A 144,179-nucleotide genomic window follows, 5' to 3' on the forward strand; every position below is an offset into this window, starting at 1 on the left:
ATCCAATCAATGAAGGAAGTGTTGTTTTCTTGGTGTGCACTGATAATGAGATGATCTGGGTCTTTGTTCAGCAAGAGATGAAGAGAAAAGATATCTGAAAAGGAGAGGTCATAGCCAGCAGGACAGAATGAACTTGGAGTGGGGCCGGGAGTCGATGAAGCCTGGGGAAATCGATGGAGGACCAACGGAAGGGAAACCATGAGCTCCAACATGTGTACATTAGACTGTTACATTAAAATGGGCCCTCCTCTTTTTGATTTCTTTACTAACCCTTTAGTCAAATTAAAAATTATTAAAAGGTAAATTGTTTAATTGCATATGGTGTACTGTCTATTATTTTGTGGTATTGACTTGTAATGGGGGAAAAGATCATACAGCATCCACACAAGCAAGAGGTTTTGTATCTCAGATTTCACACATTTGGCGGGGCCAGAGACTGTCTTCCCTAGACTAATGCCACCGGCCAAACCTGAGCATTACAATTGTGGGGGTATCGTTCCAGGGTTGATTTTGTTGGATGCTGTGTGATTGCCCTGATCACTGAACCAGTGGGTTGTGTGTTTAAGCTTGTGCTCGTATGGATGCTGCTGGGGTTGAATGGTGGTGTGCATCCACGAGGTTACTGGTAACAATTGCATGTGTGTTGAGATGGGTAGATATTCATACTCTAGATGAATTGTTTATTTGACTTTTAAGTATTGTTAAAGCTGTAGGCAAAGTTACAATTGTGGGGCTGAGATTTGATAAAATGGCAGGCATAGACTTTGTTTTGGTTCAGACTAGCGGTGATGTAATGGCAGTGGAACTGTCTGGTATTATTGGGGCTCCAGGAGACGGGGGGGGGGCATGGATTGTCCATACTCTCTGGGTGGAGGAGAGTGTAGGGGAGTGGGCCAAATCACAAGTCGAGTCTCCCGTTGCTGGGGGTGGTGACTTCAAAGACAGGGTTCTCTTGTTTCTGCTTAGCGAGGGGAAGGAGTGGTCTGATTTGGAATGCGTATTGAGTCCTGTCCCCCAGTGAAGAGAGAATTCTGGGTTAGTATCCGCCTTTACCTGTCTGGCGAATAAATGGAAAAATGCCCAGGTTCAAAGTCCCAGCTATCATAGACTCCTCCTATTCTCAGGAATGAAGCCCACCCCTGAAGGGGAAGAGGAGTACGAGACTTGGGCAGAGCAGAACTCTCTGTTGTTAGATGAGTGACAGTGCTCTGATGATGTAAAACAACAGTGATTGATTGAAAATTTGAGTGGGCGGGCTGCTGACGTAGTGAGAGCCATAAAGACACAGAACCCCCTTGCCACTTCTGCAGCCTACATGCAAGCACTGGAGGAGGTGTTTGGTGCAACGGGAAGCCCAATACAGCTCATGATGGGGTTTCAGAACATGTGTCAAGAGAAGGGAGAGAAGCTTTCTGCCTACATCCTTCGGCTAGAGAGGCAGCTAAGTTGCTTGCGGTGCAGAGGAGTCATTCAGATGGCTGAGGTGGATCAGTTAAGGATGGACCAAATAGCAAAAGGTGCCCAGTCCCAGAACCTGAACACTTGCAGTCTCCGAATGTCTCGTAAGACACGCCCCCCCCCCCCCCCCCGTTTGTTGAGCTAATCAAAGAAGTACAAGAGGAGGAGAAGCGTTGGAATTGCAAGAGGCCTCTGTCAGTAGGGTACAGTCCTCTGTGGTGGTCCCCTGCGGTGAAGTGGCCGCAGATAGCATTCCCTGGGGACTGGTAGAGAAGATCGTGGCAGAGTTGAGGACTGAGATGTCCTGGTTGTTAACAGTGGGTGTGACCCGTCCCCCTTATGATGTAGCTGATAGGGAGGGGTATCCTGTAAGTGGATGGACTACATGGAGGGCTGCTAGCAGCCGGTGTCACACAAGAAAGGGAGCAGCTGCTATTGCCTGTTTTAACTGTGGTGAAGAAGGACACTTACAGCGGGAGTGTGAACGACGGGAAACCCCTCAGAGAGTGAGCCCCCCGGGTACCTAAGCAGACAATTTCGTTGGGAAAGCTTAAAAGAGGCCAAGGTGAGGGGATGGCCTGGCATATCAGGGGACACATTCTCAGCAATATATCAAGGAACACCCTATAGGAAAAAACTATATTCCTGAAGGCTTAGTGGGGCCAAGCTCCAGTGTGTTGCAACAGATAGAGGGTATTTACGCTAGAGCCGTACTTGATACAGGGTTGCAGGTCACTTTGCTGTACCATTCATTTTACAACCAATATTTGACGCCATTCAGTACACTAGAGATCTGGGGTTTTAATGTGGGTGATTAACTATATGATGGTTATTTGACAGTGAAGCTGGAGATTTTGGAGGCTGATGTGGGAGTGGCTGAGGCCCTTAATACTCTAGTAATACTTAAGGCTCTAGTTTTTCTGGGCCCCGTTGAGAAGGGCGGCATTTCAATTCTTGTGGTGGCCAACACTCCTACTGTGAGGGGACTCGTGGGAGCCTGCAAGGAGAAAGCTGGAGAGATCTTCCTGAGAACATTGTCCATTCACCCAGTGTTCCAAGCTGCTTTTGAGGAAGTGTGTGCCTGCATTGGGCCGGATAACAAGTTTAGAGTTAAACCAGTCCAAGGCAATCACGTTAAGGCCAGAGAGGTAGTGAGAATAATGGGGAAGCCCCAACTTTTCTGGAATGCCCAAGGGCAAGGACCTCTTGATGGATGCTCCAGAAGACCAGGAAGAGGAGTTGGGAGTGCCTGCTCAGGTACTGGTGAGGCTCAAACTGCAGAAGCCCTCAGTTGTACAACAAACAGGATGGCAATGATTGTCAGGAACACTATGAAGAGGGAGGTCACCTTCAAGCGGGGGATGCCCCCGATGCATCTTTTCCCGGTGATGGTAATGTCTAGTGTCCCTATGTGACAAGCCAGGGAGAAACTATCTGAAAAAGAGGGAAAGTTGACCACTGAGTAATTCAGTTTTGGGGAGTTCCCAGGTAGCTGCGGATTGGAAGAGGAGGTTGATAGATAAGATGTTGAAACTGGAAGGTGTCTTTTCCACTAATGAGTTTGATGTGGGTTGTTCCAACAGCACTTGTCACACTATCCGGGTGACCAGGGGCACCCCATTCCAAGAGAGGTTGTGGTGACTGGCCTCTGCAGAGGTAGAAGACCATTCGTCAGCATTTGTGTAAGTTGAAGGAAGCTGGGAAAATCACTGAGTCCAGAAACTCCTATGTGTCCCCAATAGTAGTGGTCAGGAAGAAGAATGGGAAGGTACGGATGTGTGTGGACTATAGGATTCTGAACAGGTGTACCATCCCTGACTAGTATACGGTCCCAAAGATCGAAGACGTGCTAGCCTGTCTGAGTGGTGCGAAGTGGTTCAGTGTGCTGAACTTGAGTGGATATTACTAGATCGCCATGAGTGAGGCTGACAAAGAGAAGACAGCATTTATATGTCCATTGGGATTCTCCCAGTTTGAAAGGATGCCCCAGAGCATATCGGAGCCCCTGCAGTCTTCCAGCATGTGATGGAGAAAACAGTGGGGGATATGAACTTGCTTGAGGTATTGGTATACCTTGATAACCTCATAGTGCTTTGGTCCACTCGGAGGAACATGAAGCGAGGCTATTGAAAGTGCTGGGCTGCCTGAAAGCTGAAGGTTAAAACTTTCCCTGGACAAGTGCCAGTTCTGCAAGGTGTCTGTCAGTTTTGTTGGGCACATAGTCCCAAGAGATGGAGTAGCCACGGATCTGTCTAAGATAGAGGCGGTGACCACATAGCCAAGTCCCCAGACTGTGAGTGCTTTGTGCTCGTTCCTTGGGTTCTGTGGTTACTATCAGAAGAGTGTGAAGCGCTATGTGAAAGTGAGTCACCCTTTAAATCAGCTTCTGTGTGATTACCCTCCCTTGGGGAGAAAGGGAGGAGGACAAAAGGAGAAGAGAGTAAAGAGTATCTTTGCCCTTCAGAGCCTTTTGGATTAAGGTGGGATGTGAAATGTGACGAGGCCTTTCAGTTGCTGAAGGATATGCTGACCCAGACGGCTGTTCTGGCTTTTGTAGACCCCCAATTGCTGTATGTACTATATATGGATGACAGCAGGGAGGGCTTAGAGGGTGTCCTGTATCAGGATCAGGGTACCGGGTTGAGATCTGTTGTGTTTATCAGTCAGAGTCTGTCGCCCTCTGAGCAAAACTATCCCACGCACAAGTTGGAGATCCTAGCATTGAAATGGGCTGTGGTAGATAAGCTGAGTGACTGCCTCTATGGCGCCAAGTTTGAGATGAGGACAGACAACAATCCCCTAACTTACATCCTGACCTCGGCAAAATTGGATGCCACAGGCCATCGGTGGTTGGCGGCGTTGATTCCAACCTGAAGAACTGGCCAGAAAGTGGGAACATTGATGCTGATGCTTTGTCCCGACGTGCGCATGGAGGGCTGGACAGGGACGGAGAGTGGGAGAACGTTCCTGCTCCAGGAGTGAAAGCCATGTGTCAGTTTGCCACCATGGTGAAGGCAGAGGGAAGGCAAGGGAAGGATCAAGCGGAAGATAAATTGGGAGCCTCTGATGATGATATTCCACAAGTTTACTGTAACCTGACTTCTCTGAAGTCAAACCACTTACCGGCATTGAGTCCCAGGGAAGTGACAGCTGCTTTGCGAGATGATCCAGGCATCAGTACTATTTGGTCAGCAGTCAAAAAGGGAAACATGGCCCAAGCAGAGAAGATGAAACATGCCGCGGTGCCTCCATTACTGAGGGAATGGCCCAGACTGCAGATGAGGAACCAGATCCTATACCGGGTCACGTCGCCTTCGGATCAACCTCGGTGTTCCCAACTGGTTCTGCCTGAGAAGTATCAGACGATTATGTTGAAGTCACTGCATGATGATTCTGGACATTTGGCGGTTGAAAAGACCTATGGATTGCTCAGAGATCGGTCTTACTGGCCCTGAATGAAGCCAGAAGTCGAAAAATACTGCAAGTTGTGCATTTGATACATATGGAGGAAGATCCTGCCTATGAGGGCCACTCTGTTGTCCGACTTGCAGAGTGCGAGGCCCGTTGACGTGGTGTATTTGGATTCCCTGTCAATAGAGCCAGATGCCAGCAACCTGGTGAATGTCATAGTTATCACGGATCACTACACCAGATATGTGCAAGCTTTCCCTACCAAGGATTATAGGGCGTCCATGGTGGCCTAAGTGTTATGGGAGAACTATTTAATTTATTATGGCCTTCCCAGGTGGATACAAGAAGTCGAGGACTATGCCTTATCATTCACAGGGTGATCCCCAGCCAGAGAGCTTTAATCGGACCTTGCTAGACATGCTCGGAACCTTGGAAATCAACAAGAAGAACAAGTGGAGTCAACATATAGGACATCTCGTCCACTGCTACAACTAATCACAAAATGAATCTACCAGGTACTCGCCATGTTATCTAATGTTTGGGCGTGAGGCGAGGTTGCCCATCGACCTTTCTTTTGGGACTGGTGAGGAAGACCTACCACCGAACATTTATCTGAAGTATCTGTCTGATATGAGAAAGGAACTGAAAGGGGCTAATGAATTTGCTGAGGTCACGGCTGCTAAGCAGAATCAAGGAAATAAGAGGAGGTATGATCAAAAGGTTAGGTTCTCCCAACTCATGCTAGGAGACCGAGTCCTCATAAGGAACTTGGGGCTACCTGGGAAGCATAAGTTGGCTGACACTGGGCAGCTGCACCCTACATAATGGAAAGTCAGATGCCAAATGGACCAGTTTTCCGTATGAAACCAGAGGATGGGAATGGGCCTGTCAAGATTCTCCATTGGAACCACCTTCTGCCTCTGGGATAAGAGGTGCTTTGCAGGAAGTGTTGGCAAATTATCTCAATGTCATGAGGATATGACCAAATTTGGTGGGGGGGGGGGGGTGGTGGAGAGTGTAACACCCTGGGAAAGGTTTCACTGCTAATGTAATGGTTTTTCTGTAGCAGCAGTGTTTGGGTTATGGCCAGAGATAATAGGGGCTTTGGAATATGTGCCACTCAATGAAGGGAGTGTTTTTTTACTTTTTGTGTGCCTGAGAACGAGGTGATCTGGGTCTTTTGATCGACGAGAGATGAAGAGAGAAGACACCTGAAAGGAGAGGTTGTAGCCAGCAGGATGGAGTAGACTTGGAGTGGGGCCGGGAGTCGACATAAGCTTCAACATGCGCACATTAGACTGTTTCATTCAAATGGTCTTTCTTTGTTTTCTTTACTAATCTTTTAGTCAAATCAAGAATTATAAAGCCTATGCATAAGGTGTACTGTCTGTTGTTTTGTGGTACTGATTTATAATGGCGGAATAGATCACAGAGCATCCACACAAACAAGAGGTTTTGCACCTCAGATTCCACATGTTTGGCGGGGCCAGAGACTGTCTAGGCTAATGCCGCCGGCCGAACCTGAGGGTTACACTAAGTTTAGTGAGTGTCTGCAGGTTCGCTGTGTTTCTGACTGTCAAATCCCCTTCTGGGTATTGTATTGAAACTCGTGGAGGAGCAGTGGAAAACCACACAGGAACTTCCCAATATCTGTGTTGATGCAGAAAGTTACAGTCCAATTTCCTCTGTAATTGTGGCAAGCATTCCATCCGCTATCAGATTTCTGAATAGGCTATGAACCCATGATCATTGCCTCACTTGTTGCTCTCTTTTGTACTACTGACAGAAAGTTCATTATATTTCTTATTGTAACTTATATGTATTGCACTGTTGCTGCTGTAAAACAATAAATTTCACAACATATTTCTATGATAATAAACCTGATTCTGATTCTTTTGACTGATACTTATGATTCAGAGTCAATTATACTATTTATTGCACTGTTATTCCATGCAAAATTGGGCCATTTTGTAAATTCTACCATTTCCTATTTAATTTTCTGAGGAAAATTGTACAAGACAGATGGTAAATACTGTATATACTACAGATAGTAAGTTCTAGAGTACTTACACAGCTGTACATTTTCACTGAGCCGGCTGGTGATGTCATGGCATTCGCACCGGACTTCGAGGCGAGTGGGTCTGGGTTTGAATCCAGCTGGCTCCTTGCATGCTTTCCATTTGTGCTGGGTTGAGTATAGAGCTAGCAACTTGCCCTCATAAAAAAAAAACAGACAAAAATGCTGAAGAAACTGGAAGGGTATCACCCAATGCACCACAAGGTGTGGACAGAACAACACATTTCCACTAGCGTGTTTAGTTGAGTCCCCTTCAATTTAACAAATGAAATTCTGTAATTCTGTCTACCCACCCACTCTTCTTTCAGGCTCACAATGTGTTAAAATGTACTGTGTGTTATATTTGCAATCTGAGGGTACGATAACATAATGGAATTACAGGTCAGCGGGACATCATTTGTGGTGAAGTTTCTGGAGGGAATTCTGAGGGACAGGATCTGCCAGCATTTGTATAGACTGAGCTGATCAGAAGTCAACATGGCTTTGTTCATGTGAAGTTCTGTGCAACAAATCTTTCAGAATACTTTGAATATCCAACCCGAAGTATAGATAGATGAGAGTAGGTCTGTTGGGGAACTGAGATTAGGGGTTGGGACATTATGTTGTTAGGAAGTTGTTAGGAAGGCTGCACTTGGAGTACTGTGTACAGACTTGGTCACCCTGTTATGGGAAAGACATGGTTAAACTGGAAAAAGAACAAAAATGTTTACAAGGATGTCGCCAGTACTTGAGGGCTTGATCTATAGACAGAGGAGCAACCTTACAGAAGTGTTTGAAATTATGAGGCATAGATAAGTTGCATGGAAATAATCTTTCCTCAGAATAGGGGAGGCCAAATTCAGGGGGCATGGGTTTAGGGTGAGAGGGGATAGATTTAAAAGGGACATGAGGTGTAACTTTTTTTCACAGAGGGCTGTGTGTGTATTGAATGAGCTGTCAGAGGAAGTGGTTGAGATAGGTACAATTGTATCATTTAAGAAGTACTTTGATAGGTACATGGAGGGATGGAACCTATAGAGATATGGAGACAATGTGGGAAATTGGGACTAGAGGACAATGTGGCCAGCATGCACGTTGTTCAAAGGGGGCATATCTGGTGTATTCCTCTATCGTTCTATTGCTACTTAATGAACTAGTATTCTAGAGACTTACATTAGGGATTCAGGGACAAGAATTTATTTCACTATGGATGAATTTATAATTCAGTTAAATCTGAATTAAAAAGAAATTCCAATATTAATATTGGTGACCTAAAACTATTAGATTGTTCCAAAAATTTTGATTTTTTTTTCAAATAAATAATGTTTGTCGCCTATCCCTGATGGTGTTCAGCCAATTGTTTTGCTGAGCCGTTTCAGAGAGTGGTAAGAGTCCAACACTAAGTCAAATGTGGGTGCCATCACTATATATGTTTTTACTGTTATGTTAAGCTCTTTAAACTGGTTCTTATAGGGAATATTGGAGTTATATGACTATAGCAGATATTAATTCAAACAAGAACCAGGCTTTAGTTCTTATTGTAAGCCAATGAGGTCGTGTTAATTGGCTTGCATTAATCCAGGCAACATGGGCTAGGTTATTTGCACCATTGTGACTTGAGTTCAAACTGACAGACCAGCCAAATGGTGTGACTTAACATATCAAACTTAGTCACCGGTGTAGGCAATCAATAGTTTTTGTGTACCTACAATACTTTTATACTCAGAGACAATCCTAACAGCATTAGTTTTGGGTTGAGATTATGCGGGCAATGGGCGAATCAGCCCTCTTGTGCTTTTTGATCTTGTCACTTGAGATTCAGTTTCACGCGACCCTGCCACTTTGTTCTGGCCCATGCCTTCATTAACCAGGTCCAGCACTTGCCTTTGTCGAATCTTGCCCCTCCTGACATAGGACATCGGGTTTGTGGGGGTTTAACAAGGGTTAATCAGGGTGTGCTTAGGGTTTGTGGGGCTGAAGCCAGGGTTAATCAGGAAGTGCCAAGGGTTTGTGGGGGTGTGTGCCCCTTTTGGATTTTAGAATTAGGTTTGAGTGTTGGGCTGGTGGATGTATATGTGTGGCTGGAAGAGGTAAGGCTGCAGTGTTTTGAGTAGTGATGTATAAGGTGCTGTGGCGGATAGGGTCATATGGTGAAGCCATGTAAATCTGGCATTAGTTTTGGGTGTCTGGCTCTCTGTCATCAGAAGCTTTAGAATATCCATGCTAATTATTTTTCTCCCAACAAAGGTGTTTGCAGGTGATCTCTATATCTAAAAAATAAATAAAGAATGTCTCTACAAATTGATAGTTTTCTAATAGGATCCTCATTCTTCACAATGTGCTCTAAAATATGCTGTGAAAGCTTGAAAGTACATACCACCAGGCTCAAGGACAGCTTTTGTCCCATTGTCATCAGACTCTTCAATTGACCTTTTGTATGATAAGCTTTTGCTTCTGGTGTGCTCGGACACTGCAGCCTCTTTGGGGTCAACCAAAGGTGTTATGCTTTTTTTGAACTTTTTTTTATGATTGCAAGTCCCTGCTGACATTAAGAACTTAAAGTACTGTATGTCTACCCCATCAGCGAGTTCTTTGTTGGCAGAGGAACTGAAGGAACTATAAATGGTGAAGACCCTGATGTTGCCTGCTACAGAGAGACATCAGAGTTCATGCGCAAAGGAGGTGTGCAGTCCGGCAGTGAGTGATCAGCTTAGTCACTTTCTCTGTGATTGCAGGACCCTGTTGGACATTGTTAATGTGAAATGCTGCAAGTCCAGTTCACTGGCTTATTGGTGAATAGTGGGAGCGGACAGCAGGGAGCTGCGTGGCCTCGGCTGCAGCGAGGATGAGGCCTCAAGGCACGGTGCCACCTGTTTGCAGCTACCTGGGGGAGGAGCGGAGTTGGATGCTCCACCAGAATGCCAGTAATGGTGTGGCGTGGCATCATTGGTGGAGTTGATGCTGCCCCCTTGTGTTTGCTCAGCAGAAGACAAGGTGTATTGTGTTTGACTGCAGATTGCTGCAACATTCATGGACTTGGGGACTTTGTATGACTATATTTAACTGCTATCTGATATGTACCTTGTGCTGTGCATGACTGTTGGTACTGTGTTTTGCACCTTGGCCCTGGAGTAACGGTGTTTCATTTGACTGTATTAATGGGATTTATGTATGACTGAATGACAATTAAACTTGAGCTCAAACTGGAACTTGCACTTTATTGTTACATGCAGAGCTCTTTCTCTGTAGCTCTTACACTTTCCTCTGCATTGTTGTTGTTCTAGCTTATTCTCCTGAGCACAGTGTAACAATTTGATCTGATGGAGTTCAAACCATATAATGTGAGGTGGTTCATTTTGGTAGGTCAAATATGATGGCAGAATATAATATTAATAGTAAGACTCTTGGCAATGTGGAAGATCAGAGGGATCTTGGGGTCCGAGTCCATAGGATACTCAAAGCTGCTGCGCAGGTTGACTCAGTGGTTAAGAAAGCATATGGTGCATTGGCCTTCATCAATCATGGGATTGAGTTTAGGAGTCCAGAGGTAATGTTGCAGCTATATAGGACCCTGGTCAGACCCCACTTGGAGTAATGTGCTTAGTTCTGGTCACATCACTACAGGAAGGATGTGGAAACCATAAAAAGGGTGCAGAGGAGATTTACAAGGATGTTGCCTGGATTGGGGGAAATTCCTTATGAAAATAGGTTGAGTGAACTCGGCCTTTTCTCCTTGGAGTGAAAGAGGATGAGAGGTGACCTGATAGAGCTGTGTAAGATGATGAGGGGCATTGATCATGTGGATAGTAAAAGGCTTTTTCCCAGGGCTAGCATGAGAGGACACTGTTTTAAGCTGCTTGGAAATAGGTACAGAGGAGATGCCATGGGTAACTTTTTCATGCAGAGAGTGGTGAGTGCGTGGACTGGGCTGCCAGCGGCGGTGGTGGATGCGGGTAGAATAGGGTCTTTTAAGAGACTCCTGGTACATGGTGCTTAGAAAAATAGAGGGCTATGGGTAACCCTAGGTAATTTCTAAGGTAAGGACTTGTTCAGCACAGCTTTGTGGGCTGAAGGCTTGTATTATGCTGTAGGTTTTCTATGTTTCTATGTTTTTATAAAAGAGGGTGGTGAATGAAATATTGCATTCAATACACCAACAGGGCACTATGAGTATCCAGTCATGCCCTTTGGTCTTGCTAATGGGCTGCCAGTTGTCCAGGCCTTCAAAAATGATGGCCCCAGGAAGCATTTGTCTATTTGCTTGACATCCTAATTTTCTTGAAGTTCATCAAGGAGCATGTCATTCACATCAGAAATACCCAAAAGAAGCTTCCAGATCATGGACTTTACGTCAAGCTTGAAAAATCCAAATTTCTTGTGACCACAGATTCATTTTTGGGTTTTATTATCTCTAACGGCAATCTCAGGATAGATACAGGCAGTCAGAGATTGGTCACAACCATCCAATATGAAACAAGTCCAGTAATTTCTGGCATTTGCCAACTTTTATAGAAAGTTCATTAGAAACTTCAGCCCAGTGGCAGCTCTGCTGACAGTACTAAGAGATCCTCGGGCCCTTTCGTTTGGACAACCATGGTGATTGTCGATTGCTGTTTGAAAGCCTGTAAATTCATATCATTGGACAAACTACTGTTGGCGGTGGACACAGCTGAGATCATTCTTCATCAGATCTTCAGGGTCCATAGCTTTCCGGTAGACATTGTGTCCCATCGTGGTCCATAGTTCACTTTGCATTTTTGGAAAGCATTCTGTATGCTGATTGGTGCTACTTTGAACCTTTCCTCTGGGTTTCACCCCCATTCCAATGGTTAGTTAGAGTGGGTGAACCAGGATATGTAAAGAACTCTGAGCTGCCTGGCCTCAGAAAGAACAGATGAGTGGTGCAATCATTTGATATGAGCAGAGGTCACTGACAACATATCATAGCATTCTGCGCATGGTATGTCCCCGTTTGAATGTCATTTTGGGATTTCTCCACTATTCTTAATTGAGCAGGGGGCTGAGGTAGGGGTTTCTGTTGTCAAAGATCTCGTTAGGTGCTGTAAAGAGAAATGGGATGGGACAAGAAAGATTTTATTGGCCTCCACCTTTAAGGCCAAACTGAAGGCCAACTGTAAGAGAAGACAGTGACCAGTTTTTCCCTTTTCAGGGTTCTTTTGAAGACCCTGATCTGGAGTAACATGCTGTCCATAATGTCTTGGACTCGTGGAATGGGCTGGCGGTCAGGAATAGTTTCCTGTGCTGAGCTTCAGATGGCAATGCATATGATACTCTTGTATACTGCTGAAATGGGGGATCATTTTGTTGTTGAGGGGCTGGGTATGATTGAGGCAGAGCCGATTCAATTAACTGTGTTTGCTTTTTCCTCCGCTACTTGGCCCTCTCTGGAGTTCAGGCCCTACAATGTTTTGTCCTATGGCCTATCAGGCCTCTTTGCATCCCATTCTGGTGGTTGCTGGTAACTCTGTGCTAGGTCCTGCAGCTGAGCAAGGGTTGCTCTCATCTCCTGTTTTTTTTAAAATTTGAAACTGTAAAGCATTGTTGATGCACAGGTATGGGCTGTTGAAGTTGCTTCTTGACCTGTGCAATGTCATCCAAATATTTCCAACTGTGACTCTAGATCCATATGAGTCCTTTCCATCTGACATTCATACTCAACAGGATGTTCCTTTAACTGTGCAGAGTTAACAGTGGCTGTGTGGGCTGACCCAGCTAGCTTCTGTTTATTCTTTTACCATGCTTCATTTGCACATGCAATGTTTATCTTTTCTAATAGTAGCTCATCTGAGGTTTTGGAATCTAAAATGATTGGCCAGAGGTCCTTTTGAATACAACCACTTTGTAAACTGGTGAGTACGGTACCTAACAGCATACGCTGCACCAAGGCTGGATCATATTTCAGACCAGGCAAACAGTACTTTCTGTTTCAGGTCAAGAACACATATTAAGGAATTTTGTTGCATCTTTGCACTGCATTGGGCTTCTGCTGTCAGCTGCTTATACAGTTCAGTTGTCCCTTTTTCCGATAATGTGAGTGAAGGATCTATTCAAGGGAAAGTAAGTTCAAGTCTGATTTACGATCAAGACACCTGCACAACTGGAGCCTAGACAAAATTGCTCTGGTCCCTGCATCAATCACCTCCTCCTCTGGACAGCCTCTATTTAGGGCGCGTTTTATCTGGTGAACTAGTCTAGAAAAAACAGCTCATCTTCTGACCGGGCTCACCATCCTGACCAGATAATTTAAAGTCTTTGTGCCATGTTAGTGGGACAATTTTGCCCTGAACTAACCACTGTAGATCGCTTGAGATTGCATTAGGAGCTGACCTTTGTATTAACATGCGGGTTACTGCAATTTTCTGTTTTTTCCTCCGTTTCATCAGCCACAGCAGTTGTAGCAACCACTGACTCATTTAACTTGTCTCTAATCTGCAGACGTTCAGATATGCCACTGTGCTCCTCTCTTCCCAGATGGTCATTTATTAGGGATACACGAGACAAACATGTTTTCTTAGCTACATTCCCTCCTGGGAAGGAAGCTTCTGAGTTCTATTGCCTTGTCTTTAAGTAATTCACCCATTCTCACTAATTTCTTTTTGGAGATTCCTAAGCACGTCCATTTTCTTTTCCCCTTGGCAGTGGTGCGAGTTATTGTGGTGACAGTAAGATTACTTGCTGCTGACTGGATTCTGCAGCCTCCACCATTCACTGTGCTTCAAGTGTGTGCACTGCTCCACCAGCTCTCAACCTCACCTACCTCAATCAACTGCCTCAGCCTCACTTCAATCAACTGCCTCATCTTCACCTCAATCAACTGCCTCATCTTCACCTCAATCAACTGTCTCACTCCGCTGCTGTTCTAGGCAATTAAGAAAAGGCTTGATGTGGCTTGGTTGAACTCAGTCTGGGAAGGAGATGGTCTACCTGCACACCCAAAATTTTGTAGTACCCCTAAAAAAGGGATATGGCAGATGAAATATATATGTTGTGCTGTTCATGCATCAGTAATTTTATGGTGAATGAGTACAATGTGCAGTTCCACATCCCCCTCCAAGAACCCCACCCCCCCACCCCTGGCATTCTGACAGGCACGAGCAATCAACTGAATGCTGAAGATTGAATGCAAGCCCTTACAAGTCAATGGCTGATTCAGTGCTCAATACTGTAAAATACCTTGCACACAGATTCTCAGAATTTTCGACTAAACACATTTGCAAATAATATCCCTTCTTTCTCAACGTGAAATGATATTCACATTAAATAAATTATTCTAACCCTTTTTAAAAATATTTGAACAATTATATATAACTGAATTGTACAGATTTCAGCCTTGCCACATGTGGTCCAACAAACGGAGCTATCTAAACAAACAGAGATGGATTTGCAGTAGCAAAAGAGAAGCCTAATATTAAAAACAAATTACAAATCAGAATGAAATTTTATTTCCTGAAAAACCAAGTCTTAAGTTTCAGGAAGTTCTTCTATCATGATTTTGATTGGAGATGGGGGTTTGATGGAGTAGCAGCGGAAGCAAGTAAGTGAGTAAGCGAGTATAATGGAGGAAGAAACAGACAATCTTAAATTAAAAATGTAAATAATGTATAATCAGGTGCTCTGGAGATGACTGATGTTTGAAAATGATATTTCATTATTAGCCGCCTATGTGGGAGGATTACAATTTAAAATTTGGTGCTACATACAAAGTCTTTTTGTAATGGTAATCTGTTTCAAGCATTTAGATTACAATGTTCTGTGTAATGATTTTGTAGCTATAGAGCCAGAGAAAAGTACAGCACAGAAACAGGCCTTTTGGCCCATTTAGTTGGCGCTGAACCATTTAAACTGCCTACTCCCATCAACTTGTACCAGGACCTTAGCCCTCCATGCCCCTACCATCCATGTTCCTATCTAACCTCTTAAAAATTGAAATTGAGCTTGCATGCATCACCTGTACTGGCAGCTCATTCCAGACTCTCACAACCCTCTGAGTGAAGAATTTTCCCTTCGTGTTCCCCTTTCAACTTTTCACCATTCACCCTTAACTCATGACCTCTGGTTGTAGTGTCTGAAAAGGCCCACACACATAGTTTAGGAACGAGTGCCTTTCACTTCAATAGATGGAAAATGATACCCATGGTATTGATATTCATTTCTAACAAGTTGAGATCTGCAGTGAAGCTGCTAAGTGAGTTTTTCTTTTTGTATTTGTAATGTTCTATGATGTGTGTTAGATTTTATCAGTAAAACTGTTGTGAAAGAAATTTGAGCATGACTTTCTCTAGTTCTGTAGGTTTTGAACCACAGATTGTTTCACAGATTCACAGGAGGTATAGATTAGATGGGTGGTTGAGTAATCTGTGAGGAGGTACACTTCTTCTGATGTTTACACAGGACTTCTGCATGCTTCCTTTACAGGATCTCATTACCAACACCATTCTGAATTCTCCTGTGAGAAGTCATGGCCAGAGGTTCCCAGCAGTCTCTTATTTTGTTTCGAGAATTTGAGCATATCCTTGAATCATCCCCTCAGTTTTACTGGTACATTATGTAGAAACGGGCTAATGTGAAAAGCTATAAAATACTAATAAATATTCCACAAAAATGTTTTTATTAATTCTTTATTCCTCCTGAAATATTCCAATAAGCAGCCAGCTGCTACATTAGAGGTGGCATAAAGTCAGGGTTGGGGCAGTATCCTTTATCACTTTGAAACGAAGCACTACTGTATTGAAGGCATAAAGGAAAGACTGACAAAAATATATTGTTAAAATAAAGAACAATATAAAGATTATTCCTGTAGAAAAACAAGTTATTGTTCAGAAGATTAAAAAAAATCCAATTCATCGTAACAATGCTCAAATGATAGAAAAATCCAATTCTTTGAGAAAATAAAATTCAGAATGAGTAATAAAGCTGATACTAGATTACACATTTTTTGTTCAAAAGATAGAGATTGTTAAAAATTGTTGCATAAAGCTGAAAGCTTTTGATTTAATTTACGCAAATACATGTCATATTAAATAAGAAGCAATTTTCAGGATCCTAATTTAACTATTATTATGACTTTTGGCTGAAGTATTCCCACACCAAATGTTATGTTCAAGATAACATAGAGGTAATATTTCTTTACACCAACCATATTCATGGCATGAAGAATATGCTCTTACGGATCAGCATTTGACTTAAAGCCATCCTGAAATTTCCAGAATTCAAGCTATTCTTCAAGGCCAACACCATGAAACTGTAGAAATCAGCTTTCAGTGAGATTCACTCACTTAGCTCTAGTGTCAGGTTAGAGCAATGTTCCAGAACCGAGAAAGATGATTGTCAAGTTCTACCAATTTGAATATATAATACTCAATACCTTGATGCTAGCAGAAGTTTCCCAACTTGAAATGCGAGTGTGAGCATAAAATCAGCTAACATAGCTTAGACTTATTTTATTTTCCACTCAGATATTTCAAGTGTCTCTATTTTTTCAAAAGTTGTTTTGATGATAATCAGCCTTACAAAGCTAACAGTTGTTTCTTTATAGTGTACATTCAACTATTATGCACTATTGCAAGACTCTTAGAAGACATAGAATAGTCCAGGTAAAGAATGTTATTCTTTTTGTTTGAGAAAAAGCATTTCTGAGTTGGTGATAACTCTTGATCAGATTGCCTTCATCGTCTTCTTGTTATGTCTTCTTCCATTCTTCTGAAACAGATGTCAGACATTATGTTTTATTATTCAGATAATAAAAAGCACTCTGAGTGACTTTTGGAATTTTCATGCTGGAAATTCCCTTTTTCTCCTATGTACACTCTTCTTAATACTTCGTTTCTCCCATTGGTATCTACTTTCATTAGTGCTCAGTTGATGTGTGAACATTAACAACAAATAGTAGGGGTTAATTGTGGAAGTGCTGCTAAGCTCACCCTCCTTTCCACCTGCTACATTCTTATAAGAGAAATCACTACAGAATTTATAGCAGTCTTGCCAGTTCTTTATTTGCCACATTGGCCAGATATTGAAAAAGAATGTTCCTGAGTACTCTGGTTCTGATTTTAACTCTTTCAAGACCATTTTCTAACTTTGTCATACCCGTAAGTAACTCATGTACCAAGAATGCAGTTTGAAAATTTGAATCTAAGCAGTGATAAGTTTCTAACATGCAATTTAAAAAACCAACAGGCAGAGATTCACATAAGGAATAAAGAAATTAAAATTTACTCCAGCAACTCAACTGGTAGAGTTTAAAGGTGGTAAACGTTCATTTGTGGAAGCTCATGACTATAAGAGTAATCTTAATTAAGTCTGACAGACACAGGGACATGTTGTTACAATAGCTAATTTTATTAACGCATTAAATGTAAAGAAAACAGATGCTGGAATCTGAAAAATAAACAAAGTGTTGGAAACATTGAGCAACTCAGGCAGCATCTGGAGAAAGAGAAGAAGAGTTATTGTTTAAGGTCAAAGACCTTTTATTAGCTAATTCTGTCAGTTCAGATGAGGACATTGGCCCATCAGTGACTGTTCTGGGATGATTAGTGTTTGTCAAGAATAGTACTTTTCCAGTCCTGATGAGTGGTCGGTTCAAAACTTTGTTTATTCTTTTCCATAGATGCTGCCTGGTCCGCTGAGTTTCTCCAGCATTCTGTGTGTGTTGCTGGGGATAAGTCAATTGCATATGTTGTCTATTGATTGGAAGTAGAAGTAGAAATCAGCCATGATCCCCAGTCTTGTTCTGTAACCAATAATTGAGCTTCCTGCTTTGTAGCTTTGTAGATTTGTGACACACCATGTTCCTCTTATTTTGAACCAACATGGGAGTGAATGACTAGTGCTCCAAGGATTACTTTGGTGGCCGTAGATCAGATGAACAGGCATATTATAATCCCCTTGTTGTGCAGCTTCAAAAGTAAAAATAGCATGAATGCCCACAGAAAGAGTCCTAATGTTAAAAACTTCCATAAAATGAATTCCTCACATACAGTAAACATTTGTGGGGATTTTGGGAGATAGGGTGCTGCAACTGAACTTGGACAAAGATACAAAACAAATGGGATAATTTTTGTCATTTCAGAAAATGCATTATAATTGGCTGTAATAAATAGCCAAGGCATGAAACGATGCTGGAGGACTGGATAGCAGATGCAAAGTCACCCATTTCATAGTTCTACCTAAACTCAATCTTACCTTATACGCTGACTGGGATTAATGATCATGGCTAGTCTCTTTAAGCAAATTGGAAGCTCGGTAATGGTGCTACTGACTGGATAATCATGTTTACGTGCAACAAAATGAATTCTTTTTCATTCAGTAAAGATTTCTGGCAGAAAATAAGTAAACATACCGTAGTTTAGGAATGTCGTGTATGTGAGACTCAGACATACATTAGTGCAATGAACATTTTTTTTTGGATTTATTGCTTCTATCTTCAGAGCAGACTTCTGTTTTAAAACAAAAAGTAGGAAAAATATTTACAAAAAACAGTTCAGAGTAAAAGTATCAAGTTTTTAATCAAATCTTGATTAACTGTTCACTAATGGCTAATTTAAGTCTAGCCTGCATCAATGTAATTTAGACCATCTCAGAGAAGGATTCTCCAAAGGGAGAGAACATTTAGCTCCAGGAGGCTGTTATACCATTCGTCGAGACCACATCTAAATTGTAACTCATTCCCTCTGGTTACTAAGAATCTAACTCAGATTCAAAATTAACAATTTGCCTAGTATTAACTGCTATTAATGAGAGTTCCAAATCTTTACTATGCTCTACATATAGAAATATCTCCCAATTTCACCCCAGGACCTAATGCTGGTAAAGTGAAAATAGTTTCCCTCCCTCCGTCCCAATCAGTTCCCATCATCCCCTGGACATTCTAAATTCCAGGCATACACCAATCCTTGTTACTGAAATCGCTCCTTGTAACTTAACTTTTATAAACCAAAAACTTCTCTGCTAATAACATACTGCTGTTGAAAAATGGTGCAGCATCTTCTGAATAAGGGTCATAGATCTGAAACATTTTGAACTCTCTTCCCAGATATCTCACCAAGAATTACTTCCAGCATGCATAGTTCTTGCATTACTTGCAATGTTCCCTCCCAAATTAAAGAATCCTTCTGAAGGTGTAGTGACTAAGTCTGGTCACAGTATTCCAGGCTGTGATTTAAATGAGGCTTCCTCCAAGGAAAGCGAATGAAAGACATTTTGAAAATTGGCATCCATTTTGGAACCTCAAATACACCCCAGTTGCAGTGATACAGAATTAAAAGCAATATTTTTAATTACTTCCCAACTTATGAAAGAAGTTGCTGGGGAAATCGATAGCATTATAGCTCAAAGTTCAGTGAAACAATTAAACTGCTGTAGTGCTAAAATGTTATATTTTAAAGTGCTAACATGCTTTCAGTTATTTATCACAAAAGCATTATAATGTTATTGAAAAATATATTAAATAATAGGTATCCAAACCCTAGAACCCTGCGTATAATGGAGTTTTCCCTTTATAAGAAAGTAAATTCACATAACAATGAATAAAAGTTTTTCAGATTCTTTTAGCCTGGATATACAACAGGATCAGAAGCAATACTAATTACTGTATGTCAACACTGGTCTGAAGAAAAGAACATCTGGATATTCTAAATAAATATCATTGATCTGATTCATTGATTCAGATATTTTCCCCAGGTGCTGCCTGCTCTGTTAATTTTTTTCATTAATTGCTTCTGTTCTGAATATGATCACTCATTTCATCAACAAATGATTTCTGATAATTCTGGATGTTAAGCAGTTTTATTTCAGTTTCAACCACTAAACTAGTATTTTCTGTTTTCTTTGCTCATTTGTGTTAATTATATATCAATTCAAAGCTTCTTTTCATCACCTTCTCTCAAAGCTCTAATATTTCTTTATTAAAAGAAGTCTGATACTTGAGATTAACAATTGGGCTCATCACAGTTGAGATTAACAACCGGGCTAATCACTGCATTGTTACCATGATTTGAATGCTTCCTTTGTGTTTGGTCTGATTTCCAAATCACAAAACTCAAGTTATTATCTGAAAGATGCCTTGGTTTCAGATAATCTCCCAATTACATACATTTAACTTTTTAAATGTAGTATAGGTTTAATTCATTTGAAAATGCAACATAGCCATTTATTCTCTCTTGGCAGTGCACTTAAACGTCAGATAGAAATGTTTGATCAAGTGAAGAAATATTACACAGCTCTTTTATTAATATTTCTTTGGATAAAATTAATATCATGGGCTTTAGAGCTTCTGCTATGAGTTATTGTATTGACTAGTGTTTGTCAAAAAGAAACAGACTGATTACTCCATTACCTTCTTTGGGATCTTGAATTACTTACCCTCTCCCTCTCCCCCCCCCCCCCCCCCCATTTTCTGTAAACTATCAATGAGTATACCTCAGAAATAACTAATAGGCTTTGTAAACTGAGAGTGTAATGTGTAAAATAAAATTTATCCCATTTTCTACACTTTCAAAGGTGGTTGCATAATCTAATTGAATACACATCTTTTTCTTTAAAACTCATCAACTGTTATTCCATCAATTGTATTCATCTGAATTTATTTCATCCTTTTGCTCCAAAATTGGGTAGAGTCTGACTCAGTGCTGTAATGGGAATGCTGATTGAGTGTATGTGTGTGTATTAATCCACAATACAATTAAGGAAGCATAGAACAAGATTTGATAGTACAAATGTCATAATCATTCAGCAATAACCAAGAAATCATGATGATGCAGTAAGACACTTCCTGAATAACAATTTAACATACACTTTGCTGTAGAACAGGGCATTGTTCAAATTGGGTAAATGACAAAGTTCTTTTGCTTTAAGTACAGTATTACACAAATTGACAAAGAGAATTATTTCAGTTGAAGCTCATTTATATCAGGTGTCTTACATTTTAAAGTCAAACATTTTCTGAGCTGATTCCCCGTGTGCTTTGGAGAAACTGAAAACAATTACCTTTGCTTTTATTACTTTTCCTGCCTTTTGATTTCCGACCAGGTAGTGTCAGGGAAGATCTGGGTGAAGTACTTCTTGTAGGTGACTCATCGTCAGAGTGACTATTTATTGGGCTAGGATATGTGGCATTTGTGTCAGGAATAGTTTGTTCTATTGTTTCTGATATTATTTCAGTGACCATGTTTGTCTTTGAGTCAGGCATATCACATCTAGAGTCAACTTTATTTTGGGAATTTATTTTGTTATCAACTTGAGGCAAATTCTCATTCGTGTTACTGCTATGAAAGAGCATTTCATTTTCTCTGCCCACAATGTCCACAGCGGCTACAGTATTAGGTTGTGTCAACTGTTCATGCTCATTTGCAATTAACATTTCTTTGCTAGATCTGGGGTTGTCTTGACAAACAATTACTTTATTTCCATCAGCTGGGCATGTGTCAAGATCCTCGTCATTCACTTTCTCATGTTCTGATTCAGTGTCAGGTGCATTTACTTCAGAGCTGGATGGGGAGCTTGCAGATGACTTGAGCACATCATTTATTGATGCTTTGTCTTCAGCAGGTGGTTGCTGGGTGACTAACTTCACCATCGAATTAGAACTTTCATCCATGATTGCTGATGTAGTTGTACATTGAGAAGCCCTTTTGTTTTCTTTGTCTTCTGTTGAAGTGTCATTTTGGTCTGTGTAACACACAAGTAAAAGACTGTACGTTCATGAAAGTGAAAACTTGCCCCATAATCAATACAGTTGGTTTAAATAATCAAATCTAAAAATATTTTCCTCCTATTTCACCCACTTAAAATAAAATCAATTACCACCATAATACATTCTAAGATATAGGAGCCATTTGGCCAATAATCCCCAATCACTTTCCTTCATGCCCTGACTTAACAAGAATCTCTTAGCCTCTGCCTTAAATATACCCAATGACTTGGCCTCCACAGCTACCTGTGGCAACAAATTCCACAGATTCACCACTCCTTGGCTAAAGAAATTCCTCTGCATCTCTGTTCTAAAAAGATGCTCCCTCTATTCTGAGGCTGTGCCCTCTGGTCTTATGTTCTCTTACCATAGAAAACATCCTCTCCACATCCACTCTACTGAGGCCTTTCAACATTTGATTGCTTTCAGTGAGGACACCCCTCATTCTTCTGAGTTCCAGTGAATACAGGCCCAGAGCCATCAAACACTCTTCGTATGACAAGCCTTTAAATTCTGAATCATTTTTGTGAATCTCCTTTGGACCCTCTCCAATGTCAGCACATCCTTTCTTTGATAAGGGGCCCAACTGTTTGCAATACTCCAAGTGAGGCCTCATCAGTGATCTATAAAGCCTCAACATTACATCCTTGCTTTCATATAATATACAGAAGAAGACTGGAGTTTCTCAGAAAGACAGTGCTTCAGAGGTTATGTATACAGGAAACATTTCAGAAAATTGACAATTTTTCTTTAATTAGGAAGGAAATCGTCATCATCTAAATGATAGAAGAAGGTTGCTGAAGATAAATTTTAACTGTTCAGATGTGCAAAATCAACCAGAGGGCACGGCTGACCTGTAGATGCAATGGTCCTACTTCAGTGCTGAGCTCTGGTATCTACTGTGCAGAGCGGGCTCCCTAAGACAGTATGCAGTTCCCACGGGCAACCCATTTTCCTCCCTCACCTGAAAGATGGCTGATGCAAATTACCACTCATAGGGCTGGATGAAAGGAGAATTTGGGGGGGGGGGGGGTAAAAGGCACATGAAAGGGAATAGGCTGCAGGAACCAAGTGAGAGAGTGATGATGATGAGAATGGATGGGGTGTCATCATTACTCCCAAATTCAGAAAATTGGTTGATTCCAGAAGTCCAAAGTGTTAGTATGAATTCTGAATGAAATTAAAGCTCCAACATTGAATCTTGTAAAATATCGCCAGCTACTTTTTCTTACTGCAAATACCCACCCACTCTCTGCTTTCGGCCATGAAGACAGTTAGCAGCTTATTTTATCTTCATTCCATAACCTCATTCATAGTGCAGAAAAGATTTACAAGCATGATGGAATTAATTGTTGGACAGATGAGTACTTTGTTCCTTGGATAACAGGAGACAGAGATGATCCTCCAGTGGGTATGAAGTCATGACGGAGTGAATGCACTTCATTTTTCCATGGGTTTTGGATTCAAGAACTAGAGGCCATGGGATTATACCGAGATGGAAAAGGTTCAATAGGAACTTGAAGGGCAGTTTTTGTTTTTACGTACAAGGGTATGTATGTGGAGTGCCTGAGGTGGTCACAATAAATAAATTGTAAAAGACAGTCGGACAGATAATGGTTGTGAAGGGTTTAGAGGGTTAAGGGCAAAATGCTAGCAAATATGACTAGCTTGGATAGGCATCTTTGTCAGCAGGGACTAATTAGTCCAAAGGACCCGTTTCACTCCTGTATGACTGTTAATTTATTAATGAGCGCCTTATTGAAGCCTTTTGAAAATCAAGATAGATTGTGTTACCAATATCTACCCTCCTATTTTCTTCAAAAATATCTAAGGTTTGTTAAGTTAATTATACATCATTATTCATCCCTTGCATAGCAGGGATTTCATTACGCCTGTGTTAATAATGATGAAATGTTTCCTTATATAGTTGCTGCTGTTTTGCTACTATCCTACTTTCTTTCCCAGCCCACTTGCCCACTTGTTGGTGCAAATGAATCAAAGATGAAAGTTCTCTGTGATATTTCAGCATCTTTCATACAAGCACCTATTTTTTAAAAATTTCTGTTCTCTACATTATAACACGTTAGGAGTCATTTCAACTACTTCTATGAGTCACATAGCCTTGCCATTTCTTATCCCTATCTTAACTCAATATACCTCTGATCATACAAGATCATTCCTTTCTACTAAAGTCATTATTTTAGACTCCATTTTTATGTCTGCCTATCCTTCCAAAAGATTAAGCACTCAGAATATCGGGATCCCAGCCTAGTCACCATCCAACAATGGCTCTGTGATTGCTAACACCTGTCTTTCTCACTCTGTGCTATCTATCGTATGACAAATGTTATGTGTATGCAGATAAAGAGCATTTAACTTGACCCTTTTACTATTTCCCTATAATTTTACCCCATTTGTATAGAATTGTGGTATTCAGAGATATTTATTATCTTCTTCTGAGCATCTACTCTTTATTGTTCAATTTTGGGGCATTCTGTTTCCATTAGCAAAAGAAAATCATAAACTAAAATATTAAGCAAAGAAAATATAACAAAACTAAATCTGCCAAAGTAACAAATGTCAATTCTGATATGAAACCTGTGGTTGAGTTGATTTTGCTCTGTTTTTCCACATCAAAATGGCAAAAAATATTTTGATATTTTCAGGATCAAAAAACAAATACATCAAATTGGCTGCAGATTTTAAATGACTGAAAAATTACTTAATTCAATCGCTATAAAACAAATATATCCAAGATTTAAAGGTAAGATTTTTAAAAAAGTGTCAGATCTGCAAATGTATCCAAGGCATATTTTCCACAAAGTCTGTTTATATTTTGCATACTGTATATGCACACATCCACCTATTGCAGTTAGCAATTTTAGAGCATATGTACTGTTGCATATTAACCAGTGTTGAACTAACTTCTAAAAAATCTTTTATGATGATGCATTCCTGTATGGTCTTCACCTATTGAAAGAATTGAAAATAGCAGTATAATACAATATGAATTAGATAACTGCTACCTAAATAAAAATATAAATCAGGCCACATAGAACTGGAATTCTGCTAATACAAGTTAAAGCAAGGAGGATTAGAGTTTGAAGCAATGCCCATGGAACCATTTATTCTTACCCAGCAGTATTTTCCTGCCACACGTTTCAATAGTAGAATGTTTCGGAGCAGACGATTTTTCACAATTGCTCCTAGCTGTCTTCTTCAGCTTAAAACCTTTTCTTATATCTGACAGAAGAGCATCTATAATGCATTCTTCCTCTTGCTTTATTGGTAACTTTTGAACTGAAAAACATGGAGTAGAGCTTGTGAGATTTAAAGAAGAACTAGGGCATAAACCATATCAAAATATTGAATTGAATTGAATTGAATTAACCTTATTTCTTACATTCCTCACATACATGAGTAAAAATCTTTACGTTACATCTCCTTCTAAATGTGCAATGTGCCATCATAGTAATTTATAATAATTAAAACAGGTAATGTAATATAGAGTACACTCGAATCAGCGTGAGTTCATCAGTCTGATGGCCTGGTGGAAGAAGTTGGCCTGGAGCCTGTTGGTCCAGGCTTTTATGCTGTAGTACCACTTCCTGGATGGTAGCAGTTGGAATAGATTATGGTTGGGATGGCTTGGGTCCCTGATGATCCTACGGGCCTTTTATTTTTAAACACCTGTCTTTGTAAATATCCTGAGTCATGGGAAGTTCACAACTACAGATGCACTGGGCTGTCCGCACCACTCTCTTCAGAGTTCTGTGATTAAGGGAAGTACAGTTCCCATACCAGGCAGTGATGCAGCCAGTCAGTATGCTCTCAATTGTGCCCCTGTAGAAAGTTCTTAGGATTTGGGGGCCCATACCAAACTTCCTCAGTCGTCTGAGGAGAAAGGCGCTGCTGTGCCTTTTTCACCACCCAGCTGGTGTCCACAGACCATACGAGGTCCTCTGTGATGTGGATGCTGAGGAACTTGAAACTGTTTACTCTCATAATACCAGATCTATTGCTGTCAATAGGGTTTAGCCTGTCTCCATTCCTCCTGTAGTCCACAACCAGCTCCTTTGTTTTTGTGACATTGAGGGAGAGGTTGTTTTCTTGACACCACTGTGTCAGAGAGATGACTTCTTCCCTGTAGGCCACCTTGTTATTGTTTGAGATACGGCCAATCAATGTAGTGTTGTTGGTAAATTTAATTAGTCTTAACTATACAGGGAGTAAAGGATGGGATTTTAATATAACATAGAAACAATGAAAGTCTGGCAAAACTTGATAAGGGGCAGAGATATTACAGCAAGGCTGCAAATGTATTAACCATTTAGCTACATTTTCATCCGGGTCATATATATCAAAGAACAGCAGAAGTCCCAGTCTAGATCCCTGCAGAACACCACTAAGCCCAGACATCTTGGTAGAATAAGTCCTTTAGACTACTACCCCATCTTCTATGGGCAAGCCAGTTTTGAATCCAAACAACCAATTCACCATGGATCCCATGCACCTTAATCTCCTGGATAAACACCCTTCTATGCCTCTTCACAATTTTAAAGATTTCTAAAAGACTGCTCATCATATTCCTGCATTCCAAGGAATAATGATCTAACCTGGCCGACCTCTCCCTATGACACAGCTCTTCTAGTCCTGGTAACATATTCATAAACCTTTTCTGTACTCTTTTCAGTTAATCTATGTCTTTCCTATAAAAGGGTAACCAAAACATACACAGTACTCCAAGTGATGCCTCAACAATACCTTGTACAACTGCAACATAGTGTCTCAACTCATTTACCCAGTGCCCTGACTACTGAAGGCTGGCATGCTAACAACTTGTTTCACTACCCTGTCTACCTGTAACATTGGTTTCAATGAACTGTGAATTTGTCCTCCTCAATCCTTCTGTTTGATTATCCTCCTTAGTACCATACCAGTCATAACCCATGCTGGTTTGACTTTCCAAAGTGCATCACCACACACCTTTCTTGAAATCCATTTGCCATTTCTCAGCTCATTTACCTAGGTAATCAAGATCCTCCTGTAATAATCTATGGTAATTTTCTTCACTATCAACACCTCCTTATTTCCATAAGACTATATAGTAAGACATAGGAGCAGAATTAGATCATTTGGCTCATTGAGTCTGCTCTACTATTCCATCATAGTTGATTTATTATCCTTCTTGACTCCTTTACCCTGCCTTCTCCCTATAACTTTGGAACTCTTACTAATCTAAAACTCATCAGGCTCTGCTTTAAATATACCCAATGACTTGGCCTCCATAGCTTTCTGTGGCAATGAATTCCACAGATTCAATAACCTCGGTTTAAAAAAAATTATTTCTCATTTCTGTTCTAAATGGACATTCCTCTATTTTGAGGCTATGCCCTCTGGTCTTAGACTCCCCCACTATAGCAAAAATCCTGAGTGTAAGCCCATATCCAATAAACGCCTCCCACACTTTAACCTTTTCATGATTCACAAGAATCATTCTTGTGAACCTCCTCTGGATCCTCTTCAATGTCAGCACATCCATTCTTAGATATGCCCACAATACTCCAAGTGTGGTCTGACCAATGCCTCAAAGTCTCAGCATTATATCCTTGCTTTTTATTCTAGTTCTCCTGAAATGAATGCTAACATTGCATTTGCCTTCCTCACCACAGACTCAGCTTGCAAGTTAATCGGTAGTGTATCCTGCATGAGGACTCCAAAATCCCTTTCCACTTCAGATTTTTTAAATTCAAATATTCATTTATTATAAAAGTATACAACTCTGAATTTATTTTTCTTTGTCAGATAGCAACAAAACCAAGTAAGAAAAGAGCAGCAGCATGATCATCAACCCCCAAATCACCCTCCATGCACAAAAAACATGAAACAAAAACTGAATAGGCACACTGACCCCCAAATCCTCCTCCCCCTCACACAAAAGAAAACAAGAAAGATCGGATGAAAAAACACAGAATATGAAAAACTTGATGATTTCCAAAAGCTCCAGCACATCCTCTTTCTTAATATCTACATGCTCAAGCTTTTCAGTCTGCTGCAAGTCATCACTACAATCACCAAGATCCTTTTCCATAGTGAATACTGAAGTATTCATTAAGTACCACTGCTATTTCCTCCGGTTCCATACACACTTTTCACTGTCACACTTGAGAGGTCCTATTCTTTCATATCTTGTCCTCTTGCTCTTCACATACTTGTAGAATGCCTTGGGGTTTTCCTTAATCCTGCTCGCCAAGGCCTTCTCATGGCCCTTTCTGGCTCTCCTAATTTCCTTCTTAAGCTCCTTCCTAGTAGCCTTATAATCTTCTAGATCTCTAACATTACCTAGCTCTCTGAACCTTTTGTAAGCTTTTCTTTTCTTCTTGACTAGATTTATTACAGCCGTTGTACACCACTGTTCGTGTATCCTACCATAACTTCCCTGTCTCATTGGAATGTACCTATACAGAACTCTACACAAATATCCCCTGAATATTTGCTACATTTCTTCCATACTTTTCCCTGAGAACATCTGTTTCCAATTTAAGCCTGCAATTTCTTGCCTGATAACCTCATAATCCCCCTTACTCCAATTAAACACTTTTCTAACTTGTCTGTTCCTATCTCTCTCCAACGCTATTATAAAGGAGATAGAATTATGATCACTATCTCCAAAATGCTCTCCCACTGAGAGATCTGACACCTGACCAGGTTCATTTCCCAATACCAAATCATGTACAGCCTCTCCTCTTGTAGGCTTATCTACATATTGTGTCAAGAAACCTTCCTGCACACACCCCATCTGAACCCCTTGCTCTAGGGAGATGCCAATCGATATTTGGGAAATTAAATCTCCCATCACGACAACTCTGTTATTATTACACCTTTCCAGGATCTTGACTGGAAGCCTGTTGATACCCAGCCTTTTTTGTATCTATTCTTACTTTCCTACACTATGTTCCATCTGCCACTTTGCCCAGTCTCCCAATCTTAGTCCTTTTGCTGACTTGCTGCTTGTTCCACACTACCTGTCCCTCCACCTATTTCTGTATTGTCAGCAAACTTGGCGTCAAAGCCAATTACATCATCCAAATCAATGACATACAACGTGAAAAGAAGTGTCTCCAACACTGAACACTGAGGCACACCTCTAGTCACTGGCAGCCAACCAGAAATAGCCCCCTTTATTCCCATTCATTGCCTCCTGCCAGTGAGTCAATCTTCTATACATGCAAGTTTCTTTTCTGTAATACCTCGGGCTCATATCTTATTAAGCAGCCTTATGCATGTCACCTTGTCAATGGTCCTCTGAAAATTCAAGTAAACAACATCCATTGACCATGCTTTGTCTATCCCATCTGTTATTTCCTCAGAGAATTCCAACAGATTCAATATATAACTCAATATATAAGTTTGCTGATGACACCACAATTGTAGGCCGTATCTTGGGTAATGATGAGTCGGGGTACAGAGAGGAAATTAAGAACCTGGTGGCATGGTGCGAAGACAATAACCTATCCCTCAACGTCAGTAAGACGAAGGAATTGGTTGTTGACTTCAGAAGGAGTAGCAGACCACACGACCCCGTCTACATCTGTGGTGCATAGGTGGAACAGGTCAAAAGCTTTAAGTTCCTTGGGGTGAATATCACAAATGACCTGACTTGGTCTAACCAAGCAGAGTCCACTGCCAAGAAGGCCCACCAGCGCCTTTACTTCCTGAGAAAGCTGAAGAAATTTGGCCTGTCCCCTAAAACGATCACTAATTTTTATAGATGCACCATAGAAAGCATTCTTCTAGGGTGCATCACAACCTGGTATGGAAGTTGTCCTGTCCAAGACCGGAAGAAGCTGCAGAAGATCGTGAACATAGCCCAGCACATCACACAAACAGATCTTCCATCCTTGGACTCACTTTACACCGCACGCTGTTGGAGCAGTGCTGCCAGGATAATCAAGGACACGACCCACCCAGCCAACACAACTTTTGTCCCTCTTCCCTCCGGGAGAAGGTTCAGGAGCTTGAAGATTCATACAGCCAGATTTGGGAACAGCTTCTTTCTACGAGTCTGTGGTGGCCAGTGCTATCATGTTTGCTGTTGTGTGCTGGGGCAGCAGGCTGAGGGTAGCAGACACCAACAGAATCAACAAACTCATTTGTAAGGCCAGTGATGTTGTGGGGGTGGAACTGGACTCTCTGACGGTGGTGTCTGAAAAGAGGATGCTGTCCAAGTTGCATGCAATCTTGGACAATGTCTCCCATCCACTCCATAATGTACTGGTTCGGCACAGGAGTACATTCAGCCAGAGACTCATTCCACTGAGATGTAACTCTGAGCATCACAGGAAGTCATTCCTACCTGTGGCCATCAAACTTTACAACTCCGCCCTCGGAGTGTCAGACACCCTGAGCCAATAGGCTGGTCCTGGACTAATTTCCACGGCATTATTTACTTTTTATTATTTAATTATTTATGGTTTTATATTGCTATATTTCTACACTATTCTTGGTTGGTGCAACTGTAACGAAATCCAGTTTCCCTCGGGATCAATAAAGTACGTCTGTCTGTCTGTCTGTCTGTTTCCAACTGTGATAAGACTGCTGAATGGACCCGGATCTGGGCCGTACCTTCCAAATATCTGGACTTGACTTGCACTACCTTACTTTCCCTTTTCTATTTTCTAATTATGATTTATAATTTAAATTTTTATTATGTTTACTTCAATTTGTACTCTAGGGAGCACGAAGCACAGAATCAAATATTGCTGTGATGATTGTACACTCTAGTATCAATATATCTGGTGACAATAAAGTAAAGATTTCCCCTGAAGAAAATCATGCATAGTTTGACCTACTTTATCATGTGCCTGAAATACCAGACTCCATCATCTTCCCAACCATTGAGGTCAATCTAACTTGCCTTTACTTTTCTTTCTTCTGCTTCCTTCCCTTCTCAAAGAGTGGAGTGATATTTGCAGTTTCCAGACCTCTGAAAACCATTCGGGAATCTAGTGAGTCTTGTAAGATAATTTTTAATGCTTCCACAATCTCTTCAGCTAACTCTGCCCTGGGGAGTAGTCTATTCGGTCCAAGTCACTTACCTGATGGCATGAATATCGATTATTTTTTGCTGGAAAAAAGATCCCACTCTAGCCCCTTAACTCTTCTCACCTGCCTATCACTCCCACTCCCCCAGGTCCTCTCCTCTTACCCTTTCTTCTATGTTCCACTCTCCTCTCCTATCAGTTTCCTTCCTCTCCAGCCCTTTACTTTCCCTACCCCTCTTCTCACTTTTTCATTCTATCATCTTCCTCTTCCTTTCCAGTACTGAAGGGTTTTGACCTGAAATGTCAACAGTTTATTGATTTTCTTAAATGCTGCCTGACCTGCTGGGTTCCTTCAGCGGTTTGTGTGTGTTGTGTTGGATTTCCAGCATCTGCAGAGTTTCTCATGTTTATGATCCACTGCCCTACCCTTAGCTATCCTTTTGTCTATCTCTTCAAAGAACTCTAAAAGATTCACCCAACATGATTTCCCATGCACAAAACAATACTGAATCCTAATCAGATTCTTTCCATCCAAATGCTGTTAGTTCTTGTGCCTCTGAATTCCCTGTAGTAACTACCACACTGTTTATGTCCAGCTGACCAGCCTGTAGTTCCCTGATTGTCTTTGCTACCCATCTTAAATGACAAACAAAATGACTGACTGGAGATTTATTGTCCTTAATGTGTAAATGTCTCTTCCCAATTTATATGCATTTTCTCCAAAGCATCTCTACTTGCTTCCCTCGTGACTGAGAAAATCATGGTTACTCAAGAAAACACTAAGGAGAAATATTCATTAAATATTCCACCCATCATCTGCGACTTGAGACTTAGGCAACCTTGCTGATCTCCAAGGGAACTTATTCTCTCCCTAGCCACCATAGCTAGTGAATGTCTTGGGACTTTCCTTAACCTTACATCCCAGATCCATCTCATACCCCCTCTTTGTTCTTCTGATTTACCTCTTAAGAATATTCTTGTTCTTCTTATAGTCACCAAACCTTCTTAACTCAGTGTATGCATTTTTCTTTTTCTTGACCAGTGCCTCAATATTCCTCATCAGCCAACTTTCCCTAAACTTCTTGGGCTTACCCTTCACCTTAACAGGAACGTAGTGTCACGATAAAATGTAATTTGAAGATACAATATATAGACTCTGACATTGAGAAATTCAGAAATATTTACTCAATTCATTACTTACCAACTTGTCCATTTTCTCCCTTTTGCCTTTTGGCTTCCTCTTCCTGAAGCTTTTGTTTCCTCTTCTCGGCTTTTGCAATCTGTTCTTTCCTGAGCTTATTTTCCTTTAATAATAGGAAAGAAGAATTATTTTCCAGTGGCCCAGTTTGCTGAAACAATCACCTGCAATTCAGGATGAGTGGATATTTTTAGGTGTGAGGCCTCTGCCTGTTGGCCAAACTACCTCTCTATGACATCTAGATAGCTCTGAGCAGGAGCATGCAGTGTACTCCGTTGTTCCATTAGAGGTGTCCTCCCCAACTTGGGAAACTCTTATCGGGCCAATTACCTTTCTGATCTCACTGACATTGTACAGATGGTGATGAGAAGGCATATAGGAGTGAGGCAGATTGGTTAGTTGAGTGGTGTCGCAACAACAACAACAACCTCACACTCAACATCAGCAAGACCAAGGAATTGATTACGGACTTCAATAAAAGGAATTTGGGAGAACTTGCTCCAGTCTTCATTGAGGGGTTAGCAATGGAAAGGGAGATCAGCTTTAAGTTCCAGGGTGTCAACATCTCAGGGGATTTGTCCTGGGCCCAACACACTGATGCAGTCACAAAAAAGGCACCCCAGTGGCTCTACTTTATTAGGAGTTTGAGGACCTTGGTATGTCATCAAACCGCTCAAGTTTCTTTAGATGTGTGGTGGAGAGCATTCTGATTAGTTCCATCATAGCTTGGTGTGGAGGCTCCAATGCTCAGGATTGCAAGAGGCTGCAGACTCAGCCAACTCCACTGTGAGCATCGAGTACACCTCCAAGAGGCGATGCCTCAGGAAGGCAGCATCCATCTTTAAGTACCCTCTCCACCCAGGGCATGACCTCTTCTTCATTTTACCAACCAGGAATCAGGAACAGAAGAGTGAAGATGCACACTCAGTGATAGAAAAACAAATTCTTGACCCCCCCTCCCCACCCCATCTCCATCAGATTTCCAAATGATCCACAAACGCTACCTCATTTGCCCTTTTTTGGACTACTTATTTTGTAATTTATGGTTATTTTATCTCTTTGTGCTACTGCTACTCCAAAGCAAGAGATTGTGCATCCTACCATTAAATGCTTTAATTAAAGCAATCTTGACCAAAGCAACGGTGAGCCCGGGGGGATTATATTTGCATCTAATTAAATATACTTTTGCATTCACTCAGATGCTATTGAATATATGTAAAGGTTTGTTTAATTACATGCAAAACTAATCTCAGAAAAGTGACCTTCAGACAATTAAGAGCCACATTGTTGCTCTTTTAATGCTCAGTATCTAATGAGTGACTGAATCATGCACTACAGGAAGCTACAAATTCCAGTCCCTGGTGGCAATTAGGCTGATGGATTTACTAACCATGAGTTTGGAAAGGGGGAAATTGAAAGCCAGCCAGCTTCCATTCTAGACTGAAATGCTAATATCTTTGCTGAAAACATGCTGACGAAGTTACAGCCTGGAACTTCCCCAAAAGAGTCTGCACTTCCAGAAACTTCCAATCAAGAGTTTGTGGAAATTAGGAACTTCAGATAGTGGCTTGCTGCTGTAACAGAAGCTAGTGCTGGAGTGCGAACATTTTGTCATGAGTAGATTGCCTGCAATTTCCGAGTTTTGCTTTTATTTACCTTAAATTTTAAAGTAGTTTTTGCAAGTTTGCGAGTGTTTCTGAACGTCCAAGACTATGTTGATTTGGTAGAAGCTGGCTTCCTTTTACCAATATTCTTTCTGATGGATTTGTTTGAAATAAGAGTGGGTTTTGTGGGCTTGCGAATCAGGATAGATCAAGCATAGTTAGTACGCACAGTGTAGTAGCATTCATTAATAATGGCCAATCCAAAGCACGTAGTAAACTATCACCCTGTTTTTATGATAGGCAACTATATTTGCATTTATTGCTTTCATATCCCATTGGGAACACATCATCATCAAACGGTCTTGACTTGTTTTCAAGTGATGATTTGAGACATTGAGAAATAACTTTAAGATATTTAAATAACTTTAAAAAGTACTTTAAAACCCTGTATGTGTTCAAAGTACAATAAAACACCTGGATTTTGCTAATAAGGTCAGGGATCCCATACAACCAATCCTATCAGCTTAGGAGGTTTCCCACTCTGTAAATTAATTTCCCTGGAGTTCTTATCCAACAAAATAAGTTCTAACTCATATTGCCTTTCATCTCTTGCCTGCAACTTTAGAATCGGAGTCCCATTGAATTATCAGCTTTATTTCTTTATTTTATTCTATTTAGAGATACAGTGTGGAATAGGCCATTCTGGCCCTTCCAGCTGCACCATCTAGCAACCTCAATTTAACCCTATCAGGGGACAATTTACAATGACCAATTAACCTACCCAGTTTCATAGTAGGTTTACTATTGTCATATAGTGAAAAATGTTGTTTGACACGCTTCCATACAGATCATTGGTACAAAGAAAAAAGCAACTTTGATATTACTTGAAAAACTGTAATGGAACCCTTCTTCAATATTGCTTTCATGTATTTTGCTCAAACATTAATCTTCCTTATCTTCCTATCTTTATTCTCAAAGGCACACAGCACTGGGAGAAATACAAGGACTTCTAACTTTCCCCTCCTAGCTCCTTAAAATATAAGCTAAGATCTCAGTAAGAGAGAAATGCAAGTTAGTTTTCAGCAGGAAAAAAAGGCAGACATTTTTCAAATATCATAAACAAGAAAGAGCATGCCATTTAACATTTTAAGAAATCAATATTGTTTGGAAGGGAGCCACATACCCAGAAGGAGTGTTCCTCAAGCTTGTGTTGAATATCTATTTCTCTGAATTCTGACACAGACCTGAAACATTGACCATTTTATTTCCACAGACACTGCTTGATCTGCTAAGTTTTTCCAGTATTTCCTATTTCTACTTCAAACTGTTTATCCTAGTGAAATGTTTTTGTCACTGTAAGGTAAGTAAATGAAGGCCCTTACTTTTAAAAAGAGAGTTGGGCAAAAAGGGGAAGAAGCTACAATACTTTACAGCCAATTACCTCATGGCCTTCCTGTAATGTCAAACTTCCTGGAGTCTTTAATCGAGGGTCACTGACTGAAGTCCCTCTGAATTTTTGTCAACGCATCCAGGTGAGCACATGGGGAGATAGTATACTCAACCACGGCTACTCTCCCTTCCACAATGCTTACAAAGCACTTTTCTGTTCACCATTTGGGAAGTCTGACCACTCCTCTGTCCTACTTCTGTCCAAATACAAAACCATCCGCTGTTGGTCCAACCAATCAGTCTCCATGGTACAGGACTGCTTTGATGCATCGATAGGAATGTCTTTCATGATGAGAATGTCTCCAAGCTGAGAGAAGTTGTGATGAGTTTCATCCGGAAGTGCATCAAGGACATTGTCTCACAAAAATTTGTCAGGGTCTATCCAAACCAGGAACCTTGGATCAACAGTTCTGTGTTCGAGACAGAGCTTTTTCCACTGGTAACCACCAGGAACCCAGGAAATGCAGCTACGATCTACGCAAAGTCATCAAGGCAGTGAAGTGACAACACAGGGACAAGATCCAGGCACAACTCTCCACCAATGACTGCATACCCATGACTGTGTTGCCACCCACAGCTCCAATCTGCTAATTAAATTTGCCGATGATACTACATTGATTCGCTTTACCTCAAATAATAACGAGGCAGCCTACAGAGAAGTCATCACCCGGACACAGTGGTTTAAGAAAACAATCTCTCCCTTAATGTTGCAAAAACAAAGGAGCTGGTTGTGGACTTCAGGAGGAACGGAGGCAGGCTCACTCCTATTGACATCAATGGATCTAGGGTTGAGAGGGTGAACTGCTTCAAGTTTCTCGGTATAGACATCACCAACGATCTCACTTGGTCTGTATATACCTGCTGTGTGGTGATAAAAGCACAACAGCACCTCTTTCACCTCAGATGGTTGAAGAAGTTCGGCATGAGTCCCCAAATCCTGAGGACATTCTACAGGGGCAGGATTGAGAGCATCCTGAATGGCTGCATCACTGCCTGGTAAGAGAACTGTACCTCCCTTAGTTGCAGGACTCTGTGGACAGCCCAGCACATCTGTGGATGTAAACTTCCCACTGTTCAGAACAGTTACAGTGAGAGATGCATAAAAAAGGCCCAAAGGATCATTGGAGACCAAAGTCACGCCAATCACAAACTGTTCTAACTGCTACCATCTGGAAAATGGTGCTGTAGCATAAAAGCCAGGACCACTAGGCTCCGGGACAGCTTCTTCCACCAGACTATGAGACTGATTAATTCACACTGACACAATTGTATCTCTAAGCTATATCGACTGTTCTGTTGTTTATCTTACTGTACATACTATTTATGACAAATTACTACAATTTGCACTTTCAGACAGAGGCATAACGTAAAGATTTTTACTCCTCATGTATGTGAAGAATGTAAGAAATAAAGTCAATTCAATTCTTTCCAGAGAATGCATGGGGTCACACCACGTCACCCAATACTGGCTCAAGCCAAGGGGCAGGTACTAATTGTATGAGACCTTCATCTCAAGACTGTTGTGTTCTGCTCTGGATTTGCAACCGACTCCACCAGCCGAGTGGGAGGCTAATATTTTGGCATCAGACTTCCAGCTCTTTCCCAAGCTACACATTGTAAGGCTGAACTCCTCAGCCGGCCTGTGATTTCCCATGCCATTTATGGCTAACAATCAGGACACTGCAGCCCAACAACTGCTCACAGGTCACATCTTTTAATGTTTCAGCACATTTGTGAGACAGTGTACTAGGGAAGTGCTGCAAAATATCCATTAAATAGTGCTTCAGGTTTTACCTATTGTAAGAATCACTCAGTATTCTGTATGACTATATTAGAGCTCATTGCAAGTCAGTTTATACAGCTTTAAATCGAGTGATATACAGAGATGTTACAGTTAGTTTGCAAAAATGAGATTCATTCAGTACGGTCATGAGTAATTACCTTCATTGCTTTCAGGAAATAATCTCTGAATGTTTTGATTGTTTTGAAAAGCTCTTCCAATGAAAATTTTCCAATGTCATCACAGAAGTACAGAGCCAGTTTCTTTCTCTCTGTCTCAATTTCTTCTAGAATTTGCTTCAGTTCAGTTGTTGCAGACAGACTTTCCTGAAGTAGTAAGTTATATATATATATTTGTAAAAATCAATTTTACAATAGGCTGTCAAATTACTTGGGGTTGATGTTTTACTTACTTGGATGGGTTTGTCAAACAGTGATTTTACATCATCAATGGACGATTTGAGAATGCCACCAGTTTTCTTGAGGCGTTCCAACAGATTGATTGTATCAGTTTGAAGTGATTCCACACTAATGCTGTCAGTAAATATTATAAAGATAGGGCAGGTCTTTAAGGATTAATCAAACATAGTAAGGTGGGGTTATACAAGGATGAGGAAGTGGGAAAGATGCAGAATGAATTTGTGGAGCTCATACCACAACAGCATAACAATCTTGACAGAACAATCTCAGCAACTGATTGAAAATAGATAATCATCTATTAATCTTATCATACCAGCAATATTGTTCCCTGAGAATAATTGAGATTCTATTCTTTGGAGAATATAAACTTTCGAATTCTATGTTCTTTTAATCAGCCAGAGCATCTTGGTATGCTTCCCTTCCATTATACGCTTGCTACAAGTATCAGTGGCTTTGAGATTTGTCTTTCTTACCCAGTCCCCAGATGCAGGAGTTACATAAGGAATGAATTGTTTTATTCCTTGAAAACTACATTCCAAAATATTTCTTTCCAAACTGTTGGAGAACCAATAGTGAGATGATATTTGAATAACATCAGGAATTTATTGTGTCTTGCTAGCCAGTACTGGGTACTCCTTTTCACTTTTTGTTCAGTAAAAATATAGTTCTCACTATTTGGCAGAAGATCAGCATTGTTACAAATAAACAGCTTTCAAATGCATTTCTTACCCTCCTGCTTGTGAAATACTTTCCAGGTCATCTGGAAGATTCAGAAGGTCTGGATGGAAATTTTCAGCTTCCTTTTCATTTAAAATTTAAAAAATGGTTAGATATTAAAAAAATCCAAATAACAACAAAATAAAATGCAACAACTGTAAGGCATCACCTCTATCATATGATGCAGCAATGTGATCCGGGATTGGTTGGCTTTTGTCTCAGTCAGTTTTAGTAGGGTATTTATTTTAAATCCCTTTGCATCTCCTGTGTGACTGCCCTGATGGAGTACAAGAAAGAGGAGATAGATTAACATTAATACAAATGAATATCAGATGCATTAACAATAAACACAGGTTACATTGTTCTTTTCCTAATATTGGACACAGTCTAGGACAAACCATGTTTCACAATCATAGACTTTGTTCTCATTAGTTTATTGAAAATATACTGTGTTGGAGGAGTAAAATTTGTGGCAATGCATCTCTGTAATGTACCATTTTCGACAATGGCCTGCTTCTAACTTCGGTAACAAGAGGCCAGCATGTTACATCATTCCACAGTGAAGCCTCTAAAATTTATGATTTGAACACATCATTAAATAGAGAAAACCAGTAGTTATAGGATGATTTCTGTCTCTCCACTGGTTGTGCTGCACCCAGTATTTTCAGGGAGAATCAATGATCATAAAATCAGCAAGGCATCAAGTCATAAAGCACAGAAATGGCCCTACAGTCCTCCATGTTCACGCCAACCTTTCAGCCCAACTACAGTATTTCCATTCATCCGTAATTTTTAGGCCTTGCCAATTTGACTGTCTAAATTTCTCTTAAATGTAGTAATTGCATCTGATTCCAGTACCTCCTCTGGTAGCATGTTCTAGATATCCACGTTAACACTGAGATCACCATAATATAGAAATAATGTCCAAATTCTTGGCCCGGAACATTGAGTGTTTATTGCCCTCCATTGACGCTGCCTGACTTGCAGAGTTCCTGTAATTTTGTATGTGTTACTGTAGAAATGATGAGGTAGAGACAGAAAGTGTGCAGAAGAAATTCACCAGAAAGTTGTCAAAATGGGGGGCTTTAGTTAGAGTGAGAGAGTAGAAAGGCTAAGATGTAAGAGATTGTGAAAACAATCAGTTTTATAAAATGGTGAAGGGCATATTAAAGGGGATCTGAGAGAAAAGATGTTCCACATGGAGTGTTGTTGGTATGTGGTACAAGCTGCCAGAGGTGGTGAAAGAGGTAGGTATAATTGCAGCAGTTAAGAAGCATTTGGACAGGTACAGTGATAGGAAAGGAAATGAGGAAAATGAGACTAGAGTAGGCAGGCATTACGATGGGCATGCACAAAAGGGCCCATTTTGGTGTGTAGGATTCTTTTATACTATGATGTTCTCTGTGTAAAAATAACTTATCCATAAGATCACCTCTAAAACTCCTTCCTCTTATCTTAAAACTATGCCCTCTTGTTTTTAATATCCCTTTCATGGGAAAATATTTTGACCATCTATTTTTTCAATGCCACATATTCATAAAGTCTTCTGTAAAGTCTCCCCTTTGCCTCCATGGTTCTGGGGAAAAAAAAACTAGTCCAGCTTATCTCCACATAACTAGTGTCCTCTAATCCAGGCAATATTGTGGTGAATCTTTTATTCACCCTTGCTAACTTAATCATATCCTTCCTATTGTATGACATCCTGACCTGTGTACAATACTCCTAGTGTGGCCTTACCAAAGTTTTGATAGGTTGCAGCATAAAGTATCATCTCTCTTATCCTATGCACCAAATTATGAAAAAAAGGTAGGAAATATGCCTTCTTCACCATCCTGTTCACCTGTGTGGCCTATTTCCGAAACCGTGGACTTGGATCTTTCCTGCTGTCTCTGTTCATTAATATTCCTTAGTGCCCTACCCATTTACTGTACATGTCCTACCAATATTTGGCTTTACAGATGCATCACCTCAGATTTGTTGGGATTAAATTTGATCTGTCAGTGCTCTGCACAACTTTTCAACTGATCTATGTCCTGTTATAGCCTTAGAGCAGGACATAGAGCAGTTGTGAACCTTCCTTGTTATTCACTATACCATCAACTTCTGTGTCATTCACGTAGTTATTAATCATACCTCCTACATCTGCACCCAAGCCATCAACAAACAGTAAAGATCTCAACATCAGTCCCTGTTGTACATCACTAATGTCAGACTTCCAATCAGAAAATCATCACTTCATGACTACGTTCTTCCTCGTATCATCAAGCTAAATTAAGATTCAATTAGTCAGCTTACCCTGGTTCCTATGTGCTTTAACTTTGCCAAATGGCTTATTAAAGTTCATATAGACAACATCTACCACTTTACAATCAATCTCCTTGTTCACCTCAAAAAACTCAATGAAATTAGTGAAACATGATATTCCAAAGTTATGATGACTATCCCTAAGCAATTGTTGTGTTTCCAAGGTAACGTACTTTTTGTTCCTTAGAACTTTCTCCAAGAATTTGCTGACCGCTGATGCAACGGCTTCTTTCCATTTAATCAATTCATACAGTTACATAGCATGAAAACAGGCCCTTTGGCCCCAACTCATTCATACCAACTAAAATGCTAATCCCACTTGACTGCATCAGGCCCATATCCTCTGTTATTTTTTCTATACATGTACCTGTTCAAATGTATTTTAAGATTTGTAAAAATACCAGCATCTACCTCTTCCTCTGGCAGTTCATCTACATACCCACTACCTTCTGTGAGAAAAATTTACCCCGCAGATCTTCTTTAAATTGAGCCTGACACCTATACCCTCAGAGAGAGAACACTGTTCTCCCACATCCCTTCCAGTGCTGGGAAGTCTGATGTTAGACCCCTCAGCTCTGGGCAAGGACTGTTACTATCTAACTTTTTTGTACTTGTAATCTTATAAACCTTAATAAATCTTCCTTCCACCTCCTTCACTCCGGTCTATCCAGTCTATTCAATAATTATCTGGATTATCTCTGCTGCCCTGACTAAATCAAAGAACAACTTCAGCTATCCTCCATTCTTCTGTTACCTTGACTATGACTACTAACAAAGCTGCGAAAATCTGTGTTAGGGTTTAGCAATCTCGTTTTATATCCCAAATCATTCTGGAATAGATTTCATCTGACCCTGGGGAATTATCAATCCTTATGAATTTTAGATATCAAAACCAGTATATTCTGTCGTTCATTGAATACATACATAGTTCAGAAAGTTTCCAACTTTAAGAATGAGTTCACAGAAGAGTGGCAGTCTCGTAGCAGAATGTAGATCTATATGAAAGCAGAAAACAGCGTCACGGACCTGAAACTTTTACTATTTCCTTCTCCAGAGATGCTGTCTGACCTGACAAGCATCCGCAGAATTTTCTGCTTGTAGAAGGTTATATGGAATTAAGTTCGTTATGTTAACCACACACACACACACCCACCCTCCCCACAACTTACACCAATTCTCATTCATAATTTAATTTTGAAACCCTCCCCATGTTTTCAAATCCTCCATGACTTCCCTGTTCCTTATTGCTGTCATCTCCTTCATTTCCAAGATCAGTAGTTCCTCCTTGTAAGGGTGCACATGCACATTCCTGAGTCCCATTCTGTTCAATAGTTAGTTGGTAGCTGTGCTTGGGCCTCGATCCCTAGGATTCCGCCCAAACCACCCCCAAATCTTTCTACCCCTCTCATTTCAGTTACAATTTAAAATCCAGGCCATACTTTATAAGTTTCCTCCACTAATACCTGCTTGTATTGCTCAATCTCTGCTTTTGTTTTACAATTGTTTTTACTGCTTTGCAACAGTTCAGTTATATGTTATTCATACACATATCTATTAACGTACAAAAGACACTCTTATCAATAGTATTTATATTTAACCATATAACCATATAACAATCACAGCACGGAAACAGGCCATCTTGGCCCTTCTAGTCTGTGCCGAACTCTTAATCTCACCTAGTCCCACCTACCTGCACTCAGCCCATAACCCTCCACTCCATTCCTGTCCATATACCTATTCAATTTTACCTTAAATGACACAACTGAACTGGCCTCTACTACTTCTACAGGAAGCTCATTCCACACAGCTATCACTCTCTGAGTAAAGAAATACCCCCTCGTGTTTCCCTTAAACTTCTGCCCCCTAACTCTCAAATCATGTCCTCTCGTTTGAATCTCCCCTACTCTCAATGGAAACAGCCTATTCACTTCAACTCTATCTATCCCTCTCAAAATTTTAAATACCTCGATCAAATCCCCCCTCAACCTTCTACGCTCCAATGAATAGAGACCTAACTTGTTCAACCTTTCTCTGTAACTTAAGTGCTGAAACCCAGGTAACATCCTAGTAAATCGTCTCTACACTCTTTCTAATTTATTGATATCTTTCCTATAATTCGGTGACCAGAACTGTACACAATATTCCAAATTTGGCCTTACCAATGCCTCGTACAATTTTAACATTACATCTCAACTTCTGTACTCAATGCTTTGATTTATAAAGGCCAATGTTCCAAAAGCCTTCTTCACCACCCTATCTACATGAGACTCCACCTTCAGGGAACTATGCATTGTTATTCCTAGATCTCTCTGTTCCTCTGCATTCCTCAATGCCCTACCATTTACCCTGTATGTTCTATTTGGATTATTCCTGCCAAAATGTAGAACCTCACACTTCTCAGCATTAAACTCCATCTGCCAACGTTCAGCCCATTCTTCTAACTGGCATAAATCTCCCTGCAAGCTTTGAAAACCCACCTCATTATCCACAACACCTCCTACTTTAGTATCATCGGCATACTTACTAATCCAATTTACCACCCCATCATCCAGATCATTTATGTATATTACAAACAACATTGGGCCCAAAACAGATCCCTGAGGCACCCCGCTAGTCACCGGCCTCCATCCTGATAAACAATTATCCACCACTACTCTCTGGCATCTCCCATCTCGCCACTGTTGAATCCATTCTATTACTCCAGCTCCAGCATTAATACCTAACGACTGAACCTTCTTAAACTAACCTTCCATGTGGAACTTTGTCAACGGCTTTGCTGAAGTCCATATAGACTACATCCACTGCCTTACCCTCGTCAACATTCCTCGTAACTTCTTCAAAAAATTCAATAAGGTTTGTCAAACATGACCTTCCACGCACAAATCCATGCTGGCTACTCCTAATCAGATCCTGTCTATCCAGATAATTATTAATACTATCTCTAAGAATACTTTCTATTAATTTACCCACCACTGATGTCAAACTGACAGGTCTATAATTGCTAGGCTTACTTCTAGAACCCTTTTTAAACAATGGAACCACATGAGCAATACGCCAATCCTCCGGCACAATCCCCGTTTCTAATGACATCTTAAAGATCTCTGTCAGAGCTCCTGCTATTTTTACACAAACTTCCCTCAAGGTCCTGGGGAATATCCTGTCAGGATCCGGAGATATATCCACTTTTAAATTTCTTAAAAGCGCCAATACTTCCACCTCTTTAATTGTCATAGGTTCCATAACTTCCTTACTTGTTTCCCACACCTTATACAATTCAATATCCTTCTCCTTAGTGAATACCGAAGAGAAGAAATCATTCAAAATCTCTCCCATCTCCCTTGGCTCCACACATAGCTGACCACTCTGATTCTCTAAGGGGCCAATTTTATCCCTCACTATCCTCTTGCTTTTAATATAACTGTAGAAACCTTTCGGATTTACTTTCACCTTATTTGCCAAACCAACCTCGTATCTTCTTTTAGCTCTTCTAATCTCTTTCTTAAGATTCCTTTTACATTCTTTATATTCCTCGAGCAATTCCTTTACTCCATGCTGCCTATATCTATTGTAGACATCCCTCTTTTTCCGAACCAAATTCCTAATATCCCTTGAAAACCATGGTGCTTTCAAACCTTTAACCTTTCCTTTCAACCTAACAGGAACATAAAGATTCTGTACCCTCATAATTTCACCCTTAAATGACCTCCATTTCTCTATTACATCCTTCCCATAAAACAACTTAACCCAATCCACTCTCTCTAAATCCCTTCGCATCTCCTCAAAGTTAGCCTTTCTCCAATCAAAAATCTCAACTCTAGGTCCTGTCCTGTCCTTCTCCATAATTATTATTTGCTTTTAAAAGTGAGCAGGCTAGTATTAAACCTTTATCATTACTTTTTTTTACTTTGAATTATCAATGTAAAAAGCAAATAAATGAAAATACTATTAGAATTAAATAAAAAGGAGCCAAGTCAGAAAGTTACATAGAAACAGACACTGAGTTGAGCAATATTTGAGACAGAGTACAGGATTTTATCTCAGCATTAAAGACTCATTTATGGATTTTTTACAAAGGAAGTATTGTGATATACATGTCAATTACTTGTCAGATTAAATTGCATCAAATCACATAAATGATGCCACTAGTTTCCCAATTTCTGACCAATCACAATGTTGCTCAACAGTCTGTGAGTTCTGCAGTTTTATTTTGTAGCCAGAGTTATTTTGTAACCATATTTACTGATGTAATCCAACTGATTTACCTTGACAAGCAGTTTTAATTAATTTTGCTTTTGGACGGAGCATTTCCAGGGAAGCAGCTGCCTCTTCGCACAGAAACATGCAATCAATCCTTAGCTGATAGCTGTGGTTAATCAAGGAACAAAAGAAGAGCACGGAGTGTTAATCTGGGTAGGAACAGTCAAAACTTTACATGTCTCAAAGAATTATGTAACCAGAAGTAATCTTCCCTTTTTGAAAGCTGCTAAAACAATGACTTAAACAAAAACAAAGAGATGAACTGGATAGTAAAACAGGTGTTACTAAATTAACATTTTCTTTGTTAGAATTTATTTTTTAATTTGAAAAATAACTGTTTGATAAGGAACCAAAAAGAAAAGCAAAACATGTTAAAAAAAACACCAGGAATGCCATTATTTCATATATTTGTGAATCATGGAAATATTACAAAAATTAATATAATTAGTGCCTATATGGAATATGAAATACAATATTTGAATTTTGCTCTATTTGCCTAATTCTTCAGGAGTTAAATGGATTGAACAAATATCAAAATTATTACAGAAAATTATATATAGAAACAATATTTTACTTTGGAGACCAAAATGCCATTAATCTCACTTCCAAAATACTTCTTTGTATCTTAAAGAAATAAAACAACACATATTCACTTTTGTCATTATATAACACATTTAATTTGCTATATGTTAGTGTTATATCTCCGATAACATAATATTTTTCTGTAGTAAATGGAAATGAAATTACATTAAATGATTTGGAATGCAGAATAAGTGTACACCTTAGATCCATACGGAATGTGGACATAATTCAGACGAAATAGTTAGCAATATAATTGTGCTACAACTTTACATGAAAGTTCCAGCTGATGTCTTGGTGGTATTGGGCTGCCTGACATTGGGGTTATCTTGTTGCGTTGCTTTTCCTTTGATATTGTTAGTATGTTACATATTTAGTGCAAGAGAAGTACAAGAAATATTTATAATAAATACATTTTCATAAAGTTTTTAATGATTAGGGTTCTGACAGTGCAACTTGGGAAATATTTTTTCCATTCATTATTTATTGCTCTTTCTATTCAGGTATAGTATTTCACTATAGATAACAAAAGTTAAAACCCTCAGTGTGAAAACTGGAACACAGTTGAGGTTTGAGTAAGGATTTATTGCAAGTCAAACAAAATCCAAATGTATTTCTTTTCCACATCTGGCGGTTTATATATGATAAGTTCTTTTCTGTACCTGCCCCTGTCCCTTTTTCTCTTTTTCTTGATAACTTCATGAATTCCTCTTCTTATACAGTTCTATTTACTGGCAAACTTTGTAGAGTTAAATCTTACATTCAGTAGGCCCTTTATTACGTACAGGTACACCTGCTCGTCAATATAAGTACATAATCAGCCAAACATGTGGCAGCAACTCAATGCATAAAAGAATGCAGACATGGTCATGTAGTTCACTTGTTATTCAGACTAAACATCAGAATGGGGAAGAAATATGATTTAAGAGACATTGGCTGTGAATGACTGTTGGTGCCAGACGCCGTGGTGGGAGTATCTCAGAAATTGCTGATCTCATGGGACTTTCACACACAATATTCTCCAGAGTTTATAGAGAATGGTGCGGAAAACAAACAAAAAGCGTAAAGTGAGTGGCAGATTTGTGGGCAAAACACCTTGTTAATGAGAGGGGCCAGCGGAAATGCCCTGAATGGTTCAAGCTGACAGGAAGGTGATAGTAGCTCAAATAATTACAACAGTGATGTGCAGAAGAGCATCTCTGAACACACAACACGTTGAACCTTGAAGTGAATGGACTACAGCAGCAGAAAATGACAAACATATATACAGTGGCCACTTTATTAGGTACATGAGGCTAAGAGGTCCCTTCAAATTAAATATTTTGCATGATTATGGAATACCAGTTTTTAATGATAATATTGAGTTGCAACATCATTTCTAGATAAGTATAGCTGGATAAGCAAGTAGCAAATTGATGTATTTGGAAAGAGATTCATAACAGAAGCATTAACTTGTGCACACAAGTGGCATCATGATACATACCAGGGAATATCAAGCAGCACAAGGTAGAAATGATCAGCACTTGCTAATTTCTCCTTCTGTCCTTTGTATGCCTTTATATTTTCTATCTGCACATGGAACAAGAGTTTGGTCAGATTAAAATGGACCTTCCAGAACATTAGAGCTGGCATTTACTGCTTTGTCAACTAACCTCATGATTCTCTGGGAGTAACTTCTGGAGTTGCTTCAAACACTCTACATCGAATTTTGATCGGTCTCCACTTCTGATCATGTTAGCCACTTCTTCATTAGAACTAAAACAATATTGCAATTGGAACTTGAGATTATATCAAAACTCCAAGTGTCAAACTTCTGGTAGGCATTTGTTATCACTAATGGACTGACTGTGCTGGTTTTGTCAATAGTTTTACAGGGAATCACTAGCATTCATCTGTCCTCTGGTAAATAAAACGTGGACACATGCAGACTTGTTCTACAAGGAGGTATGACAGCAGAGTTACATCGGTAAATCTAAAATGCATCTATGCTTTATCAGCAACTGATTGCAAAGGAAGAGGACAAGCCAGTTAAGAATGTAGTTTAATTACTTAATATTGGAAACATTGCCAGTGGAATTAACTGCATGTGAATAACAGTTGCATTTAATGATTAGATCAAAGATTAGCTTTACTTGTCACATGTACATCAAAAGATTGAAATATACAGTGAAAGGTGTTGTTTGTGTCAAATCAGTGAGAATTGTGCAAGGCAGTCCAAAATGTAACTTACCATTTGAATTGCTTTAAAAATATGTTCAAATTAAGGCTTTTCTTTGAGTCCAGAAATGTGATCTGTCAGAAATGAAAAGGTATAACTAGAGAGCTGTTCTTAAATCATTCTCCTGGTTCTTCCTTAATTCCCTCAACAAGTTTTATGGATTTATTTCACTTTCTTAAACTCACTTCTACTATTCTTGCTTTTTGATTTTCAGCATTTTACTTACCTCCGTTGGTTCCTTTTTTGACTCATTTTGCTGTTTCTTTTTTGATTCTGATATGGGAAAGCAGAAGAGTTTTTCAATACTGGCATAGTCTGGATCCAAAGATGATGCAGCTACTTGATGGATAAATGACCACAAAGAATTGCTCGCTGGGGGAAAAAAAAACAAACAGATTTCCAAAAGGAAGAAAGAAATAAAGATTTTCCTATACAAGTTGGGCCGAATCGAAAGACTGATAAAAAAAAAATTGCATGTTCTCTTAATGCACGTGTCTCTATTCTCTGCAAAATTCCTGGACTCAACAGCAAGACACTTTCATATTGATTACAAAACAAAACTATCTTGAAACTGCTGCCAAGTGAATGCAAGGATAACATGTCCATCACTGATACCAACTCACCAACACCAACTGCTGTCCTCCAATTGTAATCTCTACTCTTCGAGTTTTAGCTGCCTCACAGGTGTAACCTTTCTTAGACATGATGCATAGAGCAGATTCATCATCAGCAATCATCATGTACCGAGGGGATCTTTGCAAACTGGGGTTGATGCAGACTGAACTGATATAGAATTATGATCTATCAAATTATTTTAACACTTTCACTACAGTCTTGCATTTTTCTTAAACCTTTAACATTAGTCTGTTTCTTTTTAGAAAATCACAACTGAACTAATACACTTTCCCTTGCCATCTCTAGATCTTTGGCCAATTAGTGTCCTTGAGCACTCTGCTAATAGGAGCATCTCTTTCTGTTTATTTGCTTTAAATCTCTTACAGTTTTGGATACCATTAGATGTCTTTTCAACCTTCTCTGGTCCTAAGCAAACCATGGATTCTCCCATTTTTACTTTGTATTTGTAATCACTGGAAGAATTCCATCAAATCTTTCCTGAACTCTCTGAGGGACTTCTTATCCTTTCTAGATGAAAGTAATCAGAAAATGCTCCAGTTGAGTTCTGGGTTTTAAGAATGTAAGATCAACGTTGAAGGGAAAATCAACATTGAAGAGAGAATTTCTTTGACGCAGACACAGAATGGAAAATAGGACAGGCTATGGCCTGTTGAATACAATGTAAAGGACTTAGAACTGTGAAATTTTACATTGCCTTTCTGACCTAGTATATGGGGGAATTTTCCAGACAGTCAAGATTTGGTTTTATTCTGATTAATTCTCTAAACAAAATACTAGCGAGTGGCCATGTCCATAGTTCATTTACATTCAAAGATGAAACTGTGTAGGCACAAACCTAAACTCTAGAGAAACAAACTTCTAAGTTTGAGCATTAAGCCAGTTATAGTCTTGGTTAAGTTGGGGACTGGGTAGATAAGTGGCCAGAATATTACAAAATATTCTGCAAGAAACAGAACACCAATACATACATCTACACTGACTGGAACAACTGCAAACTAAATATATGATGGGAGGATAAGAGAACTCAAAGTGGGCTTTCACTGTATGATCATAAAGAGTCAAACCATGATAGATTAATGTAAAATGCTGCTGGATCTTGTAATGCAGAGGATCTGTGCTACTAATTAAAAATGAATACTAATCCCCAGTACTGAAACTGCAACCAAGAATACATATGAGCAACTTGTTATGGTCTTGAACCTTGTTGTCTCCATATACTGCACTTTCTCTTAGCTGTTGCACTTTATTCTGCTTTTTGATATTGTTTTACTTTATGCATCAGTGCACCATGTAATGAATGGGTCATTATGAACAGAATACAAGATAAGCTTTTCACTGTATCATGGTAATTCCATTTTCAACTTGCCCATCAGTACCACAGTTAGCTGAAACATGTAGATACTTTTCATTGCATTCCTGTCCATTGAACTTTAAATTTTACCAGAAGATATCTACCATCCTTCAAGACTGCATAACAAGTTATTTATAGAAAGCTTGTTCTCAGACTTACAGTACCTGTGGCCATTTTTGGGGAGATTTTTTGCCAGTTGAGCTTTTTCATCCGTAATGTGGGTCGCTGGAGAGGTGGACCACAAGAATACAGTTGAGTTGCTGATTGGGTGGCCACAACGGGTGCATCATTAAATGTGCCCGGTGGAGGTGGTGGGGGTGGAACACTGCCAGGGAGAGGAGGCGGAGGAGGAGGGGGTGGACCACCAGTGCCAGGGAGAGGAGGCGGAGGAGGAGGGGGTGGACAACCAGTGCCAGGGAGAGGAGGCGGAGGAGGAGGGGGTGGACCACCAGTGCCAGGGAGAGGAGGCGGAGGAGGAGGGGGTGGACCACCAGTGCCAGGGAGAGGAGGCGGAGGAGGAGGGGGTGGACCACCAGTGCCAGGGAGAGGAGGCGGAGGAGGAGGGGGTGGGCCACCAGTGCCAGGGAGAGGAGGCGGAGGAGGAGGGGGTGGGCCACCAGTGCCAGGGAGAGGAGGCGGAGAGCCAACAGCGCCCGGGAGAGGAGGGGCAGGGGGTATTCTGGCAGTGTGCAGATCACTGGTCGGAGATGTCATTGTGTCATCTGCCACAGCTGGCAGTGGAGGAGGTGACGATGGTGCAGAAAGCAGCATCTCGTCAGCTGATGGTGGCAATGATGAGCTAGACTTCTGCTTTACTTCTGCTGCTGAGGTAGGCAATGATGGTTCTGTTTGTATAGCTTTCTCAACAGCTTTTTTATTTGCCTTTTGTTTCACTGGCTGATCTTTTTTTAATTTCTTAGTCAATACAAGCCTTTCCATGACTAGGCCGATGTCTTCATCTTCATTTGCTGTGAGGAAAAGTATTTCATGAATCAATGTTTGCCTCAGAATTTTACCTACTTATAATTGCTTAAATAAATTATTTAATGATGGCTCAATAATTTGCTTTTCATTAAACAAAAGTATCTTTGCAGGCCTTCCCCCACCTCTTGCTTGCTGAAAGTACTGGCTTGTTTCCACTTACAGTGGCTGTCAGATCTCTGTGAGCACTGTATATGAAAGGACACAAACTCTGGAGCTACTCTCCAAACACGTGTTTGCCAATAGAAGACAGTGTGAACAATGGAACCAGAATACAGAAGAGTTCGAAGTCATAGATAGGCACAGCATTGAAACAGGCCCTTTGGCCCAAATCATCCATATCAACTCTTCTGGATAAGATCATTGTTCTGCTTCAATTCCTACTTCTTACATCGATCCATTAAATAAGTTGACCAAAAAGCAATGGTAAAAACCTTCCTGGTCTGAATGCACAAACCAGATACTACATTTACCCCTCCGTCATGAGCAGCAGTAAGTCAATTGACTCTTCAAGCCTGTTATACCTTTCAATAAGATCATGATTGACCCAACACCACAATCATACACTCTCCCCACATACCAATTAACCCCTCTTGTAGTTTAAATGTCTCTCAACCTGTCTTTATTACTTTGAAAGACACCAACTCTACAGCTATCTAGAGTCGAGAATTCCATGGATTCATGATTCTCTGAGAGAAGAAACTTCTCAGTATCTATATTAAATGGACAAACCCTTCTGAGGTTATTTCCCCTATGTGTTAATATTTCCACTAAGGGGAACATACAGAAAATCGTGTGCATTTCAAAATGATCACTTTTTTTTCCCTCAAACTCCAAGCAGTATGGATACAGATTGCTCAATAGTTCTTCAAATATCAACACAGTAATTCTTCCCTCCACTGTCTCCAATGTAAACTGTTTAAATATGAAAACCAAAATTATTTGGAGTACTCCAGATGCAATCTCACCATTGCTCTGTAAATTTTTTAAATCAAAATATCCCTATTTTTTATATTCCATGCTCCTTGAAATAAAAGCCATCAGCCTTTCCAAATACTTGCAGCAGCATGTTAACTTTTGGAATTTTGTGTACCATGACCCCAGATCACTTTGTACCTCAACGCATCCTTCTACTGGATTTAAATAAGAAGCTGATTTTTCTTTTTTTTCTCCTTCTCAAAGTGGATAATCTCACGTTTTCCTGCATTATATTTAATCTGTAAAATCCTTATGCTCTTACTTAAGCTATCTATACACAATTTGTTAACTCCCACCTATTTTTGTATCATTAGTAAAATTGGTTCTAGTTGGTCAGTTCTTTCATCAGATCATTAATACAGTTGAGGTGTCATCACTAAACCCTACAGTGTTCAGTAGTTACTAATCACACATTCTGAACATCTGTAAATGATCCATATATCATGATTGTTCAGTTTTCTGTTTAATGCCAATCTTATATCCATTGGGGTGGTGGGGTGGAGATCCTGCATGTTCCACTAAAGGTGTAAGATACCCTTTCCCTCTGCAAGCCTGCAGGTCACTCTTAGGCAAGGTGTAGCAGCTGCTTATCCCCCAATCTGGGTCACATGAAGCGATGGGAGCAAGTGGTGGGTGTTTGTAAGAGCAGCTGGTGCAGATCACAAACCCCATTTATGTGACAACTGATGCCAGGTAGACAATCCCTGAAGAATGTTGATAAAGGCTGTGGACACCTGTCTGGTAAAGGCAATGGCAAACCAGTTTTGTAGAAAAACTTGCCAAGGAAAATCATAGTCATCGATAAGACCATGATCACCCACGTCAAATGACACGGAACATAATGATGATATATGCATGCCATTATATTACCCACAACATGTACACTTGTGCAGTGATTTTCTTTGTGAGGTACAGTACTTTATCAAATGTCTTCTGAGCACTCAAATACACTACATCTGCTGGTTTCCATTTATCAACCAGTTTGCTCTAATATCAATAAACTCTATTAACTTCATTAAACAGTTTCCCTTTTCTGTTGACTCTGCTTGATTGTCTCATGATTTTCTAAACTTCCTGATATCAGCTTCATTTTAGACTCCAGTATTTTCACAATAACCCATGCTAGGCTAACTGATCCGGAATTTCCTGCTTCCTGTTTCCTTCGTTTCTTGAGCAGAGAATGAATCAGTCTGGGACTTAGGCACGTGCGGAAATTCCAGGCTTCTGGACCAACTCAGAAGATGAAATTCTCAACTTATATGCATATCACTTCACCATGGTGCCTAGACTTGGTAGATTCCTTTACATTATTCACTTCGCTGTGAATTCCCCAACTATCAAAGGTCATCATTGATACCAGTGTAGTTGCCATCCAGACACTCCAGTGAGTAGAGGGCTGGTGAGAGATGCCCCAGTGTCCAGTGCAGGTAAGAGAGGAGGAGGACCCAATTCTGGCTGCGGTGACCGGATCAGTATGATCCAACTTATTATGAAGTTAATAAGTTAACCATCCCCTCTATTGGCTCATCTCTTGGGATGGTCCTGATTGACCAGGTGCAGTTTCCCAATCCATACCTGCAGGGAGTTTTAGAATTAAAGGGGTGAGGCTCGTGGAATGGTGGGTGGGGAAAGATTGATAATGACCTGTGCCATCGCCGACAGCAGTTTCTGCATTAAGCTGGTCTTCAGTGTAAAACAGGGGTGGGGTGGAAAGAGGGCTTTAGCTGGCTATCAAAACTAATGACAGCACTTGTTTCTGATCTTCAGGAATAATCAAATAAACTTTAAATCTATTCAATCAATTACTAATTTAAGCATTAAAAATGAAACAAAAAGCTCATTCTGTTTTCACACTGGTTTCCAGGAGATCTCCACTGTCAGACAGTAGCTGACGTCTGTGAAGAACTAACACAATCGCAAGATTTCCACAGGAAATTGTTGGCAGTTTGAAGGAACTGCCCTTATTTCCTTGCCAAATTTGGAGAAGAGTGAATAACTGTAGCAATCAGCACAATAAGCAACAGTAACATTTAGTTCAGTTTTTACCTGCAGTTATTGAGCTGTACGGATAGTGGAGAATAATATGTTTCAATATAGTTAGGGGAAATAATTGCTTACTGTTATAGGCAATCAGGACGGCCCTGTTCACCAAAATTTCCAGGGCTTCCCAGATCAGAGGACTGCTGCTGTTGGATGGGTCCAACTGCAGAAGGCCTTGAAGAATTGACAGCAGTTGTGTAGAGGCTGGTGAGCTACTCACCTAGGGAGCAAGCAAAAAGGAAAACAAAAAGTCAGGTAACTCAAATCAAAGAAATTTAAATGCATAACCCCATCATTTCAACTCATTTGGCCTAGCAAACCTACCCTCTTCTCTGACCTTCACCCTCTTCTCTAATAAAGCTACTAATATTTCAAGATAATTTTCTCTCTTAAATGTCTTGAATAACTGGTCTTTTGTATGGCTGTGACAGAATGGCTTAGTCGAACTAGGGACATAGTGTGCTAGCTGGTAGCTTTGTTTTGATGTAGAGAGGAACACTGCCAATATTGGAACACCTGATTGGACAGCATCAGAAGTAACAGTAGGAAGGTCAGATATCTTCCAAAATCTACTGAACATGTTCAGCTAGCAGAAATATTTTCTCCAGTGTTTGGGCTGTGAAGTTGCTCAATCTATGATCTGCCTTGATGGTGACACTCTCAACAGCAAACTATTACTGGAACTGTCTTATCATCAGTGGCTGGCCTCTTAGGATGAATCTGAATGGATCTCAGGGCAGGAGGCTAAAACGTACCCATCAGTGAAGAACTTACTCCCACAGAATCTCCACATGCACAACACCCTACTTAGTGAAGAAAAATGTATAGGCAGGGCTCTAAATGCATGTTATAGAATGGTAACAGCAAGCAGTATTGGTCATCTTAAGGAAAGATGTTGTTGCCTGCACTGGTCTAGGGGCACCCTACAACAGAAGCCACCCATTCTGAACAATGTAATGGACCAAAGCCTGCACCAGAGGAAGAGCGACAAGGAGACGTAGAGCTTGAGGTCTGCTTGACAAAACCAGAAGAGCAGCGGAATCAACAAGGATGTAATAACTGAAGCCATGAAGATTGGGGTATATGTCTCCGTAACCATGATTAGAAACATTAATATCTGGCTAAAAGGAAAAAAGCATTTTAGTAAGGGATTCACGTAGGGGTTTTGGTTGTAAATCTGACCTTCCCTGCAACGATTTACTTCAGCTTTGCTTTAATGGCTTGCTAAACCATTTCTGTGTTTCCCTGATAGGATTAAACTGTCAATGGAAAAAGGCAGTTTAAATCGTTCAGCAGACTAGATGGGCCAAAGGGCCTGTTTCAGTGTTGTAATTTTCTATGACTCTATGATGAGTGGCATCTTTCTTGAAGAACTCGGACTTTAGCATTAAAGAACATTTTAAGCAAGGATTTCCTCCTGTAGATGTGCAGATCACCTTAACCTTAACCCATTGATTTCTGCACCTGAACCACTCTGAGGCCATTCAAACTGGATATTACATAATTTTGTCTAAGGTTCTATTGGCTATTGTACTAGACTGAACAATGTTTTAACTGATGAAAAGGTTGGTATAATCCAAGTTTCAAGCTTGTAACTTTAACTCTCATTGGAACCATTGAAGTAAATCACCATGATCGTCTCAACACAAAAATTATTCTGAATCTCCTTTGTTTAGAATGAAGGGTGACATTACTGAATCATACCAGGTCAATATCTTTAAATTGTTATTATACCTCAAGACAATTAAACAAACTAAAATCACTGAAAAACATGAATGCTATCAATCACAATGCAATGTAGAATATCAGACTCACTTGCCCTAATTGCCTTAAATTGAAATTGTAGTATTGAAACACTTCAAACTCTGCTATAGTATCCAAAGAAAACCATGCACTTACTTTGTTAAATAATGTTACAAAAACTTCTTGATGACTATTCATATCAATGCCATCGGAGATCTTCATTAACTCTTCATCGTCATCTGCTTTACCATCTTCAAAGGTTAAACATTGGACTAATAAATCTTCATCATCTTGATCCCTTAACGAATACATCATGATACAGTTTATATTTGTGCATTTCTCTTGAACAAAGTACCAGTTCAACTGAACCAGGGGGTGTCTTTATATGGCTTAAGCAGAGCACTTAAGTATGTGAGAGTTAAATACTTTCATATTTAGACTTATTAATTAAAGATTTAAAAAGTCAGAATATAAAACTTTCAATGAATTTGAGGAAAAACTTAGGAAACATTATGTTAAATATATCTAATCTGTGTGAATAATCCATACCTTAATGATGGCAGTATATCCAGCAGGTGGAGACCTTAAAAACAATAGTTTAATAACATCAGTTGGTATGCAGTAAATGGAATGGTACAGTTAATATAAGACTATTATTTAATCTAATGCTTTTGTGAAATAAATTTAAAAGTAACAGGAACAGTGGCCTCAAGGTAATTTTTACTTTAAACTATTAAAGCAGAAAGCTAGGACTTTGGATGCATCAAATATTCATTTTGTCCTGTTTTTTAGTTTTGAAATAAACATGGTTTCTTGGTGCACAAGCTATCTCCAACATAATGTGCATATATCAGACAAATCATTGTTGAAGTTTAGCAGGTAACAATTATTTGTACAAGTGTTTGTATTTTAAAACACTTAAAGTGGCATAGTTTCTCTGATGTAAATGCATTTGAGGCAGCCATAATGAAATGCACATTATATGGAATTTTGTTGATTCATCTTTCCCCTATCATAATGTTAAGGAATAGTTTTGATGTATATTTTACTGGTTTGAAATACAACATATTGAACTAACAATGAGCCACTTTAAGGAGAATGGCCAATAAAAGAGCATGAATCAGCATGGAATTGCTGAAGTTCTTAAGCAATTTGATCAGAATACTAATGAAAACTATGTGGGGCATAATTGTTTAATCCAAGACAGCTGCTTGACTTAAGTGACAACTACACAGAAAAAAGTATTGAGAACCCAATACACAAATACACATGAATATAGCAACGAGATTTATTTGTAAGTCCCATGCACTCAGAAGTTATATTCTTTGCCAAATATGTTATGTATAATCAGCGTTAGGTAGAACAATATTTTGAAAAGTTCAAAGGTTCATTTATTATCGAAGTATACAACTCTGAAATTCTTCTCCACATAGCCTCAAAACTAAGAAGGAAAAGAACAGCTTGGTCATCAACCCCCAAATCCCTCCTCCTCACACAAAAATGAACAAAATGGATATCTTACTGTCTTAGAAACATAAAAAAGTGATTGTGTTAAATCTAAGCAGAAGTTGATAGTGTTTGAAGTGTTTGCTTTTTAAGAGTTCATAGACACTGAGACAATTAAAAGTGACATTTGTAGGATTAATAACCTTTTCCAATAACCTGTTGACATCCTTCAGCAGCTACTGAACTACTTAATCAGGACACAGTTGTGGTGTGTGGAATTATTGAATGTCTATTAAAACAGAAGATGGAATCCTTTACAGTGACAGGTGTTTCTTAATATATTTCATCAAAGGTTTTCTAGCCAACGACTGGAAGTAGCTGTGCTTTGCTCTTTACTGAAGAGCACTAGTAGTCTTTATGTTTAAGGTAAATATTATGTATACATGTTATTGCACTGGCTGTCTAAAATTCGGTTAATCCCAAAGCAAAGAGTGGGCTGGATTGTCTGCAATTGAATTAAATAAGGAATATTTACCTATGAATTCATTCCGCAGTTGTGTACGAGGTATCAGTTCCTCACATCCTAAAATAATGGCATTGATGACACTCAGCAGTATTGTCATATATGGAACGTTATCGGTAGTCTGGAGTTCATTCATTATTACACTGAATCGATATTGCTGTCTTTTCACAGTCTAGCAAGAAAAAAAAGGAAAATCCATTAAGTTTATTGTTTGCTATTAATTCTTGGGAAACTATTAAAATAATATGTGATAAGTGGGAGCTATTTACCATTGCAAAGAGGGAGGGAAGGGAAGATGATTTTCAGTGATTTAATAGAAATGATGTCCTGAGTAGTGGGGATTGACCATGTGGTCTAAGTAAGCTCAATAGAGCATGAGGGAGGAAACTGCGGTCATGTCGTATTAATTTAGCCCGAGTTAATTAGGAACAGCTGTTCTGGAGCAAATGGAGGATATTTACAGACCAATTGTACAGGGTGCATTCTAATACTAAGGAAGCAGAAGTTTGGTAAGATATGGGGACTTGGATGTTAAGAGAGCTTGTGTAAGTTGTCAAGAAGAAAAATAATATGCATGCAAGTTTAGGAAGTAAAATCAAATGGAGCCCTTGAGTATTATAAAGAAACCAGACAATAACCACTGATAATCTGAGGATTAGGATTACAGGGAATAACTCAGCAGACAAACAAGCATTTCATCCCAAAGACGAAGTCTTCTATAGGAAGAATGACATAACTGTGGTTCACAAAGGAAAGTCAAAGACAGAATAAAATACAAAAAATAGCATATAAAATAGCAAAACCAGTAGGAAGCAAGAGGATTTGAGAAGCTTTAAAAAAAATAGAAGGCAGCTAAAAATGCAATAAAGGGAGAAAAGTTGAAATATGAAGGTAAACTAGCTAAGAGAGTTTGAGGAGATTTGGTGTGTCACCAAAGGCACTTACAAATTTCTACATAGAGTTTGTCCATAGAAGAGAGAGGATAGTGGTTGATGTAACTTACTTTGGCTGGAAGTCAGTAGCTACTAGTGTAGTGGAAGGATCTGTACTGGGATCTCTGCTGTTAGTGATACAGTATAACAATGATGTGGGTGAAAATGTAGATGGGTTAGTAAGTTTCAAGACAGTACAAAGATGGTGGTGTTGTGATAGTGTTGAAGATTGACAAAGTACCCAATGACGTATAGATCAATTGCTGATGTAGGCACAGAAATGACAGATAGAATTTAATTCTGCCCAATGTGAGGTGTTGCTCTTTGGGAGACCAAATATAAAGAGCTAGTACAGATTAATAGTAAGACCTTTAGCAGTGTTGGTGTATAGAGGTATTTGGAGGACCAAGCCCATAGTCCCCCTAAAGAGAATGCACTGGCTAATAGGACAATAAAGAAAGCATAGTTGAGAATTGAGTTCAAGAATCAGAAAGTTCCCGTTTTATAAAACTCTTTTTAGGCTACATCTGATGTGTTGCATTCATTTCTGGTTGCCCTTTTTATAGGAAAGATGCAGAATCTATAGAGAGGGTTCAGAAGATGCTGCTTAGATCAGAGAGTGTGTGCAAGGGGGATTACATGTGTGGTTTTCTCTGGTGAAAGCTGCGATGAGACCTGAGAGTCTATAAGATATGCGAGGCAGATAGGGAAGACAGTAGGTAAATTTTTCGCAGGGTCAAAATATCTAATATTACAGGGTATTTAAGGTAAGAGGGGGTAAATTCAAAGGAGCTATGCAGGACAAGATTTTTTGTGTTGGGTGCCTGGATTGTGTTGCCAGTAATGTGGGAAATAATGATGGAAGCATTCAAGAGGCTTTAAATTGACAGAGAATGGAAAGATATGGAGATTATGCATGCAGAAGAGGTTAGTGTTATTGGACATTTAATTACTAGTTTAATTAGTTTGACACAACATTGGAGACTGGATGGCCTGTTCTTGAGCTATGCTATTCTACGAAAGAAAGATGTGGATACAGGATTGAGCACTGGAAGGGAAGTTTGACTTGGGATAGTTGGAAGTGACAGAGATAGCTGAATTCCATGAAAGTTAAATGTAAAGAGGTCCTTGTGTTTGTTGTCAAAGTGTGAAAATGGTGAGAAAGAAACAATTGTTCTGGGGGTAAGAGCTTGTCTTTGTCCTCTGGGATGATCATGGAATGGAGAATGGTTTCACAGAAGGAACGTATACATTTGTGCTCTATATGGATCGACTGAAGGAGCAGTTATGCAAGAAGTAAATGGAAGAATGGATTTTAGACCAAGCAACAGAAATAGTAGAGCAAATGTAAAGCCAAAGCATAAACTGCTGGTGTCTTAAATTCCCTAACCTAAGTAATTGTGTCAGTTCTTTTCTTCTGTCACAGCTTTGGGAATAACTTGATCACATGAGATCACAAGGTCATGGTGATGACTGTGAATATAAAGGAGGGAAATGAATGATTTGAATGCACTGTTTATTGTGGGAATGAGGAAGATTACCAACTGGCTCTTTTGAGGTTACTGTAAAAGGACATAGTTTTTCAGTAAGCAATTTTTTTCTGAGTGGCAACTCTTGAGATATGAAACCTATCCAGGGAACTCTTGAGTACTGAGCACAGTATCTGGTAAAGACAAATTTACTTAGAAGAAACTCCTTTGAATTTAACAAATATGAATTCAGAACTTTCATTGAATAAAAAAACATTTCCAGGACTTGATGGACTAGGTTACGGGGGATCATGGAAAGGCTAGGTCTATATTTCATGGTATGTAGGTGATCTTACAGGTGTCTGAAAAATCCTGAGGGCTATAGACAGGGTGAATGCACTTCATCTTTTTCCCAGGGTTGGTTGACCAAGACTGGAAAGCACAAGGTTAAGCTCAGAGGGGAAAGATTGAACAAGAACTTGAGGGACACCAGTTTTATAAGCAGGGCTGATATCTATATGGAATGAGCTGCCAGAGGAAGTGTTTGAGGAAGGTACAGTAATTTTTCTTTTAAAGTCTGTTGGACAGCTACATGGATTGGAGATGTTTAGAAGCTTATGAGCCAAATGCTAGCAAATGGGACCAGCTTCGACGGGGCATCTTGCATGGATCAGTTGGGCTGAATGGCTTGTTTCCAGGCTATGACATTAAACATCTGTCCGTTTTGGGGAAAGTTGCTTTTCTAGTATTATTGTACTATTTCTAGTGTAATAGTGTATTGTGAATTTGAATTGTAAAATGCTCAAAATAGTAGATTAGACAGAAAGTATGAAACAAGAATCTAAGTTTGTTTGCTTGAAGGCCTTGCATCTGAACTAAAAAGTTAGAAATCAAACAAACTGCTGGCAAAGGGGAGAGATGGAGGTAAGGAAGGACTTTTCTGGTAGGTGGAAACCACCAGAGACTTAATGACCCATGTGGTGGGGTGCTGTCTAGGTGAGAGAGGTAAAGCTGTGTTCATTAGCTTGTCTCCTTGAAGAAATGTAAATAGGATTAGATGAGTTGAAGCAGAAGAGAGATTGCAGTCCGTAAGTTAATACTACAATAGTTTGCATAATCAATTATTTGAATTGGTAAAAATAGAATAATTGTACAGAAAAATGTTTCAGTTTTTTTAGAACATATTTATCAAAACAATTTAAGATTCTCTCTTCTATTTTACATTTCACACTATAAATATGCAACAATATTACACTATACAGTGTGAATGGATGCAGTTTATAAACGAAGGATTTAAATTGTGGAATTGAAACTTCCATTGAATGCACAGGAAGATATATTTAAAGAGGAAGAATTATAAAGGGAAGATACATCTGGTTTAACTTCATTGGATGTGTACTGTTCCTCTGTAACCACTTCGGATGCATAACTAAGCTACAAGTCTATGCTATGTTTGTAAGCTCATGAAAGAGTAACTTACTGTATGATAACCCGTGAGCTTATTGGAAAGAAGAATTAAGACAGTTTAGGCATGACAAATTATTTATTTGTCATAAATAATGCCTATAATTTAGGCATTACAATTATATAATAATAGTTAGTATCATTAGTATTATAAATAATATATATTATAATATATAGGCATAATATATAGGCATTATATTTACCCTATATAAATATTTATAGTATACCCTAAATTATACTATTTAGGGTATAATAGTTGAAGAAATCCAGTATATCTGTTAACTTCTGAGCCTTTGAATCTAATATTGGGATCATTACATATAACCTTTTGATGTTGTTAACTGCCAAACAATCTTGTTTAAAAATTGGCACCTTGCTTTTAGTTCATTAAAGTTACAGTACTCAATTGGTAGTCCCACTGAGCTTTTGTTCTGATATTAAAAGGACAAAATCTTCCAAAATTTTCCAACTTCTTTACTATATTCACTTTCTTAATGTTTGCCTTGCCCTTACTTGCTTTAACCAACTCATATCTGTACTTGTAGCCCTCTGTCACTAGTGACTAATCTCACTATTTTCATCAAACCTGGTGACAATGGTAAAGCTGCTGTGTTTTGGTGAACTGGACTTTACCTCACAGAATTTGAATGTCAAGATGCCTTCTCCTACTTCCCTCTGGAGTATGATCCCACCACTAAACATTAGGTCTTTGTCTCCCAGATAGTCACTGCACATTTATGTTCTTTTTAAAAAAAATTTTGAAAAAAGGGGGGGAAAAAAAAGAACCCCATCAACTACCAAAAAAACCCATTAGGAATCAACCCCCAGAAGCAATACGTTTAACCATCATCTAGATATATAGAAAAAAAGTCATCAACCACTAATGCACATTTAAAAAACAAAAGATAATAAAATTGGAAGGAAACCATATAGAATAATTCAAATTAAATGCTAATATTTGGCAAAAGAACCCCATCTTCTCTCAAAATCAATCAGAGGTTCAAAAGTTCTGCTTCTAATTTTTTCCAAGCTGAGACATAACATTACTTGAGAAAACCATTCAATTAATGTAGCGGAAGTGACATCTTTCCATTTTAATAAAATAGCCCTTCTTGCCAACAATGTAACAAATGCATTTACAAGTTGATCTGAAGATGAAATACCCTGAATATGATGTGTGACTATTCCAAATAGAACAGTTAGTCTATTAGGTTGTAAATTAATTTTCAAAGCTTTAGAGATTGTAGAAAATAAAGATTTCCAAAACATTTATGTTAATGTACCTGCTTCAATCACTCCCTCTGGCCCCTCAGTACATATACAGATCACCATCTGGATGGAAGACTCAAGCTCCTGTTATATCTTCCCTCTTACCTTTAGTTCTTGATTTGCCAACTCTAAGGAAAAAAATAGCTACCTATGCTCCCCCCATGATTTGTACAATTGAACACGATAACCCCTCATTCCCCTATGCTCCAATGAATAAAGTCATAGCCTGCTCAACCTTTCTCTCTAACTCAGTCCCTTAAGTCCTGGCAACATCCTCTGAAATCTTTTCTGTGCTCTTTCCCTCTTAAACCTGATAGTATGGCGACTAAAACTGAACACAATATTTCAAATGTCGTCTCACCAACATGTTTGTAATATTCTTGCCCCATTGGACTTGTTTCTTCCTATTTTACGTCTTTTTTTTTCTTCCTTTGCCATGTGACACTTCTATTGCCCTGAGCCAGATTCAGGATTTGCTGGTCCTAACAGATAATTTCTCATTATGGATGTCTAAACACACTGCACTACCTTTCCACTCTTGGATGATGACAGAGCTTTCACTTCAGTACACAGACACTTAATCAGTTCCTGCACTCATTCAGAATTCTCACTTTCTTTATTGCCTTCAAGGGCTTCATATGTCCCATGTCTGTCTTCTGCCTTCTCTTTCTTGACATGTCTATCTCTATTACCAAAAATGAGGTTAGTGATAAATTACTAATCCAGGCTCTTACTGTTAGCTTGATGACTCCTCCTCCATATTGCATCTTCTAAGGCCTCCACTCCATTTACCCAGATTCTGTAGCTCTGTTGCATTTGCGCTGATGATTATATGCATCACCTCTGAGATACCATCCTTTTTCCTTGGCAATGGCCTCTCCCCTCTCCCATAACTGACAGAACACTCTGCCATATTTCCTCTTTCTCATCCTGTGTCTGGAGTTTCCCATGCTCTCATTTTCCACCTTACCAATCTTCTTGCTCTATAAATTGTTCTCCATTATTTCCGGCACCTTCACCTGACATATCGTCCCTCCCCTCCTGTTTCAGCTTTCTGAATGCATCATGTCAATGTTGAAATCAAAATGCATATGTAGATCACCCTCTGTGTGTGTGGAGGTGGGGTGGGGTTTAAAATTGTCCATCAGGTTCCTATTAAATCTCCTCCTCCTTAACCTCTAGTTCTTAATTCCCTAACTCCAGGAAAAAGGCTGTTTGCATTGACTCTATCTAGCTCGTATTGTGTCAGAGCAGGCCAGTCTCAAATCAATAAGGTCTTTCCATCATTCTCTTTTGTTCAAGATTTTCAGTAGCTACTGTATTGTGTATCTCATAGACCCAGCACAGGTTGTTTTTGTTGCTCTCTGATGGTCACCATGTACCTCCCTCAAGTTACACACTTTTGGACAGGGCGGCTGTGAGTAACCAGATGTCACAGAAAGCAATCGTGTCACCAGAACAATCTGCTCTCCAGCCTCTCACAGAGAATCCCTTTGTCCCCTTCCTACTTAACTTAAAACTTTTTCCCTATTCTTCACTTTTCATTTGATTGAAAAGATGAAGATGATTGACCTATTTCTCACCACACAGATATGGCCTAATCTGCTAAACTTCAGTATTTTATGATTTAGTGGCAAAATCTTACACCCCTTGCACAAGTGAACAATGGAACCAGATGTATTGTATCTTTATCTGAGCAGTAATCTATGTATTTAACTGTGATTCTTTTTTCTCTCGGAGTCTTGTGGGTCTTAGTCCTAGGAATATAAAATGTTTTTTTTCGATCTTGTCAAAGGAAGTCCGGTGCTTCAGCAGGATTGTCATGTGAAAATGCAGTGATTGATAGCATGCACATTTCATCAAACAAGCAAATCTATTTTGAACAGTGGATTTACACTTGCCTTGTAGTTTTCCAATGCATCTAAAGCCAGGCTGTGGCCTTCTGGGGAGTAGATAGATAGTGCTGCTAACAGCTCGAAGACTTGTTTCTTTACTGTGATGTTAGCTGTATCCAAAGCTGCAAATCAACATTTTTAGGATTGTTATTTTAGATGAAAGCAAAATTTTACCTGAGACAGCAAAACCTTGTAGTTACAAATATGCTTGTTCTTGCTTTTTTTTTGCAACATCTTAAATACAAATCTCATACTAACCATTAAACTAAATTTGATCAGAATTGAATAGCCCAGACTTTGTGGTCTAATAACAACAAAACTGTCACCTTTTGCCATTGCTGCATCATAAAACAGACAGAAACCTCTAAGTCTTCACATGTATTAAACGCAGAAAAATTCAAGCATTGCTACTCACTGATAACCTCTCCATCACATGGTGAGCCAGTGAAGTCTTTTAGAGGGAAAGCAGAAAATATTGCTAATATTCTCATTATAAATACTCAGCCTTCTTGCTGAGTAGTGCTGATGTACTGATTTACTAATGTAACGATGTACTGATTAATAAGATGTACTGATTTTTTTCCACAAAGTATGAAGACTATTTATTTTGCTGAACAACCTCTCTGGCCCTGAAAAACAATTTTCTGTGCGGTGCTTCCTGTAAAATAACTGAATGAAACTGAATTTAAAATAAAAGCTATTTTAGCTTTTGTAAATTCATGCTGCAGGAGTTTCATAAAGTTGGTTTAAAAATCAGTCTTCATGAATGGCTCTGAGAATCCTTCAGAGTAGTTCTCACTCCGCTAGATGCCAGTTAGTTTAGATCCATCTGTAGCTAGAATTTGGAATGGGAAATCCATGCCAGTGAGTACTACATCCTTGTCATTCAGAGATTGTTACCCTTTATGGAAAACAATTGGTGTTGCCTCAGTACAAGGATTAAGATCAGGAATAATTTCCTCACCCAGAAGGTTGTGGTCCCCTTGCAGTTTTTTTTTGCCCCAAAATGCTGCAGATGTTCCAGCATTGTCTATAGTGAGGCGGCTCATGAGGCCAATATAGGAACTGCAGACTCCAGCTCTTTGAGCATATCCTTGAATCTTTTTCTTCCCATGATAGAGCATCTGTTTTGGGACTCTGGTATGTGTGCAATTAACAGAAGCTGCTGACAATTAATGGGGCCTTGGAACTGGGGGTTTTACTTAGGGAGAGAATGCTGATGTTAGTTTGCTAATTGCTGATTCAGGGAACTGCTTTAAATTCAGAGGCATTGTTTCCATATTTAATGCTGGTTCCATTCTGAAATATGTGGCCATGTTAACATAGATCATAAAACAGTACAGCACAGTACAGGCCCTTCAGCCCATGATGTTACTGCAAGATCAATCTAACCATTCCCTCCCACATAGTCCTCCACTTTTCTTTCATCGACGTGCCTATGCAAGAGTCTCTTAAATGTCCCTAATGTCTCCATCTCTACCACTACCTCTGGCAGTGTGTTCCATGTATTGTACAGTCTGTGCTACCTGATGAAAGGAGCATTCCTTTTCATTTTTGTTGGGTGGTTCTTTGCAAACTTATTTTTCTCTTGCAAAGCAATATTTATCATTATTATAAACAAAAGAGCTGTAGTTTTGAAGAAATGTGAAGGAAGTACTTCCTTGAATGTTGCTGATGCAGAGTCCTCGATGTATACAGTACAACGGAGAATGAAGTAGCCTCTTAGCTGGAATAAAAGCTAATTCTTTTAGTTACAAAACAGAATTCTGAATTATTTGTGCAAGTATTTGCTTAAAGTGAACAAAACTACGATTTCAGTTTGCAGAGCTAAAAATTAAATAATTGCTTCAGTATGTCTCTACTTAGCAAACTGTCTTCCCTTATAAAAATCTAATTTTATGTATGCACATTGTAATTTTTATACTTAAAGCATTTTAATGAGTTTTATTTTAAGTGCATGATATTTCAGCTTTTAAATCATGCATGTGTTTCGATCTTTAATTTGGTCGTATTTATAAAATTAATTTGAGGATTATGCCTCCTGCTTCCTGGTGTATGGTGACCTCGAAATCTTTAATGTCATTGGCTGCAGAGTCAGATGATGATATCTTGGTGGCCTGTGTTCATGGTGTCAGACTGATTAAAGAAGGCATGGGTAAAAGATAGCTAGATCGTTCTGGGTAATGTGCTTTGAGGACGATGGAAAGAACTATTGCTTTACCATTGGCTATAAATTATGGGCGATATAATATGCGTTAACTTTTATTTCAATTTTGGTCAATTGTAAACAAAATTGATTTTTAAAATTATGGATAGCTTTTTACTGCGCTGCAGATTTTATAATCCATTGCATGAACCTGAAAATGATTTTTTACAGAACATCCTTGATTACTTATGTTAATTTTGTTTCCATTTCTTGTGAGATGTATTGGTTGTTAAGGACAAACCTGACACAAAAATAGTTGAAACATTAAAGCTCCACTGAGATGTTTATTCCATACCTTGGGAAAGTTTTCGGACATAGCCTGAATTATTTATAATGTAGTCGATGCCTTTTGAAGAGTTCATCACAGCCCGTACGCACTTCACACAGGTGAGCTGCAAGAGGGCATCGGTTATCTTTGTCACTCCTCTGCCGGACAATCTGTCCAGTGCTTCCAGCAGTAAATCAAGGCCACCGAGCTCCAGGAATTGTAACATCCAGGCATTGTTGCTGTTCTCCAGTCGCTTCTTCAGTCCTGAGTAATTTATAACAGTTGGGGTCTGAAGCAAACGGATACAGAGCTCGGGCTCAGCATTTTCCAGGTTGGCCTCGGTATTGTCTATGTCTGGCACTGTGACCTTTTCCTTTACAAGAGCCCATTTCTTCGGCTTACTTTCCTGCTTGGCAGCCATATTAATTCTGCCTTTGGTTCACCTGTGAAACGGAAGGCAAAGAATTTGTTAAAATAACGCTTTGAAAAGTAATTAAATCCAAGAGCCATAAGGCATCTCAAAACAAGTCAGCACCAGCAGCAAAAGAACATTCCAGTTGTAAGTTGAATCTTTAAAATGCTCTGTTTCTTCATCCTGGGGCGTGCAAGTTAATACAAGATCAGCACAGGGACATGCATTATAGCTGGGCTATTTAGCACAACAATTTTCTCCAGTGAGAGCAAGGTTGATTATCGATCTCAACCTATATACCCGGTCTTTTTCCATATTCCTTAATAACTTTGCTGAACATAATATAGCCGTGACAGATTAATGATCAACAGAGATGCATGATATTCTGCAGATGCTGGACACAAAATGCTAGAGGAACTCACCACGTCAGGCAGCATCTAAGGGGGGTGGGGGGGAACGGATGGTGAATAAAGTTGATGTTTTGGGCTGAGACCCTTCATCAAGACTGGAAAGAAAGGAGGCAGGAACTGGAGGGAGGAGGGAGAAGTACAAGCTGGCTGGTGATAAGACCAGATGGTAAGAGAGGGGAATGATATAAGAAGCTGGGTGACGATAGGTAGAAGTAAACAGCTGAAGAGGAATCTAAGAAAAGGACACTAGACCATGGAATGAATATAGGGAAAGAGGTGGGGAACCAAATAGAAGTGATGGGCAAGGCATAAGGGAGGGGTAGAAGCAGAGAGGGGGTAAGAGGATAACCAGAATGGGAGAAAAACAAAAAAGTGGTGGGAGGAGGGGAGAAACAGAGGGAATGGTACTCAACAGTTCTGGAAGAGAATTGTAAACCTCTTGTCGTCTTTTGCAATATCAATGTTGCCTAATTTTTTGTTTCTCCAGAAAAGCTTGTTTCTTATTTTCAGGATGATGACCTCTGGTTCTACTCTATTATTAATTATTATTATTATACAGATTTTGGGGCAGCACAGTGGTTAGCACAACGCTTTAGAGTACAGGTGACCTGGGTTCAATTCCCACCACTGCCTGGAATGAGTAGTACTGTATGTCCTTCCCATCACCGCACGGTTTTCTCCGGGTAAATTGTCCTGTGATTAAATTGGGGGATTACTGGGCAGCATGGCTCAAAGGGCCGGAAGAGCTTATTCTGTGCTTGTACCTCGGAAAATATATAATAAAAATATTTTGGAGTTGAGTTATCATGCAGCATGGAAATCGGCCCTTTGTGCAGACTGTGCACACCATTAGGTGCCCATTTAAAATAAGACTGCACTAATCCTATTTTGCTCAAACACAATCAGATTTTATTTTCAAAGTGACATTATTATGGAATATCAGCAGAGCTCACATAAAATCAGATTTGAGAGCTCGGGTTAGAGGAGCAACACCTCATATTCTGTCTGGTTAGCTGACATGAACATCAATTTCTCTAATGTCCAATTGTCCAGTAATTCAATCCCCCTTCCCCCTTCTCCCTTCTTGAATTCCCCACTCTGGCTCTCTTCACTTACCTGTTCTCTTCTCCTCAGCTGTTTATCACCAGCCTCTGTTGCTCCCTCTCCTTCCCTTTCTCCCATGGTCCACTCTCCTCTCCTATCTCATTCCTCCTTCTTCAGCCCTTTACCTTTTCCACCTATCACCTCCCAGCTTCTTACTTCATCACCCCTCCCCCATCCCCTATCACCTAGTAGCTTGGGCTCTGTCCCCTCCTCCCACTTTCTTATTCTGACCTTTCCAGTCCTGATGAAGGGCCTCAGCCCAAAACATTAACTGTTTATTCATTTCCATAGATGCTGATTGGCCTGCTGAGTTCCTCCAGCATTTTGTGTGTGTTGCTCCAGATTTCCAGCAGAATCTCTTCTGTTCAAGAGCTCAAATTGTGTTTAGCTAATTTTCACCATGGAATTTTAATGGTCATAACACCCTGTTTCAAAGAAAAATGGGAGATGAGAGGAATGTCCTTCATGTAATTCTGCTTTGGCTGACAGAGAGTAAATTGGTGAATTAGGTGGCACAGCGGTGCAACTAACAGAGCTGTTGCCTTGTTGCACCAGAGATCTGGGTGCGATCCTGGCCTTGGGTGCTGCTTATGGGGAGTTTCCATGTTCTCCCTGTGACTGTGTGTTTTCTCCAGGTACTCCAGTTTATCCCACCCCCCAACATCTTTTTGGTCAAGTGGTCATTAGTGTATATGTGAGTGATAGAATCTGAAAGGAGCTGAGCAAAAAATGGGGAAGATAAAAACAATGTTGAATTAATGTAACATGAGTGAATCTGCAGATGCTGGAGATAAGTAAAAACACAAAATGCTGGCAGAACTCAGCAGGCCAGACAGCATCTATGGGAGGAGGTAGTGACGACATTTCGGGCAGAAACCCTTCATCAGGGGTGAAGTAACATGCGATGGTCGAGGGGGCATAAGAAGTGGGGGGAGGGATAAAGTAGAGAGCTAGGAAGTGATAGGCTGGCGGGAAATGGGCCGGGGGAAGGTGGAGAATTATGGGAAATAAAAGAGAAAGAATGGTAGGGCTGGGGGGAGATAATAGTGAGAGGGGGAAAAAGACAGAGAGAAAGAGAACTAGACTAAAATAATAGATAGGGATGGGGGTAAGGGATACCCCTGAACCCCCTTACCCCCATCCCTATCTATTATTTTAGTCTCTAACTGTTTCTCTGATTAATCAGAGGTCAAAGTATGAGCTCAGAGAAAGACTGAGCTGTTGATAACTGAAGTCAGACATGCTAGAGGAAGGTCACCCACAGCAACACAACATATTATTACTCAATGTTGAGAGTGTTGCAATTGTTATGTGGGTTAATGTGATGGTGGGGGTGGGTGTTCCCTGCCAATGAGCAGCGGATTCTCCCTCCACTGCATTTACAAGTGATCTAACTGTCTGTAACTCCAGGACATCTTTAAATATAAATCTCACCCAAAGTGTTAAGAAGCTTCTATAGATCATTGTTGACTAATGAATTTCCCCACATTTGGGCCTTTTAAGATAAATAATTACAAATAAAGGTAAGACTGGTCTAGAATTCAGTAAAAATGGAATTCTGAAAACAAATTTGTTCATTGTAATGGTGAATTACAGATGGCTCTTTACACTGTCACGGTTCCTCACACAAGTGGATGTACTGGTTGTACTGCACCCATTTGCTCTACTCCTTTGTATCTCACCAAAGCTCTTGGGTAGAATATGAGTACAACACTTGGCTGTAATTCCATTCATCTAAAAATCAGTTTTCTAACTCAGGAAATGGTTATTTCACTGAATCAAAATGTAGTTCCTTCACTGTTTAATTTCCCAGTTTCCTGCTCTTTAAGCTTGGAATGAATTGCTGAGTCCTGTTTTTTTTTGCTCATGCATGAGCAAGGGTGTGTCTGCCAAGGCTAGAATTCATAGTGCAGCAAAATTGTGGAGCCAGGAAGTAAATTTCAGGGACTGCACGTTCAATTCAACATGTCTAAGCTCTCAGTGGGATGTTAAAGGGAGTTCAGGTTAGAAATACAGCAATGGAGCTCTTCTCATGTGTACAGGAGCTAAATTCAATCCATTATTAAACCTACCTCATGAAATGTTATCAAGCAACACACACAAAATGCTGGTGGAACGCAGCAGGCCAGGCAGCATCTATAGGAAGAGGTACAGTCGACGGGCTGACTTCGTCAGGACTAACTGAAAGAAAAGATAGTAAGAGATTTGAAAGTGGGAGGGGGAGGGGAAAATCCAATATGATAAGAGAAGATGGGGAGGGATAAAGCTAAGTGCTGGAAAGTTGATTGGCAAAAGGGATACAGTGCTGGAGAAGGGAAAGGATCATGGGACGGGAGGCCTAGGGCGAAAGAAAGGGGGAGGGGAGCACCAGAGGGAGATGGAGAGCAGGCAAGGAGTGATTGTGAGAGGGGCAGAGAGAGAAAGAGGGAAAAGAAAAACAGGGAAAAAATAATAAACAAACAAATAAATAAATAAGGAATGGGATAAGAAGGGGAGGAGGGGCATTAACAGAAGTTACAGAAATCAATGTTCATACCATCAGGTTGGAGTCTACCCAGATGGAATATAAGGTGTTGTTCCTCCAACCTGAGTGTGGATTCATCTTGACAGTAGAGGAGGCCATGGATAGACATATCAGAATGGGAATGGGATGTGGAATTAAAATGTGTGGCCACTGGGAGATCCTGCTTTCTCTGGCAGACTGAGCGGAGGTGTTTGGCAAAACGGTCTCCCAGTCTGTGTCGGGTCTCACCAATATATAAAAGGCCACACCGGGAGCACCGGACACAGTATACCACACCAGCTGACTCACAGGTGAAGTGTCGCCTCACCTGGAAGGACTGTCTGGGGCCCTGAATGGTGGTGAGGGAGGAAGTGTAAGGGCAGGTGTAGCACTTGTTCCGCTTACAAGGATAAGTGCCAGGAGGGAGATCAGTGGGAAGGGATGGGGTGGAACAAATGGACAAAGGAGTCACATAGGGAGCGATCCCTGCGGGGGGGGGGGGGGGGGGGGAAGAGAAAGTTGGTAGTGTGCTTGGTAGTGGGATCCCATTGGAGGTGGCCGAGGGTACAGAGAGTTATTTGTTGGACCTGGAGGCTGGTGGGATGGTAGGTGAGGACAAGGAGAACCCTGTCCTTAGTGAGGTGGCGGGAGGATGGGGTGAGAGAAGATGTGCGTGAAATAGGAGAGATGCGTTTGAGAGCAGAGTTGACGGTGGAGGAAGGGTTTTATGAAATGTTATGTAATTTTTTAACAGGAAAGCATTTATGACATGATATAATTCCAGCAGCCATTGTAGGTAATACTTCAAACCATTTATATAGCTTTGCAGATTTGATCACAATTAGAATGTTAAGAAGTTTCCTTTCTTAAGAGTGGGTGCAGAGGGTTGGATGGGGAAGGGTGGAAGTTGGTGTGATTGAATCACAAATACCTGGGCATGTGTGGATGAAGGTGAATGATTTGTGTAATACTCAATGGCCTTTACAAAATGTGGTCACTTACATCAGATGTATCAAAGCTAAGACTTGACAAATAGGAATTTGCATGCCAACAAACAAAAAAATGGTATTGAACTCTCTAGCTTCTGGTAAGCTCTCCCTCACTCCCCCCCCCCCACTTGTTTTCTCTCAATCTCGTGACCCTCTTACCCTTTCTCATATATTCCCTTTCATCCTCCCTCATCTGCCGGTTTGTACTCCTCCCCTGCACCCCCCCCCCCATTTATTAATCTGGCTTCTGCCCCTTCCTTTCCCGTCCTGATGAAGGATGTTGACAGTAATTTCCTTCCACAGCCGCTGCCCGACCCACTGTTCCTCCAGCATTTTGTGTGTTTCTCCTGAATCTCTTCTGTCCCTCCTGGACGTTCAAGTTGTATTTATAAATTTATATTGCATCATTCACGCATTAAGATGCAGGCTCACATTACTTTACATATTTTGTAAAAATAAGTCAATATGCTCATAAAAATTTAAAATCATAAATAAAGACAAACATTATATCAAATATACCAAATTATATAAATGTAATCAACATCAACAGGAGTCAAGTAGGCCAATTTTTTTTTGAAGTATGTTTCTAGAAGTGTTTTGAAACGTTCCACTAGCCTGGCATTTCTCATTTGGTAGAATATCCCAGACTTTAGGTGCAAAAGAGCAAAAGGCCGCATCACCAGTTCCGGTATGTCTTGTACTAAGCTAATTCTGTGGATGTAAGATTATGATTAACAATGTATGGAGGCAGACACTCCAAAATATTCAAAGGAGCTATAGGAGTTCAGGGACAATAAGAGTATTTTAAAATTGATCCTAAAGCACACAGGCAGCCAGTGTAGTAATGCCAAAACTGGTGAAATTTGCTCAAATTTTCTATATTTTTTTTGGTTAAGATTCTTGCTGCTGCATTTAGAACAAGTGGCAGCCGATTTATATCTATCTTGTGCAGTCCTGAGCAGAGTGCATTACGGTAGTCTAATCAGCTAAAAACAAGAGTGTATCAATGTTTTTGCATCTTGAGATGTTGTAAGAAATTGAACTCTTGCAATGCTCCTTAAATAAAAGAACACAGTCTTTGTAATATGGTTAATATATAATTCGAAATTTAGCTCACAGTGAATAATTACTCCTCAATCTTTACTTCAGGCCTGATGATCAAGTTTATTTCTAAGATACATACTTTTTTATTGCTACCAATTACCCAAATCTTTTTTTCCTTATTTAATTTAAGGAGATTTGAACTCTTCAATTCTGTAATGCTGGTAAGACACCAGACCAGATTGTTTAGAGCCTTAGGGTCATCTTGAGTGATACACAAGTACAGTGTGTGTTGTCTGCCTAGCTGTGGCAAGTCATTGTGTTTTGAAATACTCTGACCTCATGAGAGCATGTAGAATGAGAACAACAATGCACCAAGACTTGATCCTTGCAGCACACCAAACACAATATCATATTGGTGGTTTATGAGAGTAGTGTGCTTGGTAGTGCTTGGTTGCTCTAAGAGAACAACAATTGACATGAAGTCTTTCTCACGTTCAAAGTACTTAAAGCTCTCTTCCCTGGTTGACGGGCGAGTCAGTCCTTTCTTTTCCTAATGGATCATTACATTCCCTCAATGCCCAAATGGGTGATACTCTCTCCTGCTTTATTTGTTGATCCTGTGGACTGTGGGGTATTTCCCAAGGAACTCTGCTGGAGGACTCCTGACACCAGATTTGCTCCTACCTGTGGCTCAACTGCCCAGATGTTAACAATAACCTGTTTTTTTATCTCTCTGCACACATCTAATCTCAACTTCTGTCTGCTTCTAGTACTTGGTCTGTTTTTCTTGTTGTCAAGAAACCATCAGAAGCATTGAGCTCTGCATGACCTTGTTGCATTCTTTGTCTTCTCCCAATAGGCAACTATCAAGGCCGAAGTGTGAATCGATTAAATCATAGGTGTCAAACTCAAAGCCCGCGGGCCATATACGGCCCGGCGTACAATTATATCCGGCCCGCGAGATCATTTTAGATAGATCTATTATTTTAATTATTAATGGCCCAGCAATATGAAGCCTATGATTGTAAGTTAATACCAATCATAAAAATAATGCTTGCTCAGCAGTCTTCTTCATAAGAAACGGAATTTATGAAGTGAAACACTTTGTAGTTATAGCAGAGACTGAGACACATAAGAACGGGCTGAAAAAACGGAGGCAATGAAAGCTGCGTTCGCACGTGCCCGACTGATCCGGCCCGCATGAAGCTGCATTTTGCCCAATCCGGCCCGTGACCTAAAATGAGTTTGACACCCCTGGATTAAATTATATCCACTGAGCTATATTACCATGCAGATGCTAACTTTGTTCATGCTGCATTCCTCTGCTGGTCATTTTGGTGAATTGTCATTTATTAGTCTCATTTTTGAAACTAAATGGATCTCCACTGAGACAATTCATTAGGTTGATTCCTGGGATGTCAGATGTATTCCTTGAAGAATGGGAATGGATTGAGCCCGTATTCTTTGGTGTACATAAAATGAGATTGTCTTACTGAAAGATGCAATATTCTAAGTTTTACAGGGATAATGCATCCCTGTAAGTTGGATAAGTCACCGGGCTGGACGAGATGTACCCCAGGCTACTGTGGGAGGCAAGGGAGGAGATTGCTGAGCCTCTGGCTCAATGGGGATGGGAGAGGTTCTGGAGGATTGGAGGGTTGTGGATGTTGTTCAATTATTCAAGAAAGGGAGTAGAGATAGCCCAGGAAATTATAGACCAGTGAGTCTTACTTCAGTGGTTGCTAAGTTGATGGAGAAGATCCTGCGAGGCAGGATTTATGAACATTTGGAGAGGCATAATATGATTAGGAATAGTCAGCATGGCTTTGTGAAAGGCAGGTTGTGCCGTATGAGCCTGATTGAATTTTTTTTGAAATGTAACTAAACATATGGATGAAGGTAGAGCAGTAGATGTAGTGTATATGGATTTCAGCAAGGCATTTGATAAGGTACCCCATGCAAGGCTTATTGAGAAAGTAAGGAGGCATGGGATCCAAGGGGACACTGCTTTGTGGATCCAGAACTGGCTTGCCCACAGAAGGCAGAGTGGTTGTAGATAGGTCATATTCTGCATGGAGGACGGTCACCAGTGGAGTGCCTCAAGGATCTGTTCTGGGACCCTTACTCTTTGTGATTTTTATCAGTGACCTGGATGAGGAAGTGGAGGGATGGGTTAGTAAGTCTGCTGATGACACAAAGGTTAGAGATGTTATGGATAGTGTGGAGGGCTGTCAGAGGTTACAGCAGGACAATGATGGATGCAAAACTGGGCTGGGAAGTGGCAGATGGAGTTCAAGCCAGGTAAGTGTGAGGTGGTTCATTTTGGTAGGTCAAATATGATGGCAGAATATAGTATTAATGGTAAGACTCTTGGCAGTGTGGAGGATCAGAGGGATCTTGGGGTCCGAGTCCATAGGACACTCAAAGCTACTGTGCAGGTTGACTCTGTGGTTAAGAAAGCGTATGGTGCATTGAATTTCATTAATCATGGGATTGAGTTTAAGTGCCAAGAGGTAATGTTGCAGTTATATAGGACCCTGGTCAGACTCCACCTGGAGTACTGTGCTCAGTTCTGGTTGCCTCACTAAAGGAAGGATGTGGAAATTATGGAAAAGATGCAGAGGAAATTTACAAGGGTGTTGGCTGGATTGGGGAGCATGCCTTATGTATGAGAATAGGTTGACTGAACTCGGCCTTTTCTCCTTGGAGCGACGGAGGATGAGAGGTGACCTGATAGAGGTGTATAAGATGATGAGAGGTGTTGTTCGTGTGGATAGTCAGAGGCTTTTTCCCAGGGCTGAAATGGCTAGCATGACAGGGCATAGTTTGAAGGTGCTTGGAAGAAGGTACAGAGGAGATGTCAGGGGTAAGTTTTTTACTCAGAGAGTGGTGAGTGCGTGGAATGGGCTGCCGGTAATGGTGGTGGAGGCGGATACGATAGGATGTTTTAAGAGACTCCTGGATAGGTACATGAAGCTCAGAAAAATAGGGGGCAATGGGTAACCCTAGATAATTGCTAAGTTCAGGACATGTTCGGCACAGCTTTGTGGGCCAAGGGGCCTGTTTTGTGCTGTAGGTTTTCTATGTTTCTATTTACCTGGTGGGGTATCTAGCATCAAGTATCACAGCCTCAAACTGATAGTTTAGCATTAGGACAGACTCAGGAATAAACATCATCTGAAAACTTATGAATCTTTAGAATTAATTTCCTATGAGTCTGTGAGGCTTAGATGCTTGACTAAGTACCATAGAACCATAGAACATTACAGCACAGAAACAGGCCTTTTGGCCCTTCTTGGCTGTGCCAAACCATTTTTCTGCCTAGTCCCACTGACCTGCATCTGGACTATATCCCTCCATACCCCTCTCATCCACGTACCTGTCCAAGTTTTTCTTAAATGTTAAAAATGAGCCCACATTTACCACTTCATCTGGCAGCTCATTCCACACTTACACCATTCTCTGTGTGAAGAAGCCCCCTCTAATGTTCCCTTTAAACATCCCCCATCACCCTTAACCCATGTCTTCTGGTTTTTGTCTCCCCTAGCTTCAGGAAATGGAATAATTTTTGTATATTAAGGAAGCCAAGGGATATAGGGTTTAAGGAAAGTGGCAATGCAGTAGCTGGTCAGTCATGATCTTATTAAACTGCAGAGCCTTCTCTCATCTCTTAATATCGTGAATATGCTTACAGATTCATTAATGTACAGAGATGAGAACTGGTTGGTTAGGTTTACACTAGAATTAATACAATAGTCTAAGTTTATTCATAAGATGGTTTAAAATAAAATAATCAGGTTTGATCTTGAATTTTATTTGAAATAGTGAAGATGTTTAATTTAATAAGATGAGAACTTTATGAAGTATCCTTTGGTCTGTTAAATGATTCTGCTATTTATTTGCTTGTCCATGTGACATGGATTCCTAAATTCATACCAGCTGCATGCAAACCTGTGATAGGACTGAGCAGATTTAGAAACATGTATCCTCGTTCATCTTTTACTTGTTGATGGAAGACTTGTATCAGTGAGTGGTGATGTTATCTGTGTATGTTTAATTATGTCCACATTATCCTCCTTTTACACAACCTTCCTTGTAATCCAGTATAAATCATTAACAAACCATTCTCCTCCCATTGCAACAGGTAAATATTTTATCTGAGCTATTTACCAGTAGATAAAAGGAACAGATAGGGATGTTAATGCACAAAAGCCCAATCTAATAATATAATGCATTTATCTGTAACATGCTTAACAAGTGATCTACAATAATGGGGAACTATTTCATTGGTGGCAGCTGCAATTTGCCTCCAGATTGAAGATGAGCTTTCTTTATCATGAAAGAACAATGGAACAATATTTGACGATCAAGTAAATAAAGCTAAATTGTATAATGTTAATTTGAAGTCTGAAGATTTTTTTCTCCATTTATCATCATATTAAATGCTAACAGCATATGCAGACACTCTAGTCACATCGATACTGTCTTTCTCTGCTTGGGACCAGGCAGCATTAATGCAACATAAAGGGTCATTGGTTTGGACTGGTATGCATTCATAGTGCATTTTGGGCTTTTTTGGGAGTTTTCTATCCCAATGAGTCATTGGCATTAAAGAATGTGATCAAACTTATTTTTAACTCAGGGAGCCAAGGGATGTGGGAATCACATAGAAATATAGAAATCGGAGGTCAAGGCTGAATGAAGACTGTGATCCAAAGCAGCAAGGAGATCAGAGCAAGACTTGGAATGCAATCAGAGAAGCTGGATCAAGGGAAGGGTTCATATGGAGAGGAGAGATTGGGGACCGTTTGGAGCACTGATAGGATGGAAAAGCAGTTAAATTATCTCCAGCTGGTAAGGAGAAAGGCCACAGTCCTTGAGTTCAGTGACGCCACCCTCAACAGCCATAAATTTCTGACATTTGGGAAATCTTGCCTAGCCAGTGTTAAATCTACCTTTTATTTAGTGAGCACTCAAACGTTGGTGATATTCAAGCCTGAGACTAGTAGTTTTCTGGACACTATGAATCAGAAGAATATTTATTGGGTCATAATCTCATACAATGTTGGAGCAGGTTGAGCTCTTTATGCTCTAGTCCTGCTTGCTAGTCCATGTGCTCTTGCAGCTTTCTGTTCTTAAGATGACTATTTTTGAGTTATTGTCAGATATGTCAGATATGGACTCAGAAGACCATTGTGTGCCGAGGAACAAAGATCTATGGAAGCACTCAGAAAGCTGTCACTTTTCCACTGAGGGTAGCAAAAACATGAGGCAACAAAGTCACCAGAGGGTAGCAAAAACATGAGGCAACAAAGTCACCAGGTTAGATGGATTGAAGGAAAAAAGGGCAGTGAATTCAGAAAAGTGTGAACTTGGTGAATTGAGACGGAGGTTGAAATCACTGGGGCTGAGAAATTGCAGAGGCTGGGAGAGCAAAGCCAGGAAAATACAGTTTTGTGCAAAAAGTCTCAGGTGTGTGTGTGTGTGTATGTATGTATGTGTGTATATATATATATATATATATATATAAATAAATAAGATTTTTTCAGAATACAAACTGTATATAGATTAAAATAGGAAGGTGTTTGGAAAGCAGAAATAAAAGTACTTAGTTTTGTTTTAGCTCATTGCTTTGAAGTGTTATTTGTGCAACAAAAGACATAACACACAGTAATGTGCAAATGACGGGCACTCTAGTTATATATAATGTGGCTAAGATGTTTGCAGAGTATTGTTTCTTGTTGAGAAATTTAAGAGGTATATGATTTTTATAGGCCATCAAACAATATCCATTTTCTGGAATTAACTCTGCCCTGATAATTCTGCCATGTTTCTGACGTACAGCAATCTAAGGTAAGGAGTACATCAATTAATTCATAGTGATTAAAATCCTTAATATTAGGGCCCAAACCATGAAATAAAAACATATTTTCATTACATTAAAGTTCTCTGAATCTTTAAGGTTTTGAATAGAGAGAGGAATTACTCTAACATGCATCATCACAAGCTACACCGTTAATTGAATCCTCATGACTGGAAAGTTTTACTCGTTCTAGAAAGTTATTTCAAAATCATTCAAAAACCAGAACAAAACAACTTACCCAGGAGCTGCACATTCTCTCTGGAAAAGGATTGAAATGATCTTCTCTTAAAATATCAATAAATTCCCTGTTATGTCAGCAAAGTTTTAAAATCAGCTTGAAATTCATCATGGAGATGGTGCTGCCTTACAAACATTAGTACGAAACCACTGTGAGTGAGGTACTGGGAACCCTTGCACTGTGCCTCTGCAGTAGATTTCAGAGATTGAATTGCTAATCACAGCAGAACAGTTGCCAGCATTAATGACTAATTCTTTTCTGCAATGAGGGCATTTTAGCCAAACAAAAAAAAACCCGTAAGTGCTTCTATTATTCATGTGACTGTTCTTTCAGAAACCCATTTGATATGCAGCAAAGTCACATGAAAATATTTAAATCATACAAAAAAAGTAGACACCATTTTGCAGTGAAATAATCCACAGCCAGTGTGAGGGCAAATTTTTCAACTTTGTCTCATATACTCACGTTTTAAAAATTTTATTACAGTTTTCTAAAATGATGCATTTTCCAATTTAATATCTTGCTTCACAATCTCAGGCAAAGATTTTCAGACATACGATTCAATATGTTTTTACCTGATGAAAGGTCTGGTGACTACATGAAAATCAACATCTTATTTTGGAGGAAATTCAGTTATTAAATTTTGTGGTGAAATGATTTTAAGGAGTTATTTCTCCATACTTGTGTGTGTATCTGGTAGGTGTTGGTGTAAGTGAGTGTTTTATTTTTATGAGAACTTTTATAGAACAGTCACTTGCACTGAAGCAAGTCAGTCAAAACATCAAATTGGATCTATTTCTAATTACGAGAGAGTTAGGCAGACTCTGCGGCAGCAGGACACAAGCAGACAACCATTTAAAAACACAAAAGCTTTCTTTCTTAGTAGGGTCAACAAAAGAGACGATTAATTACTGGAGACATATCATTGGCAGGAAACATGGAATGTTTAACACATTCTGCTTGCCAAATGCTAATAACCACCATTTTCAAGTTTGTTTGTCATTCCCTGTACACAAGGGTAAAGGAGAATGAAATCTTTGTACTTCAGATCTGCCACAGCAAAAAAACACAGTAAGATAAAGAATACAATGACAATAAGAAATACAATAAATGCAAATACAAAACCAGGCAACTGTCTTATGGGAATGTATTTATTTTTCTTATTTGATTGTTAATGCTATTTGTATGTTGTTGGTCATAAAGTACCTGAGCTATTTAAGTTGCCTACTCCCATCGCCCTGCACCAGTGGACCATAGCCCTCCATATTCCTACTGTCCATGTACCTATCCAAACTTCTTTTAAACATTGAAATTGAGCTTGCATGGACCACTTGCACTGGCAACTCTTTCCACACTTTCAAAGACCCTCTGAGTGAAGAAGTTTCCCCTCATTTTCCCTTCAACCTTTCACCCTTCACCCTTAATTGCAGTCCCATAGGACCTCAGTGGTAAAAACTTGCTTGCATTTACCATGTTTACACCCCTCATCATTTTATATACCTCCATCAAATCTCCTCTCAATCGTCTATGCTTCAAGTAATAAAGTCGTAACCTATTCAATCTTTCCTTATAACTCAGGTCCTCCAGTCCCAGCAATTTTCTCTCTAATCTTTTACATCTTTCCTGTAGGTAGGTGATCAAAACTGCACATGATACTCCAAATTAGGCCTTACCTACGTCTTGTGCAACTTCAACATAACATACCAAATCCTGTATTCAGTAATTTGATTTTTGAAGGCCAAAATGTCAAAAGCTTTCTTGAAGGCCCTTTTGACCTGTGATTCCATTTTCAATTAATTATGGGCCTGTACTCCCAGATCCTTTTGTTCTGCAGCATTCCTCAGTGCCCAAGCCTTCACTGTGGAAGATCTACCCTATCTGGTCCTACCAAAATGCAAATCCTCACACTTGCCTGCATTAAATTCCATCCGCTATTTTTCAGTCCATTTTTCCAGCTGGTCCAGATCAAGATAGTCTTCCTCACTGTTCACTACACTCCCAAACTTGGTGACATCTGCAAACCTGCTGATCAAGTTATCCACATAATCATCCAGATCATTGACATAGGTGACAAAGAACAATAGATCCAGCACTGATCCCTACAGCACACCACTAGTCACAGGCCTCCAGTCAGAGAAGCAACCATCTACTACCACTCTCTGGCTTCTCCCACTAAGCCTATGTCTAATACAATTTACTAGCTCACTTTGAATGCTGAGGACTGAACCTTCTTGACCAACCTCCCATGCGGGACCTTGTAAAATGCCTTGCTAAAGTCCATGTAGACAACATCCACTGCCTTGGCAACTTCCTCAAAAAACTCTAAAGTTGATTAGAGTTACAAGATGGCCAGTAAGGATCTTAAGAAAAGACTTCAGAGAGCTATTAGTGAAGATGAGAAAGCCTTGGTGAGTAGGATTAAGGAAAAACCCAAGGGATTTTACATGTACATGAAGAACAGAAGGATAACTATACTGAGGGTAGGACCGATTGGGGGTGAAAGAGGAAATAAGTGCCTGGAGTCAGAGGAGATATGGGAGGTAATTAATGAATAGTTAGCTTCAGCATTCACCCGTGAGAGGGACATTGACAAATGCGAGGACAGTGCAAAGCAGGCTGATAAACTGGAGCATGTCAACGATACGAAAGAGGATGTGCTGGAACTTTTGAAAACATGAGGATAGGCAAGTTCCTCCCACATTGCGTTACTTTGGATTTTCAGCATCTGCAGACTTCCTCGTGTTTAGGATAGGTAAATCCCTGGGGCAGACAGGATATAACCTAGGTTACTATAGGAGATGATGGAAGAACTTGCTGTGGCTTTGATAATTTTTGCAACCTCACTGGCCAGTAGTACCAGAGGATTGGAGGATGATAAATGTCACTCCTTTATTCAGAAAAGGTAATAGAAATAATCCTGCAAATTATAGACAGTGGGTATTAGAGTCATAGAAAAGTACAGCATTGAAATAGGTCCTTTAGCCCATCTAGTCAGTGCCAAACCATCTAAACTACCTAAGCTTGCAGACCAGACTGCCATGCGGGACCTTGACAAAGAATTCCATACCACTGCTCTACCCTCATCTTCCCTTTTGGTTACCTCTTCAAAAAAACCCAAAGATTCACCAACCATGGCTTCCCATGCACAAAACTATGCTGACTCCTAATTAGAGTCTTCCTATATGAATATTGGCAGATCCTGTTCCTCAGAATTCCCTCTGGTATCTTATGTACCACTGATGTCAGGCTGGCCTGTCTGTAGTTCCCTGGTTTTTCTTTGCTACACATTTTTTATAACATAATGACGGAAATCACTTTCCAATCTCTGGGAATATCTGGCTAATAATGAAGGGAATGTTTCCACAAGGGAGGGCCCTACATCTTCCCTCTAGCCTCCCAGAAAATCCGAGTGTGTACTCTGTCGGGCCCTGGGGATTTATCCATTGTCATAAGGCAGCAGTTATCTCCTCCTTGGCAAAATGAATGTTTTCCAAAACATCTCCACCTTTTTCCCTTATTTCTTGAGCAACCATGACTTACTCCTCTGTAAAAATGGAGGAGAAATATTAATTAAAAATCTCACCCACCTCTTGCTGCCTGAGACAAAGGGACCTAGGGTAGGGACAGTTTTCTCCCTAACCACCTTTTTACTCTAATATGTCTATAGAACCTCTTATGATTTTCCTGAATCTCAACTGCCAGATTTATCTTACCTCTCTTTTCCTCCTGATTTCCCTCTTGAAGATATTCTTGATGTGTTTTTTCATAGTCATCAAAGGATTAATTCCACTCTGGACTTTAAACCCAATGTACAGTATGCTTCTTTTATCTTGACCAGAGCCTCAATATTTCTCATTATCAATGTTCCCTAAACTTGCACCCGAATAGGAATATGCTGCCCTGTGTCTCTTGATCTCACACTCTTAAATTCCTCCTTTCCCTTCAAACAATCTCTCCCAATTGACCTCTTCCTGATACTGCCTAATTCTCTCAATTCAGCTTAGAACCCTAACCTGCAGACCTGTCCTAACCTTCTCCATCACTATCTTAAAACTATTAGAGTTATGGTCATGAGTTGCCACCTTGGTTATTTGGCCTGCATTGTTCCCTAAGACGAAGTGTGGTGTTATGTCTCTCTGTATATTGCCTCAGGAAACTTTCCTGGACACATTTCACAAATTCCAACCTGTCCAGGGCCTTCACACTCTTGGGGAAATTACAAACTCCCATTTACACAGCACTGTTTTTCTTGCAACTGTGAGTAATTTCCCTACACAATAGTCAGTTGCCGCTGACTATCGGTAGGAATCTATTGTTCAGTCTCACTGGAGTGACCCTCACCTTCTCACCTTCTTGTTCTTAACTACAACCTATATGCTCTCACTGGTACCATCCTTCAACTATGTCATCTCTAAGCATTTCTGTCTGTCCTCCCTTATCACAAAGGCAACACCACCTCCTCACTTAACTGTACCTTCATCACACTTTTAGCATCTGTATCCTAAACATTGAGCTGCCAGCCCTGTCCTTCCCTTAGCAATATATCTGTTATGGATAAAACATCCCTGTCCCCAGAGCCAATCCACACACTGACTACATCTGCTTTACCTGTTAACCCTTGTGCATTGAAATACATTTAGCTTATAGGACAAGAAACTACTCCAAGATATTTAGCAAGCACTTCAGAATCTACTGCATGTTGCTCATGAAAACAAGTGTTTGGATGGTCCTTGAGTGTATAATCTGATTTTGCTATGGGCAGGATTTTCTTGGGCCAGTACAACTCCTAAACTAGCCGAAAAGAGGTACACATATTGCAATGAATCTTCTACTTTCATCCTTATTGTCCTTTTTCACTGACCTCTGTTCATTAAATACATAAATTACTGATCAGTAAAGCAGAATTATCCCCTCAAACACGTGGTCATGGCAACTGCTACTTTCCTCTGAGGCTGAATGCCCATGGTCCAGTGAGAAAGTATCTCGTTTACATGTTGCAGCCATTTATTGCCTTGTTTCACCACAGGAGAAGGGTTTATTTAAAAACATTCCTACAGTTTTCTAGGGTGGAGTTGCCAATGGACTTCTATCAATGCTAGGGTGAGAGGATAGTGCACATCCTGAAGAAATTCAGCTCTTCTTATTGAGATGCGACTCAGGAGTTAATAAGTGAGTTATAGCTCTCAGCTGAAGTCTCCCTCTAATGCAGGTTGTATTCTTTTATGCTAGTTGCGAGTACACTTTAATACCTCTTCTTGTCATTCACGTCACATCAAGAGAATTGTAGATAGCATTTTTCTTTTAACATGAACATTGTAAGCGGTGCTCAATTGAGTACCTGTTCCTCACATTTTTAAAAATATCTGGCCACCCATAAACCATGTACTTTTAAAATATCTCTTTGTTCTCTAACCTGAGGAAGGAAATAATTTCCTTTGCCAAATGTGGACGTTTTCTCTCTTGTTTCAAATAAAAAGTTGTTGTGGTAATAATACATGATTAGAAAGACAAATCTTTCCTTTCTGTTGAAAGGTGCATATGTGCCAGGTTTTAAGTGAATTTAAGAAGAATTTCTAAATCTAGAATTAAAATCGTGGGTGATGAATGGCGGCTGTGAAAGCGTGGTAATGCGTATCATAACATGTACTAACCAAACCTAATCAGTTCTCAGTTCTGTGTTGAATTCTTTCTGTGAAGCAATGCATTCTTTATCCAGAATTTGCAGTCTAGACAGTACTCCCGCTGAAGGCTTGGGTGGAACACAGGCATTATCATAACCCCTTATGTGCCTGATTGATACTTAGGAACTTTCAAACCATTAAGAAAAATATCTAATCCTTATGAAATTTGAGCATGACTCAAAAATGCTGATATAAAGTCATGTTGTAGTATATGTAACAGTTTAAACTCACGATGTAATGCACTGTTTAACTGTGTACTGTTCTGTTCATTCTCAAGAAATCCAATGTACCCATACCTTTTAGAGAACCCCGTGTTTACTATGTACTTTTGTATTTAAGAACTCACAGGATAATATGTTCCACATTGGCAATGCGAAAGAATTGAAATGTATTGAAATTGCCTGAGGCAAAGAAAGCTGCATATTTTTGGCAAGGTGAGTCGCAGTCATTTCATTGTGGAAGCAATGGGGCTGGACATAGATACAACACAGATAAATTACAGACTAGATTTTGAGATTGTCAAATTAAATGTTGCAATTGCTAAAGCAAGATAGTAGCACCAGGAGATCTGGCTACGCTAGCAGCCTTGGAATTTGCTTAGACCACTGTACTTATGTCCAAGAGGTGGAGATGTTATTTAGGGCAGACTCTACTGGTAAAATTGAGGGCAGTAATAGATTGGTCCCTGCTTCCGTAGGAGAAGATATGAAAGGAATCTTACTGGGAGGGAGAGGCTCAGATACATAAACTATTTTTGTAGAACTCTTGGTATCCCTTAGGATGTTTCAATTGATGATATACAATTGAGATTGACAAAATCCACTCTCTCCCTCTCCTTCTCTATTTCTCCTGTCTCTCCTCTTTCCACCTAACCTTGACTCTCTCTATCCCCTCTCTGTTTGCCTCTTCCCTCTCTCTTCCCATTGCTGAATTCTCCCAAGATGAAGAACCATGATAAAATCTGAAGGAATTGATAAAAGCCAAGGCAACTGATTGGGAAAGGAAGGAGATAAGCTCATATCAGGTCTGTCATAAAAGTTTTGTGGTGTAAGGATATTACATGATATTACAGGATGGTGGTGGTGGAAGAAACACTTTCAATGTTTGAGAAGAATTGAGATGTGCACATGAATTGCCAAGGCATGGAAGGAAACAGACTCAGTGCTAGTGAATAGGATAAGTGTTGATGGACACTTGATAGAGGCAAGGACAGGATGAAGAAGAAAAATGTTTCTGTGCTGAATGGCACTGTGACTCTATGAATGATCTGCAGTCATTGGGCTCATTCAAATGCCGACAAGATCCTTTTCAATCTTTGCCATGCCATTTTCTCCCTCCCTAACATGGAGATCAGCCTATTGAATGGCTTTGTACCAGTGGCCAGATTGGCCATTGTGTCTGTTGCTGCCATTGGCAATGCAGACTTCAGTTTGCACCACATGGCGACACTGGATATAAGGCACACTTGTATGTAACTGATATCCAGCATCATAACAGTGGGTGGAAGACCTGGAAAGTACAAATGCAAACCCCCACACAGCCTGACCTATCCTCGGGTGAGTGGCTTCACTCCCTGACTGAGAAAGGGTCAATGAAGCTTGCCCTCTGCATTTTCACAGTGGAGTTCAGCTTTCTGCTCCTTTGCTGCAGCTGTCGAAAGGCTGGCATAGTCAAGTTCTGCCCTCCCCATTGTGGGCTTTAAGCCACAATTAGGAATCCCACTGAATTATACTCGCTGTAGAAAATTCACTGGTGCCATCAATGTTGGGTACCTTTGATAATCTACCTGGTTTCTGGAGAAGTTTGAAATTTCACTGCTAATGAGAAAGGCCTTGGTTTTGCAGTTGCTTATGACAGTGAAAGTCTCACTCAGTTAACCACAGAAATGCAGAGAGTATGGTCAATGGTTACCTGCTGTTCTCTTCGGGTACTCTCCTTCAACAGGTGCATTAGTGCCACGCTAAAGGACTTGGATATTCTTTGATGGAGTCTAGGACCAGAGGGCACAGCCTCAGATTAGAGGGAATAGAGCCTCAGATATAAATCCACTCTGCCATTTCATCATGGCTGATCTTTTCCCTCTCAACCTCAGTCTCCTGTCTTCTTCCCGTAACCCTTCATGCCCTGGCTGATCAAGAATCTATCAACCTCTGCCTTAAATGTAACCAATGACCTGGCCACCTGTGGCAATGATTCCACAGATACACCACTCTCAGGCTAAAGAAATCCCTCCTCATCTATTCTGAGGCTGTGTACTTTAGTGCTAGACTCCCTCACCATAGGAAACATCCTCTAAAAATCCATTCTATCAAGGCCTTTCAGCATTTAATAGGCTTCACTGAGATAGAACATAGAATAATACAGCACAGTACAGGCCATTCAGCCCACAATGTTGTGCTGACCCTTAAACCCTGCCTCCCATATAACTCTCCACCTTAAATTCCTCCATATACCTGTCTAGTAGTCTCTTAAATTTCACCAGTGTACCTGCCTCCACCTGACTCAAGCAGTGCATTCCACGCACCAACCACTCTCTGAGTGAAAAACCTTCCTCTAATAACCCTCTTGAACTTCCCATCCCTTACCTTAAAGCCATGTCCTCTTGTATTGAGCAGTGGTGCCCTGGGGAAGAGGTGCTGGCTGTCCACTCTATCTATTCCTCTTAATATCTTGTACACCTCTATCATGTCTCCTCTCATCCTCCTTCTCTCCAGAGAGTAAAGCCCAAGCTCTCTTAATCTCTTATCATAATGCATACTCTCAAAACCAGGCAGTATCCTGGTAAATCTCCTCTGTACCCTTTGAAGTGTGGCCCAACCAGAGTTTTATAGAGTTGTGTCATTACCCAGTGACTCTTAAACTCTATCCCTTGACTTATGAAAGCTAACACTCCATAAGCTTTCTTAACTACCCTATCTTCCTGTGAGGCAACTTTCAGGGATCTGTAGACATGTACCCCAGATCCCTCTGCTCCTCCACACTCCCAAGTATCTTGCCATTTACTTTGTACTCTGTCTTGGAGTTTGTCCTTCCAAAGTGTACCACCTCACACTTCTCCGGGTTGAACTCCATCTGCCACTTCTCAGCCCACTTCTGCATCCTATCAATGTCTCTCTGCAATCTTTGACAATGCTCAACACTATCCACAACACCACCAACCTTTGTGTCGTCTGCAAACTTGCCAACCCACCCTTCTACCCCCACATCCAGTTCGTTAATAAAAATCATGAAAAATAGAGGTCCCAGAACCGATCCTTGTGGGACTCCAATCCGAATGTACTCCCTCGACCACGACCCTCTGCTTTCTGCAGGCAAGTCAATTCTGAATCCACCTGGCCAAACTTCCTTCTGACTTTCCGAATAAGCCTACCATGTGGTACCTTGTCAAATGCCTTACTAAAATCCATGTAGATCACATCAACTACACTACCCTCATCTATATGTCTGGTCACCACCTCAAAGAACTCTATCAGGCTTGTTAGACATGATCTGCCGTTCACAAAGCCATGCTGACTGTCCCTGATCAGACCATGATTCTCTAAATGGCCATAGATTCTATCTCTAAGAATCTTTTCCAACATCTTTCTCACCACAGACATAAGGCTCACTGGTTTATAATTACCCAGACTATCCCTACTACCTTTTTTGAACAAGGGGACAACATTCTGGAATTCTTTGAATTCCAGCAAGTACAAGCCCAGAGCCATCAATTGGTCCTCATATGGTAACTTTATTCCCAGAATCATTCTCATGAACCAAATCTGAACCCTCTCCAGCATCCTTTCTTAGATAACAGTGCTCCAAGCAAGGTCTTATGAAGCCTCAGCATTACATCCATGATGAAATGGCGGAGCAGACTCGATGAGCTAAATGGCCTAAATCTGCTCCTATGTGTTATGGTCTAATGGTGAAACGGGACCATGAAGCCCAGGCCATCGGGTTCCAACTCCCTACCAGCAGCTGTAGTGACTGTACATTCGAGCAGAGATGATTTTGGATGCCAAGGGAATGCCGGAGTGTGATAATGATTTTTGTGTTGATTTTCTGTATAACATTGCTTGGCATGATGATTTTCGTTTGGGCCTTGTGTTCATAATTCACGTGCAAATGAGGAGTAAAATGAGGTAGTGAAGAACATGGGATCTGTGCCGTGACGGGATGCTTTAAACATGATTACGCATGGGAGGTCATATTATAAAGATACTCCACAATTCCACTCCACATGGTGACAATGTGTCATGTGGAGTTGCTTCCACTTTCATGATGAGGAACTTGTATATGCCTTGCTTGGGCGTATTCTGGAGTTATGGTATATAGCAAATACTAATTTCAACAGCAGCCAGTCTTCAGACCTGAACGTGGATTGTAGATTGAATTTAAAATGCAGCTGTGAAGAGCGGTCTTCGTGGAGCTGCACTTTGTGGTTGGTTGAAAACAAAGAAACACTCCATTTGACTGCAGATGCCTGCATATGTATGAATGTGGTCCAGAGTCAGTTGGACTTAACATTCATTTTTGGGTGTCCAGAGTGTGGGTGTGAAGATGGAGGTGTTTGAAAATTGTATGTAATTTAAAGGAAGCATTGTAGATTCATTGTAACTATAGAATTGTCTTGCTGTTACCTTTGATCTTTAGCATAGAAAAATGTCATATAACATTGGGTCAGGCAGGACTCTTCTTCCAAGAGCGACTCAAATATGATGTCTGCTGCTTATTTTGCTGAATAAAGACTTCTATACCTACTAGCTTCAGTGTCTCTCTGACACAGTTTGTTCACAGTCACAACAGGGCTGTGCTCTGCATGAGATTATAGAGAATTACATTCAGGCCACTTTCTTAGGAAAACCTGTACACCTGCTCATTACTGCAAATATCCAATCAACCAGTTATGAGGCAGCGACTGAATGCATAAAGGTATGCAAAAGTGGTCAAGATGTTCATTTGTTGTTTAGACCAAACATCAGAAAGGGAAAGAAATATAGTCTAAGTGATTTTGACTGTGGAATGATTGTTGGTGCCAGACAAAGTGGTTTAAGTATCTTAAAAGCTGCTGATCTCCTGGGATCTTAGAAACATAGAAAACCTACAGCACAATACAGGCCCTTCAGCCCACAAAGTTGTGCCGAACATGTCTCTATCTTAGAAATTACTGGGTTTACCTATAGCTCTCTATTTTACTAAGCTCCATGTACCTATCTAAAAGCGTCTTAAAAGATCCTATTGTATCCGCCTCCACCACCGTTGCTGGCAGCCCATTCCATGCACTCACCTCTCTCTGAGTAAAAACCCTAGCCATGACATCTCCTCTGTACCTACCTCCCAGTACCTTAAACCTGTGCCCTCTTGTGGCAACCATTTCAGCCCTGGGAAAAAGCCTCTGACTATCCACACGATCAATGCCTCACATCCTCTACACCTCTATCAGGTCACCTCTCATCCTCAGTCACTCCGAGGAGAAAAGGCTGAGTTCACTCAACCTATTGTCAGAAGGCATGCTCCCCAATCCAGGCAACATCCTTGTAAATCTCCTCTACTCTCTTTCTATGGCTTCCACATCCTTCCTGTAGTGAGGCGACCAGAACTGAGCACAGTACTCCAAGTGAGGTCTGACCAGGGTCCTATATAGCTGCAACGTTACCTCTCGACTCCTAATTTCAATTCCACAATTGATGAAGGCCAATACACTGTATGCCTTCTTAACCACAGAGTCCACCTGCGCAGCTGCTTTGACCATCCTATGGACTCGGACCCCAAGATCCCTCTGATCCTCCACACTGCTAAGAGTCTTACCATTAATACTATATTCTGCCATCATATTTGAACAGTACATCTGTACATCTTCATGTACAATCTCTAGAGTTTACAGAGAATGTTGTAAAAAAAAGACAAAAACACATCTGGTGAACAGCAGTTCTATGGGCAAAAATGCCTTATGGATGAGAAAGATCAGATGAGAATGGCCAGACTGGGTTAGGCTGACAGGAAGGTGACAGTCATTCAAATAACCCTATGTTACAGCATCGGTGTTCAGAAGAGCATCTCTGAACATACAACTTGCATAACTTTGAAGTGAATGGGTTACTACAGCAGAAGAGGACCCCAGGTTCCACTCCTGTACCTAATAAAGTGTCCACTGTGTGTACTGTATTTTCCATGTTAGAAGTCGGAATGCTTGAGCAATTGCTCTCCCTTCTAGAGGAGAAGTGAAGGGGTTAAAGATTTTCGGTGTGCTGGTGAATGTATGTTGTTGCCATTATCTCATACCAGTGGAATCCTTGCATTGATATTGAGCTATAATGAATGTTCAGGGTGATTTCGATGAGTGATAATGCAGAGTTGTTTTTCCCTAAATAAAAAACTTTAAAAAAAATCAGTATCTTTGCATTTGTACTCTTAGAGATTAGTAGAATTCATTCTACCGAAACGATGACAGGTTGAAGACCTTTGGGAAGTTAAAAGTTGAGTTCTTACTGTAAAATATCCTGCTTCCAATGTGCTTTGGTAGTCATAGCAGTCAAGTGATTGATCCAGTTCCTTTCAAACAGGATTTTTATAGTGGGAGAGTACACAATGCCAGTTCTATTGAATGCCAATGGCAAGCTGTTAAGCTTCCCCTTGTTGATGTTAGCATTTTTGTGGCACTGTGGAAGCTTGGCATCTCATTGCAGATCACTTAAAGATTTATAAATGCAAGGCTTCTGCCTGCTGTTTTCAGACCCAATTGAGCAGCATAGCAGCGCAGCACTTAGTTACAGCCCTACTGAGTTGTGTTCGATCTGGATCTCCGGTGCTGTCCGTGCGGAGTTTGCACATTCTCCCTCTGACCACCTGACTGCAATGCTCTCCACCCACATCCCAAAAGTGTGCTGGTTGGAGAGTTAATTGGTTGCTGTAAATTACGTCCAGTGCGGGTGAATCTGGGTAGTGGAATTTAATGGGCAAATTAGAGAAAATGGTAACAGAGACAAAACAAGTGGGGGGGGGGAGGGGATTTGTGGGATTGCTGTGAGAGCTGGCGTAGACTTGAAGGCTGAATGCTCTCCTTCTGTTTGCTAGAGAACATGTGCTTGGCTCACGGTTAACTGAGTGCTCACAGACTAATTTGACAAGGTTGGCATTAAATGTGTATTGCACAACTGTATACGTTATCACCACGTCCTGCTTATTTAAGGCAAAGAGGATACATTTGGAACACTGTCATTTAAACTTGCAAGTTGCATGTAGCATGCCATGAGGTTCCAATTTACACAAATGGGGTCCAATGGCTGATACTAAAGGATATCTATTATCTTTGTAGTACTGTAGTGTGAGTTCAATGTTCTTTAAAGTACAGTGTCCAGCTTTGAGATTGCTTGAAGAGACCTTGGAAATAATCCAGAGGAGGCTTACAACACAACGTAGTTATTATCATTGGCCGAGAGAGATACTTGTATTCCAAAAAACATGGTGTTCTAAGAGATTTGATAAGGATATTTAAAATTATGAATGCTGCATATGTGTGAATAGACTATTTAATTTTGAGATGTTAAGTAGAGGAGGAAAAGTGCCTAAAAATTACAGAAAGAATGGAAAGTTGAATATCTAGAAGGTTCTTATTTTTTGCAGATAGTAACGGAGCTTTGGAGCAAGAGCATATTCAGTGAACGCAGATTCCTAGTCCATGTTTTGAGGAAGGCTATCACTGTGCACAAAATAGCTGGGATCTTGGACCCTGTGCCTCATGTTGACTGTTTCTAATGGAATTATTTTTTTTATCCCTCAAGGAACTGGAGAGATATTTCTAGAATTCCATATTACTTGAAATAACTTTTTTAAAAAAACTCTCTTCTAGAAAGTTATTTTCTGCAGGTCGTTGCACAGTATGAGGGCAAAGAATGCTGAATTGCGTCATTTTTGTGTTGGACAGGCCAAATGGTCCAGCTGGTCTTTTTCACCTGTCACCATCCGTACGTTTTATAGTCTGTTGGTAAAACCCTTTAAGAACTCAGGTGGAATAACTTTACCAAGTTTTCATTATCTGTAAAGTAGAAATCAATGAGATTTAGCAGCAACAGTCCTATGGTCTTAAGTGCTGTAGGATTAGCAATTTAAAGGATTAGCAGGGTATCAATGGTCATGAAAAGTAAATGCCAAGTGATTGTGTTTATATTTGTAAAGATTTTCACTGTTTTCTGTTTACAAAAAAGCGTGGAGTCTATCACTGGCATAAATATAACATGCTGAACAAATGGTACTGCCCAAGGAACTCCTACCCCACTCCCTCTATGTTAAACACATCTGCTTGACAAATAATAGAAATGCATAAAGATCATTCTGTCTGAATTCTCAATGTAGTTTTCACGTTAGTTGAACCCATATGCAATCCAGTGCAGTTTAAGTGTCAGTATGACTGTCATTTTTATTAGTAGAAATCATAAAGTGATGATCAACTTATTTAAGATGCATTCAGGCATAAAGGCTGCATCAATAATGCTGTAGAGAGATTCTGCTATGCAGCTGTGAAATGCTACACAAAACCATTTGGGTGAACCAGTCTATCACAAATTATCAACTAAAAATGTAAAACAGCCCCAGGGATTTTCCATAAAATAATTATAAACATGACAATTTTTCTCTCAACTTCAAAGAGGGATTTTTTCTGGATTTGCTCCATTTAGGTCAAATGGTTTTTTTGCAAATTGGAAAGTTTATTTCAGAATTATCCTTTTGATTCAAGTTCCTGGAAGTATGGGGAAATGTGAAGCAATGTTACCCACATACAGTATGATGAGGCATGGTTTTGCTTGGGAAGTTTTGTAGTATTCTTGGGGGATTTTTTTGGAGGTAGTGCATAAAAGCTGTCTCTGACTCAAATTGGCAAAGTCTGTCAAGGATGGATTTTGTGACTTCCTCAACAATAAGCTTTATATTTTAAAGGAATTTTTGGAGGATAAAGGTTATGTGCTTTTTTAAAAAAATATATTTGTTCTGGTTACACAAGTAAATGTTGTCTACACTCAGTGTGACTCAGCATTGGTTCATCTATTTCTTGTCACCCTATTGAAATGAGGCAAGGTACTTCCTCTAATTCCAGGAGATTATTCCAATTACCAATGAGTTTTGGAGAGTTTGAAGTATAACCTGTATCTGTAAATGATGGTCCATAGTTATTATGAGCATGTGGCTACCGGAGATTCAAACGTATCAGCAGGGTCTGACAGAGGGGTTTAGTGAACAGCAGAAATCAGGAACTACTTCACTCTCAGGTCTCCAATCATTCAGTTCTAAACTAATACTAAGATAAAGTTACCCAGATCACCATTAAGCACCAGAGACCATCCTATCTTGAAATTCCTAAACAGGATGGTAATATCCAACAATTAGTGACTCCAAAGTGTAGGTAGGGATCTTCAGATTTTTTGGAGGGGCGGGGGTGTCTGTAGGAAGTCTGTGGCAGGATCCCTCTAGGTGAGGGATTCTCGACTTTCTTATGTCATGGACACCTACCATTAACTGGGGGTCCTTGGACCCCAGGTGGGAGCCCCTGCTCTATGTAGACATTGATCTGTTTTGGTGCTGATGAACTTGGGTGTTTCTAGTTCCTGTATTCTATCAGTCCTCTGACTTGCAACTTGCAGATGGTGGAAAGGGATTGACATGTCAGGAGGTGAATCTTTTCCAAAGCATACCTTACCTTTAATCTGCTCTTGTAGCCGGAGTAGTCATGAGCCTGGCTTAATTGAGTTTCTGGTCTGTGGTGGCTGACTGGATGTTGATAGTGGAGGACTTGTGAATGAAAATCTCACTGATTATCAAGGGTGCAAGATTAAACATTTTATGATGGAAATGGTGCAGGTATGGTCAGAGAAGTGGCAAATAGAGTTTAATCCTGGTTAGTATGAGGTGCAGCACTTTTGGAGATCCAAAATTAAAGGCAGAGTACACAGTTAACTGCAAGATCCTTAACAGCATTGATGAACAGGTGGGCCACTGGGTGCAGGTTCCTGGCTTCCTGAAAGCAGCTGTATGGACTGATGGAGTGGTAAAGAAGATGTTTGGCATGCATGACTTCATTTGTTGAAGCTTTGAGAACAAAAGCCAAAAGGTTATGTTATAGATTTATAAAACACTGTTTAGGCTTCACTTAAGGGGAATTGAATTGGATTCTGGTCACCTCATTATGGGAAGGATTGAGCATGAAATAGCACAGCAAAGGAGCAGGACTTTCAGACTACAATGTTGTGTCAAACCTATTAAGTTAGTAATCTAATGTTCAACTAACCTAATCCCTTCATTCTACACAATGTCCTTTTCAGGAAGAAGAAACCAAAGGTCCGTGAACCAGTCCTCTTTCAGAAATTGGAGGTGGAGAGTGCTGGTAACTTTAAATTCCTTGGGGTTATCATAACGGAGAATCTGTCCTAGGACCAGCACATAAATGCCATCACAAAGAAGATATGACATCACCTCCACCATCTTAGAAGTTTGCATGGACTCAGCATGTCATATAAGACATTTATAAACTTATATAGTTGCATAGTGGAGAGTATCCCAACTGGTATAGAAACACAAACTCCTATGAATGGAAAAGCCTCCAAAAAGTAGTGGAATACTACCCAGTTCATTAGAAGGAAAGCCCTCCCCTCCATTGAGCACATCTGCAAGGAATGCTGCCACAAGAAAATAGTATCTATGATCAAGGATTCTCCCCATCCAGGCCAAGCTCTCTTCTCTCTACTGCCATTGGAAAGGAGGTACAGGAGCTTTAGGTCCCACACCACCAGGTTCAGTGACAATTATTACCCTGTAACCATCAGGCTTTTGAACCAGCATCGATAAATTCATTCTCCCCAATTCTGAACTGATTCCACAATCTATGGAAGCACTTTCAAGGACTCTATAACTCATGCCATCAGTATTAATTAATCAATTAAGTATTTTTTAATCTATCAGCACTTTGTTTTTTTTTGTACATTGTCTGTAGTCTTTGTGCATAATTTTTCATTGATTCTATTACATTTCTAAGTCTTACTATAAATGCCTGCAAGAAAATGAATCTCAAGCTAGTATATAGTGACATATTCATACATCAATAATAAATTTACTTTGAAATTTATCTTTCTATTTCCAGCAGACGCATTTGCCTACCTAGGAGCCTTGAACTCCTCTATCGTTGAACTCTACATCCCTGTGCTGTTCAAAAAAAACACTTATCCTGCACACCCCCATAGAACTTGCCCTTCTCGCATTATATGCATGCCCTCCGGTATTAGATATTACAATCCTGGGACAAGATTCTGCCTGTCTATTCTGTCTATACGGTACCTCTCATAAAGTTATAAATGTCAGATCTCTGTCACTCTGGTTAAAGCAACCCGTTTGTCCAAAATCTCCTTATGGCACATACCCTCTAAACCAGGCAACATCCTGATAAACCCCTTCTGCACCCTCCCCAAAGCCTCAACATCCTTCCTATAGTGGGGGGACCAGAACAGAAAGTAATACTCCAGATGCAGCCTAACCAGAGTAGTGTTTGCAACATAATTTTCTGACGTAGTTCTTCAGCTAATAAAAACAAGCTTGCTATATGCCTTCATTACCACCCTATTAACCCAGTTTCAGAGAGCAACGGACTTGGACCCCAAGATCTCTCTGCATATCAACACAGTTAAGGGCAATACCATTCAAATTGTACATTCTCTTTACATCTGGTCTCCCAAAGTGAAACTCTTCATTGCCCGGTTTAAACTCCATTTGCCACATCTCTGCCCATAGCTGCAACTGGTCCATATCCTGTTGTGTCCTTTGCCAGTTTTCTGCACTCTCTGCAACACCACCAATCTTTGTGTCATCTGAAAACTTCCTTATCCATCTAACTACATTTTCATCCAGGTCATTCATACACATCACTAACAGCAGAGGTCCCAGTGGAACACCACTAGTCACTGACCTCCAGCCAGAGTAAATTTGATTGACCAGTGACCTCCGTCTTCTATGGCAAGCCAGTTCTGAATCCAAACAGCCAATTCACCATGGATCCCATGCATCTTCTGGATGAGTCTTTTTAGAGGAACCTTGTTAAAAGCCTTATTAGAATCTCTGTAGACCATATCCACAGCTCCATTAATCACCTTCATACCTCCTTTAAAAACTCAGTCAAGTTAGTGAGACACACTTGCCCTGTACAAAGCCATGCAGACTGTTCCTAATTGGGCCATGATTTTCCAAATGCTCAGAAGTCCTATCCTCACGAATCCTCTCCAGTAACTTCCCACCACTGACATGAGACTTGCAGATCTATAGTTTCCAGGATTATCCCTGGTTCCCTTCTTGAATAAAGAAACAAATTAGCTATTCTGCAGTCCTCTGGGACCTCACCTGCGGCTAGAGTGGATGGGGAGATATTGGTTAAGGCCCCAGTAATCTCATCTCTTGACTCTCTCAAAACTTGGGACATATCCTATCAGACCTTGGGTACCTATGCATCTTAGTTTTCTTTAAGAGACCCAATGCTGTCGCCTTTATCTTGAAATGATTTAGCAAATGAGCACACTCCACACTGATCTCTCTGTCTTCCATGTCCTTCTTGCTAAATACTGATGCAAGCTACTCGTTTAGGACCACATCCTCTACCTTTAACACATGTTTCTTTGCCCATTCCCTACTTGTGCACTTGACCTTGATGTGTAAATAGAATGCCTTGGGATCCTCTTTAATTTTAAGCACAAGGAAATCTGCAGGTGCTGGAAATCCGAAGCAACACACACAAAATGCTGGGGGATCTCAACAGGTTAGGCTGCATCCATGGAAGTGAACCAGCAGTCAACATTTCGGGCTGAAACCTTTCTTCAGGACTGAAAGGAAAGGTGGGAGATGCCAGAATAAAAAGTGGGGGGAGAGGAGGGCAGGTAGTTAGAAGGTGATAGGGGAAGTCAGCTGGGTGGGAAAGATAAATGAATCTGATAGGAGAGGAGAGTAAACCATAGGGGAAGCGATTGAGGAAGGGCACCAGAGGGAGGTGATAAGTAGGTGAGAAGAGGTGAGAGGCCAGAGTCTGGAATAGAAGAAGGGGGAGGGAGTTTTTTTTTAGCAGAAGGAGAAACTGATATTCATAAGGTATTGCTCCTCCATCCCGAGGGTGGCCTCATCTTGGGATGAGAGGAGGCCACGGACTAACATGTCGGGACTGGAATGGGAATTGGAATAAAATGTTCTGCTTTGGGTGGATAGAGTGGAGGTGCTTAACAAAGCAGTCCCCTATTTACGACGGGTCTCACCAATGTAGAGGAAGCCCTTTAGTTGTAAATTCTCTCTAATTTTACTTGTCAGGAACTTTTCATAGCTCCTCCAAGCTTTCTTAATTCTCTTCTTGAAGTCTTTTCTGGGATCTTTATAATTCTCAAGAGCTTTGTTTGATTTTAAGTTCCTAATCATTACATATTTTCTTTTTCTTCTTGATTAAGTACACCCCCTCACTTGATACCCACATCTGTCACTCTTGTTCTTCCTTCATACTGGAACATAATGCCCGTCGTTGCGGGCAGTGGAGTGAGCCGGGAGTAGAGTGGAGACCTAAGGGCTTTGGCTCGACGGGCTTCGGCGGAACCGGGTGAGGCGAGGAAGACCGGAGCTGCAGAGCTCTCACAGCTAGTTGCTTGGTAAGTATTGGTAAGTAGTCCTGCTTCCTTTTACACTTATAACTTTAAAAGTATTGTTAAATAGTGTGATAGTTAGCTGTATTGGGGCAAAGTGTTCTTGCATAACTAATACTGGTACATTAAATTAACAATATAGCATGGAGCAGGTGATGTGTTACTGCTGCGATATGTGGGAACCGGTAGACCCCATTGAGGGACACGGCGACTACATTTGCTTCAAGTGTTTGTTCCAGAGGGGGGAGTCAATGGAAATGTTGTAGTAATAGGGGACAGTATCGTCAGGGGGATAGATAGGGTTCTCTGCAACCGAGAGCGAGAGTCTCGAAGGCTATGTTGCCTGCCTGGTGCCAGGGTTAAGGACATCTCTTCTGGGCTGGAGAGAAACTTGCAGTGGGAGGGCGAGGATCCAGTTGTCTTAGTACACGTCGGTACTAATGACAAAGATAGGACAAGGAAGAAGGGTCTGTTACAGGAATATGAGCAGCTAGGGGTCAAATTAAAAAACAGAACCTCAAGGGTAATAATCTCTGGATTATTACCTGAGCCACGAGCAAATTTGGCTAGGTTAAATAAAATTAGGGAGTTAAATGCGTGGCTCAAAGACTGGTGTGGGAGAAGTGGGTTTTGCTTCTTGGGACACTGGCACCAGTACTGGGACAGGAGAGAACTGTTCCGGAGGGACGGGCTTCACCTGAACCGGGCTGGGGTTAGTGTCCTGGCGAATCATATAACTAGGGCTGCAGAGAGGTCTTTAAACTAACTAGTGGGGGGGAGGATTCTAGAGAGCAAATAATTAAAAAGACAATGGAGAAGGTAATGGATGTAGGTAAAAGTGGAGAAATAAAAAAGACAGTGCGTCAGGAGGGGAAAGAATGTACGGAGATAAGCGTAAAGTTGTACAAAAGGAAAAGGTAGGAAATAAGTGTCAAACATATTTGAAAGTCCTTTATTTGAATGCACGTAGAATTAGGAATAAAATTGATGAGTTGACGGTACAAATAATTACGTATGGTTATGATATTGTGGCAATTACAGAAACATGGCTGCAGGGTGACCAGGACTGGGAATTAAACATACAAGGGTATTCGACAATTAGGAGAGACAGGCAAGAAGGAAAAGGAGGTGGGGTGGCTATGTTAATAAAGCAAGAAATCACTGCAATAAAGTGAAATGATATCGGCTCAAAGGATTAGGATAACGAAACAATTTGGGTAGAAATAAGAAATAGTAAAAGGAAAAAAGCAGTGGTGGGAGTAGTCTATAGGCTTCCAAACAGCTGTAACTCAGTTGGTCGGAGCATAAATCAGGAAATAGTTGGGGCTTGTAATAAGGGAACAGCTATAATTATGGGGGATTTTAACTTTCATATTGACTGGACTAATCAAGTCGGTCACAGCAGCCTTGAAGAAGAGTTTATTGAGTGTATTCGAGATGGGTTCCTTGAACAATACGTTACTGAGCTGACAAGGGGGCAAGCAGTCTTAGATCTGGTCCTGTGTAATGAGACAGGACTAATAAAAAATGTCCTAGTAAAGGATCCCCTTGGAATGAGTGACCATAACATGGTCGAATTCCATATTCAATTAGAGGATGAGAGGGTTGGATCTCAAACAAGCGTACTGAGCTTAAATAAAGGAGACTATGATGGTATGAGAGTGGAATTGCTTAAGATGGATTGGGAAAATAGATTAAAGGGTAGATCGGTACTTGATCAGTGGTGTATATTTAAGGAGTTATTTTACAACTATCAAGAAAAATATATTCCACTGAAGAAAAAAGGGTGTAAAAGAAAAAATAGTTATCCGTGGCTAAGTAAAGAAATAAAGCAAAGTATACGACTAAAAAGAAAGTTATATAAAGTAGCTAAACCTAGTGGGAAGATTGAAGATCGAGAAGCTTTTAAAGATCAGCAGCAAATAACAAAAAGATTGATTAAGAAGGGGAAGATAGATTATGAAAGTAAATTGGCGAAAAACATAAAAGGAGATAGTAAGAGTTTTTATAGTTACATAAAAAGAAAAAGGGTGGCTAAAGTAAATGTTGGTCCCCTAGAAGATGAGACTGGGAAATTAATGGTAGGGGACATGGAGATGGCGGAAACGCTGAACAAATATTTTGTATCAGTTTTTACAGTAGAGGACACTTAAAATATCCCAACACTGGATAAACAGGGGGCTCTAGGGGGAGAGAAGCTAACTATGATTCAAATCACCAAGGAAATGGTACTTGATAAATTAATGGGACTGAAGGTGGATAAATGCCCTGGACCGGATGGCTTGCGTCCTAGGGTCTTAAGGGAAGTGGCGGTCGGGATTGTGGATGCATTAGTGATAATTTTTCAAAACTCGCTGGACTCGGCAATGGTCCCGGCAGATTGGAAAAATGCTAATGTAACTCCTTTATTTAAAAAGGGCAATAGACAGAAGGCTGGGAATTATAGGCCAGTTAGCCTAACATCTGTGGTTGGCAAAATGTTGGAATCGATAATTAAGGAAACAGTAACAGGGCATTTGGATAAACATAGCTTAATAGGACAAAGTCAGCATGGCTTTACAAAAGGGAAGTCATGTTTGACAAATTTGTTGGAGTTCTTTGAGGACATAACATATAGGGTAGATAAAGGGGAACCAGTGGATGTGGTGTATTTGGACTTCCAAAAGGCATTTGACAAGGTGCCACACCAAAGATTATTACTTAAAGTAAAAAATCACTGGATTGGGGATAATATTCTGGCATGGGTGGAGGATTGGCTTTCTAACAGAAAACAGAATTGGGATAAATGGTTTATTCTCAGACTGGCAGTTGGTGACTAGTGGTGTTCCGCAGGGGTCGGTGTTGGGACCCCAACTCTTTACAATCTATATTAATGATTTGGAGAAAGGGACTAAGTGCAACGTATCGAAGTTTGCTGATGACACAAAGATGGGAGGGAGTGTAATGAGTGCAGAGGACATTGAAACCCTGCAGGGGGACATAGATAGGCTGAGTGATTGGGCAGATATTTGGCAGATGAAATATAATATTGACAAGTGTGAGGTCTTGCACTTTGGTAGGAAAAATTATAGAGCAAGTTATTATCTAAATGGAGAGAAACTGGAAAGTGCTTCTGTGCAAAGGGATCTGGGGGTCCTGGTGCAGGAAGCACAAGAAGTTAGTATGCAAGTGCAGCAGGTGGTCAAGAAGGCCAATGGACTGCTGGCTTTTATTGCTAGGGGGATGGAGTATAAGAACAGGGAGGTCTTACTGCAGTTGTACCGGGTATTGGTGAGACTACACCTGGAGTACTGTGTGCAGTTCTGGTGTCCATATTTAAGAAAGGACATACTGGCTCTCAAGGCAGTGCAGAGAAGGTTCACTAGGTTAATTCCGGGGATGGGTGGGTTGATGTATGATGAGAGGTTGAGTAGATTGGGACTCTACTCATTGGAGTTCCGAAGAATGAGAGGCGATCTCATTGAAACATATAAGATTGTGAAGGGGCTTGATCGGGTGGATGCGGGGAGAATGTTCCCAATGATGGGTGAAACTAGGACTAGGGGGCATAATCTTAAAATAAGGGGATGCCGTTCCAGGACTGAGATGAGGAGAAATTTCTTCACTCAGAGGGTAGTGGGGCCGTGGAATTTATTGCCCCAGAGAGCTGTGGAAGCTACTACACTCAATAAATTCAAAACGGAGATAGACATTTTCCTGGATAAAAATGGCGTTAGGGGATACGGTGAGCAAGCAGGTAAGTGAACATGAGGCTAGGTTTAGATCAGCCATGTGATCTCCTGGACCAGTTTTCGATAGCCTGGATGAGTCAGAGAGGAATTTTCCATATTTTTTCTCCTCAATTGGCAAATCGTTTTTTTTTTCCCCGGGTGATCACATGGGTTTGGGTGGGATGAATAATAAAATAAAATGGGCGGCATGGTGCCCTGTTGGTTGGCACTGTTGCTTTGTGGGATTCGGTGAAAACTGGAGTTAAGATTGGATCAGCCATGATCTTGTTGAATGGCGGAGCAGGCTTGAGGGGCCGATTGGCCTACTCCTGCTCCTATCTCTTATGTTCTTATAACTGTCCAGTACCCCATGCAGTTGGTTTTTAAACACCCTCCGCATGTCAGATGTGGACTCGCCCGAAATAGATTTGGAGGATGTGGAAACTTTGGGGAGGTTTACCAGAATGTTGCCTGGTTTGAAAGGGAAGTTGGATAGTTATGGCTATCTTATCTTGAGCAGCAGAGGCTGAGGGGAGATTTGATAGAAGTTTATAAAATTATATGAAGCATAGTTAGAGTAGACAGCCAGGATTGGCTCTTTGCCAGAATTAAAATGTCTAGTACTAGAGAGCATGTATTTAAGGGGTAAGTAGAATTGAGATGGGCAAGGAAAGCTTTGTACACAGAGAGTGGTGGGATGCCGGGGTAGTGTGAAGGTAGGTAACATAGGAACATTTCAGAGACTCTTAGGCATATGAATATGCAGAGAGGGACATGTTCATGTGCAAGAAAGCTTAATTAGGAGTCACTGGTTTAATAGTTTGGCATAACATCGTGAGCCAAAGGGTGTGTCCATTCTCCATTGTTCTGTCATTACCTACATCTGCTGCAGCATGAACATTACTAACTACTTATCAACCTGTGCCTGCAGGTTATTGAGATTTTTTACATGCAGGTCTGGGTGGTATTATGAATAAAATCAATTATTGAATTATTGAGCAAGTCAACAGTGATTATCCCCTTCATTTCATATGATAGATGGAAGCTGAAGCGGCTGATGTTATGCTGAAGACAGTGTATTCAAAGACTCTAGCTGCAGTCTCCTGATGCCTGACAAGTACAATCACCCTTTTGGCAAAGTGTGATGAGAAGCACAAATGTTTTCCCTTTGACTCAATGTTCCAGGACTCTTTGCTGTTACACTCAAAGTCAAAGAATGCTTTGGTACTGAGGGCAGTTACTTCCACTTCATCTCTGAAACTCTGTTCTTTGGTCCATGGCTAGAACTGGGTGATGAAGAAATGCCATTTGAAATCTCTGTTGGTGACACTTTCCATCACTTTCTTTCATCCGTTGAGAGTAGACCGATGGGTGGTGACTCCCCACACTGGAGTTTGTGCACAGGAAATACCGAAGCAATTTTTGATATTGTTGTGTACCTTAACTGTACGCCAACAGCTTAACTAGAGCTATACCTGGTTCTGGTGCACAAGCCCTCCGGGATACAGCTGAGATGTTGCTGGTCCTATAGCCTTAGTTGTATTGTGTTGTCATTACTTATTTGTCACATGGAATGAATTACATTAGCCCATGACTACATTCTCTGGGCTGGGATTACAGAAGGAAGCCAAGATGGTGACATATTTGGTATTTCTGGCTGAATATGGCTGAAAATGCTTCAGTCCTTTCTTTAGCACTCTCATGTTAGACCCCACCAATGTTGAGGATGGGCATCATCTTAGAAACTCCTTATCCATTTGGTTGATTAGTTGGTCATCACCAATCTCAAATGAACATGTCAAGACTGCAGAGCTTTGATCTGATCCTTTGAGTTTTGACATTACTTTCTCCACTGTATTCTTTATTACATGCAAGTAGCCCTGTGCTGCAGCTTTACTGGGCTAATAACTCAAGGAGTGAAACTAGTGTTTGCTTCTCCCTACTTCAGGTAGGGAAATTATAAACAGTCAACGTTTTGGGCCAAGTCCCTTCATCAGGACTCAGGAAGGGCCTTGGCCCAAAATTTCGACTGTATTCCTTTCCATGGATGCTATCTGACCTGCTGAGTTCCTCCAGCATTTTGTATGTGTTACTCTGGATTTCCAGCATCTGCAGAATCTCTCAGGACTCCTTAGGTTTAGAAATGAACCATTCATAAGCAAACTGTACATTTCAGCTGTTCTCTATTCCAAAGTATATTCCGGCCATGTACAAGATCTGGGAGAAAAATGAGGTTAGTTCAACCAAAGCTTAAGGTGAGAATAACCAACAGCTGAGATGACTGAAGGCATGGAAGAAACAATTCAAACAACATGATAGAGTTTGTGTGTTGACAGGAGTTGTCCAATTTGTCATTTGGAAATCAGATGTTGGAGTGATAGCTGAACTATGTTGTGACAACATAGTTAACTAACTTTGTGGCAAGAGATTATATAGAACAGAACAGTAGAGCACTGGCCAGGCCATTCAGCCCATGATGTTGTGCTAATCTTGATGCTAATTAATACTATATGTCCTCCTCCTGTATACCATCCATTCCCTTCATATTCATGTATCTAACTAAAAGCTCCTTAAACTTCACCAAACTCTCTAATTCTACTATTACATCTGGTAACCCAGTCAAGGCAGGTATCCACTCTCTGCGTTTTAAAAAAAATAATAAACTCGCCCCTTGGGTCACATTAAACCAGGGATTCCCAATCTTTTTTATGCCTTGGGCCTAAACCATTAAACAATGGATATGTGGATCCCAGGTTGGGAATCCCTGCTTTAAACTTTTTCCCTCTAACCTTAAAAGCATATCCTCTGGCATCTGGTATTTCTATCCTGGGAAAAAGATTCTGACTACCATCTCTATATATTGAATTGAATTGCCTTTATTACATCCTTCACATATATGAGGAGTGAAAATCTTAATGTCACATCTCTGTCTAAATGTGCAATGTGCAATATATAGTAATTTGTAATAAATAGTATGTACAACAGGGCAGTCAATATAAAATAGAAATACAATTGTGTCAGCATGAATTAATCAGTCTGATGGCCTGGTGGAAGAAACTGTTCCAGAGCCTGTTGGTCCCGGCTTTTATGCTGTGTTAGCATTTTCTGGATGTTAGCGCTGGAACTGTTTGTGGTTGGGGTGAATCAGGTCCCCAATGATCCTTTGGGCCCTTTTTACACACCTGTCCTTGTAACTACATTCTACGGAGGCATGGTTGAGAGTGTGCTGACCTTTTGCTTCACAACCTGGTACTCCAGCTGCAGTGCTGCCGACAAAAAAGCCTTGCAGAGGGTGGTTAGGGGAGCAGAGAAGGTTATTGGGGTCTCCCTATCTTCTGTCCAAGACCTCTTTCAGAGTCGATGCCTCCAGAAGACACGATACATCATTAAAGACCCCTCACAGCCTCTCCATGAACTGTTTGTTCCTCTGCCATCAGGTAAACGTTACAGGAGCATCAAAACTAAAACCACAAGGTTACTAAACAGTTTCCTCCCACAGGCAATCAGACTGCTAAATAGCTGCTCTACCTGACTCTGCTTTGGACACTTTTAACTTGCACTGGACACTTATAACTTGTTTTTAACTGACATGTGGCTGTTGTGTTTTACTATTTATTGTTATGTTTATTATTTAGTGTTGTGTTTGTTATGTTATGATTGCACTGCTCCTGGGAAATGCTGTCTTATTCTGCCCTGCAGAGCTGATGTACAGTTAGAATGACAATAAAGTTTTTGAATCTTGAATCTTAAGGTGTCCTGAATAGTGGGAAGTTCACATCTACAGATGCACTGGGCTGTCTGCACCACTCTCTGCAGAGTCCTGCGATTGAGGGAAGTACAGTTCCCATACCAGGCAGTGATGCAGCCAGTCAGGATGCTTTCAAGTGTATCCCGATAGAAAGTTCGTAGAACTTGAGGGCCCAGACCAAACTTCTTCAACCGTCTGAGGTGAGAGAGGTGCTGTTGTGCTTTTTTCACCACACAGCTGGGATGTACAGGCCACGTGAGATCCTCGGTGATGTGTATGCTGAGGAACCTAAAGCTGTTCACCCTGTCAACCCCAGATCCATTGATGTCAATGGGGGTTAGCCAGTCTCCATTCCTCCTGTAATCCACAACCAGCTCCTTTGTTTTTGCGACATTAAGGGAGAGGTTGTTTTCTTGACACCACTGTGTCAGGGTGATGACTTCTTCTCTGTAGGCTGACTTGTTATATTTGAGATTAGACCAATCAATGTAGTGTCATCAGCAAATTTAATTGGCAGATTGGAACTGTGGGTGGTGACACAGTCTTAGGTATACAGAGAGTAAAGGAGGGGGGCTTAGGACACAGCCCTGATGGGCTCCTGTGTTGAGAGTCAGAGGAGTGGAGGTGAGGGAGCCCACTCTTACCACCTGACAGTGATCTGACAGGAAGTCCAGGATCTAACTGCACAAGGCAGGGTCAAGGCCGAGGTCTCTGAGCTTCCTGTCGAGCCTGGAGGGAATTATGGTGTTGAATGCTGAACTGTAGTCCAAGGACAGCATTCTCACATAAGCATCCCTCCTCTCCAGATGTGTAAGGACAGTGTGTAGAGCTGTGGTTATTTTGTCATCTATTGATCGGTTCTGTCGGTAGGCAAATTGTAGGGGGTCCAGTGTGGGTGGTAGCATGCTGCAGATGTAGTTCTTGACCAGCCTCTCAAAGCATTGCCTATTATTGAGGTAAGTGTGACAGGACGCCAGTCGTTCAGACATGCTACCTTGGTCTTTTTAGGCACAGGGACAATGGTGGATGTTTTGAAGCAGGAGGGCACTCTACACTGAGAGAGGGAGAGATTGAAAATGTCTATAAACACACCTGCCAGTTGTGCCGCGCATATTCTGGGAACTTGCCCTGGGATGCCACCTGGTCCTGCAGCCTTACGGCTGTCCACTCATTGGAAACACCCATGTACTTCAGCCTCAGAGATGACCAAGGTCCAGGTGGCTTCAAAAGCTCTCCTCGGGGGCTCAGTGTTGGCAACATTGAACCAAGCGAAAAAAAGATTTAGCTCATCTGGGAGAGAGGCAGTGATATTGGAAACACCACTGCATTTAGCTTTGAAGCCTGCGAAGGCATGCAGACCTTGCCTTAAGCTGCGTGTGTTATTGGTGGAGAGTTGTGTCTGGGTCTTGTCCCTGTATTGTTGTTTCACTGCCTTGATGACTTTGCGCAGATTATAGCTGCATTGCTTGAAGTCCTGCTAATTACCATCAACATAAGCGCTGTGTCCCGTGATAAGTGCTGCTCACACAGAACTGTTGAGGCAGGGTTTTGGTTTGGATAGACCCTAGGGTCTCATATTAAATCAGGACTCTAATAATTTAAAAGACATCTATCAGCCTCCTCTCTAGGAGGACAATCCAAGCTTTGCAAGTTTCATAGACAGGCAGCCTCCTAATGAGCTTCTGCATCTTCTCCATTGTCCCCATGTGCTTTCTATAATGGAGTGACCAGAATTGCACACAATGCTTCAAGTGCTGACTGACTGAAGTTTTATGTAGCTGTAGTATGACTTCCTTACTCATAAACACAAAACCCTTACCAAAGAAGGCAAGAATTCCATATGCATTCTTTCCCATTTTATTCACTTGTGCAGCCACTTTCAATGAACTATGGAGCTAGATTCCAAAATCCCTCTGTGCCCTAGTGCTGTTAAGGGGCTGACCATTAACTCTATACTTTCTCTTTTCATTTGACCTCACAAAGTGCAACATGCTAAGATGTGCGGGTTAAACTCTATCTTCTCTACCCATATCTAAAACAAATCCATATTTCACTGTATTCTCTGACAGTCCTTTATACTCTCTACAATGAGACCAATCTTGCTGTCATTCACAAGTTTGTAAATCCACCCACTTATGTTTTCCACCAGATCATATATCTCAAACAGCAGTGGTCCTAGCCCCAATCCTTGGAGAACACCTCTGATCATGCCCACCAGCCAGAATGACAACTTTTCACCCTACTTTCTGTCTTCTATTTTATGCAGATAAACTTATTCCAACAAGACAAATGGAAGAATAGAGAATATTGGGCAGTCATGTGATAATTTGAGTATTCTCAAAGCTGATCTATTGGAAACCCTGAAAGAAATGATGCAAGATTCAACCGAATTGAGTCAAAAAATTGGCACGACTTTCAATGGCAGATTTTATTCCCTGAAAGACAACAGAAAACAAGTTTTTGACAACATTTGATTTATTTTATTCCTGATAGCTTTTTGCTCCAGTTTATTTGAAATTAAATTCCTCAGCTGCTGATATGGGAATGAAACTTAATTCTTCAACTGAATAGGCCAAAATATTTTAGAGACTTGTCCACTGAACTACTTATTATGATACTTAACAACATTGGGACTTTTTCTAAATTAAGGGCTATATAACTGTTATTTTTGTGATTGTATTGTAAACTCTGATATAATTTTTTTTTAAATGAAGAAACCGTTTCAAAACCTGGTGTGTTAAAGAATCAGTTATTGTAAGCATCTGCAAAATTGTAGCATTGAACTTTCAAATGAGGGTTATGAGTTTCAATTCCCATCTTGTTTAGGCCATATTTCAGAATACAGAGGAACCATCTGGGATTCATTCAATTCTGCTCGAAACTTGATTTCTGATTACCACTTCCATTTCTGGGTCAGGAAGTTTAAAGATGGAAAATAAGCTGAATTTCCAGGGCAATTAACAGGCAAGTTGATAGTGGTAAATAATGAGTGTACTTTTTAATAACACAATATGTCTACTTCTCCAGCTACTGTTGTTGGATGGCTTCCTTCTGTAAAAGGTTTTTGTTTATTAACTCTGCCTTCGGAGACAACAGGATAAAATGGTCTACAGGTGCTACACTGGCAATGAGTTTGGGATGCTAATTCTTGAAGTAGCAAGGCTGTAGTCTGGTGTGAGGTAAGGTAGAAAGGGGTTCTAGATTGGGAGAAACTTTTTCACAAATTCAGTACTTCTCTGTCTCTATTTCATAGCAGAAATTTTGCAAATGAGTGACTTGCTTCACCTTTTAAGTGTCAATTGCAATGGTGCTTGGAGTTACACTAATAATAAAATAATACAGGATAAACAAGCAGAAACAAATTACTTTAGAGATATAGCCATTCCAAACAGACAAAACTTACAGAAATCAATAAGTGAAAAACACCAGAAATATGCTGAATTAAAAGAGGAAATTGAAAGACTTTGGAACATGAACAGGGTATACATTGTCCCAATAGTAACGTCCATAACTTGTGTCATCTCCAAGTCACTTCACAATAGCATTAAACAATTAGCACTACACAGTAAATCTTCAGAAAGTCACAATATTAAACACACTAGAGAAGTCCAAAAGTTTGTAGCAATTGAGAAGTAAGTTGCTATGCCCATACTGCAGGTTTTACCAGCTTGATGCTGAGAAAACATAAATAATAATAATAGCCAATTTGAAAAATTTACAAGAAAAATAAGAACTGAAGTAACAAATTTCAGAAAACATAATGTACAATCGAGGACAGAAGGGGGAAGAGGAATAACAGCCATTAAAAATCTACACAGCAGTCAGATAAAATTTCTAGGGATATATTTTCATCAACAAAAACAGGAATCAGCACTCCACACAAATGTGTGCAATTCTGATAAGAAGTATACACCACTAAATTTAAGTGAGAGCACACTCCAAAAAATTAAGAAGTTATCAGTATTGAAGAAAAAGTTATCCAGTGAAAGAGCATGACCCTCTGTGGAAGATATCCCCATGATCTTAACAGACTAGCTGTTAACAGGGAAGTATCGAATGCCTGGCTCAGAGTTGGAGACCTCTTCCCAGAAATCGAAGGGCTCTTTGTACAAGACCAGGTGGTTAACACAAACATTATCAAAAATACATAATAAAAGACCAACATATTCAAGGGAATAAATGCAGAAAATGCCAAGAAAAGCCAGAAACAACCCAACATATTACAGGAACCTGTAGCAGTTTAACTTAGTGTTTTGAGTGTTGAAAGGCATGGACAGAGTGGATGTGGCAAAGTTGTTTCCCATGGTGGGAGAGTCTAGTACGCGAGGACATGACTTGAGGATTGCAGGGCACCCATTCAGAACAAAGATGCGAAAAAATTTTATCCAGAGGATAGTGAATCTATGGAATTTGTCGCCACGGGCGGCAGTGGAGGCCAAGTCATTGGGTGTATTTAAGGCAGAGATTGATAGGTATCTGAGTAGTCAGGGCATCAAAGATTATGGTGAAAAGGTGGGGGAATGGGACTAAAGGGGAGATTGGATCAGCTCATGATGAAATGGCGGAGCAGACTCGATGGGCCGAATGGCCGACTTCTGCTCCATTGTCTTATGGTCAATGGTCTTATGGTCTTAATCTGATTACTTACACAGGCACATGCACACAGCAAATATCATTCACCAAAGTCTTGCTTTAAAATACAAACTTATAAAAGAAATCACATCTTACTCTAACTACAAGCGTGATCGAGTTTTAAAGTCAGAATACCACTAATTATATTATGGCTGATCTGTTATTACAGATAGGACAATCCATAATAGTTGCCTGGATATGATATTACAGGATAAACAAGCAAGAACAACTTACTCAGTAGATATAGCCATTCCAGACACACATAACCTACAGATATCAATAAACGAAAAACGCCAGAAATATGCTGAGTTAAAAGAGGAAATTGAAAAACTATGGAGCATGAACAGGGTATACATTGTCCCAATAGTAATATTTACAACTGGTATTGTCCCCAAGGCACTACACAATCAATTTAAACAATTAGGGCTATACAGTAATATCTACGTAAATCTTCAGAAAGTCACAATACTAAATACCACAAGGATAGTCCGAATGTTCCTAGCAATTGATAAATTGCCATGCCAGTACCTCAGGTTTTACCAGCTTGAACTGAGAAAAAATAACGGAATAAGCAGGGCTGTATATGAATGATGAATTCCCTCTCCTGCAGATCACTGGTGAACCCAATGGGTTTTTACAACAATCAAACAGTTTTCTAGTCATTATTATTTGAGTCAGACAGCATGGAAATAGACCCTTTGGCCCATTAAATCAGTACTAACCGTCAAACACACATTTTTGTTAAACTTACACTAATTCCATGTTATCCCCCTGAAATTCCCCACAACTCCCCTAGATTCTACCTCTCAGCTACATAGTATGGAAAATTCACAGTGATCAAATTAGCCTATCAATCTGTATGTCTTTGGGATGCCTGGCTGGAGGTCCATGACTAATGGATTTCTGTACTGAGACCTCTGCTGTCATTGATATGCTATAATTAAATAATTAAAAAATTATATGGATGAGCAGATGAGTATGTTTACAGATGGTACAGAGATTGGTAATGTTGTGGATAGACCATAATATCTTAAAACATGGGAGCAGAATTAAGCCATTCAGCCCATCAAGTCTGCTCTGCCATTCCATCATGGCTGATCCTAGAACCCAATCAACCCCATACATCTGCCTTCTTGCCATAACCTTTGATGCCCTGAGTGATCAGGAAACTATCAATTTTTGCTTTAAGTATACTCATGAGTATTCCACAGATTCACTACACTCTGCCTAAAAAAAAGTCCTCCTTACATCTGTTCTAAAATGTAGCTCCTCAATTTTGAGGCTGTGCCCTCTAGTTCTGGACACCCCCATCATAGGAAACACTCTCTCCACATCCACCTTATCTAGTCCTTTCAACATTTGGTAGGCTTCAATGAGATTCCCCTACATTCTTCTAAATTTCAGTGAGTACAGGGCCAAAGCTGCCAAACGCTCCTCATATGTTAACATCTTTATTCCCAGAATCATCATTGTGAGCCTCTGCTGGACTCTCTCCAATGACAACACACCTTTTCTGAGACTTAGGGCCCAAAACTGTTGACCATACACCAAGTGTGGCCTGACCAGTTTCTAGGCTTTTATATTCTATTCCATTTGAAATGAAGGCTAATGTTGCATTTGCCTACTTTACCACAGGCTCAACCGGTAAAGTAACCTTCCAGGAGTCTTGCCTGAGGACTTCTCTCCCTCTGCTCTTCTGGTGTTTGAATCTTTTCTCCATTTAGATAAATTGAACCCTACATCATGGGTACTATTTGGAGGCCTAGATATGATTCCCATAATGTTTTGTTACTCTTGAAATTTCTTAACTCCACCCAAAAAGATTCAACATTCTCTGACTCTATATCACCTCTTTCTAAACACGTCATTCCATCTCTAACCAACGGAGCCTCACCACTGGCCATGCAAAGGAGGATGCCCAAAATTATAGCGAGATGTAGATCAGTGGCAGAGATAGGTGGAGAAATGGAAGAAATGTGTTTAGTCTGAACAAGTGTGAGGTGTTGCACTTTGGAAGGTCAAATGTAAAGGGAAAGTACACAATTAATGGTAGGATGTTTAGTGGTGTTGATGCTAAAGATCTCAGGGCCCAAGCTCATTGCTCTCTGAAATTGGCTACACCAGTTGATAGGATGATAAAGTATGTGTATGGAATGCTTGCCTTTATTAGGTGCCAATTAAATGTTGTTAGCTTACTTAGTATGACACAACATCATGGGCTAAAGTATCTGTTCTTGTTCTGGGAAACGCAGAGATTGACAGAAAGAAGGTGCATACACATCACCGGAGTTTAAGATTGAAACTGGGCAGCTGAAGATATGAAGTTCTACTAACTCTCCCACAGTCAGAAGTCTTTTTAAAAAAATCCATCTATGCTATAGTGAGATCTAAACAGGTCTCTCTGAGTTTTGAATCCAAGCTTTTAGATGGCACATCCAGTAATTGAACTGCTGTGTCAGCATTATATCTTTTATCACAGCAATGGGCAGGACGACATTTTCTTTTTCCCAACCTTTTCATTATCAGTGTCATGGGTTATAGGGAAAGAAATGGGAGAACAGGATTGGTCTGAGAGCTGACATAGACTGGATAGGTCAAATGGCTTCCTTCAATGTCATTCAAAAATTTGACAAAGTATGGTGTATCATCAATTTATCTTATCCCCTCGGGGTTGATCAGACTGTATTGTGGTCACTCCACAAGTTCATTGCTGTCCCAACTTTAGTAATTTATGTCAGAGATGTTGTTTGACAACCATACTTTCTCCAGGATAAGCAAGTCATATGAAAGCTGCTTCGGAAGATCTTAGTTATTATTAGGCAGATAAATCTATTCTTAACTAAGTCACTGGACATTGCTGTCAAACAGAGGAAGTGATTCAACAAAAATAAATACAATTGTAATTGTCAGTGACTAACATCTTTGAGCTAAAATTTGTACCATATGAGTTTCTATCCACTTGATGTCCATAGGCGAAAGCTATAGGAACGCTTAGTCATACCAGATTCACTGTGACTTTAACGACTAAAAAATTTCTTTGTCTAGGGTGGTGTCACAAAAACCTCTGCATTTTTTTTCGTTATGTAATCCACTGAGAATTCTGATGTTGTTCCTTTTAACCCTTGCAAGTTTACTTTAGTTCTTTTCCTGTAATGTGACGAGCAAACTTCAATGATTCCAAGTAAACTCTGTCTATTTCTGCAGCATTCTTAACTCTGATTTAGGAAGGGCTGTAGCTAGTTTGGCACTTCAGTGAACAGGGTGTGGTGTGCTGTCAGAAATAAGAGCCTTCAAGTAGAATGTTAAACCTGATCAGCTTCTGGACTTAGATGATTCTCTGCCACAGCTATGGCACAGAACAACTAATTTTGATATCACAGTCATATGTGGAATTAACTGCCTGGCAACTAACTGCTATATGTGAATACAAAACAGAAACCCCCATACCCTGTAAAGCAAATTATTGATGCGTATTGAGATGGTGACTCTTCTCTGTCGAGAACGTAAAGTATCAATTAATTTAGCACTGGAACATTTGTCATATTTCATTTAAATACATTTAAGCTTCAAGGCAGAATTCCAATCAAACTACTTTTAAAACTTCTCTGAATTAGAATACAGTACAGCAGAGTTAAGCTACTTACCATTAAAATCCAGTTGTACAGACGTAGATTTTGATCTTCCCTAAGGAGTCATTAAAACTAAGTTTTATCCAGCTTTTTTCTGTCAGTTCTTTGTGTTGCTCTTGCAGTCTTGGTAATTATTCTGAGCAGCAAATATAGCAACAGCTGTACTCCCTTTTCAACCAGCGTTGCTCATGCTGGGTGTAGCCACCCTGCTCCTCCCCTCCACCCTGTGCCATTGATTAGAATTTTCTTACGCCGTAAGAATCTGCTGTGGATTCCTCTGAAACGGATCAGAAGTAACTATGTGGAGTCTTAGTTCATATCTGGGAGAAACATGCATCCTAAATTTTGGTCACATGATATTCTTAACAATAATATCTTGGCTTCTCTGTAGAATCTTGTAGAAATGTACCGTATCTTCAGAAAGATTACTGTTCTCTAAATAAAATAATTATTGAATGACCATTGCAATTAATGGCTTGGAAATGATAAATCCAACAAATTTGTTTAGGGATTTTTAATACTTGAGTGCAATCAAATGTGGCACACTGCACTTGTGTGCTGTATTTCGCGAAATGTGTTGAATTCAGGGGACTGCAAATATTAACGCATTCCTGACTTTGCATAATTTTTGTTCAGCACAGAAAACACTCTTTCTGGCATCAGTCCTAATTTGTGTTCAGATTTCTGTTGACATTGAGGAAAAGAAATACTTTAACAGCTGAAAACTAAGTCATTTAGCAGAAGTGTCCCAGCACACACGTGTAGGAAGAGCTTGTTGGGATTACTGATATGTGAGCTGAACAATTACCTTCTTTGTTAATGTTGGAAGAACTGGACAAACAGAAGAATGCTTTTAGAGGGCTGCCACTGTCAGCTATAAATGATAAGGATTTTGCTATGCAAATACATGTGATACCTCTGCAGGTGCTTGGCTGTGTGCATTCCTTTCCTTTTGTTTTCTATCTCTTAACATGTCTTTCCTAAAAAGATGATTTTCTGAGTTGTAAAGCCACTGAATTCTCATCAACACAGAAATAAAATAGTTGCTAGTTCAATAGAAAGAGATAAAGGCGGAGAGTCAGCCAGAAAATTGTGGCTTGTCTAGAAAGTAAGGATTTTGTGTCAAGCATGACATGTGGTGGGCAGGCAGTTAATGGCATTTTTATTTAGTCTTGGGGTACAGTTTGGAAGATAAATATTAAAATTTCTGCCTTAATTTGGAAATGTTTAGAGAGATAAAATAGGCTTTTTCAGAATTTAGTTGAAAGATTAGCTTAGAAAAATCAAATTATGAATATTCTGATTGGTAAATGGCTGTTTTTATTTATATTTTAGTTGCTCGTTGTACCACTCATTGGCCTCACTTGAACAAAGATTATTTGTAGGGGCCAGGTAATAAATCGTTTGTCTTCTTATACATGAACCTGCACTAAGGATTGAAAAAAATAAAAAATCTTCCTATTAAAGCTTTCATTACTAGTCAGCTTTGAAGTTCTCTTACTGAAAAGGTGGTCCCATGAAAGAGTTGAAAATCCTGTAAAGCCTTTTCTCACATGGCTCTTATCAGCATTCTCTGAAGTAGGGTTCAGTATGGCATCAACTCCTCCTAGCAAAAAATAAACTGACAGTATCTCCTTTGCTTTGGCTTCGCAGTCTACTTTCTGCGATGGCTGAGGAAAGTCCATCTCCCACCCCCCATCCTCTTCCCATTCTACAGGGGTTGTATTGAGAGCATCCTGAGCAGCTGCTTCACTTCCTGGTTGGGAGATTGCACCATCTCGGATCGCAAGACCCTGCAGCGGATAGTGAGGTCAGCTGAGAAGATCATCGGGGTCTCTCTTCCCGCCATTACAGATGTTTACACTACACGCTGCATCCGCAAAGCAAACAGCATTATGAAGGACCCCACGCACCCCTCATACAAACTCTTCTCCCTCCTGCCATCTAGGAAAAGGCACCGAAGCATTCGGGCTCTCACTACCAGACAATGTAACAGTTTCTTCCCGCAAGCTATCAGACTCCTCAATACCCAGAGCCTGGACTGACACCTTACTGCCCTATTGTCCTGTTTATTATTTATTGTAATGTCTGCACTGTTTTGTGCACTTTATGTAGTCCTGGGTAGGTCTGTAGTCTAGTGTCATTTTTTTTTTCTCTGTGTTGTGTTTTATGTAGTTCAGTCTAGTTTTTGTACTGTGTCATGTAACACCATGGTCTTGAAAAATGTCTCGTTTTTACTATGTACTGTACCAGCAGTTTTGGTCAAAATGACAATAAAAAGTGACTTGACTTAAAAACTACCTGGAATTGAATGGATAAAGGATATTTTTTGGACACTAAAAGCTCTATGTTAGGAAATCAAAGAGCATTTACTGTATGTCAACCATATCATATTATTTTTCCAAGCTCAGTAGAAATGGCATACTGTTGTTTGAGCCTATAATGAACTTATTTCATTGAAGAAGATCACTAAGCAGTTAAGCTTGAGACCATGCCCATCATGTAATCTGTAGCAATGTGTTTTTAGCTGTAATGCTATTATTGAGGTGGAGCACAACTCTCAACTTGCAGACTTACAATACAATTTATGAAGATTGGGGTCAAAATGAGTTTAGTCTTTGAATATGCATTAATGCAGTCCATAGTTATCATTTAGTTATAAATAAACTGTAATTTGTTAACCACTTCTAACTGATTTTAAGTCCTTAATGATAATGTTTAATCAGGAAAACATTTAATATTTTCACCTTTCTTACTCTATATCAAAATCAGAATCAGGTTTGTTATCATTGATATATCTTGTAACATTTGTTGTTTTGCGGCAGCAGTAGAGTACAAGACATAAAATTACTGTAAGTTACAAATTACATATTGATGCACCATCAATAACTCTCGGAGACATGAGGCGAGAGATAGGCTTTTATTAGCTGGAAGAAAGCACTGTCAGCCGCAAGAGCCCGCCACACAACATCCTGGAGACTGAGGGAGGAGCAATGCCTCCAATCGCCTTTATACCGGGGTCTGTGAGAGGAGCCACAGGAGCAGTCAGCAGAGGGGTGGGGGGGGGGCATGTCCAGACAGGTGTATGTAGTTCACCACACATATGTAGTGCAAAAGTCTAATAATAAGGTAGTAGTGTTCAGAGGTTCAGGAACCTTTGATGAGGAGACAAACAAGTTGCTTTTAAAATATATAATGTATAGCTTAATAATTAAACCACATAATGACGAGATACAATAAGGTGACCAGTGTGAACTTAGAACAGTGCTTATCTCTCAATTTCTGGAATGCCTTTGCCAATATCGTAAATACTATTGTTTAGCATTACCATGTCATACATGTTTCGTAAATAGTCTTCTCCTGTTCTGTTGCACTCTGCCATTGTTTCTGACCTGAGTTGTGCATGTTCTTTCAGAACTCATGCCAGCTGCTTTTGAAAGTGGAGGAGGCCTTCCAAATAAGCATATCATGTATTAGATTGACTATTTCCGTTTAGGAAGCAGACAAACATCTACAATATATCAAGCTGTACTTACCTGAGCCAAACAAATTTATATGGGATGTGGAGGCATTGGAAACAGTGCAGAAGAGTTTTATCTGAATGCTACGTGGATTAGATAGCATTTATTTTAAGGAGAGGTTGGACAAGCTGGTGTGGCAGAGGCTGAAGGGAGATTGAAAGAAGTTTATCAGATTAAATGTTTTGTTTTCCTAGGGTCAAAATGTCTAGTAATAAAGGGTGTTAATGTGAGAAAGGGTAAATATAAAAGAGATAAAAATGACAGGTTTTTTACATAAGAGAATGGTGGGTGTCTGAAATGCACTGCAAGGGGTGGAAGTTGAGGCAAAATACGTTAGAGGCATTTAAGGGGCTTTTGGATAGGCACATGGGTATGCAGATATGGACATTGTGTAGGGATTAGTTTAGGTAGTTTCAGCACAACATTGTGGACTAAAGGGCTTGTTTCTCTGCTGTACTGTTCTATAACACGTCCTATGTTCTAAGGAATACAGGATTAAAAATTACTTTTACATTGGCTATCCCTCTGGTTCTGAGCAACACTAACCAGTAGACGGTGCTCCCAGCCTTCCAGAAAGGAAATGCATACCATGTGCTTATTTCTGAACTGGATTGAACTGCTGAACACCAAATCTGATACTTCCTCATTCTCTCAAGTCTGCAATTGAACTTCATGGTGCAAATGGAACTGTGCTGAGAAGCTGCCTACTTCCCATTTTCAGCTTGAGACATTGTAATCGCTGAATCTCATTTGTCCATTTAGTCATCAGTCAAAACTGGCAGACGAGCCTAATGGCCTTTTACAGGAGAATGGGTATTTCTCATGTGGCTAGAAAGTTGGATGGGAGAACCCAGGATAGAGAATCCAAAGTGGGGAGTAGTGCATCATTTCTACTCATGGTCTTAAAGAGTTAAGTAACTTCTGGAAATAAACTTTCTTGATTTTTTCCCTGCAAATTGGGGAGCTAGGCAGAGAAGTCTCATCAGGTTCAAACTTAATTCAGGTCCCAGTGTTGCCAGGTCTACTTACCTAATGAACGTACCATAGGAGGTTACCTTTGCATGGTCAGAGGGAAAGACTAGATTGTAGCAGGGTAATTGATTCATAATTTTGAGGCCTGGGCGACATAAAATCCCACCTGGTTTATTGATGTCTTTAAAAGAGGAGGAAATCTGTTTTCTTCACTTGATCTGGTCTATATGTGACTCCGGACCCACCTCTTGTGGTTGACTCTTGGTTTCAGAAGTACCATTGTGCTGAAGGAATAAAACTGGACTGACACTTGACATAGAGCCTGGCATAGGATTCAAACGTAATCAAGGAGCCTGTCATAATGTGCCAGATTCCTCCACCACAATCCCTGGTTAATCCGATCCTACTGATAGGTCAGGCTCCCTAGACCTGGCAGCACAGTGGTATAAAGATAGAATGAAATGGTCCTTCAATTAGTCAACATTGTTAGGTGGCATCAGATGAAACACGACAAGGAAATGTCTTCCGAATAACTGATCTCTGTCCTTCAGCTGATCAACCAGTGCTCCTCTATGTTGAACAACACTTGGAAGAAGTACTAAAAATAGCAATGGCACAGAAAGTACTTCAGTCCCCTTCACCAAGAGTAGCTTGGTAGCACCATCACAGACAGAGCTTGTTGAGACCCAAGGAACACAGGTGATAGGGTTTACAACAGGTTGTGAGTAGACCTACTTGGGGATGAACCTGCTTAACTTTGTTCTCACCAGTCTACCAGTGGCAGGTGCATCTCCTAATTGTACATTTCACACGGCTGGGATTGAGTGAAATGGTCATAAACCCTTAAATCAACAACTTGCCCAGGGAATATGGGGAAGTGAAGGCCAAGGCAATCATTGATGTATTTTCAGCAACACAAGAGATTCTGCAAATGCTGTAAATCCAGATTAGCACATGCAAAATGCTGGGAGGTCTCAGCCAGTCAGGCAGCATCTACGGTGAGTCGACATCTCAGGCTGAGACCCTTCATCAGGAGTGGAGAAGAAAAGGGAGGAAGCCAGAATAAGAAGGTGGGGGGAGAGGGGGAGGAGGACAAGCTGGTTGGTGATAGCTGTAACAGGTGAGAAGGAAGGTAGATGGGTGGGGGGGGGGGAGGAAATGAGAAGCTGCGAGGTGGTTGCTTTAAAAGGTAAAGGGCACCAAAGGAAGTTGATAGACAAGTGAGGAGAAGAGAAGGGGTAAGAGGCGGGCCAGAATTGGAAAAGGGAAAAGAGAGAAGGTGGGGGGAAGGAGAAATCGATGGTCATGCTGTCAGGTTGGAGGCTACCCAGACAGGAATGGAGGTGTTGCTCCTCTAACCTGAGAGTGATGCCATTGTGGCGGTAAAGGAGGCCATGGACTAACATGTCAAAATAGGAATTAAGATGATTGCCCACTCTCTTCTTGTGGATGGATGAAGGGGCTCAACAAATTCAGCTGGATGCTCAACCTGAGACAGAACTGAACATCATCATTTTGGATAAGATGCTAACCTAGACAAATACAACACAATGAAATGAATAGACAGCACCAGACATACAAACTCGTTTATGTGAAAGCACGGTAAAGCTTTCACTTGCAAGCCTAGTGAAAAGGCTTATGTGTTTTCATGTGAAATGTGTGAGATGTTGCTGTTCAGACCATGTGCAGGTGTCTGCGTGTGACAAACATAAGGGTCTAAGTTACTCCCTATGCGACTCTTGTGTCCGCTCGTTCCTCCCTACCGATCTCCCTCCTGGTACTTATCCATGCATGCGGATCAAGTGCCACACCTGCCCCTATATTTCCCTTCTCATTACCTTTCAGGGACCCATACAGTCCTTCCAGGTGAGGCAACACTTCATCTGTGAGTCTGTTGGGGTCATATCCGGTGCTCTTAGTGTGGCCTCCTGTATATTGGGAGACCGCTTCGTCGAGCACAAAAAGCAGGATTTCCTGGTGGTCACCCATTTCAATTCTACTTCCCATTCCTATTCTGACATGTCAGTCCATTATTGCCAGGATGAGACCACACTCAGACTGGAGGAGCAACTCCTTATATTCTGTCTGGGTAGCCTCCAACCTGATGGCATGAACATCAACTTCTTGAACTTCCAGTAATTGTCTCCCCTCCCTGCCCTTCATCATTCCCCATTCCGGTTTCCCTCTCTTACCTTATCTCCTTACCTGCCCGTCAGCACCTTCTGGTGCTCCTCCCCCTTACCTTCCTTCCATGGCCTTTTGTATTCTTCCATCAGATTCTCCCTTTCTCCAGCCCTTTAACTCTTTCAAAAATCAATTTCCCAGCTCTTTAGTTCACCCCCTCCACCTCTCCCGGTTTCACCTATCACCTGCCACCTTGTAGTTCTACCTCCCTTCTTCCACCTTCTTATTCTGACTTTTCCCCTTCCTTTTCAGTCCTGATGAAGGGTTTTGGCCTGAAACATCAACTGTTTATTCTTTTCCATAGATGCTGCCTGGCTTGCTGAGTCTCTCCAGCATTTTATGTGTGTTGCTTTGGATTTCCAACCTCTACAGATTTTGTTGTATTAGGGGTTAAAGATTGAAGAGTTGAAGATTAGGTGTCAAACATCAGTGGGGGTAGGTCTGATTCGACAAGATTAAGCTAAGTGAGAGGATGAAATATTTGAGCTGGCTGGAATGGGAGGTCAGTCAAAGGAGAGTTAACCTCAAGAGGTTGGCGACGTTGGGTGAAAAGGGATTTTAGCCAATCACATGCTTTGTAGATTAGTATGGCAGAGCTATCCTCTTCACTGGCCCTGAAGTTAACTTTCACTTCACTTCAATTAATGCAGAGAATTAATTTAAGTTAGTGACACTGAACATAAACAAAACCTCAATAATTGATCAATATTTGAGCTATTGCTATGCTATGTTAATTGTCATCCCAGCTACCTTTGTTAATAAACTGACTTTGGCAGGTAGAGTTAGGATCAGGTTTTTTATCAGTGACATACAGTATATCATGCAATTTGTTGTTTTGAGGCAGCAGTAGAGTGTGAGACTGTAAGTTGCAATAAAAACGTAAATAAAAAATAAAATAAGAATTGTGAAGTTGTTCTTATTGGCCTTTGGGAAATCTGGTGGTTGAAGGGAAGAACCTGTTTCTAAAATGTTGAGTGCGGCTCTATAGTCTCCTGCACCTTTTCCCTGATGGTAGAAATGAGATGAGGGCATGTTCCAAATGGTGAGTATTTGTAATGATGAAAGCCACCTTCTTAAGGGCACCACCTTTCGAAAGTGTCCTCAATGGGTGTGGAGGGTTGTGCCTGCGATGGAGCTGGTTGTATCTACAAACCTCTGCAGCTTCTTTTGATCCTGCACGTTGGAGGCTCCATATCAATCAGAGTGCTCTCCATTATTCATCAGTACGAGTCTCCTCAAACTCCTAATGAAGTATGGCCATCTTCCTACATGTTTACTTCCTCCATTAAAGATGTATGTTGAAGCTGGTGTGTTTGCAAGATACCTGCCCTTGCAGGTCCATTTATGCCCAATTGTGTTTCAGTGTCTGCAATACTTAGTGTTTGCCTGACTTGGTGAGATACACTGCAGACTAGAAATGCAGTAAGGGATAGACCTGTCGGTGTAAAACTGTCTTGGATATTTCTTCATGCACTAATACGTTTTCAGCGAATGTGTAGGACTGTGAAGAGAGACACTGCTCTGACAGCCAGCCTGCTACAATAAATGTACTGAGGCTTTTTGAAAATAACTATGCATTGGAATTACTCATTTCCTTTTGACTTCGGCTTCACTTCAATGCAAGTTTCATAACTTAAGTCTATGAATCATATAATTAATGATATCCTGTGATAGGTCTGTTACTTGCAAGTAAAATGCAGTAATAATATCATGCCGGTAAAAAGTAAATGTCAGCTGAATCCAAGATCCTGCTTACAGTTGAGGCGGGATTGTCTGAACAAGTCTTCTAAAAAGAAACACCAAGATCACAGAATTCCTGCCACCCAGCTGTACAGATGTGTGGCCTCCAGCTATGCAGTAGAAGATCTTCATTTGTTTGGTATCATGATGTTTTTTCTGAGGTAAATAACAAATTCTTATTGACAGTTCATCCTTCTGGAGTTTGGAAATCATAGATTCTGCTGGTCTTCATGGTCTGCAAGAGGGTAAGGAGGCCAACAGTTAGAGATGGCAGAGACATCTTTGGAGGGGCTGTTTCAAGACATAAGACAGAAGGAGATCCACAGTGTACATGTAGTTGCAGGGCCCTGAGGTGGATAGGGTGAAGGATTCAGCCAGTGCTCAGGTAATTGGAAAATGTTGGTGTTATGTTCCTGCAGCAATCCAAATTCACTTCTTCTAAAGAAGTTATGCACAGTTGTGGTCTTATCTAAAATAAGCCATAATGGGGCCGGCTGGTGGTGGAATGGCATCAGCGCTGGACTCTAGAGAGAAGATTCGCGAGTTTGAATCCAAGTTGGGCCTCCCCCCTCCCCGAGTACACTTTCCACCCGTGCCGGGTTGAGCGTCGAGCCAGCCACTCGGCCTCGTGGAAAAATACAGGGGTCAAGTCAGGAACGTTCATACCATGACCCGGTTAATCCGAAAGGAGACCAATCCTGACACCACGCGTCAGACAAGAATGGCTGACTGTCTGGTGCAACACTCTAAAAAAAAGTCATAATGTCATGACGGCAGATCCATTTCCTGCCTTGAATACTGGGCAAATGATGAAAAACAGCTGGAGCTGGGGAGAAGTGAGCCAGTTAAAGCTACATCTGGGCGTGTGACAGCCTGGAAAGAGATTCCATGAAGCTTAACAGAGGTGATGAATTACTCATTTTGTGGTTCTACAGGAACACCTTATTGAGGAGAAGCTATACCTAAAATGAACTGGTGCTATTTTTCTCACCTCATCTCCTCTGTGGTAAACCTATAATGACGGTAATAAAGTTAAATACAGGGGCTAGAGATAGTTTTACATTATTTTTAAGGTCACTATATTGGTGTTTATGAAAGAAATGGTGTCAGCTGGAGAGGTTTTACTTCAGTTGATAGTAAGAATGAAAGTAACGCTTAAATGGATGTGAATTATTCCGATAACTGCTAAGGCAACAAATGGGTTAAGACGATTTTCAAAACACACTGTGGAATCTGAGTTGTGTGTCCAAATGTCTGGCCCTTTAACTGTGGATCCAGATATAATGGCTGCACCATCAGTGACCTCTTTAAGCCTTAGTATGGAATTAAAACCCCCTTCTTTGACTTTACTGTTATTGTTCAGTCTTGGTAGCTCCTCTCTTGAAGCATGGCATTTTTTATTTTTGTCTGGGAAGAACATAAAGGAAAAAAGCAGTGGACCATTTAACACCTCCATTCAGCCCTGTCACCTTAGGTATTATTACATGTGAAACCCGTTTTCCTTAACATTGTTAATATCCAAAGGTCCACTGGTCTCTGCATGTAATATAACAAAATGGGTGTCTCTATAGCTTTCAAAATTTCACAGCACCCCCCCCCCCCCCCCACACACAGATGAAGAAATCTCATTTCAGTGAGAATGGCTGACTGTCCCCTTATTTTGACTCTGACGCCCAGTGAAACTCTTTTTGTTAAGTTCCTTAAAAAATTTTGTATGTTTCAGTGAAATCACTCCTCGGTCTACTGAACTACAGGGTGCATAGTCTATTTAACTTCCCTTTGTTACACACTTTCTGTTGCAATTTATCTCTCCAGAGCTGGAGAGCCAAAATCTGTACACGGTGTTCTAGTTACTTCCTCAGGTGTAAGACATTTTACATGAACACACGAAGTATGTAGAGATATAGCGCCTGTGCAGGCAGAAGGGTTTAATTTCATTAGGCATCTTCAGCTTAGTTTACTTGGTATAACTGCCTGGGCTGAAGGGTCTGTTCCTGTGCTGTGTTGCTTGATGTTCCAATGATAAGTTCATTCTTATATTCAAATCTTCAGGCAATTTAAAGTAGAATACAATTCTAATTGCCTGCTTTGCTGCATGTTAAATTGCACTAACTGATGTACAATGACCCCCAGAAAACCATTTCTCACCACTCAATCTTACATCATTTAAAAATACTATTCTTGTAAAGTTCTATTATTTTTCCTGCAAAAGTGGACAACTTAACAGCTTTCCATATTGCGTTCTTTCTGCTCAGAATCTTCATCATTATCTCCTGCCAAGCACCTTGGAAGATTTTCCTGTTAATAGACATATGGTATATTTAGAGATTGTTGGCATTTTGCTAGAATTGCTTTCAAGAAGGAGCTAGATAGGTGTCTTATGGATAGGGGAATCAAGGGATATGGGGACAAGGCAGGAACCGGGTATTGATAGTAGATGATCAGCCATGATCTCAAAATGGCGGTGCAGGCTCGAAGAGCCGAATGGTCTACTTCCGCACCTATTGTCTATTGTCTAATTCTACAAGGCAGTTCTGTATGTGATTACCTCAGGAAAAATGTAATTACCGACCATAGGAAGCTTCAGTTTAATCTTGTGGTAACATGCAGGCCATCATTCAAATTAATCTGGAAGTTTTTCAGTTATTTTATCATGCAAAAAGTTTGGCAGCAGGATAAAGGGTTTATTTTATGCCAATCTTCTGCATTTTTACACGAGTAGGCAGATTTCAGACATTAATTTATTGGCAACACCCAATAAAGAAGATTTGGACAGTTGCTCTTCCCAGAATTCTTTGGAGAATTAAAATAAAAAAATATATCTATGACTGTAAACCAAAGAGAGGGCATATAATAGAGCAAAAATTAATAGGAGGTTAGGGGATTGGGAAGATTTAAAAACCAACAGAAGGCAACTTCATGAAGAGAGTACAGATGGAGTACAAAAGTAAGCCAGCCAATAATATTAGAGAGGATATCAAAAGTTTCTTCAGATACATAAAGTATAAAGGAGAGGCGAGAGTGGTTATTGAACCATTGGAAAATGATGCTGAAGAGGTAGTAATGGGGAACAAGGAAATAGTAGACAACTGAATGAATATTTTGCATTAGTCTTCACTGTGGAAGTCACTAGCAGTCTGGTGGAAGTTTCAGATGTCAGGGTGTGTGAAGTGGGTGAAGTTCCCATAACTAGAGAGGAGGTACGTGGGAAACTGAAAGATCTGAAGGTAGATAAATCACCTGGACCAGATGGTGTAACCCCAGAGTGTGGTAAGGAAGGCAAATATGATGGTACCATTAATTTCAAGAGGCCAAGAATATAAAAGCAAAGATGTAATGTTGAGACTTTCTAAAGTACTGTGAGGGCTCAGTGTTGAAACTGGAGAGGGTTCAAAGGAGGTTCACAAAAATAATTCCAGGATTGAATGCTTCTCATATGAAGACTATTTGATGGCTCTGGACCTGTACTCTCTGGAATTCAGGACAATGAAACCTCATTGAAAACTATCGAATGGTGAAAGGCATTGATACAGTGGATGTGGAGATGATATTTCCTATGGTGGGAGAGTCTAAGACAGAGGACACAGCCTCAGAATAGAGGGCTGGATGTTTAGACCGGGGATGAGGAGGAATTTCTTTAGCCAGAGAATGGTGAATCTATGGAATTCTTTACCACCGTCAGCTGTAGAGACAGTCTTTAAGCATATTTAAGGCAGAGGTTGATAGATTCTTGATTAGTTGGGACATGAAGGGATATAGGGAGAAGGCAGGAGATTGGTGTTGAGAGAAAAATTCGATTAGCCATGATGAAATGGCGGAGCAGACTTGATGGGCCAAATGGCCTCATTCTACTCCTATATATTATGATCTTATGATCTTAAACATAAAATACTGTAAGTACATAGCAAATTGGGCAGAATCTGAGGAGAGAAACGTGTCAGTCTGATTCTACTCCCAGAACTACGAAAACTTGGAAAACTCTGATATGGGAGAATTGGGAAGAACAGAAGGAATATCTGTGGTAAGTTCTAGAGCAAAAGTGCCAACAGAGAGAAGACAGTTATAATGTTAATGGGAACTAATCTGTCAGGAGGAGGAGTAATCGGAGGGATAATGGAGGAGAGAGAAACAGAATATTAGCTCTGGAACTCTCAGACATGGCGCACAGTAGTGACTGTCAATCAGAAATAATATAGAAAGTTGTGTGTGCTCAGCAACTCAAGCAGTGTTAGAGGAGAGAGAAAAGCATTTACATTTAGCTCATATATCTCCTAACTTTTCCTATCTATGTAACTTGTTCAGATGTCCTTTAAAGTTGTAATTGTACTTGCCTCTACCCCTTTCTCAGGCAAACTTTTCCCTATAACCACCACATTCTTTGTGAAAAACTGCCCCTCAGATCCCATTTAAATCTTTCTCTTCTCACCTTAAACTGTGTCCCCTAGCTTTAGGCTCACCTGCTGTGAGAAAAGAACAGTGACTATCCTATCTCTGTCCAACATAATTTTATAAAATTCTGCTAGGTTACCCCTCATCGCCCTGAGCACCAAATGAAAAAGTCCCAATCTATCCAATCTCTCTTTATAACTCAGTCCAGTGAATCTTTACTGCACTCTCTCTAGCTTGATCATATCCTCATTATTATATGGTGACCAGAACTCTATACAATATTCCAAGTGTATGACTGGTGGAGATTGGAGATTTAAAGATGAAATGTTGATGTAGTTAGGATGCTGTGCAAGTTGGATGAGTAGCTGCTGGTAGTGGCCTTGTTCTTCCAAGCAATGGAGATGGAGGGTTTGGGAGGTGCCGTCAGAGTATCTTGGGTGGATAGTTTTCTGCAGTGCATTTTTTAGATGGCGAATAGTGCAGCAGTGAAGGAAATAAATGATTAGGGATAGTCCCAAACAAGTGGATTGTTTGTGCTGTCTTGAGAGTTGTTGGAAATGCAAGCATCCAGGGAATTGGAGAGTATGTCAATGGTGGAAAGGCCTTGGGTAACAGTAGATGAGTCACCTGCCAGAGGATATCAGGTTTGGCCTGCCTTTGTTCCCAGGGTAGCTGTGGGTTGGTCCAGATGGATCTCTGGTCCTCAGTGACCCCAATGAATTCGATGGCAATAGCATGGGTAGGTCATTAAACTCCCTGTTGCTGCAGATGATTATTGTCTGGTACTTTAATGGCACAAATATTACTTGTTGTTTATCAGTTGATTTCATAATACTGAAATACGAGAGCATTGCCATTAGGTTGTTCTATCTTGCATCATGAGAAACTATAGGCTGCAAAGTATTAATAAGTAATGGGACATGAGAGAGACTGCGGATGTTGAACATCTGTGCCAACAGACGTAATGATGGAGGAACTCAGTGGGAGTGGCAGCATCTCTGGAAGGAAATAGACAGTCGATGTTTCAGGTTGAGACCCTTCATCAGTCACAATAAAAAATCTTGACTTGAACACCAAATGTCCATCTTCCTCCATAGACGTTGCCTGACCCGCTGAGTTCTTCCAGCATTTTGTGTTTTGCAAATAAATATTAGGCAGAGAGAAACTTTAATAACAATGGACAATGGGCTTCAAAAACCCTAAAATCAGTAATTAAATCTTTATTAACAAAATCTCATTATACAAGTGGCAAAAATACTGTTTTGCTAATATTCAACGTTAATCTAGTTAGTGGGAGAAGAATATTATCCTTGTATTTTACTCTCCATTTATTTAGTTTTCCTTTCATATTCTGCATTGCAAATATTACAAATGCAAGTAGATGTAATTAGTAACACCAGTGTTTGTGTTGTCATTGGATGTAATTGGCTTTGTTATCTGAGTGTATGAGTTTACTTGGGAAGCATGATAACAAATTATATGGATGATGAAAACCTTCGGATTTTCATTCTCACTCTAACTTGTAATGTATGCTATTTAAAAAAAAAATCCTAAATTAAATATTACCTTTGTTTTCAAATATTCCTGTGTTCATCCACAAATTTATACTTCTACTCACTGAAGCTAATGAGACATTATAAAACTGCACCATGTCTAAAGTTGACAATTCAAGCAAAGGCCAAAAAAATTTCTGGAGATTTGTAAATATAAAACAAAAACCAGTCAGAAGATGAATGGTGCTTATTTTGACGTATTAGTTGGCCACAGCATGGTAGGCTAAGGAATGTCTTATTTGAAAGGCAGCACGATTAAACAGTGCTTGAAGCCCGAGGCTGTGGAATAGGCCTTATGCTTTGAAAAGCTCCTATATGATGCTGGCACGAAGGAATGTTTATACTTGGATCTTGCATGTGTGTTATAGGTTGATTCCTGGGTGAAGGAAGGCCAGTCATTGATTGAGTGAACTAGTTTCTAGAGTGGTTGTGATTTAGTTGGCTGTGGAGGAGATCACTGTTTACTTGTTTGGGATTGTAATAAGGAATTGAACTGGGAGGTTAGTAGAGTGTCCAGGGCGAGGGTGTGTCTTGGAATTCAGTTGGGGATTGAGTAGTCAGACTATGAGATTGGTAATGTGTGTAATCCTCAGGCTCACCTGCTCGCGTGCGTTTAGGGAAATCCGCTTTCAGCCCCACCAAACTGGGCATTCACGTTTGGGTGGATGCTGTGTAATGTATCCCTGATAAACCCACAACACAAAATATCAGTTGCAATTAAATGATAGACTTTGTGAATCTTAATCTGAATATAGAGTTAGTATGAAAATAAACAAAACAAAAAAAGGGCCCAAAATTAAAAGTCCCAGTATCAGTTGGAGCTCACTCAGCAGGCATTCCTCCACCATCGATCTCCGCTGACCCTCGGATCCTCAGATTCCAGTATACGTTGTCCGGTGGTAGACCAGCGCTCTCCACATGCGTCCTTCCTCTTCTTCTCTCCTCAATGAAAACCTGCGAAAAACCACGGCTCCCAGACACACAAGAAAGAATAACATTTCTCCCATTGGATAGCCACCTATTATCTCTAGTTATAACCCAAACATTTCTGCTACAGGGAACCCATTACCTCAGCAGTTACATTACAGAGAAACCATTACATATGGCTTGGGCTGGAAGCTCAATAGAAGGCTTATTTGGGCTACGACTGGCTTCCATTAGGGAAGTCTGTGTCTTTGTTGGGCTGGGAGGTTGACTGGGGATGATTGAGGTAAGGGTCATCTGGAAGTTTGTGGGATGAACCGATGAAGGTCAATATAGGACATTGGTATTGGACTGGGAGGTCAGTAGGGGAGTTATTGCAAGGGTCAAACTGAATAGTCGGGGCTTTCTTTGTTCACTTTTCAGGATCTGGGTGTGCTTGATAAGCAGCATTTTTTTGCACAACCCAAAATGCTTGTCAAGGAGGTGGTGGTGACCGGCCTTTGCATTTGCTACAGAAGGTTCTCTCACAGTTCCATGATTTAGACCTGGTGACAATGGAGAACTGCTGATATATTTCCTCAGAGGGATGGTGTGTGGTGTGGTTGGAAATCTGTGAGCAGTGATGTTCTGATGCATCTGCTGCCTTTGTTCTCAGCGGAGGAAATCAGGGGTTTGGGAGCAGTGGTTGAAGTAACGTAGACAAGGAATGATTGTGCATGAATGGTGACAAGGTTAGGTTTGGTTTGGTTTATTACTGTCACGTGTACCTAGTTACAGTGAAACGTTTGACTTGCTGCAGAGATCAAATCATTACATGACACATTGAGCTAGAATAAGCTAAATCAATAACAATGACAATAATGACAGGTAAACAATAAAATGCAAGATCATAACAAGGTAGGTTGTGAGACCAGAGTCCATCTTATCATACAAGAGGTCTGTTTAAGAGCCTGATAGCAGTGGGAAAGAAGCTGTCCTTGAGTCCAGTACTTTCAGGCTTTTGTATCTTCTGTCCGATTTGAGAGAGGAGAAGAGAGAATGCCCAGGGAGGGTGGGGTCTTTGATTACTCTGGCTGCTTTTCAGAGGCAGCGAGAAGTATAGCCAAAGGTGAGGCTGGTTTCTGTGATGTGCTGATCTGTGTCCCCAACTCTCTATAGCTGCTTGTGGTCACGTGCAGAGTAGTTGCCATACCAACCTGTTATGCATCCAGAGAAAATGCTTTCTGTGGGGCATTGCTAAAAATTGGCACAAGTTGATGGGGACATGACAAATTTCTTTAGCCTCCTGAGAAAGCAGAGGCATTGATGAACTTTCTTGGCCAGGACAGGCCAATCAGGTGATGTTCACACCTAGGAACATGATGTTTTTGACCCTCTCAACCTCAACAACCTTGATGTAGACAGGAGCATGTGCACCACCTCCCTTTCTGAATTTAGTGGCTATTTTTTATTTTATTTTGAGATACAGCATGGAATAAGCCCTAATCTTTCAGTTTGGTGACACCGGGGGAAGGGTTGTTATCATGACACCATGTCACGAAGTTCTTTAACTCCTTCCTGTACTATGACCTGTCATTATTTGAGGTACTGTCCAGTAGAGTGGTGTCATCTACAGACTCCGTTTGCTGGAGTTAGAGCAGAATCTGTCTGCACAGCCGTGAGGTACAGGGAGTAGGGTAGGGGCTGAGGATGCAACCTCCTGGAGCACCGGTGCTTATAATAACTGTGGTGGACCTGGAGACGATGAAAGGAGCATGTTATAGTGCAGGTGTTGATTCCCCCTGTGATTTGATGGGAAGCCAGGTTCTTGCCTTCCCTTCCATCTCCTTAAGGCATTTACTTGTGCAAAGAAATTCCCTTCCGGGTCAGACCTGACCTAACAATTGTGCTTCTGCTGCAAGTTATGTGGCGAGTAATGGCACATTTGTGAGAGGTTCTCCTCGCCTTTGGTCTTTGCTGTGGTTGAGGGCAAGGAAAATCTAGAGGAGGATGAAAAGGAGCAATTTATGAAGAAATGGGTGGTAGTTCATGTTAACCAAGCTGAACACAACTCCAAAAAGCTAATGTCCCTGATGTTACGTTTCATCAATCTCACCAGGACCAGTCCATGTTCCTCCTCCCAAGATCTGAATTGTTTGCTTTCTGTCTGTGAGGACATTAATGCATTGATCCTCCCTGTCCCTACCACAGCTCAAGTCCTCTGCCTCTTCTTAGAGATCTACATTGGTAGAAATGTTATTTTTTTGCTGTAGTAAGATGCTGTTTAGCCACGACCACCCTCCTTATCTTGCTTCTCCTCCCTAGAGGTTGAAGAAACAAGTGAGCTTGCCTTAAGAGGCAGGTACAAGGCATGGTTAGTAAGTTTGTTGATGATACTAAAACAGGTGGTGTTGTAAATAGTGCAGAAGATCATGAAAAATATAGGAGGAGTTTGGTCAGCGAGCTATTTTGGACAAGGATTGGCAAATAGTTATCATTCCAGATAAATATGAGGCATTGCATTTTAAATGGACTTGGGCAGTAAATGGTAGAGCCCTAGAGAGTGTTACAGAACTGACGGACCTTCCGGAATATGTTGACCGTAAGACATGGGAGCAGAATTAGGACATTCCGCAAACCGCATCTACACCACCATTCATTTTCCCTCTCAACCCCATTAGGCAGAAGCCTCAAGCCACTCCCTATCACAGGTCTACATTAACTTAGTAAGAATGTGTGGGAAAGTGGGTTATTTGTTGAAATTGACTTGCAACGATACAAGGATATTAGGTATCAGTGCAATCGTGCATAATGCTTCTTTTCACTGCTTGCTGTTCCACTATGAATTCCTCCGCCCAGCTTAATGTCTTGTGTATGATTGATAACAACACTTGAGACAGGTATTGCTCAAGTTTACCTTTATATAATACTTTATTAGAATATACCTCTATTTTGTTTTAAAATTGTTCTGCATACTTTATATATAGTCAATGGCAGATAATTTTCTAACTTTAAACATTCTAATAAATTTCTTTGCATCCTGTTTGAGCTCATTACACAGAGTAAAGTTTCTGCCTATTTCTTAAACAACTAAAATACATTGGGGATAGGGGTCAGTTCTATATTTGAAGCATAATCATCAAGCAACCTGAAATTCAGGGGTTCTCAACCTGTGGTCCATGGACCCTTTGGTTGACGGCAGGGGTCCATGGTATGAAAAAGATTGGGGACCCCTGCTGGATTCTTGAGAGCTGGACATAAGTTTGGTATGTTAAAAACTCAGTGAATATAAAATCCAGTCTGTAAAACCTGTGTTGACATACAACTTAGTCATACCTATATATCTCCTATAATTGATTATTGGATAGCACCCAAATTAAACCTAACAATACTGATCAAGGAAAGACAAGTTAAATCTTTTGCTGGCTGAGGGAGAAATATTGGTTAGGATACCTGAAGGAATCTAGGTCAGGGTACTAAACAAATCTATGACTCTTTTTTTGAATGGTGTCAAGCAGCCTTTAAACTTAACAACAAAAACAGGCATGCAAGGCCTTTTTTTAATACTTATGCAAACGAACATGGCTGATAATGCCTAGCATTCAGAAGAGTTTCACCGACTGCTACCAGCTAAATTGCACTCATGCTCATTAAGCAAGTTCTACAGAGGAAAAATATACATTTTACTTAAAAGTTGAAAATACGTTCTTATTCAAAATTTCTCCTTTCCTTTTGAAGTGTGTGTTCTTATTGGCATATGTTCTATACAAAGCCACAGCGTTTTTGTACAACATCCAATAGACCATATTTCCATTGTAAAACACCATGTGTCGGCAGGCTACTTGCAGCAAATTCATCTCCAAAAAAAACAAACTAGGTGAACAAGTTTCATAGCAACACACACAAAATGCTGGAGGTACTCAGCGGACCAGGCAGCATCTATGGAAAAGAGTAAATAGTTGATGTTTTGGGCCGAGACCCTTCTCTGAAAGCAGTATCACATGTAGATAGGGTGATGAAGGAGGTGTTTGGTATGCTGGCCTTGATCAGTCAGGCCACTGAGTACTGGAGTTAGGACATTATACTGCAGTTACATGATAAGTTGGTGGTGATACACTTAGAGTATTGTACAGAAAAAATTTACCAGGATGTTGCCTGGACTTGGGTCCTAAGTTACAAGGAGAGGTTGTGAAGACCAGATCTTCATTACGTGGAAAATAGTAGATTGCGGGATGATCTGATAGAGGTATATATGACTACATAGAGCATAGACAGGATGAACGCACATAGCCTTTTTCCCAGGGAGTGGATACTCAAAATAACAATGATGTCAGTTGAAGATCAGAGGTGAATGATGTAATACATTCAGCAGGGCAGCTTCCTTATGGGAAGGGTGGTTCATATTTAGAATGAGCTATTGGAAATAATGGTTGAACAACGTTTAAAAGCTGTACAGTAAATATATAGATTGGAGAAGTTTGGAGAGTTAAGGACCAAACACAGGCAGATAGGAATTGCTCAATGGCCAACACTCAGTAGAACGATTTATTATCAGTGATATATGACATGAAATTTATTGCCTTGTGACAGAATAATACAAAGAGATAAAAGCTATCAGCTATAAAACTAAATGAACAGTGGAAATGAAAGGAATAATGATTCATGGTCTGTTCAAAAATCTGATGAAGGCAAAGAAGCTGTTTATGAATTATTGAGTGAGGTTCTTCAGGCTCCCTAGCCTTCTTGATGGAAATAATGAGAAGAGGGCAGGTCCCAGATGGTAAGGGTCCAGAATTATGGATGCCATTTTCTAGATGCACCTTTTCAAGATGTTCTCAATGCTGGGGAGGGTAGTATCCGTGATGCAGTTGGCTGGCTTTACCAGCCTCTGTAGCCGCTTGTGATCCAGTATGCTGGAATCTCTATACCAGGGTGTGATGCAACCAGTCACAATGCTCATCACTGTGTATTTACCATAAGACCATAAGATGATGATACTTGCTTTTTTTTGCAAGTGGGGGTAGGGGGAATTCTTGCTTGCTGCCGTTTACGCGTGAGGGTGGGGGGGACTTTGGGGTTCTCACATTGTGTCATTCATTCTTTGGGGACTTCTCTGCTTTGTGGATGTTGCGAAGAAAAAGCATTTTAGGATGTATATGGTATACATTTCTCTGATTTTAAATTGGACCTTTGAACCTTTGATGTAAGAGCAGAAGTAGGCCATTCGGCCCATCAAGTCTGCTCTGCCACTCAATCATGAGCTGATCTAATCCTTCCAGTCATCTCCAGTCCTCTACCATTTACCCATACTCTTATTAGCCCTGACTAATCATTTATAGAAATCTGGGTGATACATTAATGAGGTGATTAGCATAACATTTTACAACACTAGTGATTAGGGTTTAATTCCTGTCACTGTCTTTAAAGAGTTTGAATTTTTTCTCCACTATAGTGCAAGTTTCCTCTGGGTTTTCCAATTTCCTCCCATATTCATTCCAAAGGCATATAGATGACGAGTTGTGGGCATGCTATGTTGGCACTGAAGGCGTGTTGACGCTTGCAAGCTGCCTCCAGCGTGTTTTTGGACTGTGTTGGTCTATAATGCAAAACAATGCATTTCATTGCAAGTTTCAATGTTTTGATGTACATTTTCACAAATAAAGCTAATATTTAATCTTTATTTGCAAAAGTCTTTGGCATAGCAAATCTCCTCAAACTCCTAACAAACCAGAGCCACTATATGCCTTCTTTATAATTGCATCAATGTGTTGTGTCCAGGACAGATCCACTGAGATATTGAGATCCAGGAATTTACCTTCTTTTAATCTTTTGCAATGCAGACCCCTCAATGAGGACTGGTGTGAGTTCTCCTGACTTCTCCTTCCTGGTCCACAGTCAATTCCTTGGCTTTGCTGCTGCTGAGTGTGAGGTTGCCATTGTGACGTCACTCAACCACCCAAGCTACCTCACTTCTCTATGCCTACTCGATGTCATCTGAGATTTTACCAACAACAGTGGTGTCATCTGCAAATTTAAGCACACATCCTTGAGGTGTGCTTGTGTTGATGTCAGCAAGGAGAAGTTACTACTAAACTGTACTAACTGTAGTCTTTCAATTAGCAAGTCGAGAATCTGGTTGCAGTGGGAGTAGCCATAAAACAATTCAATACTCATCATGAAATGCAAAAGCTTCCTTCGATGCAGCATTCATTCTATATTTCTGAAATGAACATCAGAAAAATTGTCAACACACACAAAATGCTGGAGGAACTCAGCAAGCCAGGCAGTGTCTATGGAATAGAGTAAACAATTGATATTTTGGGTTGAGACCTTCATCAGAGCTGGAGAAAAAAAAGGGAAGTCGGAATGTGGGGACAGGGGAGGAAGAACTGCAAGGTAGCAGTTGACAGGTGAGATTGGGGGGGGGGGGTAAAGATGGCTTCCACCTCCAAACATGTCTTTCCCTCAACAGTATCTCTTCCATTTTGTACACATCTACCACTACACCAGGGATAGGGTTCCTCTGGCCCTTATTGACCACCCCACTAACCTTTGCATCAGCACATAATTTGCCATAATTACCGCCAACTCCAACGGGATCCCACCACTAACCACATCGTTCCCTCATCCCTACTTTTTGCTTTCCACAGAGCTCATTCCCTAAGTGACTCCCTTGTCCGCTAGTTCCTCCCTATTATCTTCCTCCTGGCACTTTTTCTTGCAAGCAGAACAAGTGCCACACTTGCCCCTGCATGTCCTCCCTCACTACTACTCAAGGCCCCAAACAGTCCTTCCAGATGAGGCGACACTTCACTTTTGAGTCTGTCGGGGTCATATACTGTGTCCGGTGCTCCCGGTGTGGCCTCCTGTACATTACTGAGACCCGAGGTAGATTAGGAGACCGCTTCACCGAACACCTATGTTCTGTCCGCCAGAAAAAGCAGGATCTCCCGGTGGCTAATTCTGCTTCCCATTCCCATCCTGACATGTCAATCCATGGCCTCCTCTATTGCCATGATGAGGCCAAACTCAGGTTGGAGGAACAACAACTTGTATTCCATCTGGAATGGCATGAACTGATGGCAGTTATCCAACTGATGGCATGAAAGTCGATTTCTCAAACTTCTGGTAACGGCAACCACGCCCCTCCCCACCACCACCATTCTTTTTTCTCCAGTTCTGATGAAGCATTGAGTGTACTCTTTTCCATAGATGCTGCCTGGCCTGCTGAGTTACTCCAGCATTTTGTGTGTGTTGATTGGATCTCCAGCATCTCCTGATTTTCTCTTGTTGATCAAAAATATTGTTAGAGTGCTCACCATTAGTGAGCAGCCCACTAGTGAAATACAAACAAGCTCAAGTGTCAAAATGGGCAGGACCTAATGGTCACATGATCAAGTAGATAAAATGAATTCATCAGCCATTGGTCACCTCTGCATTGATCTCTGGGAAAAACTATTGAATATGTATGAGATGATATCATAAGGTAAAGGTCAATGAGTACAAAAGTGTGCATCAATAATACTTCAATTTTTATCATTAAGGTCATTATCAGAATTTGCGTGGTCAATGTTAAATATGTTATTGAGTATTCACCTCATACATTTATGTTTAAAGTTAAGTAGTAGCTGTACAAGTGTGGTGCTGTTGTCGTGAACTTAATATAAATGTGATTGATCAGAAAGACTGCAACACATGAAAAATGTACAGGAATTGTAAACAAGATTAGTAATTTTCTTCATTCACAATGTTACTAATAGAGTGCACCATTCAAATGAGCACTCACTTAGTTTTAATATAAGATTATAATTCTTATTCTCATAGTGATAAATAGCTATTCAGGTTGAGCTGAAAATGAAAACCCCATGAATAAGTAAATTATAAATCTCCAAGCTCTTTGTCCTTGAGTATACCCTCAGAGCATTATGCATTTGAAGCTCACTCTAATGTTGGATATGTATCAGATGTAATGCAAATTGACTTAAAATAAAATGGAATAAACATGCAATTGCTTTGGTGATATGAGTGAGTGTGTAACATACTTCTGTCCCAGATAGTAAGAAAAGGCCCACTTTCCAATATCCATCTCCTACGTTTATAGTCAAAAATAGTAAATTATAAATTAATATAAAGGGTGACTTTCTTTGTGAATGTCTGTGTATAAAATACTATGTTGAAGTTTAAGATGGAAAAGTATAGTTTAGATTAGATTAGAATTGCCCAAAGTGCTACCTCAGCTCTGAATTGAATTGTGTGCATGGTAGTATATCTTTTCTTTTGAAACTAGGTTTCATGCTGAGGTTGGAATGCAGGCTGGGGTTCAGGAGGAAAATGGAGTGAGGTCTATCATCCAGTAGTGCTACTCGGTGGCACGGGGCGGTGTAATGTAACTTATGGAGCTCGTAAGCAGTAGCAAATTGCAGAAGCCATCATTGATGGATAAACCCACTTTGCTTTAGGAATGCATCACTTTAACATTTCCCTAGCCCAACATTTCTAGATATAATAAATCTACTAAAAAAAGGCAATAAATGTTAGTGACATATTAAAAAATCCTTTTCTGGGATCCAGGCTTTGCTGGTCAGGTCAGTATTTGTTGCCCATCCTTATTTGCATAGCTTTATAGAATTATAAAGAATTACAGCACAGAAGCAGACCCTTTTGTCCATCTAGACCATGCCAGCCTGATCTTCTGTCTAGACTCATCTACCTGCACCCAGACCATAACCACTCGTTCATGTACTTGTCCAAACTTCTCTTAAATGTTACAACTGAATTTGCTTCTACCACTTTTGCTGGCAGCTCATTCCACACTCTGACCATCTTCTGAATGAAGTTCACCCTCATGTTCCACATAAATATTTTACCTATCACCTTAAACTATGACCTCTAGTTCTAGTCTTATCCAACACATAGCGAAAAAGCTTGCATGCATTTATCCCATGTATACCCATCATAATTTTGTACAACTCTGTAAGGCCTCCCCTCATTTTCCTGCAGTCTAGGAATAAATTCAAGCCAAAGTTCAAGTTTGTTGTCGTCTGTCAAATGAAACTGTGCTCTTCTTAACCACAGTACACCCACACTGCACACAGTATATCACACAGAGAGTGTGAAACAAAATGTCACCACAAGTAAGTTAATAAAATATAATTCAAAATGCATATGAAGTGCACAGCAGAAGTAAACAGTAAACCATACTGTGAAAAGTTCAATGTCCTGGTGATGCAATGAGATCTCGGTGATAGCGGACTCACATCGTTGGGGGGAAGAAACTGTTACCTTGTCTGCCAGTCCTAGTCCTGATGCTCCTGTACTCTTTCCTTGTGGTACTGGTTCAAACCTATTCAACATTTCCCTATAACTCAGGTCCTCAAGTCCCATCTACATCCTTGTGAGTTTTCTCAGTACTCTTTCAAACTTATTGAGCTCTTTCCTGTAGGTAGGTGACCAGAACTGTACTCAATACTCTAAATTTGGCCTCACCAATATCTTATCCAACATCAAAGTAACATCCCAATTTCTGTACTCGATGCCCTGGTTTAAGGGCAATGTGCCAAAAACTCTCCTCACCATCTTACATTCCAGTGATGCCATTTTTGAGGAATTATTGATTTAAATTCCCAGATCCCTTTGTTCTCTGTGCAAGTCCTACCCAAAGAGCAACATTTCTCAGGATGAGGCCTTCCATTTCAGAATTAAGTAGGTGTACTCCTACTTCTAAGGAAGGCTTCCCTTCCTCCACTATCAACGCTGCCCTCACCCGCACCTCTTTCATTTCACACACGTCTGTCTCGCCATGGATAGCGTTCCTCTTGCCCTCATCTACCACCTCACTAGCCTTTGCATCCAGCATATAATGTGCCATAATTACTGCCAATTCCAACGGGATCCCACCAGTAAGCACATTGTTCTCTCATCCCCACTTTTTGCTTTCTGCAGAGCTCACTACCTAAGCGACTCCCTTGTCCGCTAGTTCCTCCCTATTATCTTCCTCCTGGCACTTTTTCTTGCAAGCAGAACAAGTGCCACACCTGCCCCTGCATGTCCTCTCTCACTACTACTCAAGGTCCCAAACAGTCCTTCCAGATGAGGCGACACTTCACTTGTGAGTCTGATGGGGTCATATACTGTGTCTGGTGCTCCTAGTGTGGCCTCCTGTATATTACCGAGACCCGAGATAGATTAGGAGACATTTTCATTGAGCACCTATCTCCGTCTGCCAGAAAAAGTGGGATCTCCCGGAGGCCACCCATTTCAATTCCACTTCCCTTTCCCATTCTGACATGTCAGTCCATGGCCTCCTCTACTCCCACAATGAAGCCACACTTGGGGTGGAGGAACAACACTTTATATTCCGCCTGGGTAGCCTCCAACCTGAAGGCATGATTTCTTGAACTTCTGGTAATGCTTCCCCCCCTTTCAGCATTTCCTGTTCCCTTTCCCCTCTCTCTCTTGTCTCCTAACCTGCCCATCACCTCCCTCTGGTGCTTTGTATTCCCTTTCTTCCATGATACTCTACCCTCTCCTATTAGATCCCCCCTTCTCCAGCCCTTTGTGTCTTTCAACAATCACCTTTCCAGCTCTTTACCTCACCACCAACCCCTCTCCCTGTTTCACCTATCCCCTCCCACCTTGTGCTTCTTCCTCCCCTTCCCCCAAATTCTTATCTTTTTTTCCACTCCCAATGAAGAGTCCCGGCCCGAAATGTTAACTGTTTATTCATTTCCATCGATGCTGCCTGACCTGCTGAGTTTCTCCTGCATTTGTGTGCTTTGCCTTGGATTTCTTGTGTTTTTAACATTTCACACTTGTCTGCATTACATTCTATCTGTCATTTTTCATTCCCAGCTGTTCCAGATTATCTTGCAAACTTTGGTAGCCTTCCTCGCTGTCCTTTATGCCCTCAGTCCTAGTGTCATGACAAATTTGCTGATTCAGTTCACCACATTATTATCTAAATCATTATTATAGATGATAAACAGCAATCCCGGTGGCACACCACTAGTCACAGGAATCTAGTCAGAGAGACAACCATCTCTGGCAGGAGAAAGCTAACCCAATGTTGAATCCAGTTGATTAATTTATCCTGAATGTGAAGTGAGTTAACCTTCCCATGTGAAACTTTAGCAAAGGTGGTGAGCTTGAATTAAATCCATCCATTTGGTGAAGGTGTGCCTAAAGGAGTGTTGGAAAAGATGCTCCAGGATTTCAATCCAGGAACAAAGAAGAGCCAATGATATACTGTACTTCCAAATCAGGATGGTGTGTAATTTGAAGGAGAACCTGCAGGCGATGATGTTCTTGTGCAACTATTGCCTTGTTCCTTCGTGGTGGCAGAGACCCTAGGCTTGAGGACGCTTTTAGAGTCGTCCAGACAACTAACTGTAAGGCATTTTATTGAAGGTAACAGCCAATAAGTGCTGATGGTGCAGCGTGGTGTAATTCAGGTGGGTTACTTTGTCTTGAATGGTATAAAGCATCTTTTAAAGTTGTTGGAGCTGTACTTGTACAGTTACGTGGAGAGTCTTCCATCGCATTCCTGACTTGTAGATCGGGGAATGGCAACAGGTGATCAGGTTGGAGACGCCATAGGGCACCCAGCGTCTGACCTGCTTTAGTAGCCACAATATTTATGTGTTTGGTTTAATGAGTTTCTAGTTAACATGGTGAGAGTTCCAACCATGCTCATGTAAATAAAAGTCAAGAATTGACATTTAGACTCTCCCTTGTTGCAGATGGTCATTGTCTAGCACTTTCATGGTACAAACATTTCCTGCCACTTACTAGCCCATGTCTGAATGTTGTCTAGGTTTTGCTGTGTGGTGGTGTGGTCTCGTTCATTCGCTAAGGACATGAGAAAAGAACTGAACATCGAGAAATTTTACTCTAAATGAAACCTTACTTCGTGAGTTTTATTTTTAAAGTATTAATAGATTAAAGCTCAGTTGCAGTTACCTTAGGTACATTTTTGCACTTGCTGAATATCTTTAGTTCCAAGGCATTTCAGCAGATGAACACAAGAAATTCTGCAGGTCCTGGAAATCCAGAGTAACACATACAAAATGCTGGAGGAACTCAGCAGGTCAGGCAGCGTTTATCGAAAGGAACAAAATGTCAATGTTCCAGGCTGAGACCCTTTATCAGGACTAGAAAGAATACGGTAAGAAGCCAAAGTAAGAAGGAGGTGGGGTGGTGGGGGGGTGGGGAGAGTGGTAGAAGCACGTGCTAGAAGGTGGTAGGTGAAGCCATGTGAGAGGAGAGGTAGGTGGGTGGGGGAGAGGTTGAAGTGAGAAGCTGGGAGGCAAAAGGTGGAAAAGACAAATGGCTGAAGAATAAGGAATCTGATAGGAGAGGAGAGCAGACCATGGGAGAAAGGGAAGGAAAAGAGGAAAGTGCTATTATTTTGCTTGTTGATTATGCAAGTCCTACATTATGAAATATTCAGCCATAGGGTTTTCAAAATCTGACTGGATGAATATCCCTGAAGATACAAAATCCCAAACATCAATGTGCTGTATATATCTTTCTTGTGTTTACATTAGATTTGGCTGCTATAAAACAGTAGGTTATAAAATTGCGTTATTAATTTATAACCGATAAAGGACACAGTGTGTTGCAGTATAATTTTATTACTTTTGGACTTGATTGTAAATGCTGTTTTATATATAATACTGTAAAATGGGATTGGAGAAGCAATTTGTAATGGCACCATTTATTTATCAACATGCAAGCTATACTTGAGATGAAGAGCAAAGTTCAGAATTCATTTTTCATTTGTTTGTATTTTAAATCACTGTGTCCCATACTTACAGTAATTACTTCACTGAGTTACATATTTCAGAATGAGGAAATTATATGCTAAGCATCTCGTCAAGCTATTCCTTTTTTAAAAACAAAAATCCTCTGTAATTTACTGTTTTGATTTAAACAAGTATTAGGCATACAAAACTTTGAAGTTTGACTTAAATCTTCATTCTATTTTGATTGCCTTTATATATAGAAATCTGACTCCTAAAAAGCAGTTCTCTTAATTTTTTCGTGTTATTAAATGTCACTCTTTGGCAATGTTAGAACACTTCTATTCTATGCAGTAGATATCCAAATATACTGACGTTTTTGATGTCGTGTTATTACTGATGTTGATAACTATAACAGATAGAAATGAGATATTGGATTTGCTGATAGACTTGAGAGTTTTGGAGAACCAGATTAGATTTTGAAGACAAGGTGAGGGGAGAGGGTTTGAATTGATATGGGAGAAGTCAGTTTCAAATTATTGGTGGAATATTACACACTATCTACTGTTCAACGGAACATGAGGAAGAGGATGTATTGATAATCACAGTGCCAACTGTTGAATTGGAGACAATCCAAAATTTATGTAGTTTTTCTTTAAGCAAAGATCAAATTTGTTTAGAGTCTGTGTAAACTGGAGCAACATAAAAGAGAATTTAAGAGCATCTCTTCCCCTTTACCATTGGATTGCCGAATGGTCCATGACCCCATGAACGCTACCTTGTTATTAATCTTTTTTCATTATTTATTTATTTTTGTAACTTACAATAAATTTTATATCTTCCACTGGATTGCTGAAGCAAAACATCAAATTTTATGACATTAGTCAGTGACAATAAACTTGATTCTGATTCAGCGAAGGCATGATCATATCTCCAAGAAAAACACAACAGGCAGACAATGATAACATTGTAAAATGTGTAAAGTCAAACCCAGTCACTTATTTTCTTTGGAATCTTCTTTGACCAAATTTTCATTTTTTTGCACTCATGAGATTCCAGATGTTCTGCATCTGTCTCGGTGCTGCATTGTACTTCATTGCTTATTTGTCACTCCATGCGTGTTCATTTCCCCTCCCCTACATCCTTCCATGGATCCTTGCTGCACACTCGCCCCCTCACTCCTGCTTTCTCATTTGCATTTCTGTTCTTGCCTTCACTTGAGAGGTGACACTCCACAGTCTATCTCCAGCCACAACAGCGGCACTCAGCATTATCAGAAAAAGGGGTCCAACACTGGCTTGAGACTCTGAAGTTGCATCAAAGATACCGACCACTCTTCCTGCAACTCATTCAGATTTAGCTGCATTTGGTTTGCTCCATTCATAAAATCCAAAAGCAGTTGACTTGTGTAGGTGACCAGCTCTTCTGTACAGTGAGTACTACTTTGGAGTCAGCTGTTTTATTAATACTTGCCATCACTGTTCAACTGTCATCAAATTCTCAATTCTATTGATTTCAGTTGGCTTGTTATACTTGAGAAGCATATCAGTTTCCTCTGATTTGCAGTGCTGATGGACAACCTAGCTTTCATCTACTGCTGAGCTCATGAATCCTGAATGGGATTCTGCACCCGGCCTCACCTCCCTTTCTCATCTCACTGATGACAAAAGCTTGTGGACAACCTTAAAGATTCATGTTTATTTGTCACATACACATCAAAGTATACAGTAAAATGTGTCATTTTCATTAACAGGCAACACACCCGAGGGTGTGCTGGGGGCAGCCCCCAAGTGTCACCACACATTCTGGCGTCAACACAGCATGCCCAGAATGTTCAGCAGAAAAACACAGTAGACAACAAAGCAGATGCCGTCTGCGGGTCTACCTTTTCTTCATCTTGGTCTTAGTATGAAGAGTTCCATTTTTTGCTTTAACTAAATGCTTCTTGTGCTTTACTATCATCTCATTTTCTTTCCAGTTCAGATGATCTGTACCACTTCTGCCACCTTGCTCAGAGCCCCCTTTGCATGTGCTCATTTGATTTTAATTTGAAAGTCTGCTCTCAGATGGCCTTGAGGTGCAGAAACGGGGCGCAAGCCGATTAAAGCACCCAATGATCGCCAATTAAAGCATCAAGGAAGATTGAGGCATCAAGGGAAGTGCCAAGGTGAGTGAGAG

At 40.5% G+C, this 144,179-nt stretch overlaps 1 protein-coding gene across 6 annotated transcripts; it reads right to left on the minus strand.

Moving 5' to 3' along the window:
- Nucleotides 1-15,575: 15,575 nt before the first annotated feature.
- Nucleotides 15,576-114,150, minus strand: LOC132386084 (inverted formin-2-like). 6 transcript variants are annotated; one of them, XM_059958403.1, is made up of 24 exons: nucleotides 114,015-114,093; nucleotides 70,404-70,512; nucleotides 66,433-66,848; nucleotides 63,938-64,053; nucleotides 56,915-57,074; nucleotides 55,483-55,516; nucleotides 55,090-55,231; nucleotides 53,269-53,410; nucleotides 49,356-50,159; nucleotides 47,431-47,576; nucleotides 47,217-47,278; nucleotides 46,639-46,741; nucleotides 46,470-46,555; nucleotides 44,413-44,513; nucleotides 41,075-41,145; nucleotides 38,016-38,123; nucleotides 37,859-37,929; nucleotides 37,123-37,243; nucleotides 36,872-37,036; nucleotides 31,881-31,983; nucleotides 24,771-24,935; nucleotides 20,933-21,613; nucleotides 18,288-18,384; nucleotides 15,576-16,645 (listed from the first exon to the last, which is right to left on the minus strand). In XM_059958403.1, the coding sequence occupies exons 3-23, from the start codon at nucleotides 66,824-66,826 to the stop codon at nucleotides 18,329-18,331; spliced, it is 3,831 nt and encodes a 1,276-aa protein (XP_059814386.1). In that variant the 5' UTR covers nucleotides 66,827-66,848; nucleotides 70,404-70,512; nucleotides 114,015-114,093; the 3' UTR covers nucleotides 15,576-16,645; nucleotides 18,288-18,328. The 6 variants fall into 6 exon arrangements, with proteins under 6 accessions (XP_059814386.1, XP_059814380.1, XP_059814395.1 ...); XM_059958397.1 differs by lacking the exon at nucleotides 114,015-114,093 and adding an exon at nucleotides 78,969-79,151; XM_059958412.1 differs by lacking the exon at nucleotides 70,404-70,512 and having other exon boundaries at nucleotides 15,576-16,642; nucleotides 114,015-114,150.
- Nucleotides 114,151-144,179: the final 30,029 nt, after the last annotated feature.

Source organism: Hypanus sabinus, chromosome 2, assembly GCF_030144855.1.
Source record: "Hypanus sabinus isolate sHypSab1 chromosome 2, sHypSab1.hap1, whole genome shotgun sequence".
NCBI lineage: Eukaryota > Metazoa > Chordata > Chondrichthyes > Myliobatiformes > Dasyatidae > Hypanus > Hypanus sabinus.

Bases quoted from the DNA above. Each gene is read 5' to 3' on its own strand.
- LOC132386084 (XM_059958412.1), bottom strand. From the start codon at position 66,826: ATGGCTGCCAAGCAGGAAAGTAAGCCGAAGAAATGGGCTCTTGTAAAG. The intron at 57,075-63,937 runs GCAAGTGTAAAT...TTTTCTTGCTAG, and splicing joins ATGCATTGGAAAACTACAAG to ACTGTGAAAAGACAGCAATA. The intron at 41,146-44,412 runs GTAAATCAGTTG...GCTTTCATATAG, and splicing joins AATTAAAACTGCTTGTCAAG to ATCTACATTCTGCTACGAGA.